Source organism: Cebus imitator, unplaced genomic scaffold (genome assembly GCF_001604975.1).
Source record: "Cebus imitator isolate Cc_AM_T3 unplaced genomic scaffold, Cebus_imitator-1.0 Scaffold28, whole genome shotgun sequence".
In the NCBI taxonomy this organism is placed as follows: domain Eukaryota; kingdom Metazoa; phylum Chordata; class Mammalia; order Primates; family Cebidae; genus Cebus; species Cebus imitator.
The window spans coordinates 2,581,393-2,725,571 of NW_016107343.1; the positions used below are offsets into that span (position 1 = coordinate 2,581,393).

Consider the following 144,179-nt stretch of genomic DNA (forward strand, 5'->3'; position numbering starts at 1 on the left):
TCAATTTCATCAGATTCATTCTCCATCCATCTTTGATCCCTAGCTGGTGAGGAGTTGTGATCCCTTTGAGGAAGGAGAGGTGTTCTAGTTTTTAGTGTTTTCATCCTTTTTGTGCTGGCTTCTTCCCATCTTAGTGGCTTTATCTACCTGTGGTCTTTGTAGTTGGTGACTTTCAGATGGGGTCTCTGAGTGGATGTCCTTTTTGTTGATGTTGAAGCTATTTCTTTCTGCTTCTTAGTTTTCCTTCTAACAGGCCACTCTGCTGCAGGACTGCTGGAGGTCTAGCCCAGATCCTACACACCTAGGGATCACTCATGGGGGCTGTAGCACAGCAACGGTTGCTGCCAGTTTCTTCCTCTGCTATCCTTGTCCCAGAGGGTACCTGCCAGATGTCGGCCTGAGCTCTCCTTTATGAGGTATCTCTTTGGGTATACGGGGGTCAGGGAGTTGCTTGAGGAGACAGTCTGTCCCTTATAGGAGCTCAAGTGCTGTGCTGGGAGCTCTGTTGTTCTGTGAAAAGCTGCTGGGCAGGTACCTTTACATCTGCTGCAGCAGAACGCATAACCACCTCTTTTTCCAGGTGCTCTGACCTGAAAAGTTGGCTTTATTTATAAGTTCCTGATGTGCTTGCTGCCTTTTTTCATAGATGCCCTGCCCCACACGGAGTAGTCTAGTCACAGTCTGCAAGCAGAGGAAATGCTGATCTGCCGCAGGCTCTGCCCAGTTGCTGTGTGAACTGCCTTGGTAGTGGGGGACGCCCTTCCCCCCACTGAGCCCCAGTTGAAATGGCTGCCCAGACTTGTGTGAGTTTCTGTGCGTCGACTGGGCACTGGCTGAAACTGCCACACTGAAAACTCGTGGTGCTTTTTGGCCTGGGAATCTCCTGGTCTGTGGACAGTGAAAACTTCTTTGGAAATGTGGTGAGCACTCACCCTCTGTGCTGTTCTTGCTGGGAATTGCACTCCGGAGCTGTTCCTATTCGGCCATCTTGGTTCCTCCCCCTTGAGTCCTATTTTATGCTGTTGTTTTTAGCAGTGAAGTTTTCATCTAGCAAGATATCAGCAAACCTCATACCTAGTAAGAAGTAGCGGGTTGAATTTGTTAAATATTTATCTTTCATATTTCATCACTATTTACTTTACAGAGATAATGTGATGTCATGAATAAATACCAACATTGGAATCAGAACTCCCAGGTTCAAGTTCAAAGTCCACCAATTTTACTTGCTGTGTAATCTTGGACAAACATGTAATCTCTCTGGGTCTCAGTTTATAACCCTGTTAAAAAGAAGATTAAGATACCTACCTCACAAGATTTCTGTGGGAATTAAATTTGACTAATGCAAAATTCTGTGTCTAGAATATAGTAAATGCTCAATAAATAATAAGTATCATTGTTGCTGCTGTTACAGCATTCAATACAGCTTTATAACCTATTAAGTTCTAAACTATGAAACTTACTGATTTGTATGTGAAATTACAAGAAACTATTTTGTATCTCTTGGGATCTCCTTTATTTGCAAATGAGAGAAACCCAGCTAAATGACTTTTTTTCATTCAACAAACACTGAGCACTTCTCTTTGCCAGAAGCTATTCTAGATGCTGAGGTTAATAATAGTAAAAACACAAAGTCCCTTGTTATATGATACTTACATTCTAGTTAGAAAGAGACAAAATATAAAGGAAAAAAATAAAAAATATCAGATTGTGATAAGATACTTAACCTAGTATACAGAGTGTTACTAAGGAATCAGAGATAACTTAGATTTAGGGGACAGAGAAGTCTTCTCTGAGGCATTGGAATGATGAAAAGAAACCAGTCATGCAAACATTCTGGGCAGAGATGAGAAAATGCAAAGGCCTTAAGGCAGAGAGCAAATTTGACAGTTTCAAGGAAAGAAGACTTAATTAAGAAAGAAGATGAGTCAGAGAGATGGACAGGGGCCAGATCATAGAGTCTTGTAAACCACGATAAGAAGCCTGGATTTTATTAGTTATTGTAGAAGTTATTGTAGAAGTTATTGTAGAAGTAATTGTAGAAAGTTAAAGCACAGAAATTGCATTATCTCATTCAGATTATAAAAAGAGTGCCCTATGTGCTGTGTGGAGTTGGAGAATGTGTTATAGGTTGTCAAGAGTAAAAGCAAGGAGACCAGTTAAGAAGCTGTTGTGATAGACCAGGATGTGAAAAAAAAAGAGAAGAAAAGAAGTAGACAGATGGGAGATTATTTTAGAGGTAGAACCAGCAGGATTTGGTGATAAATTGGATGTTGGAGGTGCAAAATAGAGAGGAATCAAGGATGACACTCAGGTTTCTGGACTGAACCACTGAAAAATGCAATTGTTCGTACTATTTACTGAGATGGGAAAGACCAGGTAGGGGATAGGGGTGGAGAGGAGAGGAGAGGGATGAGTGTTGTGTTAGACAAGTCAGAGCAAAATGACTACCAGACAGTGGAGAGGCTTTGTTGATCAGGCAGCCAGATCTATGGGTATAGAGGTAAGGGCTACATTTATAAATTTACAAGCCATCAGCATACATTACATTTAAAGCCATGAGACTAAATGAGATCACCAAGAGAGTCAATAAAGACAAGAAAATGGTTTGGGACTGAACCTTGGGGATGCCAAGATTTAGGAGTCATTTAGAAGAGGGTGATTCTGGGATAAGAGGCAATTCATTAGCCCAATAAACACTCAGTTTTGGTAAGAGTGGATCTTACCTCAGGGACAACAACATTCAAGGTCCACAGTGCCGTTGGAGTGCTGCGATCCTTCTTTGCCACTCTGGGTTCTCTCTCTCTCTCCCCCTCAATCTTTCAACTCAGTCCAATTCCATCTGTAGTCTTCATTACAGAATTTTTCTATTTGAAGGAAACATAGCCACAGGCAGCTCTGAATTTCATCTTAGAAAGAGTCTTCCTCCCAACTTAAGTGTGAAATATCCTATGGAAGATCACTGATTCGTCCAAGTTTGGGTCACAAGCCCATCCTTGAACCAATCACAGGCCGGGAGACCACAGTAACACAACTGATTGGCCCTGCCTAGTTCTGTGCTTCCTGGGGTCTAGCATGGACTTTCTTATTAAGAGGAAAGTAGCACACTTGCAGTTGCTGATAGAGTTACTGAGCCAGGCAATCTCTTATTATTTTTTTTAAAATAATTATTTTTTCTTTGTTCATGCATATCAACACCTGTGATAGACAGCCTTTTGAAATTTGAGTCTAATTCCTAATTGTAAACGTGATGTGTCTGTCTATATCTCCAAATACAGTGTGACATGACATGATGGCTTGGGTTTTAGTTCTTCCTCATTTGATATCTTTAATCAAGTTTAAATAAATACACTTTCTCTTATCTAAAGTTGAGATTGATGTACTCAACAATTATACTGGAAAGTAAAATGAGTCATTGGAAAAAAAAAAGAGACAATTTAAAAAAACCCAGAGAATTAAGAACCTTCCGCAGGCACAGAACCATCTGATTCCAGGAGTGATGTGTTTACAGAGAGGCCATGGTAAAGCAGGGCCTGCAGGTCCCCAGGGTCTTCCTTGCAGATCAGTATCTCTCAAGGAAGATCAGAGGACTACTTCACCACCACCCTGTCTACTCAGGGCTCTCCCGCCTCTAATAGGCTCAGCCAAGGCCAGAGACAGGGGCCACATGGCCTTTGTCAATTGTTCTGTATGCTCAGTAATTGCCTTTTCGATTCTCGCCTGGGTCTGTTCCCATTTTTTTTTCTCTTGTGAAGAAAAAGTAATGAAATAATTTATTTCTAAACCTACACACTTCAGGGAACTAAGAAAAACTGACAACCCAAACTTACTAAAGAATGAGGATGTAAATAGCACATTTCATAATAGTGAGTTGGCCAATTTAAGATGCACACTTCAGTCCCTGTATTAGTCTGTTCTGGTTGCTATAACAGAATACCTTAGACTGGGTAACTTATAAACAGCAGAAGTTTATTTCTCACAGTTCTGGAGGCTGAGGAGCCCAAGATCAAGGCACCAGTGGTATCTGGTGAGGGTTCTTTTCCTCATAGATGGTGCCTTATAGCTGGGTCATTAAAAGGCAGAAAAGGCAAACTCCCTCAGGTCTCTTTTTTAAGGGCATTACTCTCATTTATGGAGGGCTCCATCCTCACGATCTGGTCACCTCCCAAAGGACCTCCCTTTAAAACTAGGTTTCAACATATGAATTATGGGGGAACAAACCATTCAGACCATAGCAGTCCTCCTTTATAGCTACTCTACAGAAGGGCAATTTCAGAGGTATTCAACAGGCTTTCCCTGCAATGCACCTGACTGCAGTCTGCAAACTCTAAGACCACTCACTCAGGTTGCTGTTTAAAGGTACTCCCTTTTACCTTTCACAGAGGAAGCTCATTAAGTATCAGGGAAGATTTCTGGCCAATCCATTTCCCTCTTCTCTCTATTCCCATAGTCTGTACTGGAGAGTGTGGCCTCAAAGTTAAGAGGTTTGCTCCAGAATTTGCCAAGGTCTATGGTTTTGTCCCTTCATAGCCTTCACTGAGGAAATCATGCCATCATCTCCAGCAAGATTCCATGGTCTGCAGTCTTATCTTAAAAGAACATGAGATGATCAAGAGGCTGAAGAGGACAACATCAATAGACAACTTGTTTGTGGTCTGTTCACCATAAAGCAATCACGTTTTATGAGTCCAGAGGCTAGTTTTTGGTTTCTGTTCATTTTGGGTTTGGGTGTTCCTTCCTTTGTTTTTAGTGACTGTATTTGCGTTGTCACTTTTTATTTGCCCATTAAAATAACTGGTCTTAGAAAGAAAACTTCATTTTTGTCTACATCATAGAATCAAGATAAGGAATAAAAACAGCTTAGATTGGGGTCAGCAAGAAAATTACTGAATGAGTTGCTTTGTGGCTCTTCTTCCTTCCTTAATGAAGCTAAATATTGTTGTGTCCTTGTAGGAAAATGCTCTAGACCTGGGATGTGGCTGGAAGAGGCAGACCAAGGAGATGGAAAGAACCACAGATCTTGGCAAACTTGACACTCTGTAGACTACTATCCAGATCCAGTGGATTCAATCCATGGATGCTGAAGCCATTTGAAAATGTAATTTCCCTTATGAAACTCCCAGGGGATGTTTTCTCTTTAGAGAATATTTCTATCTTCTTCTTTGGAGTGGTGGTCCAAGGAACATTTTTCTCTCATAGCTGCTAAGGAGGTAGTCAGATTAGGTACAATCAGAGCTCACGCCTTAGCTATGAGACAAAATGAGGTTTTCTCAGTGATTTCCAGGATCTCTCCCACAGGCTAAACAAATAACCTTGGGTTACTTTTTGGGACCACCAAGAATTAATAAATGGTGTTGGGAAAACTGGCTAGCCATGTGCAGAAAGCAGAAACTAGACCCCTTCCTCACAACTTACACTAAAATTAACTCCAGATGGATTAAAGATTTAAACATAAGACCTAACACCATAAAAACCCTAGAAGAAAACCTACGCAAAACCATTCAGGACATAGGCATAGGCAAGGACTTCATGACTAAAACACCAAAAGCAATGGCAACAAAAGCCAAAATAGACAAATGGGACCTAATTAAACTCAAGAGCTTCTGCACAGCAGAAGAAACAATCATTAGAGTGAACCAGCAACCAAAAGAATGGGAAAAAATTTTTGCAATCTACCCGTCTGACAAAGGGCTAATATCCAGAATCTACAAAGAACTAAAACATTTCCACACAAAAAAACAAACCCATTCAAAAGTGGGTGAAGGATATGAACAGACAATTTTCAAAAGAAGACATATATGAGGCCAACAAATATGAAAAAATGCTCATCATCACTGGTCATTAGAGAAATGCAAATCAAAACTACTTTGAGATACCACCTCACACCAGTTAGAATGGTGATCATTAAAAAATCTAGAGACAACAGATGCTGGAGAGGATGTGGAGAAATAGGAACACTTTTACACTGTTGGTAGGAATGTAAATTAGTTCAACCATTGTGGAAGACAGTGTGGTGATTCCTCAAGGACCTAGAAATACAAATTCCATTTGACCCAGCAATCCCATTACTGGGTATATATCCAAAGGATTATAAATCATTGTATTATAAGGACACATGCACACAAATGTTCGTTGCAGCACTGTTTACAATAGCAAAGACTTGGGACCAATCCAAATGCCCATCAATGATAGACTGGACAGGGAAAATGTGGTGCATATACACCATGGGATACTATGCAGCCATAAAAAATGATGAGTTCGTGTCCTTTGTAGGGACATGGATGAACCTGGAAGTCATCATTCTCAGCAAACTGACACAAGAACAGAAAACCAAACACTGTGTGTTCTCACTTATAGGTGGGTGTTGAACAATGAGAACACATCGACACAGGGAGGAGAGCATCACACACTGGGGTCTGTGGGGGGAACTAGGGGAGGGTCAGTGGGAGGTGGGGAGTTGGGGAGGGATAACATGGGGAGAAATGTCAGACATAGGTGATGGGGTGGAAGGCAGCGAACCACATTGCTATGTATGTACCTATGCAACAATCTTGCATGTTCTTCACATGTACCCCAAAACCTAAAATGCAATAAAATATATTTTTAAAAATGGTAGGGAGAGGGTCTCCTCTCCAATAACCTCATCACTGTGATCAAGACGAGGGGAAAATATGCAGATACCAAATATCACAATCAAGAAAGGGGAAAGGAAAGATGAGAAAAATCCAAACATGTAAGACAGATGGAATGAGGCAAGCAGCCGGTCTCCAGGCAGATGGCTGGGCCTTACCCCTGGGCTGGGATTCAGGTAGGACTCCAGCCTCTTCACTGGGGACTTATAAGGGCAAACCCCATACTCGAGGGTGCTGAGAGGGACACAAGGGTATCATCAAGGACAGGATCCAGGCACCACACCGAGGACACAAGGAAGGGCCAGGCTAGATGGCATTGCATTGTGGTGGCCAATCGTAAGGCCAGAGAATAACGTTAGCATGGGGCATTCTAAGATGTGTCACTTATGACCTCCATGACCTAGGGAAAGCCACTGTACTACTCTAGGCTTCAGTCTTCTCATCTGTAAACGGAGGGTAGTGATGTGTACTTTAGAGAACTGCTGGGAGAACTAATAAAGGACCACATGTTTAGCACAGTGTCTGGCACATAGCAAACACTCCAAAAACGATGGCCATTATGATCACCCAAGTCAGTTGAAGCCAGTTTAATCAGAAAAAGGACACAACAAAACAGCCATATTATCCAGATTAGCTTTGAGAGCAAATTGATTTTTAATCGCACACAGTTGAGTTTGAGCTCTTTCAAGTCCTCCTGCCCCAGGCCAAGATTAGTCTTAGCGCCTGGGAGCAGAGTTGAGTCCAGAGGTGATCAATTGGCCCCAGCTGAGAACAAAGAAGGCTAGCAAAGGCTGAGAGCTAGGCAGGGCCTGACACTAGCTTAGCCATCTTTGGGTAGGTTATAGGGTAGCATATGGAAAAGGGATGTCATTTGTTCTCACTTTTGTCTAAGAGCATATCTAAAGAGACAAATTAGAGTTTAAAATAACTTTCCAATCATTAGAATTACTTTTTTTTTTTTTTTTTTGAGACGGAGTTTCACTCATGTTACCCAGGCTGGAGTGCAATGGCACGATCTCGGCTCACCGCAACCTCCGCCTCCTGGGTTCAGGCAATTCTCCTGCCTCAGCCTCCTGAGTAGCTGGGATTACAGGCACGCACCACCATGCCCAGCTAATTTTTCGTATTTTTAGTAGAGACGGGGTTTCACCATGTTGACCAGGATGGTCTCGATCTCTTGACCTCGTGATCCACCCGCCTCGGCCTCCCAAAGTGCTGGGATTACAAGCTTGAGCCACCGCGCCCGGCCTTAGAATTACTTTTTTTATGATACTTCAAGTTCTGGGTACATGTGCAGATTGTGCAGGATTGTTACATAGGTATACACATGCCATGGTGGTTTGTTGCATCCATCACCCTGTCATCTGCATTAGGTGTTTCTTCTATCTGCCCCCCAATTCCCCCACCCCCTGACAGGCTCTGATGTGTGATGCTCCCCTCCCTGTGTCCATGTGTTCTCATTGCTCAACATGCACTTATGAGTGAGAACATGCAGTGTTTGGTTTTCTGTTCTTGTGTCAGTTTGCTGAGAACGATGGTTTCCAGATTCATCTACGTTCCTACAAAGGACACAAACTCATCATTTTTTATGGCTGCATAGTACTCCATGGTGTATATGTGCCACATTTTCTTTATCCAGTATATCATTGGTGGGCATTTGGGTTGGTTCAAAGCCTTTGCTTTTGTAAACAGTGTGGCAATGAACATGTGTGTGCATGGGTCTTTATAATAGAATGATTTATAATCCTTTGGGTATATACCCAGTAATGGAATTGCTAGGTAGAATTATTTTAAATGTAAAGCAGGTGGCACTGGAAAGGGGCAAGCTCAGTTTTCCAGAAATGTTCCAGTAAGGATGGATATGTGGATGTTCTAACAGGAGAATTCTGACTTAGAAGTGGCGCTGGTTGACCGCCAAGGTGCTGTGGAAGGTAGAGATGCTAAGATACCGTGTTCTGTTGGAATCATTCCAGCTTTTGAGCTGAAACCTAAGAAACTGCCAGCGAAGTTTCAGAGCTTAAACCTGGTCTGGTAGGTTTTGGAACCCTCAAGAGGGTCGCCTTTTTCAGGAGTTAATAGAGATGGAAACCCTTCTGCAGGGCTGTCAGCTTCCCAATCACATTGTGCTGCTTCTGATCTTTGTAAAAAAAAAAAAAAAAAAAAAAAGAGAGACAGTGGTGGTGCTAGGATGGAGTGAGGGTGAGGGTGGGGCAGAAGGTGGCAAGAGAAGAGGAAGTGGGAAAAAAATAGATGCACTTTGAAGCCTGCAATTAGTTTGTACCGTGCTATTTCCATAAAGTAGACCTCACACTTGAGATCTGAAAGGTAATCATCGGAGATATCAGAGTCTGACTATAAATAGCCAAGCTCCTGGGCTTATGGCTGCACCCTGGGGAGAGGGGCCAGCAGGGAGGTGCCCTGCTGGGGCTCTGGGGGTCAGGGCCACCCTCCCTCGACTCATCCTTATTAATGCCAACTCCCAGGACAACGGAGCACCTTGATAGCTATTTATGCCCCGATCAACTGTAATTGCTGCACTCATCACAGGAAAGCATGCTGCAGGAAGAATAACTTCACTGGACAAAGCTGCTGTGTCCACCCAGCGGTTATAATCAAAAAGGTGTAATTACAGGTTCCTCCCAGGAGATCCTCTCTCTGGCGTCTCCCTCATTCTAAGATCTGTTTGTCTGGGTTGCTCTTCAGGTAGCTGCTCCTAGCTTCCTCCTTGTAAATCAGACCGTTCATCTCTCTATCATGTCCACAGGAGGCCTGAGGAGGGACCAGACCAGGCTGGTTTGCAAACAGAAGCTTGGGAATCCCCAAACACACGCCCCTTGGAACAGGCTTATAATCTGATGGCATCTGCAAGCTGCAGCTCAAGCCAAGACTCCATGCTCTCGGCTTCCCTGCACTGGCTCAGTGGCTTCCACGTCTGTGCATGTGCATTTATGTGCATGCATGCATGTGGGATGGGACATGTTTGGGTGAGTGCATCTTCAGGTGCACCTAGCACAGTCTCTGGGCTCTACTGATAATATGTCTCACACATACTATGTACAGTTATCTGTCAAATGCTACAAATGTTGCAATGAATAAAACACATTTTAAAGCATAGCTTTTTGTCATTACATGGTTTCTTGATGAACCCATACTTCTTAAAGAAAAACTACTTTGACATGGGAGATTTCAAAGTATCTTTAGCATTAGAAAGAAGAAAAATATTAGGAACCACTGCTTTACTAAGCAAAAATCCACATGAAGCCATTATGATGGGACTATTTTTATGCTGTGCACATTTCAGAATCTTAATATAAAGATCAAACTTGCAGCTTGCACAGTTAGTTAACAAATAAAATGTGGGAAGAGATCCTTACCCTGTTCCTGAGTTTCACTCTATCTTTGACTGTACCTCTCTCCATGAGCAGCCTACTGCACAGGGCCAGGCACATAGGAGATATGTCAGGACTTGTTGACATGTTCCCTCCCCGAGCCTCTGCCGATCTTAGATCCCTAGGTCATGTCTAACTTCAGTTTTTCTGATTCTTGTAAACATTGGAAGCCACCCAGGTACGATCAAGTGGGCTTCAGCAAGAACAAAATTATGCCCCAAGCTCCTTGACCTTCTGAGCATTTCAGTGGTCTTAATGGTTTGATGAAGGGGGTGGAAATGTTGTGGGGTGGGTCTAGCTTAGGTCCCCTCCATATGAGTCATCCCTCTACTGAAGGGTATATTGCAAAGTGTATGGGCTTTGGAGCAGAAAAATATGCATGCCCATCCAGGCTCCATCCATTATTAGCAGCAATTTACCTTAGGCAAATCACTTAGCCTTCATTTACTTGTCTACAGATCACACCTACTGCAGACTAGACATATACGTACTTATTAATGTAAGCTCACTTCCCTTCTCCTGTATTGTTTGCCCAAAATTTGATGGTCCTTTTGTACTCCTAACTAATTTTGGGACAGCAGACATAGACCTTACCCTAAAGACAGTTATGACGCAAACGGGTGAGTGACATGTGCAGGGCTAGCTCCATGGATGTGTCGCCACTCAGTGTCCTGCGCTCACAAGAGCTCAGTCCTCAGTTTAAGGCTCTGCTGTTACTGTCTTGAATTTTTTCTTGAAACTTTTGAGAAAAGGACCCCTCACTTTAATTTTGCACTGGGACCTGCAAATTATGTAGCCAGTCCTGGATACATCTATATCCTGGAGACATATTTATATGCACAACACCCTCTAAGAACATACACGCAATTAACTTGTCAGCATGGCCCAAGGACACGCCAGAATGCTGATGGAATACAACGGTAAGGAGAGTTTTCCTGGAATTGATCAGAAGAGGAAGGCAATGAATGATAGAACTCAAAGAGAATTCCAAACAATATTTCTCAGCATGTTCCAACTCAACAAAGAATAGGCTTCCTTCTGCTCCAGGTTTTCCTGGATCTAGAGAACTATTGGGACCTCTAAGAAAGCTGCTTCCAAAATCTGCCCCTATTTTCACAGGTTAAGTCGGCTGTCCTGAAATTGTTGAAAATTTTGATTTGAGGAATTGGCCTCCATGGCTTCATTCCAAACCCTGAAGGCTTTGGAATACCTCATTTGACTTTTGATTTATCTAAAATTGTCAAAATGGATTAAATATATGCTTTCTGCTCTTTTACACCTGACATGTCCACCTCTACCCACCCCTTCTACCCAGGCTGTTTCCACATTAGAAATGTGTCTCTTTTCCTCCTGTTCATGTTTAAGTCCTGGCTTTGCTTCTTCCTACCTGTGTGACTTTGGGCAAGTCACTCAGCCTCTCTGTGCCTCTGTTTCCTTATGTAAAAAATGGGGATAATAATAGAGCTGAACTCATAAGGTTGTTGTGAGAATTTAAAATGTTAATGCATATCAAGATGTTGGAGTAGCACACAGAAAAGTCCCAATAAATGTAATTATTATTATTATCAGCTTTTAACCCTACACAGCCCCCTCTAACCTATCATCGAGCCCTATAGTTTCTTCTGTTGGAAACACTCTCACATGTGCCCCAAATGCTCCATCCTCACTTCCATCACTTTACTGCAGGCCTGTCTTCTCTCTCTTGAATTCTGCTGCAGCTTCCAAACTGAATCCCAAGTTCCAATCTCACCCTCCCCACAATGCCTAGCACACGCTTGGCATGCAGTAGGTGTTCAATATATGTTGAATGAGTGAGTGAATGAATGAGGAATGAAGGACAGCAGTAAAGTGGAAGCTCTAAAGGGCAAACCTGACCGCCTCTGTTCTGCTGAAACTCCTCAATGCGCAGGACAAAACCCAAACTCTTTAACTGAGGCCTTCTTGCTCTGAGCTCTTCTCAGTTCTTAAGCTTCCCCTCTCACTAGTAACCTCTCTAGGCTCACACCCCAGCTCCCCAGTTCCCCAGTTCCCCAGCTCCAGCACTGTGCCTGTTAATTACCTTTCTCAGAGCTGCTCTCTCTCCTTGGACACCTTTGCTCATCTGCTACACTCTCTACTGCTTCCCTATTCCTATCCTATTCACATCCTATTCCCATGTCTGGCCATGTCCTGCTCACCTCCCATAACTAAGCTTAGATGTTCCCTCCTCAATCCCCAAGGCTGTATCAAGTCTCCCTGCTACACATCCCAGAGCACATATGGACTTCTACTTCCCTTGTTCTTTTTCTGTCCTTTTTTTGAGATGGGGTCTTGCTGTGTTGCCCAGCCTGGAGTACAGTGGTATGATCATAGCTCACTACAGCGTCGACCTCCAGGACTCCAACCATCCTCCTGCTTCAGTTTTCCTAGAAGCTGGACCTACAGGTGTGTGCCATCACACCCAGCTAATTTTAATTAAAAAACAATAGAAACAAGGCCTTACTATGTTTTCTAGGCTGGTCCTGAATTCCTGGGCTCAAGCCATCCAACTGCTTCAGCCTCCCAAAGTGCTGGGGCGACAGACGTGAACCACTGTCCGGCTGCATTTCCCTTTTCCTTGTCAGTCTCTTCTTCTAGAATTGAAACTCTTCAGTGGTCAAGACTATGCCTTACTTGTTTCCCTATTTTCAGTATCTCTCACAGTTCCTGACATAGAATGGACATTTACTAAACGATGCTTTATCAGATGAATGTTGCCCTGTAATTCCTTTCTTTCCATTTCTGCCATTCCTCTGGATTGTACGGATGCCAAGGGTAGGAGCCTTGGTTTAATTTTATTGGCTTGTGTATCCTCAGGGTCTAGCACAGTGCCAGACCCACCGTAGGCATGCCATGCATATTTATTAAATACATTAATAACTTTTAGATGTTTAAATTTGAGTCTATCAATCTATACATATTTATCATGTTTCTTTCACAGGCAAGATATCCTATTAGCATAAATTGCCAGACAAGACACAATGACAGGCTGAGAGAGAGGAAATTCCAGGCTGAGAAGACAGCAGGGAGACAGATGGCAAACTATTAAAGAACATGGAGACTTTGGGGGATGGTGGAACGCAGTTAGGGTGGGGGAGTGTCATAGTGACACATAAGACTGAAAGGGATTTGGACTCTAATCCATAAGCAATAGGGAGCCATTGCAGGTTCTTGAGGATGGGATAGACAAAAAACAGCCTAGATCTCAGAATAACAACCCCAGGAGTAGAGGGATTCATGGATTAAGGTGGCATGGGATCTGAGGCAAGGAGACCAGGCAGAGGCCACAGCAGCAGTGACAGGACAGACAGTGTGAAAGTGGGAAGGATGGAGGTGGACCTGAAGGTGAGTGCTGACTCCAAGAGGCAAGTAGGGATGGTGAGGAAAATGACTAGGATCTAACCTTGGAGACTAAGAGGACAGCAACATTGTCACATCGGAGGAAGAGCAGGTTGATGGGGGAAAGTCTGAACGTGCTGCTGGGGAACAGGTAATGAGCTCGCTCTTGGACGCTTTGGGGTGAGGGATGAGCAGTCCTTGGAGTATTGCATGGCAGGCAGCTGGAAACCAAGGCTCTAGGGGAGAAATGGGGTCAGAGGAGCTGCAGAGAGCAGTGAAATGTGGCCCCTTGTCTAGTACTGCATCTCCAGGAACGGGTGAAGTGAAGGGTGTTGGGGCTCGAAGGGGAAGCAGGCAAACTGAGGGCTGTTCGGCTGCAGCCTTTCAGGCTAATGCTCACAAAATGTAATCGTTAGTGAACAGTGTTGGAAAACACCAAACTACAAAACCTGACATTTCTGAATAGTAGGCAGGCAGGCGAATGGGGCTCCCAGGATCAGGCTGGGCACCTCTGCCGCTTCCTTCAGAACCTAATTGAAATGCGACGCAGAAGGCGCTCCCACCCCGGCAGGAGCAGGATGCTGTGCAGGAGCTGAGGGGGACTGCAAATACCCTCCCGTGCAGGCACCCTGCTGCCCTGGGTGAACAGGGGCTGGGGAAGGAGAGGGAGAGGGAGGAGAGCAGGAAGGGGTTTAGTGGGGCTGTGGGATATCCTCCCCCCTCAACACACACACACACAGCACATAAAGAGGTAAGAAAGCCAAAGATTTCTGTCAATTGAGAAAGCTTCTGCAGCAACGGAGATGTCAGCTCAGGAGCCAAACTGCCATTTCTGCTTTAATTGGAGCCTCTCCGTGAAGGTTGGGAAAGCGATGAGAGAGAAGGGTGGTGGAGAGAGGGAGAGGGAGAGAGAAAGAGTCAGAAACAGAGAAAGAGCTACAGAGAGACACAGCAGCACAACAAAGAGACAGCAAGAGATCTTCTGCAGAAGGAACAACCCTCACGCAGTTCCCAGGCAGCTTCTCGAAGCTTCTGCTATGGGTCAGGTTTCTGGCTAGACCACGCAGGGAGGCCACATGTGTGGGGCGGCCCCCTCACATGGGGCACAGGCTCTGTACCAGGCGAGAAATGAGAAGAGGAGGGGTCTGGAGTTTATTAATATTCTCTTCCTTCTTTATCATTTATTAAAAAGGTAAAAAAAAAATCCTTTTTCATTTTTTCTCCAGTGCCCTGACTACTTGTGAAGCCCACATAGTTCTTGCTGCATCAGGGAAGCTCTGCCCATGGAAAGCCAGGGCATATATAGATCTAATAAAACCTAAGCCTCTGCAGCTTCCTCAGCTTTGCAGGTAACCGATGGAGCAGGGGTGCGGTCCTTCCTGCCTCCACCCTGCCCAGGCCCCTTAACCCTGAGCTTTCCTAAGAAACTGAGAGATGCATCAGAGGCACAGCCTGAAAGGACAGAAATCAAATGAGGTGATAAGAAGAAAAGCAGCAATGTGTGTGTGTGCATGTGAGTGCCTTGGTATGTGCATGTATGTGACAGAGAGAGATCACAGATGAGAGATTATAAAAGGAAGAGTGGAGAGGAGAAGGGGAAATAGAGATAAGGAATACGATATAGGCAGTGGGAAAGGGGCACACAAAGGCAGCATTTGAGCATAGATAACGTTTGCTTCTTGTACCTGGTCTCCTAAGTATCCACAGACTTATGAAAATAGAGTTTGAGAAAAGCCTTTAGGAATCACAAATTCAACCTTCATTTTACAGATGCAAAACCTGAGGCACTGATGCTCAGGGAAGCTAAGAACCTGTCTTGCAGTCACAGAACTTGTAGGCAAAGGTTAGGATTTGAACCTGGATTTCTCAGCCCTGGGAGCCTAGCACAGTAATTTCTGTGTTTTGGTCTTGTGGATGTGTCATCATGACTACCACTGAGTGCTTACCATGTGCCAAGTACTGCCTAAAACTTCACGTTACCTCATTTAATCTTCACAACTTAAGAGAGATGTGGTAGTATTTTCTACATTTCAGAGTTGAGGAAAAGGCACAGAGAAGTCTAGTAGATTGCATAAGGTGGCAAAGCAAGTAAAAAAGAACCGGGATCAAAACCAAAGCAATCTGATTCAAGTGTTTATTTTTTACCCACTTTGCTAAACCAACTCTCAATAATAAGGTAACATGTGGGTAAACAAAGTCCATAAAATTATTCTCATCAGAAGGCAGAGGATAGACCATTCTCTTTCCAGAATGCCAAAGCCTCTTAACTATGAAGACAAAGAGAATTTCTCATGGTTCCCCTGATGTCTCCATGTTCATGTGCCTCCCCTGAGATGATAGGTCCTCACTAATGTTCAGTCGTGAGACTGGACCATGTGCTTGCCTCTCAACAGCACTGTTGTTGAGTCAGCCTCCATCCAGAGTATGCACTGCCTTCATGAACTCACTGAAGAGCATGGACTGAGCATCTACGCTGGGGCAGGCCCTATTTGTGGCAGGCACAAGGGATGGGGTCCTCATCAAGTTGACCTAGCAAAGAGCCTTTCCTTACCAACCTCTTAGTCTCTTAGGGGAGCTAATATATGTGCACAAATAACTGTCCCACAAACTAGAGAGCCATAAGTAACACCAAGAAATATCTTGAGCGAGTGCTAAGAGACTCTGGGATGGGGCAATTGGGAGGACTTCATGCAGGAGCTGAGCATCAACTTGGTTCTCAAGGAGTCAACAGGATTTGGCTGTGCAAAAGGTGGGAAGGAGATAAAATGGCATTCTCAGTAGGAGGAATGCTTATACAAAGGCTCAACATTTTAAAAAAATGTGTGGACAGTCCCCGACTTACAATGATCTGACTTAACTTTTCATCCTTATGATGGTGTGAAAGTGCGATGCATTCAGTAGAAACCATACTTTAAATTTGGAATATTTATCTTTTATATTTATGACAACATTTTATTTTTATAAAATCAGCTTTGTGTTAGAAGATGCTGCCAAACGTGTAAGTGTCATGTTTAAGGTAGGCTAGGCTAAACTCTGATTTTCAATAGGTTAGGTGCACTAAATGCATTTTTGACTTAAGAATAGTTTCACTTTACAATGGGCTTATTGGGACGTAACTCCATTCTGAGTGTAGGAGCAACTGTAGGAGGATCTCAAAGGGCTTCCAAGGATGGGTGGAACTTCCCTGGAAGGGGACGCCCAGAACCACAGCGCATTTTCCACTTCCTCCCAGGAAGATGACCTTTCGGTTCCAGCCCTGCACAAACAGGCCATTGGGAGGCATGCTGTGCTCAGAAAGGCCAGTATTTTATCAAGTGTATGTCAAACCCTGCATGTGCGTTACCTCCTGCAAACCTCACAGCCACCCTATGCAATAAGTACAGTCATTATCTTCATTTTACATACAAGAAGATGGAAGCCAGAAAGGTTAAACAGCTTACCACAGACATATTGCCAGTAAGGGATGAGGCTGGGGCTCAACCCCCAGCAACCTGACAACAGAGCCCACACCTGAGACTACTGTGTCATTTTGCCACCTGTGTGGTCTTTGGAAACTGGCTCTTCGAGAGCACGCACTTAGGAGAGCTGTTCTGTTCAGTCCTTGCCTGGGAATGAGATTGAAACTAAATTATAGCAATGACAAAGGGGCCACGGGCTCCCCACTGGGTTGGGAAACCTGGGATTCTGCACCTTCTGCAGGAAGCTGTGGAGTCTGTATGTATGTTAATAATACTTTGTTCTTAAAGGTTTCTAGGGACTATAGAGTGCTCATTCCAGCAAACCAAACATGCTTAAGGTGCAGATAATCTGTAGAGCTCTAGTTACACATACATAAGTGTTGATCAGCAGAAAGGCTGTGTTCATTTCTAAACAATGTCTAACATCTTAGCACTCTATTGTGAATACCTAATATACAAATTCCACCATGGGGTCTCAATCCTACAGAGCCTCTCGGTCTTTCGTCTTTCCGCCTCTCCTCCCTCCCCTCTCCACTCTCTCTTCCTCCTCTCTTCCCTCTTCTTTTCTTCTGCTGCCTTATGAGCTGTTAGGGAATCACTCCAAAGTCCCAACAGCATTTACACAGAAAATTCACTTCTCTAGATTTCAACACTCTCTCCAGAACTAAACTCAGGGGCCCAGGATTCCCACAGCTCAAGGACTTGCTGACCATCCAAGACCATGTCCTGTTTCTTTTCTGTGTCTTATTGGCTTAAAAGGAAAGAGAAGGTGTTGAGGAGTTGCCAAGGCCTCAGACTTGAGTTTGAAGTGGTCAAAGTATGTTCTTCCATGTGAGCCATTTCACGTGTCTGCCAGAGAAAAGCTCTGGGGCAGAATGAGGCTGGGAGCTGACTCATCCCAGCTCACAGTGTTTCTAGGAGGGAGGCTGCTTGTCTCGAGGCCCAGATGCCTCAACCTGGCACCTGCGGCCTGGAGCTGCTCCTCCCTTTCTGAACCCAGCAGCAGCAGCAGCAGTCCCAGCATTAGAAGCACCTGTGCGTCCCCACCCCAAACTCTGCTCCTCCTCCACCACCTGGGCACCTGCAGGCCTCTTCAGTAACCCCTTTCCAACCTGGCCAGCCTACCCCAGGGCTCCAGTTGATGAAATCTGGGAGCTATTTTGAAATTTCTCTTTTTTAAAAAAAGTCCAAACTGATTAGTTGATAATTACATGTTGGAACATCTGCTCTGATTTGTTTTATTCTTTCTATTTTGGAAAATTGGAATACACTGAAGTTTTGCCTTCTGGAATTGCCGGCCTGGGTCTTGGAGTGTGAGCAGCCCTCCTGCTTGGCGGCACCTGGCTGGGCCCACAGCCCAGCTCCCAGGGAAAAGCACAACTCTCCTGCCTGCTGTGGCAGCGCATTGTCCCTTCCCGCCCCAACCCTGGCCTGGCAAGGATTACAAAACCCTACTCTCTGTTGTGACCCTAGAAGCCTCCATTTTCCCCACCTGCCTTCAACGTTTGGGGGTCCAAGAGGAGCACAGACTCAGCAGAGCCTGCAGCTGGCCTGAGGTGGGGTGTGGCAAAGCCCAGTAAGGTGCACCTGCAACACCCCAGGGAGCGGTCGGTTACTTTGCTGGCTTCTTTCTGGAAGTACCTAGAGGCTCTCTGCCTTCTTCGGAAGAGGGCAGGCCCACGCTTCCCAACACATGCTTGCTATTATTGGGAGGCTGGAGTTTGCTCAGGTTTGCTCATGGCAGAATCCTGGCATTAAAAGCCTTTGCATCACCCGACTCCAAGTGGCTGCCACTGGGAGGTGAGTGACTGCTCAAGAGCCTGAGAGGAGACTCAGCAGGGCTGAGGACTTGCATGCTTATCATCATCTCTTCATCAATTAGCATTTCTAGACTGCTTCTGTAGTACTAGGGGCTTGGCATGAGATGAAGGGGAAGAGCCATAAAGGTGAATCCAAAACAGACTGTATCTTCAGGGGATCATTGCTACCTCTCCAGTCCCTTTCCCATCTTGCAGCCAGAATGACTTTTAAAATCTAAAACACAAATATGATTGTGTTACTCTCTTTATCGATGGCTCCCTATTGCCTTTATCATAAAGTCCAAAGTCTTTTACTCAGCATGCACAGCTCTCTTAGGTCTGAGCCAGATTCCCCAGCCAGCTTCACCTTCCTTAGTCTTCATCCCATCTCAGACCCCATGCTCCAGCTACCCTGCCTCATTTGCAGTGCTCTGGAGCTTCCCTGTCCTCTCTTGCTCATGTTGCCTTCACACATGCTGTTCCTTTTGCCTGGACGACTCCTCTTTCCTCTTCTCTTTGTTCCTTCACCTGGATCACTCCTACTTATCTCAAGTCTTCACCTAGATGGAAATTTCTCCAGCATCTTCCCAATGTTTCCAAACTTCTAAGGGCAGGTGCCCTGCCCATGTGCTCTTGTAACATTCTGAATTTCCCCAATGACATGCGTAGTACCTCACTGACACTGCCTGATCCATCCTCCTGTCCAGATCAAAAGCCAGTAGAGGACAGATACCACACTTTCCTTATTGCACAATCTCAGGCAAGTAGCACAATGCCTGACATATGATGGGGCTCTATAAATACAGTTTGCCCCCATATCTGCAGCTTTCACAGCCGTAGATTCAACCAGTTGAATCAAAAATATTCAGAAAGAAAACAATAATGGTAAAACAATAAAAATACAGTTTAACAACTATTTATGTAGCATTTACATTAGGTAATCTAAAATTATTTAAAGTACATGGGAGGATGTGCGTAGGTTACGTGCAAATAATTTGTGATTTTAAATCAGGAATTTGAGCAACTGCAGATTTTAGTATTTGTGGGATATGGGGAGTAGTCTTGGGGCCAATCCCCAGTGGATACCAAGGGATAACTGTAATTGTTGGGGATAACTAAAACACTGAATGAATGAACAGAGGAAGAAATGTTCAACTTATTAAGGCAATGACATTTCCATGAATAATATAATATTGGGAAGTATTATGATGTATCAGACAGGATAGGTTATATTATGCTGCAGTAATAAGCAGCTCCCAAATCTCGGTCACATATAAACACCAAAGGCTTATTTCTTGCTCCCATTATATTTCTACCATGGGCCAGCAGAAATATTCTGCTCTATGGTGTTCTCATTTAAGAACTCCAGCCCCAGGAAGGCCCCATCTCTGTGTTTCCATGATTGCCGATGTAGGAGAAAGAGGACACAATAAATCTTGCACTGGCTCTTAAAGCTTCCACTCTGAAGTGACACAAACAAATTCTGCTCTTATTCTACTGTCCGAAGCAAGTCACATGACCACACAGCACTTCAAAGGGGCCAGGGAAGTATAATCTGACCACATGTCCAGATGGAGCACTGGAAATATTTGTTTATCAGCATTCATGCTCTTCACAGAAAATCTGTGAAGAAAAGTCCATTTCCAAATGAAAATGTCTGGTAAGAATTTAAGAACAAGGTAGTATTTGACTTGAGCCTTGAAGGATGAGCGAGCTTTTTAGGCCACCTAGTTCAGTTTGCTGTTTTGCTTCTTCATGCTAGGAGTGCATATAGCTTTCTTCATTTTCACTTGCTACCCCTATAGCTGGAAAATTTCCTAGGGAAAATTTCCCTGTTCCAAGAATTCAAATAAATAAGACAAAGTTCCATCTCTCCAGGAATTTGTGGTCTAGTAGGGAGGATAAGTTCTGAATGTGTACAAATATTCATAAAACATTAATGAATGTTATATGCACAATGAAAGTAGAGCAAAGCAGGAGAAGTTCCACTTGGAGACATTGAATGCCACTACTTGGAGAGGGATAGCATTTTGAGAAGGCAGAGCTGGGGCCAAAAGTGGAGAGGGGCTCCGGGTAGAGGAATCAACATGGACAAAAACATGGGAGTAGACATTGGCAAAACCAACTAACTGGAAGAAATACCCTCCAGGCTGGCCAATGTTCTGAATGCCAGGGTAGGGGGGGTAATGGGACAAAATGGGAAACCTCCTGAAATTGAAGACCTTCAGAAAGTTGGGGTGGGGGAGGCGGGTAGAGAATAAGAGAGGAGCATTGTTTTCTTCTCACTAAAACCCTCAGAGCCACCATTAATGTGCAGTGATCTTTGGAAGGCCTCTAGGAGGACACCCCTCACTTTTAATACCTCACAAAGAATCTCAACAATGTGCGAAGTGTGCAGTTTCCTCTGCCGCATCTGTCCCCTACTTCACCCACAGGGCATATGGATTTGTAATCTTGGTGGCTACCTCCTCCTTTTCAATAAAAAGCAGACAATTTTAGGAAAGGTTTGGAGACCCTGAAGACCCTGGATTCTGTAAGAAAGCCTGATCTAGGATATTGCCTCCATCCCTAGAGATGTCCGCCAGCCCCATGGGACTCAGGGCTACAATTTTCTGGGGCCCAGGGATAAGCAGAGCCAGCCCTAACCACTCTACTCTGCCTGGACGCTCCTGCCCCCTTCATTGACCTTGTCCCATTATTCTTATGACTTGGTCATTTTCAGATCAATCTAGCCTCAGAATAATTTGTCAGCACAGGCTGTTACGGTAAGAGTGACAATGATGAGGAATACGACGATGATTATTGTTAGTTTCCATTTTGTCAGATTTTGCTTTGTTTGTTCAAATTGCTGTTGCTGGGGACTTATTTCCTGAAGCCAAAATTTCCTGCCTCTCACTCACTTCACACTTTGACTCATTTATTTTTCCTATTTCCCCGAAGACCTTTTGACACTTTGAAAAGTGTTTTACTTAGATACGATCCTGGTCTTTTACCTTGTGTTTCTTCCATTTTTCCCTTTTCGCTTTTTATTAATAAATCATAAAGAAAGTGTTTCCAGGCAAACATCACTCACTGAGTAATAAAACCTGGGGTGGAGGACAGACTGGAGCAGAGAAGTGGAGGCTGGGGAGCCACAGGAAAGCCTTTCCTGAGCAGCATGCCACATGCAGGTGCGAGAGAAGCCACGCGAGAAGAGCCCCATGCAGTGTGGCTTCGTGGGGCCACCAAGGCCTCCTTCATACCAGCTGGGAGATCTTGCCCACTGGGAGACTGGCTAGACTCTGCATTTTTGCAATACTCTCATCTGCTTATGTGGATGGAATCACAGGCTCCTGGATGTCAGTGCTGGAAGGCAAGGTGCAGATCCTCTCCTCCAGCTTTTACAGATGAGGACCCTGGGGTTAATGACTTAGCCTAGGTGAGTCTGTTAGAAGCAGAACTTAGATCAGAATCCAAGTCCAGGGCTTTCCAACACAAATTTTAGTGTTTCCTTTGAGGCATGAAGTGATGAACCTCGAGAGCCACCCCAAGCCCTCTTCTTACATTTCCCACGTTCCCTTGGGGGCCGCTGTCACCAAGACTCTGACAACTCCAGGTCTCCCTTCTCCGTGCAATTCTAGACTCACAGGTGCATTTAATTAACTGCAAAACATTTCGACCTGAATGACTCACAGGCACCTGAAGCTCTTTCTTTAATCTCCTAGTAGTTAACACTGTTAAAACTTACTAAACTATAAAATCTCGGACTTCTTTAAATTGCTCTCTTTTCCCCAGCAACCTGAATCTACATTGAAAGCCCTCTGGAAGCCACCCTTCCATCTCTCGGTTCCCATTGCCAGTTCTGCATTCCAGGCCTCCTCATTCCTCTCCTAGCCTGCTTGTCTCTCTGCCTTCAGGCTCTACCCTCTCCAGGCCGCCTTTCAAATTCGACCAAAGACATTTTCCTACAACTCAAGTCAGATCATGTTCTTCCTATGGCTAAAACTTGATCGCCCCATGAAGGCAGATCAGGCTTGGGGGAAAGAGGCTGGGGGATGTAGAAGAGCACCACTGGCACAGGGTCTGTGCCTGGGCTTTCAACTAGTGTTTGATGAATGACTGAATCTGTAATGAGAGCACAGGAGGGCTGCACAGTGAAATGGAAAGAGTGAGCCTTGCAAATGTTTCCCAGCCCTTCCATGTACTGTGTGACTACAGGCAAATACTGAGCCACTTGGAAATCTAGATTCTTAAAAGAAGGTGACACTTAATACCACTAAACTTAGCTCACAGATTGTCATGAAGGATCGATGAGAGAAAGGTGAGGAAAGAGCTGTTTAAGGCGTAGAACATGTAAAGGGACATACTGTTATGTCCACTTTGGAAAGAGTCTGAGGACACGCATGGCCTGATTGAATGGCAAGCGTGGTCCTAGACAAGTCAGTTCTCCTCTCTGGATTTGGAATGACATCTATAGAATAACAATGTGGGACCAAAATATCTCAAACCCCTTCCCATGCTGACTTCCTGGGATTTGATGTTCGGAACCAAGGCTCCCATGTGTCCTCAAGGAGGCTTGTTTATTGGCTGTCAAGAGCTGCTGCCCTGATCCCATCTCTGGATTTAGCCTCACTACCTGGGCTTCTGCTTTCAGCTACTAATAAAGAATGAGAGCTCAGATTTAAATCTTCTTTCCTTCTTCCATCACATGTGACACAAGTTTCGATCAACCAACCTAGGTGGTTCATTTTTCAGAAAAAAAATAAGCTGGGAAAAATTATAATTAAAGAGCAAATTGGACCTCGTTATGAAAAATGCCTTAATTATCCCCCAAGTCTGGCTCTGCTACACAGGCATCAAAGGGCCCAGCAACCCCAGATCAAAGCTTGGAGCTGGGTGTTGTGGCCAACTCCTTGCTTGTTTCCATAGCAGTTGTGTTCAAAGGAACAAAAGCTCTGAGTCCACATCCTGGAAAACCTCTGGAAACCTCCAGCCTGATTGTCTAGGGCTCTTCCAGCTACCTCCTAGGGAGCAAAAAGTAAACTTCAGCAGGGAAGATCCTCAGGGAAATTAGGCTTTCTCCCTTCCCTGCAAAAGGCCTGGGCCTAGAGGATTTGAGATGGAGAATGGGGTTACAAGCCAGGGTTACCCAGGGGATTCTGAATTTGGGGCTATAAACCCCAAACATTCAGATCAGGCCAACAAATCAAATGCATAAATGCAAATAATTCACACTGATAAACTGGGTGGCTATAAAACTACAAGTCACAACTGTTTGTGACTGTTGCATTCTACATGGTGATGGCTGCTAGTCCCTGCGCACAAATCTTCAATCTCTCCCCCGTGCTTGCAGAAGGAAGTCTGACCCTTCATTCTGGCATTGGGGGGTTCTCACAATCTGCCCATCACTGGCATTTTTGTTTTTCTTTTCCATAGTTCCTGCATTCCAGACAAATCATTTAATTCACATTCTCTACTGATTTCCCGAGCTTTTAGAAATTCCTAGGTTATTCACACTTCTTTTCCTGTGATCCTACTTTCTTCTGTATTCTTTTTCCATTAGTCAAGATCTTCCCTGTCCACAGGTAACTCTGTGTTTCTCGTATAGCACTCATTCATTTATTTAGCCACTTTTCAGTGGATTCTCTCTTGGACAAGACCCCATTCAAAGGCCTTTGAAGACAAAGAGGAGTAAGAATGTCCCCTACAGTGGAGGAGCTCACACTCTGGTGCAGGAGACAGACACGCATTCAATAGCTACACTGAAGTATAAAAAATACTATTGCCACTGTTGTTGGGAAATATGTGAGTCACAAAAGTAATTTAAAATTTTCTAGTAGCTACTTTTTGAAAAGGTATAAAAGAAACAGGTAAAAAAATAAATTTTATTTAATTCAATAAATCCAAAATGTTATCATTTGAACATATGGCACCAGGCATATTTCAAGTACGTAAGAGTCACATGTTAGTGGCTACCATATCAACATGGCACAGATATTGCCAGGGAAGTAACACATTTCGTCTAGGGAGTTGGGAAGGCTTCACAGGGACTTGGTAGATGAGTGAGGTTCATCTGATGGAGAAAGGCTGCAATGCTTTCCAATCAAAGGGAAGGGTCTGTGGAAAAGGCAGAGAGGAGGAAAGAGCATGGCATGTCCGTAGGTATGTAGGAGGTACCAGGCAGGATGCACTCTTAAGGAGTGACTAGAGGTGAGCTTGGAAGGCAGGCCTCGTGTGTCCTCCAGTGGGACATGCAGAACTCATGCAATCTGCTCTGTGATTGAAGAAGATGATCTTGGCACCTGGGTTAAGCATGGGCTGGAGGTAAGAAGGACTCCAGGGGCTAGGTGGGAGGCTCTTGCCTAGATTATTGCTATTCCCTCCTAATCTGTCTCCTTGCTACTGTCCCTAATTCATTGTGGTCTATTTCCAACACCACAGTTTGAGAGGTCTGGGTAAGACGTAAATTTGATGCCACTTCTCTGCTTAAACCCTCAGGATGTCTCTCTCACTCACAGTAAAAGCCATGGTTTTCACAGTAGCCCACAGTGACAGACAGGGCTGGACATTATGTGCCCTGCTACCTTCATTCCCTCTATAACATCATTTCCCCTTCATTCTCCCTCATTTGCACTGGCATTCTGTTATTTTTCAAACATGGCAGGCATATTCCCACTTCAGAGCCTTTGCACTCACCTGTCATTTCCTCTGCCTGAAATGCCCTTCACCTGGATATCTGCATGGCTCACTCCCTTGCAGGCCCCAAATCTTCCTCAAATGTCACTTTCTTCATAAGGCTTTCCTTGGCCACTTTGTCTAAATTGCAGCCCAACTGACTACACTGCTTTTTCCTTTTTTTTTTTTTTGCCCTATTTTTCTCTTTAGCCCTTAGCACTGGCTAACATACTAAATGTTACTTATGTATCTTATTTCTTACCCAAATCTACTGTGACCCAATAGTCACAGTAGAGTTTAATACCCAAGAGAAAAGAGTTTTTCTTTGTTGTAGTCACTGCTGTTTCCAGCACCATGTCTGGCATGTTGTAGGCAATCAGTGTATCTTGGTGGAATGAATGAATAACGAAGGGATAGAGACAGGCAGGGCCAAGGTGTCAGGAGAGCAGTGGAAAGGGGCATCTAAGCCACTTTGTGTGGAGGGGAAGGGGATAGGAAAGGTTTCTTGGCAGAGGAAACACCTGAGACGTAAGAGTTCAAATTGGCTGTGAGAAGAGAAGATGGTAGGGAAGCCATGACAAGCAGAAGGAACAGCAAAGACAAGGAGGAAAGAAATAGCACGGCACATGAAACTGCACATAGCTTGGTTTGCTGGAGTGAAAAGTGCAGGCTGGGGAGGGGCGGAAGACAAGGCTGGAGAAGTAGGCAGGGGCTGGATCACAGAGAGCTGATCAGTCTGACCATGGCAGGGGGCTTCGACTGGAAATGGTCCCAGGCACAGCTTGATCTGCTTTTCAAGTAGTTCATTCTTGCATTTGTCCAGAGATCACACATGAGAAAGGCAGAGCAAAGCCAAGACCATCAGCTGAGGAAGTTAATGGGGGAGGCCAGGGATGAGACAATGAGCACCCAGGACAGAGTGGTGGTAATGGAAATAGAGAGGAAATGGAAGAATTGAGAGAAGAATAAAACTGGCAATTGACTGGTGTAGGAGTAAGGGGCATCTCTGGTTTAGGTGCTGGTCCTGCCAAGTGAAAAGCAAAATGACAGTAGGAATGAGTTGGAGAAGAAACGTTATAACACAAGACGTTTCCATGAACATATCCAGGATCTGCTTAGACATGTTAGTCTGAAACCTGGGCCAGTGATGCTGGCTAAAGAAATATACATGTGGGAATCAGTAGCAGGTAGATGATAAGAGGAGCCTGTATGAGTCAAATATGTGGGACAGGCACCCAAAGCAGCCTGTGATGGCTTAGGCAGCCAGCGGGGAAGAGAAGTAGAATAATAGTGCAGAGAAATTTACATCACCGAGAGGGACACAGTGTTGAATATGACATCCAAAGGGCAAAGGAGAGATGGAGGGTTAGGGCAGGAAAGCAAGAATTCGCGGAAAGGTCAAAATCTGATAAATGAGCAATCTGGTACAAAAAATATATCAAGGAGAGTGGTTTAAATCTGGGACCATGAGCAGCAAATAGGGCGAAGCCTGAGGGAGGATACAGTAGCCTAAAGGAGCTGTTGTCCAAAAGAAGCATTGGTTTTCATACTCTTTCTAGCCACAGAACCTCTTCCTTCAAATAGCTTCTACAAGGCTAATAACCAAAACAAAGAACAAGTAGAGCTGCCTTCATTGAAGCCAGTTTGGGCCCTAAACGTAACAAGTAGCTCCTAGCTTTCCTTCCATCCTTGGAAAGTTCCTCAAACACAGAAGATTGAAAACTGTTTGTGTAAAAAATGCTGGACTACATGCGGTCAATCTATTAACCAACCTTCATGCAGCTGGGAGTCTGGAGATTGCCAGCCCCAGGTCTACCTCCAATGACTTTGAGATGTGAGCAAGCTGCTTTCTCTCCTCTATGAACATAAAACATGGCGGGGGCACAAGATCATTTTACCAGCCCCTTTCTGCACTAATATTCTGTGGGAATGCAGAGGACATAAAAATGACTAAAGATAAGGTCAGCCAATCCAGCAGGTCTCTCTTTCCTGATGCCACTTATCCCTCTGCCCACCCCACTCTCCACCTTTTTTTTTTTTTTTTTTTTGAGGCAGAGTCTCACTCAGTTGTGCAGGCTGGGGTGCAGTGGTGCAATCTCGGCTCACTGCAACCTCCGCCTCCTGGGTTCAAGCGATTCTTCTGCCTCAGCCTCCTGAGTAGTTGGGACTACAGGCACACACCACCATACCCAGCTAGTTTTTGTATTTTTAGTCGAGACAGGGTTTCACCATATTGGCCAGGTTGGTCTCAAACTCTTGACCTCAGGATCTGCCCGCCTTTGCCTCCCAAAGTGCTGGGATTACAGGCATGAGCCACTGAGCCTGGCCAGCTCTCCACCTTTAAAGCACTGCCCTTAATACTTTGTTACCTCTAACAATAACGTTGTTACCAGCCTGGTCATATTTTTGTCTTCCCTGTCCAATGACTATATTTTCTAAGAAAACAAGCTCCTTTAAAATGCAGTGACCTCTGCCAAGCAGGGGAGTGCCACATTATCTGCAGTGGGCACCGGCATTTAGGAGGAAATGATTTTCTTTCATCTATCCAAGTAAATCTTTCCCCAACACTCGTAAAGCTGATTGCTGCCAATTTCCAGCTGGAGAAACACAGCCATTTAGAAAAGGAGACATTAGTAACTAGAAGATACTTAAAACATTTAAAACGGGGCTTTGCTTTTTCCTTTTTTTCTTTAGGTTGCGTATTTTTTATTATTTTCGATGTTTGCTAGCACTACTGTTTGGGAAGAGAGAAGTGGAATATATGTGTGTGTGTGTGTGTTTAATACACAGAAATAATAAAAATGTTTAGATAATATATGTGTAATATACCCACATATATGTATATAACAGTATTTATGTACTTAACGTATGCATACATATATAATATGCATATATAATGCATGGAGGGAGAGAGAGACAGAGAGACAGAGACAGAGACAGAGAGAGAGACAGAGAGAGAGAGAGAACTCTTCCTTTGAGCTCATGGCCCTTCATCGCTGTTCAGAAACAAAAGGAGGCAGAAAGCCGAGCAGGCATGTGCTAAGCTCCCATCCTGGCCTCTGTGCTGATTCTCCCTATCATATGTGCCAGGCATTTCCACATTTACCTCTTGCAACTCAAGCATGGGAGAAGGGAAAAAAGAAATAAAACACTTCCTCCAAAGAGCATAGTCACGGGAATCACAGGACTAAGAGCAAATAATGATTTCCTCCTCTGCTTTTTAAGTAAATACTGCTGCACAATGAGCTATTGGGCAGGACAGGTGCAAAATAATAGACTCTTTTTCTGGTCTCCCCGGCCCCCATGAGGCCACTGCTAACTGCATCAGGTACTCAATTTTCTTTTGTTATTTAAAAATGTGTTTGAGGATTCCTGGGGGGCAGGCGAGGAGGGGGAGAGTCCTGTTCTATAATCACCAAGAGGACAGCTTAATTTGTATTTTTGCTTTATTAATGAAAAGCTACCTGTCGGTCTCAGGATTTCTCTATTGTGGGGAGCTTTTAATGCGTCTGTCCAATGCAGTGGAGCTTGGGGGGGAAAAACCCACTCTAATCAGCAGACAAAATCTTATGGGGAAAGGCAGCACACCCAGTGGAATTAGCTCGGACTGTCAGAGAGGGAACTGGACTCCCGCTGGAATTCGGGCAAGCCCCTGGACCTCTCCCTCAGGCCTCAGTTTCCTCTTCCATGAGAATGGGAGGATAATACACATCTTACCTATTTCAAAGCACTCATGGTGAGGTTATTTTAACCTCATGATAGCTTTGAAATACCTTACTGCCTCAAGAGGGTAAAAAGGCACAGTAATAAGAAAAATGTAAAGGTTTATTTTTAATAATGTTTTCATTCAATTGGGTATAATTAATCATTTCTCATTCTCTGTTCTGAAAGCAATTTGTCACTTTGGGTAAAGTCAGACATAATCCCAGAAGCATCTGGCTGGAGAGGACATGAGAGCTCATCTCAATGAGACCCTCATTTCCAGATTAAATTACATGGTGATGGGCTCAGGTCTTTGTATCATACATCCCTCAGAAGTATCTCTCATCAAAGTTAAAAAAAACAAGTCTAGAGGGAAAACCTGGAGCCTCAAGCAGATGTTTCCGAAAATATTTTACTATCCTTGTTAATTGCAAAATATATAGATTACCTCCCATTTGCCCACCCCATCGAGCTATTTGTACAGTCCGATGTGGGAGACACGAGGGTGCTCTTTTATTCTGTGTCCAGCCCCCTTTCCTTTTTCTTCCACGGCAAAGCTAATCCTTCAGGAGGCAAATACGGTAGATTGGGTAGATCGTCCAAGGATGGGAACTGTCTTTAAATGAAAAAGATTTTGAAATTTGAGTATGAATACGGAGCTATTCTTTTCTTATTATATATATAGCACTGGATCAATTCATGGAAAGTTTGAGAGGCTAGAGGAGTCTTTCCCTAGGTGTGAGCTGAATTATCTCTGATCTGCTTCTTGGAGAATTACCCACCCGGAAGCCCCAGCTCTCCAATGAGACTTCCTTCACACTGCTCCTTCACACTGCCCATCACCGGTATTTACTAGTTGGGCAGGTCCCTCGGGGTGAAAGAGATGCTGAGACCAGGTGGGCACTAACTCTAAGGGACAAAGGCCTGTGCTGGAGCCACGCTGGGGAGGCACAGTACAGCTAGCCCCTAGATCGTCTTCCCTTCTCTAGGTTAGCCTTGGGCCAATGATTACTTTTCTTCTCAGAGGGATCTGTAGAGAAAGAGAACCTACACTACCCAGAAATCCAAATTTATATTTGTCACTTGGTAAACTTTGCTCAGTTTTTTCTTCACCTCTGTCCTTCTGGCTTCTATGTGAATAATATATTAATTCATTAACATTCATTAAAAACTCCATTCAATTTGGTTGAGCAAATTAGCAGAAACTATGGCATTGAGTTCGAAGGCCAGGGCATTTTGAAGAAAAAATAGGGGAAGGTTCAGGGACATGTCCACAGTTGAGGGCACTGGCAGTGGGGGTCAGACCCATTGGGCACTGCGGTCAAGGGCTCTGATCAACTGGAGGCAGCAGCAGGACAGTGGGTGCTGATGGGATGGGCAGGTGCAGTCCCTAGGATACCTGTCCATCTGCATGATAGACACAGAAACCAGTTCACTGAAGACAAACTTTACCTCACTGTTTTGTATATGGATAGATCTGACTTTTTCACTAGTCTGGAACAAGTGGAGAACAGGATTTTAGTACACAGAGACATTAAGAGCACTCACTTTAGTGTCAGAGAGCTGGATTTTAGTTGTGATTCTGTAATGTCCTAGCTATGTGACTTTGAGTTTGTTATTTAATCAAGCCATGGTTCCTTTATCTGAGAAACAGTGATAATGTTAATCCCTACCTTGTAAGTTGATTCTGAGGAAACAATGAACAGAAACTTGAAAAGTCCTGGCATATAAGTGGTTTGCAAAATTAGATATTGTCTTAGTTCTGTCAGCTAAAACAGAATACCATTGACTGTGTGGTTTAAACAACAGACATTTTTTCTCATAGTGCTGGAGGCTGGGAAGTCCCAGATCAGGGTGCCAGCGTGGTCAGCTTCTGGTGAGGGCTGGCTTTCTGGTTTGCAGGGGACATTCTTCTTGCTGTGTTTTCATGCGGGGGAGACAAAAGAGAGGAAGCAAGCTCTCTAGTGTCTGTTCTTATAAAAGCACTAATTCCTCATGATAATCACTTCCAAAAGGCCCCTACCTCACGCTACTATCACACTGGGGATTAGACAGAAACATGTGATTTCTGGGGGGACACAGACATTCAGTCCATAGTCAGTACTGTCATTACCAATCTCTTTCCCCTCCTTATCTAAAAGGCTCTCTGCTTTTAGACCCACTATTGAAAATACATTTTAGAATTGTCTCCTCCATCCAGCCTGCTTTTCTAATGTAGCTCTTGACATCAACTGAACCTCCAGGAAGAATTAAAGAATGCCCTTAGCAGCAAGAAAAAGTTAAATGTCTCCTTAGAAATATGGGCAAAAGACACAAACATCGAATTTACAAAGAAGAGACATAAGTGTTCATAAACTAAACACACACAAAATGAACTTAAGCCTCGATAGTAATAAAATTGCAAACAAAAAACAATTATGCTTTTCACTTTCCAAAATGATAAAATATTTAAGATGTGATGGGGTAAGTGTTGCCAAGGATCTGGAGGGGCAAGATACTCATACACTCTTAATGTGAGTGTAAACTGATAGCACCTCTCTAGCGAACAATATAACAAAATGAATCAATAGCCCACCCTTCGTACTAAATTGACCTACTAATGGAACAAACAAGAAAACCTAGAAATAGACTCAAATACATATAATAATTTGGTGTATGATGAAGATAACATTTCAAATTAATGGAATAAAGATGAATTAGCAGTGAATATAGTTGGGACAACTGAGTAGCCATCTGATAAAATATTAAGTTGAGTTTCTAGCTCACTTTATGTGCCAAAATAAATTTCAGGTGGATCAAATATACAAATGTGAAAGAGGAATCCATAAAAGTACTATGAGAAAACATGGGAACAATCATTAATAATCTCAGTGAGCAAGATTTTTGCACTAAGATGCCATAAAACTTGTTTCTGTAAATATATGATTAGGTGATACAAGACAATAAAAATATTATTGTGTGAAATACAGCCCATGTTTGTGATAACTGTGACTAATATTTCTGTAAACAGATTCATCTGCCAACTTTGGATTTGCAAGTAAAGAAGTTTCAGTGAGCTGCTTTGATTCCATCATGCCTTTGGAAATGCCTTCCACAGAGAAACATGGCCGTAACATGGGTGGATTATGATCCAATGGTGTAAATCTGTATTTGACACTGGATTCAAGGAAACTTCTACTTTGACTATATCTTGGCTTTTCTGCCTCTGAATATGTAGGGGGCAGTGAAGAGAAGAAGTAATCTGGGGGGAAAAAAACCCACAATTTTTCTCAATATGTTCTACAGTTTCTTATCTAAAACCACTGGGTTTTAAAATTTTGGGGGGTGGGTAATACTGTAAATATTCTGTATATTCTGAAACTTCAAGCAGCATCAGGGACACTTTCTATAACCAAATACACTGTTATTTCTGCAGCATACAAATGAATATTCACAGCAAGTGAGATAGATAAAACCACACATTAGTCCAAGTCAAAAGTTTTACACCAAATGAGTTTTAGCAATGAATTTGTGAAAATGCGTTCAGTTCTCAGTGTATTATGAATAAGAGAATGGGGTTTATCTGTAAAGCGTAACTACAAATCAATAAAAAAAAATCCATTAGAAAATGGGCAATGATATAAGCAGTTCACAGAAAAGGGAAAACAATAACCCTCAGATGAATGAAAAAGCTTATCAGCCAGTCTCATTACTAATAAAATAAATGCAAAATAAAACTACAAGATAACATTTTCAGATATCAGATGGATAAACATTTGAACGTTTGAGAGGATATTAGTGTTGAGAGTATAAGGAAACATGTAGTGTTGTATGTTGCTAGAAGGCATGCATTGCGGTACAATTTCTAAGGAGATCTATTTAACAAAATCAATAAAAATTTAATTAAGCACGCAATTTTACATCTAGGAGTTTATACTAGATGTACCCAATGATAGGTTAAATACATCATGTTATAATGTACACACAACATACAGTACAGTATTAAACACCACCTAAAAAGAATGTGATAAATGTTTATGTACTGATATAAAACAATACCCAAGATATGCTGTTAAGAAAGTGAAGAACAACAAAAAAAAAAAAGGTGTACTGATATAAAACAATACCCAAGATATGCTGTTAAGAAAGTGAAGAACAACAAAAAAAAAAAAGGTGGAACATAAACTGGGTTTATTAAGGTACAACTTGTAGAAAGGGAAAGGAAAATTTGGTGAAATTGCCACTTTTATAGGTTAAAATGATAATGTACATTAAAGAAAGTAACAGTGATTGTGCCTGGGCAGGGAAACTGGGTGGCTGGGATACAGGAATGTGACAGAGATTTTTCAGCACATGTATATTTTCTCCTATGTATCATATATATATATATACACACACATATGCTTGAATTAAACAAATATCAGGTCTCATCCTATCCTCTTAACCTCTTTCATATTTTTTATTCTCTCTGTGCTGCTTTTTGGGTAACATCTGAGTAATTTTCTAGTTCCTAATTCTCTTTTATTTTTACAGAGAGATTTTTGTGAGATTTTATATGTACGTATATTATATACGTAGTGTATATGTATATTATATATATGCATACATGGAGAGAGAGGGAGGGAGGGAGAAAAAGAAGCTCTTTTCTATTTTGGCTTAGGTGCTATTGCTAGGGAAATAAGAAAAAATAAGGCAAATGATCTATTCACATCATGATTTAGAGGAGCAATCTAAATACTCAACAGTAATAGTAATAGGTTAGTTATCAAATAAATAATGATATCTTTATGATGGACTAACACGCAGCCATCAGAAATCAAGTTGTAGAAGAATGTTTATACACATGGAAAATAGTTTGTGGTATACCAACAAATTTAAAACATAGACTAGAAAACAGAATGTTGTTATACTCATAAAAATAAAAAAGTAAAAATGATATATAACCATGTAAGTAAATGTACCTAGGAAAAGGCAAGACATGTCTATAAAAAATAAAAAAAATATTATTCTTACAATTATTCACTGAGTTCTTACTGTGTATGAGAAATTCTTCAGGCTGATAGGCATAGAGGTCTGAACAAAATAGTTATAGTTCCGGTATTCATGGAGCATAGCTCAGTGGAAGACATGCCGAAAGAAGAGAGAAAAAAATAAAATTATATAAGAAAGAATTTTAAGAATTACTCCAGACTAGGTGGTTACAGAAACGTCATTGAGGAGGTGACATTTAGGTTAGCCTAAATGGTCCTAGGACATGAAGGATAAGGAGATGGTCACATGGAAAAAGGTAGATGAACATTCCAGGCAGGTGGAGCAGTGTCTGCAAAGACGAGAAAAAGTGTACTGTGTTCATGGCAATGAGAGAAGTCCGCTGAATGAAGACCAAGGGAGAGAACAGCACAAATGAAGATGGAAAAGGGAGGTCAGATACAGCTTATACAGGAGCTTAGAGCTAAAACAAGGAATTAAGATTTTGTTATAAATGCAGTGTTTTCGAGAGTTCAGCTGTTATTATGACTGCATACTTTTTCCTCTGGCTGATTTTAAGAGCTTCTTACCATCTGTGGTATCCTAAAATTCACCATGATGTATCTAAGAGTGAATTTCTTTTTGTTTATATTGTTTGGATTTGTAAGAACTCTTAAATCTGTCTTTAAACAGTTTCAATAAAATTCTTAGTCATTTTCTCTTCAAATATAACTTCTGCCTCACTCTGTCACTCCTCTCCATCTAGAACTTGAGATAAAGAAATATCAGGTCTCATTCTATCTTCCTAGTCTCTTTCATATTTTTATTTTTTATTTTCTCTGCTGCCTGTTAGGTAATATCTGAGTTATCTTCTAGTTCACTAATTCTTATTTATTAGCATATCAGCTGTTAAACTCACACTCTTGCTGTGTTTTTCATTTCTGGAAATTCTATTTGCTTTTATTTCAAATATTCTAGGTTGCTTTTTACAGTTTTCTGTTCCATGAAGATATTTTTAAATATACTGCTTTTCTCTAAATAAGTATTATTATAAAATACTTCTGTTAATTTAATATAAAGTTTCTGTCAGACTGTTTTTGCTGTCTGTTGTTTATGCTGATTCTTCCTCATGATGCTTTATGCTTTGTATCTTGGTATTTTCTACTGTGTTCTATTCATTATATTCAGAAAATTATTTCCAAGACATCATTGAAGCATAGAATAACTTCCTTCAAAGATAATTTATGTAGGTTTTGTTTATACCTCTGTGTACTTCTAGAGTTTAGCCATAGCAAACCATGTTCCCAGCTTTTTAATATCCCTTTCAGTTCACGAGAATTTAGCCTACAAATTTGCTAGGGGATCACTTTGTACTTACTTCTAGGGGAGAGATTATTTTTTCTCTTGCTGATCTGCTCAGGTCTGGGAAAATCTTGCCTTAAATTCCTGGGGTGGGGTAACTACACTTGCCTTTTGGTGTCCTAGCTTTTTGTGGAGAGGTATCCTATTTCATGCTCCCACTTTAGAAAGGCTTAGGGCTTTGATTATTGTCCTTGTTTGATGAGGTTATAATCAGTTCAAACCCAGTTTAGCAAATACCACTGGGGCAAAATACACCATTTGACTCTCAGGGTTATTAATTTCCAATAGATTTTGACACGGTAATTCTTTACCATAAGATTGGCCCTTTGATGCCTTTAAGAATCTTTTTAAAAAGTTATTTATCATAATTAGTTGTTTTCAACATGAGAGTTGTTCAAATAATGTAGCCCTACCTTATCCTTAGATATTAGGATAAGGTAAATTTGAAAAAGAAATTTGATTCTAAGTGCAGTTGGAAACCACTGAAGGTATTACACAGGACGATTCGATCCAATTTACTTTTAAAAAATTACTCCATGATATGGAGAATGGAGTGGAAGAGGCAAGAGTGAAATCAGTAGGCTTTATGAAAGACTATTGAGTAATCTAGGTGAGAAGGTTTGTTTGAGCTAAGTTGTGACAGTGAAGAGGGAGCAACATCAGTAGATTTAATTACATTTTGTAGGTTAGAACAGAAAGGACTTGCAGGGCACAGTGGCTCAGGCCTGTAATCCCAGTTCTTTGGGAGGCCAAGGTGGGCGGATCACGAGGTCAGGAGAGTGAGATCATCCTAGCCAACATGGTAAAATCCTATCTCTAATAAAAATACAAAAAAATTAGCTGGGTATGGTGACGCATGCCTGTAGTCCCAACTACATGGGAGGCTGAGGCAGGAGAATCACTTGAATCTGGGAGGCAGAGGTTGCAGTGAGCTGAGATCATGCTACTGCACTCCAGCCTGGTGACACAGCGAGACTCCATCTCAAAAAAAAAAAAAAAAAAAGGACTTGGGGATAATTGGATGTTAGAGAAGGAGACGGAGTCATTCAGAATGTCACAATGACTCCAAGTTTCTGCCTTAAACAACCATCTGAATGATGGTGCCATTGAGAGGCCACCATGATAGAGCAGATGGTATGGGTTTGATTCAGGGTTGCCTGTGTGTGTACACTTGTGTAAGTGTGTATGTGTAGAAATAAAATTCAGTTATAAGCTTGTAATGCTTAAGATTCATATGAGATATCCAAGTATCTCTGTTAATAGTGATTATTTCTGGGTGATGAGATTAGGGGAAATTTTCTATTTTTTCCAAATTTTGACTGTTAAGCATGTATTTTATTTGTTTATAAGGAAAAAAAATGTTGTTTTAAGATAGAGGCAGCCCCTGTATATTACAAAACTATAATTCCTTTTGAATACTTGAAACTGATCATCTTTAACATTTCCATCTGTTTCCACTTCTGTATATTATTTTTATTTGTTTATGTGTATCCACCATACCGTAGATTATTTTGGTGTCAGAGATCATGTCTGATTTATTTATCACTTTTTCCTAGTATCTACCACATTGCAGTTCATGGTCGATGCTTAATAAATGCTGAATAAATGAAAACTTTTACAGATTAAACATACTCCATAACTACTGTTTCATTGAATTATGGATTCGACTGCCCATAGGATGTTGCAATCATAAACCAACAGGTTTTTCCATTCAGACTACCTGAAGCTACACCAGGCAGAACCTACTTTTTCACATCAAACTTAGAGAAGCCAAGGTGGGGGCTGAACTTTGGAGACTCACTAACATCCCTTCCACTCGAGTCCTAGATGGGCTTTTTCCCAAAGGCAGAAACAAACTGAGCATTGTGGGAACACCTAACCAGTCCAGGCAGCCTTCAGTGACACAAACCTTAATGCACTAGCTAGCCTACAGCTTTGCAACAGCACAGATGGTATGAGAAACCCCCCACTGCTATGGACCCCCAGACATACCATGGGTCTCCCTTCTACCATAATGAGCTTTCTCACTCTCCCTCAAGAGCAGACTGTGTAATGATGACATTTCACTCAGCAAACCCTGGAAGAGCACAGGGGTTTGTTTCCTCTTGTGTTATTGTTGTAACTACTGCATAAGTCTAAACCTTCTTAGAAATCTTCAGAGTGTAAAGCCTGAGACAGAGCAATCTCTCTGGAGCCTACAGGCTCCTTGCTCATCAATTATGCATATGCTGTGTCACTCTCAGGGCTGGACTATGGAAAGGCCATATAGCATAGACAGGCATTTAAAAGTCAGATTCTCCTAGATTCTCAATGGGGTTGAAAGCAAGATGCACAATGCAAGCCAGAAAGTGACAAAAATGCTCAGGCTTCCATAACTCTCTTCACCTCTCTTAGAGTTTCCCTCTCCAGCTGAAACCCCACCAGTGTATAGATTGGGAGATTTTTCAGTGTTCCTGCAAAGCAATGCCTAGTGCCCATCCTGCTTCAGTGCTCTTGTTTTGGCAGCTTCCCAGAGGGCCTGTGCCAAAGCTGCAGGCTGTCTGGAGAGAACACCCAGCTGGCCACCCCGAGGAACACCACCACAGAGACGCTGAGTCAGGCCCAGCCAAGCAACAGCAGCTGTTGCAACGGGACTTTGGGGAGTGGAGGCCGCCTAGTGCTCCGTTTTAGCAAGGCACTGAACAGCATCTGCAAACCACAAAAAGCCAATGCATAATGCAGAAGTGCATGCTCCACTTTCTTTCTCTTTCTTCATTGTTCTCCCAGGAAATGTAAAATAGATAGCTTGGCCATGGTTTCTGCCTACAGTCATGTCCTTAAATACTCCTGTCTATGGCGTTATTTTCGTATACCTGGGCATCTTTGGAGAATCAAAGCAATGCAAACTACAATGGAGCATAAGCATGGTAGCAAGAAAAAGCATGGTTGGTTTTCAAGTAATTGGTTCTTCAGACCTCATTTTCTGTACTCTGAGACCCCTGAACAAAAGGAACTAGAGGTAACCGTGAGACTGAGTAAAGAGAGGAGATTCTGGTGCTGCCAGAACTTTGGGTCTGCCATACCTGACCTAGGCACTAGGCACCAAAACCCCAGCCTCCACTCCTTTGCTGCTCCCCTAAGACTTCTGTCCACAGCTCCCAGAGTTCAATTGAAAGCAGCAGGCAAAAAGTCAAATACTTCATTAAAAGCAGCAAGAGACTCTATTGTAAACCTACAGCTCTTGCCCATCAAAGATCAGACACTGGGATCCAAATCGGTTCTAGTTTCAATCAGAGATCAGATACTGAAGAGATAGCTTGTGGTGTGTATCTTTTCAATGTGCTGCAGAAAGCCCTTCTGTTTCTCCTGTTTTTACCTTACTTTTGTACCCTATAGAGACCCTCAAGAACTGCTGCTCATAATACACACACACACACACACACACACACACACACACACACACCCTCATTACGCTAAAATAGGGAGAAGCTGAGAAAACACTTCAAAAGGTAAGCAAAGGCTTGAGTTTCAGGTTTATTGAATTCCCAGAAATACTGTCTCTCCTCCTGAGAAAGGTTAGTGTTTGGAAACAACTTTAATCTGGCTAAAGAAAAGAGAAAGAGACAGGAAAAGACAAAGGGAGAGGGAGCGCTGGCCGAGAAAAGAGATGGAGAGAAAGAGAGAGGGAATTGTTAATTTCAATTGATTTTCTGATAAGGTTTCATATCCTGAAGTGTGCTTCAAATCTGAGAAGTGACATCTGCTGAGATCGCCCGTCAGTGTCTGAATTCTCCTGAATGTAATTAGATCTGAGACAAGATAGAAGACTCAGTACGGTGGCCCTTAGGGAGGAAATGGTCTTTGAAAAGAATTATGTTAATCAGACTAGCCTTCTTCTTGCATCTGTTCTGCTGTTATTCTGGGTAAAATTAATAGGTCTAAGGAAGGATCTGATCATAATGACAATCTGGTCTTCACAGCAGGAGGTTTTATAAAGGAGTTGAACTGTGCCTTGTTGAGAACACTTAAAGTAATTAGTTACAGGGCTACTCACTTTCTTTCCTTTTTAATAATAATAATGGTTATTAATGTTTACAAATTAAAGAGTCTTACTCCAGATGAAAGGAATCCTGAAATGGAGACTCGGGAATAGACGCCTGTACCTTTATGCCTCCTTCTGGGGTCAAGGATCCTACAGCAACCCCCCTTTTTTGTGAATTGTCCTCCCTTTTTTACCTCCCCTAACCCATCCCTTCACTTTTTGCTCCCCAGGGTACCCCGAGAAACAAAGTGCTTAGAGCTTACAGAGAGGAGGAGTCAGCAGAGCTCAGGGCAGAGGCTATGAAGTAGGTGCTCAGTAAATATTTGCTAGCATGATGGAAAAAGAGAGATGGAGAAAGGAAGAAAGATTTGAGGTTAAAAAAAAGAAAAAAATGGAAAATAACAAAGAAGGAATAAAGACTTGAAAGGAAAAAAGAGAGAGAGAGAGAAAGGAAGAAAGGAAAGAAGGAAGAGGAAGAAAGGAAAAACATTCTTATTGCCTTACTAGAAGGTATAACTGCAAAGCAGGGGCAAGGGTTGATGTTATAATTTGTGTTCAGTTCTCTTCTCTGCAAGTCTATAAACCAGGGTGGGCAAACTGACAGTCAGTGGGCTAAGTACCACCTACCCCCTGTTTTGGTAAATAAAGGTGTTTTTTTTGGCCTATAGGTTTACATATTGTCTATTGCTGCATTCACATCTACATCTGCACAAACTATATGGCTTCCCCAAGCCCAAAAATCTACAGGTGGCCTTTCACAGAAAAAGTTTGCTGACCTCCCTTACCATCTCTTGTGATAACATGATGTTAGGACACCCTCAGTGGGACTGACTTTTCAGAACAGAACTGCATGATGTTCCGAGACATGCAGTCTCTCGCAGGGGTGTAGACAGTGGGGTAGGGCTAGGAAGGAGGGATGTAAAAGGGTGAACTTTTTTTTTTTTTTGAGACAGAGTCTTGCTCTGTCACCCAGGCTGGAGTGCAGTGGCACAATCGCAGCTCACAGCAGCCTTGACCTCCTGGGATCAAGCGATTCTTGTGCCTCAGCACCCCGAGTAGCCGGGATTACAGGTGTGTGCCACCATGCCTGGCTAATTTTTGTGTTTTTGGTAGAGATGGGGTTTCATCACCATGTTGGCCAGGCTGGTCTCAAACTCCTGACCTCAAGTGATCCACCCACCTTGGCCTCTCAATGTGCTGAGATCACAGGCATGAGCCACCATACCCAGCCAGAGAGTGAACTGTTAAATTTGTCTTCTCCATCTGAGAACACATCCTGAGAGGATGAGATGCAGTGTGTCTGCCCCATGTCCACAGGGCTGAAGGGGGCTGCAGAGGGGGCAAGATTGAAAACTGAAGACCTACTTTGTCTCCTAACAAATTGTCACCACTCAATTTAATTTGTATGTACAACTGACAACGCAGAGTGATGCAAGAGTGCGACAAAGGTGAAGACTAAGGTCCAAGATCTTCCCCATGCTGACTCCGTCATCTTAGCCAAACCATTCAACATAGGCCCAGTCTTCTGAGATTATCTTCTCTCTTGTGAAATGGAGAGGAAAGTAATAAGACTTTATAGCTTTGATGTGTTAGATAAGCAAAGTGTTTCAAATACGTTGAAAGCAAAATAATTTTAAGCAAAAAGTTATTACATAATAGTGATAATAGTAATTTTATAATAATATGATGGACCTGGATAAGCCACTGTTTGTGTGCTGTGAAAGGGCAAACTATGGTCCCCTGAGATCTGGCTCTAACAGAAGGTCCTATGTCTAAAAGACATTTTTGATAAAGCTGAGTGTGCTGAGGCATCTTGAAACTATAAGACCATGAACCCTAAATCCAGTGGCATAAAACTGCAAGCATGAATTTCTTGCTCACGTATCTGCCAGTCAGCTGGAGTTTTGTTGATCTAGACCCGGTTCAGTCGGGCTTAGCTGTAAGTTGCAGATCTGGTCCAATGAGGATGTTTCTCTCATCCTTTTTGGACCAGCAATTTCCCCAAACATGCTCTTTTCACAGCGATAGTCAGGAACACATGAACCCAAACCTCTGCTTGCATCACCATCTGTTAACATCCCTTTGGCCATAGCAAGAAATAGGAAAGCATACTCTTCTCAACATGCAGTCAAAGCAAGTCAAATGGCCAAGACCAACACCCATTGGGTTGGGAAATGTATTCCTCCATGGAGGTTAGTCAATGGGAGTGAGGATTTGCTGAAAAATAATCTACTATACAAGACAAGTCACTAGCTAGGTAGTGCCTAGGATACTCTTGAGCCACTGGACCCAGTTATTTAAGTATGCTGCCATTTTGGCATACGTTAGTGGCTCATCACCGGAGGAGGGACTATAGATTTACTTTCCAATTTGGTACAGCTCACCCTTGGCCTCTCATTTGTGTTTTTCAACATCTGTGAACTGTAGACTGTCAGGCAGAAAAAAAAAAAAAAAAAAAAAAAACTGCACAATTTCTCCAATAACTCAAACTCGTCGACAAAATTTTATTTTAAAATCTGTATGATTTAAGAAAAAATTTAATTTCTTTCGAAAACATACTTGCAATAAAGACACGGGAAGATTAAAGATAATGGTAACAAAGAGGCAGAAGGAGCCAGGACCAAAATCAGATTTCAGCAAGAGCTGAGGTCACCTTAAATAAGAATGACAGCCATGGGCAGGGGGTCCCAATTAATTAATTACACCTAATTGAAAAAACTGTCTTTGTTCTTGTACTGTCCTCACTGTCCTCTAGAGCTGTGGGAATGCTGTGGCTTCTGGGGAAGGGAAGGGAAGAAAAGGGGTAATGCCAGTTCTCTGTGTTTCTTTCTCTGTCTTTTTCTTTCTCTTCCTCCTGCTCCACAAGAGGTAAGGGTAAGGTTACCATAGGATCAACAGCTTCATAAATATGCAGAAGAAAGACAAATCAACTTGAAATCCAAAAAAATAATTAAAATATAAATAGACTTGTTTGTTTCAAGGATTTGCAATGAATGCTTGACTCAGTCTGAAGATTAATCAGTGATGGGTAATTATACTTTCGCGCACACACGCACATCCATGCACACAAAAAAGACAACCCTGGTCTCCTCTAAACAACATGAATACAAAAACAGTGTGATTTTTCTGGTTCAAACAGAGGTGAAGTCACCTGAAGCTCCTTGCTGAGTTGGAGAGCTTGCTTCATTTCTGCTGCTGAGCCATCAACATATGAAGGGGGCATGGGTGGAGTATCGCTGTTATCTACAAGAAGCCTTCCTTCTCCCTCCCTCTCTTCTTCCCTTCCTTTCTCTTTCCTGTCTTTATTTTTGTCTGCATTTTCTCCCTGGAATTTAACTTTTTCCCTGCCAAAGGTGATAAGCAATCTATTGATTTACAGATATTTATGAAGTTTTAATCACTGTGCCAAGCTCTACAACAGACAGTAAGGTGAAGAAACACAAACGCTGTCCTGGAGGAGCTAGGACAGAACAGTTTTCTCAATTGTGGGTATTTTGGCCCTCTAAGAGACACTTGAAAGTGTCTAGAGACATTTTTGATTGTTGTGGTTTGGAGTGGGGTGGGTGTTACCAGAATTCAGTGGGCAGAAGCCAGAGGGACTGACAAACATCTTAAAATACACAGGAAGGCCCCCAAACACAGAATTATCAGATCATAAATGTCCATAGTGCTGAGGTTGCGAACCCCTGTTTATAAGGACAATCAAAATACAAACTAATATATTAAAGGTGAGTTACTTCCAGGCTATGAAGAATAAGGGCGTACATGTTCTATGATACTTGGCTTCAGGCAAACTGTAGGTCTTGTTTCTTTCTCTGGTCTCTGGCTTTTTCCAGCTCTACAGACTCCCAGCCTTGCTGTCACTTTTTTTTAAGAATATGGAATTGTTGATCATAGTTGTAGGATTAGGAATAAAACCCCTCTGCCCTAGTGCACCAATGTGCCATTCCTTGAACGCTTCTAGTGCTCAGTATTCAGCCATCTATCCATCTATGCATGCATGCATGCATCCTTTTATCCAGCCACCAATATTCATGTGGCACGACTAGAGTTATTCAAACTCTACTAGGTTCATCATCCTCTCAGACAAGACTTATTGGGAAACAAATCCATGTTCAATACATGAATTGGAAACAACTATGGCTGAGCACTCCATGAAAGTGGTTTTGCCTGATACCCATGGGCAGTGTGCCAGTTTCCTTCTCTGAGCAGTGTCTCCAATTCCCCATCTGTTCAATGGGAGTATGGCTCACACCCATTGCATTGTTTCTCAGGATAAGTGCCCAGGTAATCAGTCTGGTCCACTTCTGGAGGAAGAAGAAAGGAAAGAAAGAGTGGGTAACATCCTGCCTCTGTCCAAGACTAGTTTTGTAGCCTTGGGCATATTTCTCAAACGGTGCCTTAGTTTCCTCATTTGCATAATGAGAATAATAATGGCACTGTCCTAAAAGAGTCACAGCGAGGATTGAGTCAATATACAAAAAGTGCTTAGAACAACGCCTAGCATGAGATAAAAACTCAAAAACTATCAACAATCATTATCAATTATCATCAGTACTGAGGGAGTACTCACTAGTTTGGAGATCATGAAAAATTTTACTAAATGTCAGAGGCCTGGAGAGAAGCAGTGAGACCCTATATTTAGCACTAGGACCCCAAGGGAGCACCTTCTTTTACCACAAACTGTTAAAATAGCATTTTTCAACCTCAGCACCCTTGACATCTAGGGCTTGATAATTCTGTGTTGTTGGGGGGACTGTGCTGGGCATTGTAGAGTGTTTAGTAGCATCCCTGACCTTTACCCCACTAGATGCAATAACATCCTCCACCAGTTGCAACAACTAATGTCTCCAGACATTGCCAACTGTCCCCTGGGGGACAAAATACCCCTGGCTGAGAATCAGTGTCTTAAAAATTATGATTAAAAAATTAATGACAGTAATAATAATCATGTGTAAGGAATCTCCCTCTTATTAATGGCACTTCCATTTTGATTGGGTACCAGGGCTTCTTACTTATGCTGCGTGTAAACATAGATGCTCTGAAAATACTTTCATTTTGCCAAATTTATACTCCTTCCGCACTATAGTAGGGCCGTTCCCTCTCAGGCAGTATGCTTCCAGTCCAACATCGTTACCACGAGGTGAATGGATAACAAATGCTCAAAAGAGTAAGTTCCTTCTCAAGCAGAAATGAATGAGAATCGAGATTCATATATTCCACCCAATTACGATGTTAATATAAACATGACTTCAGAAAAATAACAATATAAATATGTATTAATCAGTAATCACGCACGTCTCTATCAGACTTCCAGTCACACAGATTTTGACTCGGGGCCTCGTGGCGGTTACCACTGAAGTGAATTTAAGCAGGTTTCTTATCCCTTCTAAGCTTCCATGAGTTCTTCCATAAAATGGGGCCAGTAACTGCACCCATCTTGTAAAGACTAAGTGAGAGAATCCATGTGAAGAGCTTAGCACGGTATGAGGCACAAAGGAAATATTCAGTAAGTATTAACTATAGTTGTTGCTAAAATAAGAAAAAGGTAAGTCAAAATTTTAAAAATAACATGTGGACACAGATTGGTACCCCTTACTATTTTCAACTGGTTTCAGGTGCTATTTCACAAAATTTGGGGCTCCCCATTGTACTGGGTTAAACAGTATTTTCCCAAAATGTATGCTCACACACAACCTCAGAATGTGACTTTCTTCAAAATTGGGTTTTTGGAGATGTAATTAAAATGAGGTCATACTGCATGAGGGTGGGCACTGCTCCTTCCATGGAGTGATGTGAAGCAACAGACACACGGGAAAGAGGGCCACATGAAGAGGGAGGCAGAAGCTGGAGTGATGCAGCTAAGGGACAGCAGGATTGCTAGTGGCCACCAAAAAGAGAAGGAAGGATTCTTTTCTGGAGCCTGCAGAGGGAGCCTGGCCCTGCCAACACCTTGATGTCAGACCTCTGGCCTCCCAAACTGTGAGATAATGAATTTCTGTTATTGTAAGCCATGCAGTTTGTGGTACTTTGTTACAATAGCCCTGGGAAACTAATACACCAGCCTACTCTGTTTTTCAGGCTCTGCTTGGGTGGGTGCTGCTGTTTCTTCACTTGGCAAAAGTAGGTTCTCCTATAGGTGTTTTCAACCATCTGCTTATTTCAATCAGCACCAGCATCACTTTTGATTTTTTTTTTGTTCTGTTAATGAACGTATAAGGACACTGTCACTCCAAGCAAGCTCTGATATTCCTTCCTGAGCAGATGAATTTTGTGGACTCACAGACTCTCATCCCATCCTCCCCATTCTACCATATTTCCTTATTTCAAACAGCCCCAGAGGAAAGCATGGCAGTCATGTTCTCCTCACCTTCCAATCACAAAGTTTAACTTAGTTGCACTTGGCAACCCTCCTACTGATACATGTCTCATTTAATTACTTTCTGCTCGTCTTCATTCTGATCAATGGGTCCTCTCCACTGAATTGTCCATTTATTCACCCCAAAGCTTGAATAGTTTACAAAGACTCACACCTCTGGCAGAAATCATTGTTGACATTAATAGCTCTGTAAATAGATGCTGCCATTTTCCCATTGGACCTAAAGTAACATAAAGCATTCATAGACTCCTGAGCTTGGGAGGGACCAGAAAGATCCATGTCTTCCTGTGGCTCCCCACCCTCTGCTTCCTCCCGTTCAATGTATGATTTTTCTCTACAATATTCTTATCAAGTAGACATTCAGCCATTGCTTTAAATCTCCAGTGATGGGAAATTCACTTCTTCTTACAACTGTCCATTTTATCTGTAGTCATTTCTAGTGTTAGGAAAGCCTTTACACTGATGTAAAATCTGCCTGTCATCCTATCCACTGATCCTAGTTTTGCCCTTAGAGCCCAAACAAAATATTGCTTATCTCTCTTCTTAGGCTTTCATATCTAATAACAGTGATTTCAAATTCAGCACCCCACCCTCACCTCCTCAATAGTTTATCATTTTTTTTTTTACTCCAGCCAGAGCTACCCTTACTCTTTCAGCCATTCAGTAACTGCATTTAAAGTTCCTCTCTGTTAAACTCATCGCAAGTTATATGTAATTTTATAGCAAGATTCAGAAAGCATATACGTACAACATTCCTAGTAATTTTAGAAGGGACAGAGTAGATTGGATTATACCAAACCATTTTAAAAATACATAGTTTTTGTCTTGTTTCTTCATCAAAGAATAAGAAGCTTAACAATAAAGACACATACAACCCTAGTGTAGAAATGAAAGAGCAAATAAAGAAAAAATAATTCATTAAGCTATTCAAGGAAAGAGATGGAAAAAACTGAAAGTAAACTGGACTTTGGACAAATGTGTAAAAGGAAGCAGAATAGGAATTTTGTTTTTGCTGAAATCTGTGGTTGAGTCTATGTTCCAGTTATTCTCTTTGTGCCACAAACCACCCCAAACTTAGTGATGTAAAACAATAACATAGTATCATTTTATTCCTGCTAAGCTTCTGTGAGTCAGGAATTTGGGCAGGGCCAATGGAGATGTCTCTGTTCTACCATGCCTTGGTCCTCAGCTGGAAGACTCCAATGCTGCAATGACCAGAATGCCCAGGAACAAGAATCTGGAGGCCTCATCACTCACACATTCATGGCTGGCTTAAAGGCAGTGCTCAGCCAGCACTGCCAACTGAAACATCTACACATGGCTTTTCCAAGTGGTTGGGTTTATTACAGAATGGCATTTGAGTTTCAAGAGGGAAAGTGTTAAAAGTGAGCTTCGTAAGAGAGTCAGGTAGATGCTGTACGGCCTTTTCTGACCTCACCTCCATAGTTATGAAGCATCACTTCCACTGCATTCTCCTGGTTACCTCTTGATGGGCATGCTGTGAGGTTAACTTGTAGAAGAGCATGTGGGATGGGAAATTATTGTTGCGGTCAACTTTGGAAAATGTAATCTGGCATTGTCTGGAAAAGTAAAAGTCATCAGTGTGCAATGAGATTACTAAACAGAAATAATCCAGAACTGAGGAAATCTTTATGGAAGATATCTTCCAAGCAGGACAAAATGATAACCTTATATCCATCTGCATTATATTTGATCTTGTTCTCCATATACAGCCTAAAATAGAGAATTTTCACACTGGCATGATTTCTTGCACTCTGAAGAATAGCAAGTGTGAGGTTACTGGTATCTATAGGCTAAGGCTAGGCATCTCCACAGAAAGCCCAAAGTGTACATAATTGAACATTTCTTAAACCCTGTAGTGCAGGTGCACATAAGAGGGTTGGCTTCGGTGTTATTTAAACAAGAACGTCAAGTTCTAGATCATGGTCATTAGGACTAGGAGACATAGCTTTCTTAGCAAAATATTTGGTATTCATTGTTTGAGGGTGATGTTCTGTTTGTAGATAGAGAAGGCAGTGAGTCCGCAGCCCTGACTCCTTTAACTTGGAGCACATTTGGCTGCAGTATACTGCCGAGTCAACTGTACTTTGGGTACATGTCATTGACAATCAGAGGTAACGATGGAGAGCCTTAGACATTCACCTTTCTGCTTATCTTGTTTTTATCCATTGGACGACTTTGTTGTCAATCCAAATAAAAACAACCTTGAATTGAGTCCAAGGCACCATTCTAGCCTATTCTTGAACTTAGACCAGAAGTTGTGGTCTAGACAACACAGCTCTATTGAGAAGGAATTCTAGAAATAATTGGGAAACAAGGTCTATGGCCCCAAGGCTGTAAACAGTAAGAGTTGAATACATTCATCTCCCCTTTCACCCTTAGGTGGTAGCAAGTAAAATTAATAATCATCAAAAACCATACAGTGCCCGGACAAAGTACACCTGACTTTTCAAAAATAATGTTCCATCAGAGAGCCATGACCATCTCCATCAGGATATCCTGGTTATGGTAGTTACTGCTCATAGCAGCCATTTGACAACTACCGTACATTGCCATCTATCATTGTTTTTCAGCTCATATTTATTTGACTGATGACCAATGGCCTTAAACCCATAGGAAGACTGTTGTAGGTACAACTGTCTCTCTGCAATACTTTGTACCTTGGATGTACAATTTAGTAAACCTAACTTCCCAATGGTGCCATCTGTATGTTTTCTAGATTTTATTGATAATTACAATTCTGAGCTTTGATCATTCTTTTCCTTCCATAATGAATGCATTCCATTTGCACTCTCCCAATCTGAATGTGACTGATTTTTCAAGACTAGTTCCAATTCCATTTTCCTGAAAGCCTTTCCCAAACTGTTCTGTGCACATCCACCCCACATCCATCTCCTTATTCTGCAAACTCCTCCTATCACACTTGCCATCTGTCTCCCTCACTTTGACGCTTTTATCACATTCTGCCTTCTCTTCTTACTTAACTGTTCCTTGAGTGTTTGTGTTCATCTTTCTGTAGTTAAGTAAGATTCAGAGCTCCTGGGATGACAGGGACTATTTTTTGTTGTTTTTGTTTCCTCCACAGTCTATGTACAAAATACATATCTGTTAAAAACACAAATAAACTCAGTTGTTAGGAGTGGGGAGATGTCTGCTAAGAGAATCATGCTCTTTCTCTTGTCCAGTCCGTTCTCTGACATACAAGAGGTCTTTATGAAATGTGTCAGTAGTACGAGAGCTGCATTCAGAAGAATGAAATACAGCAAACTAACAGGGAGACTAAATCCTCTGCCTGCGCCTTCCAGGAAGCATACTTTCACCCTCTGAATATACACCAACACACCTGTCCCCTTGAAACAACTATGAACATACATCCTGGGATATGTTACATTTCACTTCTTCTAAGGAATGTATCAGAGATATCTGTCATCCACGAGATCTTTTCATGAATCAGGCTAGCAGACGAGAGCTTGGATGATCTGGTTTATATTCCATAAGACAAAGAAGTCCCAGGATCAGCCATCAGAGACACAGAATCCAAGAATGATAAGCCCAGAAACCCAAAGAACCAGCCTCCTAAGTTGCTTCCCTGTGTTGTCCCTGCCTCCACCTGGCTCTTTCCCGAGCATGCCTTCACTAGCTAATGACTAATGCCAGGGGATCCAGTGCAAACTTCAGGAGAGAGGGTCTGGAAAATGTAGTGCCAGGTGGAAATTTTGAGAACAGAAACCACTGTGTTAAACTGAACTAAAGAGGGGCCTTAGCTGGCGTGGTCTCCTCACTGGGGTGTGTCTGCTTGGAGCCCTTTCTAGTGCCTTTCCTACTCAAGGGCCTCAGTGAGTATTCCTCATCCAGGCAAGGGGATGGCAAACTTTTTCTATAAAGGGCCAGACAGTAAATATTGTAGGTTTTGTAGTTATTATTAGCCAGGGTTCTTTAGGGAGGCAGAACCAACAGGATATATGGGAAGGGGCTTATTAGGGAAATTTGCTCACACAATGATCACAGAGGTGGAGAAGATCACAGAGACAAAGAAGTCCCACAATTGGGCATTGTCAAGCTGGAGAACCAGAGATACCAGTAGCTTGTCTCAGTCCAAGACCAGAAGCCTCAGAGTGAGGAAAGCTGATGGTGTGGCCCCAGTCCAAGGCCAAGGGCTCAAGGGCCCCTGGGAGACACTGGTGCAAGTCCTTGTCCAAAAGCTGAAGAACCTGAAATCTGAGGTCCAAGGGCAGGAGAAAAAAGGCAACCTGATCAGGAAGACGGGGAGAGAGAGGGAGAGGGAAAGAGAAAGGGAGAAAGAGAGAGAGAGGAAAAAGGAGAGAGGGGGAAAGGCAGGGAGAGGGAGAGAGAGGGAGAGGAAGAGGAAGAGGGAGAGGGAGGGTAAAGAAGGAGGGAGAGGGAGAGACAGGGAGGGAAGAAGGGAGGGAGGGGGAGATGGGGGGGAGAGAGAGAGAGAGCGAGAGAGCGAGTGCTGTTTGGGTGATGCCTGCGCACATGCGAGGGCAGGTTTTACTCTTTCAGTTTGCTGACTTACGTGCCAATTCCTTCTGGAAACATCCTCAAAGACACACCCAGAAACAATGCTTTCACCAGCCATCTAGGCATCTCTCAATCCAGTCAAAGTGACACCTAAAATTAACCATCACAGGGGCTATTTGGTCCTCATTGCAACTATCTATCTTCGCCATTGTAGCACAAAAACAGCCAAAGATCTAATGAACACATCTGTGTTTCAATAAAACTTTACTTATAAAATAGATAGAGGACTGTATTTGGCCTGTGGCCCCTAGTTTGTTTATCCCAGATCTGGGGAGCCCTCTACGTGTCTCAGCCTTATTCAATTTTTGTGGCTACATTTCAGCTCTTAGAGCCCAGGTCATTTAAAATTGCATCTCTCCCTCCCTCACTTCCTACCCCACCTATATTCTACTGATCTATTTGAAGTCTCTGTTTTTTTCCCATGAAAATTTCATGGATCGTTCCAACCTATACAATTCAAGTGAGTTTTCTGTAGCCCTACGGCATGTATAGTTGGTATCCTAGGGTCTTGTTTCAGAAGTATTCTTTTCCTCTTTCTAAGAACAGTGTGAGGTCCTTGAATGAAGAGAACATGTTTCATATTGATATGTATTTCTTATACTTTCTCTATTACAACTTGGCAAATAGTAAATGTTTAATAAATACTTGCTAATTGATTTATTGATGTGTGTCTACAACAGTATGTATTTGCTCCTTACTACTGTGGTGTAGGTTGAATAACGGCTCCCAAGATGTCCATATCCTAAACCCTGGAACCTGTGGATGTTGCTTTATATGGTGACAGGGACTGTGCCAATATGATGAAGTTAAGGACCTTGAGATGGGGAGATTACCTTGGATTATTTGGATGCACCTCGGGTAATCACAAGGGTTCTTGTAAGAGTGAAGCAGGAGGAGAGTCAGAGTCAGAGAGATGATAGAAACAGAGGAACAGACAGAAAGAGATTTGAAGATGTTCCACAATTGTCTTTGAAGATGGAGGAAGAGGGGCATGCACCAAGGGAGGTAGCCTGCCCATGGAAGCTGAGAAGGGCAAAGAAAGGCAAGTTTTCTCCTGGAACCTCCACAAGAATCCACCTTGCTGATACCTTGACATTAGCCCAGTGAATCATATTTCAGAGCTCTGGCCTCCAGAATTCTAAGAGAAGATATTTGTGCTATATTAAGCTGTTAAGTTGTTGGTAATTTGTTACAGCAGCAATAGAAACCTAATACCCTCCACAACAGGAAAACACTAAATGATTAAAAACACCAAGAGGCATTTTTCTGCCCATGTCTGGGTGCCATATGTTTCTGAGCATTTACCCTCCACTGAAGAGGGAAACCTGAAGTTAGTGGTTTCAAAAAGGCAACAAAAGGGTTTATTTGTTTATAGGAAGGCACTTCCTGGTGACATTCTATGTATGAGCTCTTCTTCAAGGTACAGAAGAAAGAGCTGTGGTCCTGGCAATGTGGATTAAGATCCAACTCGGCTACTTACTATGTGACCTTGGACAAGTCACTTAGCCTCTTTGGTTCGACGGTCTGACAGCTGGAAGCGTTGTAGGAAGTCTGTCCAGCCCCAATTAATTGGTCCCAGTGAGGCAAATCTAGCCTCTCTGTTCATCTGGACTTAATAAGACATTTACCATAAGCTTGCAATAAAGCTGCCCAATAAGAAACCCAAGGGGCAGCTCTGTCATACAGACTGCTGAGGAATTCAGGGGCCGCAGAGCTGCTGAGCAGCTGCAAGACTCTTTCTGCAAAGGAAAAGTTACAATTACTCCTCAGTGGCCCCTCTGATTAAAAAAAAGAAAAAAATGTTACCAGATACAGGCCCAACAGCGAGGTGAAGGATGGGTGAGAGTACATTTTTTTTTTTTTCAGCTAATCTCCTAGATTAATCATAGAGGTCCTAATGGTACACACCAGGCTGCTCTTATAGTTATTAGTGTTATATTAACAATAATAATGATGGTAGTTTTACAAGAATAAGAATCATTTTTTTTTTTTTTTTTAATTTGGAAAAATCCAACGTTAACTTCTTAGAGTAGAAAAGACTGTGATGACGAAGTGTATCACCTTAACTTTGCAGACACTCTACTGGGCTCCCCAAAGCAGTCCTTCCAAACCATTGTCACTCTCTACTGTCTGTCCCCTTACTGTCTTTGACTCCAAAGAGAAATGATCAGCAATGACCGCCTCACTCTCCATTCTCTGTGCCTCAAACCCTCTACCTTCATGCATCTTCTATTGTTCTCTTCTCTCTTGGAGTACAGAATGTTCTACTACCTGTTCAAGGCAAGCCCTTCTCCTGGGCTCCAGCTATTTTATTCCAGCAGCTCTTTCCACTTTCTTTCACATTGTCAAACACTCCTCACCTGTGCGTCTTTCCCTTTAGACTGTTAACATGCTCATGTCTCCCATATGCTAATAAGTGAGAACAAACAAAAGCATTTTCCTTGAACCCTGCTACCTCCTCAAATTATTAACTACATCATTTATTCCCAGCTAGTCTAAGTGCTACTTCCTCCCATCACCACCCAGTCAGCCATGAACATCTTTCTTTCTGGATCCCATTACAAATAATTAACTCAAATGACTCCCTACATAATTGAACTTTTCTTAATTGACAACTTCAAAGGGTTCTTTGACCTCTCTGCAGTATATAATCGGCGCCCCTCTTTTGCAACTATCACTTCCCTTAGCTGGCATTACTGTGCTCAATCACTTAAGCTTTTTTTGAGACAAAGTCTTGCTCTGCCACCCAAGCTGGAATGCAGTGGCGTGATCTCAGCTCACTGTAACCTCTGCTTCCCAGGTTCAAGAGATTTCTCCTGCCTTAGCCTCCCGAGTAGCTGGGATTATAGGCGTGTACCACCACGCCCGGCTAATTTTTTGTATTTTTAGTAGAGTTGGGGTTCCTCCATGTTTTGACAGGCTAGTCTCAAATTCCTGACCTCAGGTGATCCACCCGACTTGGCCTCCCTAAGTGCTGGGATTACAGGCATGAGCCATCGTGCCCGGCCCATTTAATTTTTTTCACTGACTCTTTAAAGCATTATGTATGTCTTTAAAGGAACTCATCATATTATTTTTTATATTTTAGTTAATGTTCTTAACTTCCAGAAAAATGGTGTTGTGGTTTTTTTTTTTTTTTTTTTTTTTTGATGTTGTTATTGTCACATGTTTTTAAAATGAAGTTCCAATACCATAAACAGTAGAATCACATGAGTGCTTGGCAAAAGAATGAAGCTTCCTGGGTGCCACTCCAGACCTCCTAAATCAGAATCCCTGGAGTCGATGGGCAAGAGACCCAGAAGCACTTCTCTATATGCACCCCCCACAAAGGTTCCCAGGAAAGCTTAGTTTCATATCATGCCTGAGCCAGTTCCACAGAGGCACGATGTGCTGAAATAGACTTGGTGCCCCTCTAGCCCTTCTGGCCTAGTGCGACTAGAAATTTTCATGAGCGATGAGAAGTATTTCTCTTGGCATCTTTCATGGGTCTAGTTGAAATTTTCCTGTACTTAGAACCTTCCAGATTTGGGACAGAGACTGCTAGGTGCATCTGGGTCACTGGACTGCCTTCTCTGCAGCAGCCGTCTGTTTCCCTATCCTGCATTGGTGAAGAGATTTCTGTTTAGTCTTAGTTTGAAACATCTTAACACATATTATAGAGATGCACATTCCAGCATGCCTCCTAATAGAGCTTGCCTGAATTATGATAGTAATTTGGGCAAACACCTTATCACCACTCTCTGACTGTGAAGTTCTTAAGGGTAGACTAAACTAATTTCCAGGGGTTTGGCATATCCATTGTCGTGCCTTATTTCATCCAGACAGATGAGGGCTTTTCCCTCTCTCTCCCCATTCCAAAAAGGTCAGCTCCCTTTTCTCCTATATCAACAACTTACACATTTTTCAATTCTTACTTCTTCCATAAAGCTCTTCCCAAGAAGTTTTAATGGTCACTGATCTCTCCCCTTCTAAACTGCCCAGAAAACTTATAGTCTATTCCAAAAATGATCTTCAATTATATTCATTCTACTATATACATCAGTATGGTATAGTAGTTAAGGTTATGAGCACTGGATCCAAGCAAACCAGATTCTGAAACTCCACTCCAACACTAAATTACAGTCTGAACTTAGCTCTGGGACTCAGTTCAACACCTATAAAACAGAAGTCATATAATATATGCTTCATGGTGCTTTTATAAGAGTTCAATGAGATAATGCATATAAAGCCCACAGCACAATGCTCAGGATACAATAAGCACTCGATAAATGTTAGCTTTCTAGAGCTACCGTGCAGAAGTCAGATTAGGCTAAGTTATGCTATGGTAACAGGTAACCTCAGACATTGCATCTCACAAAAGCACAGGATTCTTTCTCCCTTTCACAGCACGTCTTTCCTAGCACAGTTAGGAATCAACTTCCCGTTGCTCTACTGCAGGAGCTCTTACTATAACACTGCCAGTCATCACAGCAAAGGGAAAAGAGACCACAGCAAAGCAAGCATGGGCTCTGAGAATTTCTGCCTGGAAGCGACATACGTCACTTTCCCTTACATTTCATTGGCCAAAGTCACAAGGCAGAGTCTGACTTCAATGGAGGAAGAAAAGAATAATTCTCCCTCAGAAAGGGAAGTGAAAGAAACAGTTATAAGTCTTTCATTTATGTTCATTTTCCAATGTCAGTTATATGACTGACATGTCTTTTGTATTCCTCAGAACCTAGCACATAGTAGGAAGTGAACAGCTATTTTATTGATGGATAGTAGGTGTTCATCATGTCTCTACATTTTGAATTGAGTTGAGTGATTGAAGGAGAAATTCCTTGGTGATATATAGCAAGTGTCTAAAACTGTCAACTGATAAATTGACAGCAAAGGATCATAGAGCCCTGTTTCCTTAAAACAAATGAAGCCCTCTACCTGGCACATATGCTTCACTTGAACATCTTCCAAGTCCATATTTGCCTTAATATTTTCTTGTAGAGTAATTTTTTACTTTGTTTTCTACAAAATCTATGATGGTGCTGCCATCTTTTCATTTAGATCCAGAAATCCAGCACACACACAACTCTTTATTTCCTCCTGGACTCTGGCCAGCAATTAGGGCACAATGCCTTCTAGATATTTCAGGGATAAACATGTGGACTGGGCATCTGGGCACCCAGTAGATGTAGCTTCTTGCTCCTGAAAATATGACTTTTTAAATAACTAAATATCAGAGGAGATGTTGATAGTCCAAAGGCACAAGTTTTTAAAGAAAATAAAACCTAATCCCCCAGGAAATTTTGAGTCTCCAACTAATTATTCATTCTTACCGATTAACTCACCCTGGTTTTCTCCCTAACCTTGAGTGATTTCTTTCAAATCATTCCCAATCTTGAAACTTACAGTCAAAATTCCTTCCTGGGGCATATTTATGGCTCCAGTGCTTCTGTGGCTGCACCAGATATTAATGTCCCTGGAGTCTTTCTTCTGCCAACAGCAGATTAAGCCTCTATTGGGAAAGTCTTTTGCTTCTCAAGAGTTTTCTTTCAGTCAGCAGTGCTCAGACATCTCACATGACCTAACTACCAAGTTCTTCCTGTCTCAGCACTAGAAAGAAATTTCCAGGGGGGAAAAGCTATCTCCTTTCAAGTCCCCTACTCATAATTTACCTTCTTCTTTATCCATAGGGCAGAATCCCAAATGGGAATGAAAGTGCTCAAGTCACTTAATGCTACTGGTTTGGAGATAGGGGTGGGGAGTGGGCAGGAGGCAGATCAAAGAGCTTCCTGAAGTAAAAGGATGCCAACCTATTTACAAACTCACTTTTTCCTTCCTTTCTTCCTAGCGTTCTTCTTTCATTCTTATCAATATTTTCACTGAATTATGTGTAAACTAAAATTTGAATTGAATCCCTTTAGTAACTAGCTCTTTTACAAGCTGCTTTTGATACAGACTGTCTGCTTTTGAAAGCTACATGTCTCTTTCTAATGCAAGCCTGTAGCAAAATATCTCACTATTTAAATGTACTTATAACTTACTTTCCATTACAAGTCAAGAGAATGAAAATGAAGAATTTTCCACTTTTTTTTTTTTATTTTTACTATAATAGTACCAGAGGTTAACATATTGTGTGGCACATATAAGGTGTCCAGTAAATAATTACAGGATGAAAGGCTGAGTGAATAGCATGGCGGTAAATAGATACTAAACTCACACAAACTTCCCGAGTTCAAAACCAAGGTCCATACTTGTTCTGTATCATTTTTTTTTTCTGCCTCAGTTTTCTCACTTGTGAAATGGGGGGAAACACTACATGGCTCAATAAAAGTCCAGCTGCAGAAAACATAAAACATTCCAGGTATTTTAAGCACTAAAGGATTGAACACAGGGAATCAGGTGCTTACAGAACTGTGGAATAATAGGAGGAGCAGGCCCTAGGCTCAGCCTTTACAAACAAATTTTAAAATACAACCACTGTACTGACCCACTGAGGTAACTTTTCCAGCTGACAGAAAGCTGGGGAAACTCAAGGTCACTGTCCAAATTTTTGAATTCAGGATCCCATTGCCTTAGATGTAATCCAAGAATCAGACAACCCCTTGGAATTGTTGGCTCCAAGAACACCTGAAATGCAGTGGTCTGGAAGCCATCACCACAACTGCCACCTCCAGGGTCCAACTGATAAACCAGCTGGATCTATCCATTAGAAAAGTGGATGGTTCGCTTACCACTGTTTATCTCCCCACTTAAATCAGTAAGGAGTTCAAGTTTCAACTCCTGATTGGATGAACCAAAATCACTTTGACTAAAGCAACCCTGTAAAGCATTCTGGGAAGTGTAGTTTTCAGCCAGCTGCTGTAGTATTGGAAGTAATTCAAGAAGTGGTACAATGATCACTGATCAAGCCAGGCTATAGTATGACCATAGGATGGAATAAAATTGTTAATGAAAAGTACCTTGACACAGTCCCTGGCATCTGATGAGCACTCCATAAATGTTAGTGGTTGTTATTTTGCCTAAGGAGGTCTATCATATTAGCTGGCATAATGCATTCATATGCGTTTTGTAAGCACAACAGGCATAGAGAAACACATTTAACCAAGCAGTCCCACAAAATTCACCTCCATTATTTTTGGTACTGGACATTGTCAAAGCCCACACAGCCATTTCCATGTCCCACATTCCTGCATTCTTCAGATGACTAGAGATGAGGGCAAAACCCCCTACCAGTCTCCTGGATAAATATTGCAACACTTTTGCAGAGGGCCACCCCATAGGATATTCAGTTGGACCAATTGCTTCAGGCTATAATGATCTATGGAATTCCCTTCCATGGCTTTGTCCATTGTGCTTTTGGGGGAGTATGCTTAGGTGTGTGTGTTTCTCTTGTGCGGAAGATCTCATTTCAATGATCGCGTTCTCCTGTCTCCTAAATCTTGTGTCTTTTCCCCTCTGAGATCAATTCCAGTTCCCTTTCCTTCCCTTTTCTCTTCTTTAGGCAAATCCTCTGAGGATGTTTTTTTTTTGTCAGACAAGTCATTCCTCAATATTTTGGGTGAACCTTCTACATACCAGTTCCTATATTAGCTCCTGTAGATTGATGGTATTCAAGTCCTCAAGAAACTTACAGTTTATATAGGAACACCCATGTGATGCCCTAAAAACTCAAAATAGAGAACCTACCTCATGTTTGATTGAGGTCATGAAATATGTCTCAGAGTATAAAAATATCAACCGAGGCTTAAGTGGAAAAAGATGAGTGAGAGCTAGCCAAGGCAGGGGAGCTCAGGGGATTAAATGGCTATTACACAGAAAGAAATTATATACACAAAGATTCTTTCTTTCCCCCCATAGATCAGTGGTTAAAAGATAGATTTTTGAGGCAAGTGAATCTGGAGTCAAGTTTCTGTAGTCCCACTTATTAGTTACACATCAATCCCATTTGGAATATTGGTGGGATTGTCAAGCCAGGAGCCCTGCCTTGCCATTGGCTAAGTTGTGAGCAGATAAAACAATCCAGGCCAATCAGATATGGCACCTGGAATTTGAATCTTGGGTGGATTGAAAGAAAGACTGAAAAAGGCACAAGGCCATTTATCATACTGTTAATAGGCTGTAAATGATCCATTATTTTTTTGAGACTTAGTTTCCATCCTTTCTGAGGTGGTATTTTTAGGTTATTTTCTCAGTTCAGTGAGCTCTCCCATACTTCCTGAGAACTTTTATTTTTGCCCGAGTTTGTCTCTGTGGCTTGCAACTTAGAAACCTTATGAGACAGAGGAGGGAGACCATAAGCCTCTCTAGGAATTTCCAGACATACTTCCATGGGCCACGATATGGGAATTTGAGACAATCTTAGCTGGATTTTGGAGGGGACAGAATGATCCATAAATTAACATCTGTTAATACATTTATGTCTTAGAAAAAAAGCCTGGTGGGAGATACACTAACATAGACACTTTGCATGGTGGGATTACAAGTGATTTTTATTTTATTCATTATATCTTTTGATATTTTCCAGAATTTCTATAATAAATTGCAGTGGGAAAAATACTAATTAGGACATGGTAAGAGCCAGGCCTCATGGTTTGTGCCTGTAATCGCAACTACTCAGGAGGCTGAAGCAGCACGTCACTTGAGGCCAGGAGTTCAAGACCAGCCTGAGGCCTGAGCAACATTGCAAGACCATATCTTTTTTAAAAAAGATTTTAAAAATTAGCTGGCCACAGTGGTGCATGCCTACAGTCTCAGCTACACAGGAGGCTGAGAGAAGGAAGGGTGGGGATTCAGCCCAGGAGTTTGAGGTAGCAGTGAGCTATGACTGCACCACTGCACTGTAGCCTGGGGGACAGAGCAAGACCCTGTCTTCAAAATACAAAACACAACAAACCATAGTAAAACACATGACTACCTCCTAACACTGCTGTGAGATCCAAATTATATAACATGTGTGAAAACCTCTGAGAAATACATGGGGTGATTACCGATACATCCTTCTATGTTCACAGCTGGTTCTGTTTTCAGAGTTCATCCTGGCAAGTGAGCCCACATAGAGACAGCCTTGCTGATTAGGCAGAGATGGCTGGGATTCTTTCTCTATTCTCCTTCCATGCTCCATGAGTCATCCTCAGCACTGGTGCCTCCTTGGCTGCATTGTTCCTTCCTAGGTGGCTGTCACAGAGCTAAGAGGTAGGAGCTTCTGTAGCATTGAGGAACTGATGCTACCTCTGGGAGTTGCACCACAGTGTCCCTACTGACTCTTTAAAGAGACACACGGCAGCCTGGAGAAGCCTCCCAGAGCCACTCACAGCCAACAGAGGCTTCCCTGGCCTCCTGTACACTAGCGTTATTATGACACAGCGCCCAGTATGACACAGCTGGGACAGTTCTCTGTATCACAGGGCCAGGCTCTCTGGGTCAGCATTGGCCACCACAAGGTGAGCACCTGGAGCCCTCACAGTGAGTCACCAAGGCTTGGCAACACACAGAGAAGGCCCTCTGCTCTGGTAAGGTCCTAGGAAGAGTTGCCACCTACCCTAAGTCCTGATAAGGATCTGGGAAAGCCATCACTTTTGACAGGGTGAAGCTCCCTTTGCAATGGAGGCCTGTATGAGACTCTGGTATCTTTTCATCCACCTTTTGAAGTGTGGGCATCCTTGAGTACTCTGGGAAAATTTATCCATGATGGCTACAGCTAATGTTCAGGAATTATCAGCAACCACTTTCCACTGATGAGCAGGCAGCTCAACTCAAGTTCAAATTAGTCTTTCTCTAATAGTGTCTTAGACCGTGAAGAAAAATTGTCATCTTACTTGATTTTCATGTTACTTTGTGCATACTGTATTTAAGGCATTTATCACACTTTGTAAATACTATATGTATATATTATATATTATACATAAACATATATAATTTATGATACATAATTATATGCTATACATAAATATATAATTATGTATTATACATACATTTTATATTTAATAATTATACAGTATATGAGAATAATTATATATCATATAAACATTATATATTTACAGTGTGATAAATTCTTTAAATACAGCATTTAATTGTGATAAATACTTTATTGTGATAATGTTTTATATATATATTTAGAGACGGGGTCTCACTATGTTGCTCAGACACATATATAAAATCTCCTTATCTTTACCCAGACGGCTGTGCACTCCTAGGGACAAGGGATAAACATTGTCCACCCATCATAGTCCTTGGCAAGTAATGGCCTTAGTCAGTGCCTAAGAAGTAAATTATTTCTTCACATCTATTCATTCAGCAAATACATATTAAATATCTACTCTGGGCCAGGCACTGTACTGGCCACAGGGGACACAAGTGAAAGAGAAAAACCAGCCTCCATGGAGCTTACTTTCTAGCGGGGAGGCAGAGGAGCACAAATACATTGTCATATAATGAATGTCACCTGTCAGGGAATGCCCCAAAGATACATGGTACAGGATGGGAGGAAGGAAGCGCTGTTTCAGATGTGAGTGGCCAAGAGTCACATTCAAGCAGAGGGCTGCGTGACGTGTGGGAATGAGCTGCTCTGAGATGGGACGAAGGGCGTTGCTGGTAAAGGGAGGCAAGAATGAAGCCCCGTCCTGTGCAGGGAGTAGCCCTGATGTAACGCAGGACCAGAAGGGCGGCTGGAAGGAGAATGGGAGAGTGGGAGGAGGTGAGATTAAGGGGACAGATGGTGCAGGGTCTAGCCTGCTATGAGAGGAAGCTGGATTCTATTCTGAGGTAGAGGACAGGCTACTGAAGTCTCCAAGCAGGGAAGCGATGTGATCTACTTTGTTTAAATTCTGCCACATGATAATTAATTGAAGAGGCTCTAAAGGGGAAGCAGTAAGAGTGGCGGGGAGGTGATTCCTAGACCAAAAAGATGTTGATGGCTTCAACTTGGGTGGTCAAGCCTGGAACTGCAGAGACGGGGAATGTGGTCAGGTCCAGGATACGGCTGACTGGCTATTTTTAAGCTGCAAGAACTAGGCGGGCTCTTAGCTAGAAAGCAGGTTAGGGCTGAAACTAACAATGTTCACTTCCCGGCAATACTATGGAAATCCGGGCCAGGCGTGACATACACAGGAGCACACCAGACAGACCGGTGGGAGGGGAGCAGACAGACCCGTGGGCAGGCCCTGGGTATCCGGCTGTCGCCTGGAGAGGGATGGGGAGGGAAGAGGAGGGAAGCTGGAAGGCACCACAAGTGCTTAGCCCAGGGTCCACACTGCCCCGCCTCACATTCTCCCCAAAGCCCCTCACCAGGTGGTACAGGGGCTGGATTCTGGCAACAAAAAGTGCTGAGACCTTCACCGCGGCCCTAGCAGCTGCTGTTTCCCCTCCGGCCCTATCCGTAGGCTGAGGACAAGAGACAAGAAAATCACAATGAGAATAAGATCCCACCCCACTCCTCGGCCAGGTCTTGTTCTCCAGCCTGCTGATGGAGGCAGGAACGCAGAGGTACATCCTTGGGGACACAGGACACCTTCTGCCATCTCCTGAGCTCTCTACAAGCAGCTGGCTGTGCAGTTTTCCTGTGGGCCCTGGCCCCGTGCTGGCCACCAAACTTCATTGTGAGCACTTCTCTCTGAACCAAGGCCCTGCAGCTCCTGGGCATCACTTTTATTTACTCGCTGTTACCTAAGCTGCCAGGGGAATGGCCACTAAAGTGCTCACGTAAGGATCTGGAGAGATTTATTCCACTTCCATCTTAGTGCTTATTAAAAAGCATGTAAAAAAGGATGCTGGGAGGTGATCCAGAGCCGACTGAGCCAACAGGGTGCAGAATGCCGGCACAGAAACTGCCCGGGGGGATTTATGACCATCCAACCAAGGCCAGATGGCCCTGCCCAGCAGTCAGGGCTCTCGGAAATCTGGATGAATGTCCTCAGCACCTTCCCACCCCCACCCTGCCTTATGATACCTCCTTTACCAAAACCTTTTTCTCCCAACCAGCTGTGGTCCCCACATTCCACCTCCCACGCCACCCTGCACCTTTTCAGCTGAAATGTCCACAGCTCTCCCAAATCTTCTTGTGGTCTGCACACTACCCCTGCCCTCAGCAAGGCCGCTCACTAGTTTGGCTCACATAAAACTTCCTGTGGTAGGCAGAACTATGGCTGTCCAGAGATGTCCACATCCTGCTTTCTGTTACCTGTAAATATGTTACCTTTCTTGGCGAATGGGACTTTGTGGGTGATTAATAAGGACATTGAGATGGGGAGGTCATTCCAGTTTACCAGGCTGGGTCCAATGTAATCACAAATGTCCTGGTAAGACAGCAGGAGAGTCAGTCAGAGCGTTGAGATGAGGCTGGGCATGGTGGCTCACTCCTGTAATCCCAGAGCTTTGGGAGGCCAAGGCAGGAGGATTACTTAAGCTCAGGAGTTCAATACCAGCCTGGGCAACAAAGTGAGAGCCCTGTCTCTACAGAAATTTTTTAAAATAGCTAGGTATAGTGGTATGCCTGGAGAGTCACGGCTACATGGGAGGCTGAGGTGGGAGAATGCCTTGAGTCCAGGAGCCATGATCATACCACTCCAGCAGCATTCTGGCTTGGGTGACAGAGTGACACCCTTTCTCTAAAAAAAACAAGGAACAATGAGATATGCCAAGAGAACCAGAAGTCGAATGATGTGTTTGAAGCTGGGGAAAGGGGTCATAAGCTAAGGGATGCAGGCAGCCTCTAGACACTAGGGAAGTCAAGGAAACAAATTCATCCCTGAAGCTTCCAGAAGAAATGCAGCTGTATCAACACGTTGATTTTAGACTTCTGACTTCTGAGAATGTGAGGAAAGAGATGTGAATTGTTCTACGCCACTAGGTCCAGGGTCATTTGCTGCAGCAGCCGTAGGTGACTAATGCATTCTCTCTCTTCTGAGTGTGCTTCTGTGACTCATGTGGCTACTTCATCACATTCTGCCTAATGTGGTTCCCCAGACTGAGCCCTTGTCTCCTCCACTGGCCCGGATGCCCCAGGAATCCAGGGAACACAACTTGCAAAGCATTTGCACATCGTCAGGGCTTAGCACAGCACACAAGAAGCATTCTGCAAATACCTGGAGAAGCGACCTGATCAAACGGGAAGAAATACCAGGTAAGAATGGGAGCCTTCAAGCTGCCTGCAGAGGCACGCACTTCACCTTCCTCCTTCCTCCCTGCCTGGCTTGCTGAACATGTGCTTATATTCAAATATTTTGTTAGGGTTTCTATGGTCCATGCACAGTGCTAGGTCTTAGGGATATGACGGAAAGCTGGACAGGTCGTGCCCCTCTTATAGGAAGCAAACAGGATAGTGGGGAAGACAAAGAGACAATAGTAGTGAACTGTGTTGTGGTGAGCTATGGAAACACCTGCAAGAGGCAACGAATTGGTCTATGGGGTCATGGAGGGCTCCTCGGAGGCACTGACTTTTAAGATGAGATCAGAAGAATGGCTAAGAGTCAGGTGAAGAGAGCTGAGAGAGGGATGAGATGAGGGCATAAGAAGTAACGTGCAAGACAACACAGAGGATAATTTGTGGACACTCACATTCACAGCAGCATTTTCTCAATAGCCAAAAAGTAGAAGCAGTCCATCTCCACTGACAGATGAATGGATAAAGAAAATGTGGTATGGTGGAATACTATTTTTTGAGACAGAGTCTCACTCGGTAACCTAGGCTGCTGTGCAGTGGCATAATCTTGGCTCACTGCAACCTCTGCCTCTCGGGTTCAAGTGAATCTCCTGCCTCAGCTTCCCAAGTAGCTGGGATTACAGGTACATGCCACCATGCCCAGCTAGTTTTTGTATCTTTAGTAGAGACAGGGTTTCACCATATTAGCCAAGCTGGTCTCAAACTCCTGACCTCAGGTGATCCACCCACCTCGGTCTCCCAAAGTGCTGGGGGTACAGGCTTGAGTCCCCATGCCCGGCAATATAATACAAAATTAATTAGCCTTAAAAGGGAAGGAAGCTCTGATATGTGCTACAATAGGAATTAACCCTGAGGACACTGTGTTAGGTGAAATAAATCAGACACAAAAGAGCAAATACCACATGATTCCACTTATATGAGAATAGTCAAATTTGTAGGAATTTATAGAAAGTAGAGTGGTGGTTGCTGGGAGCTGGGAAAAGAGAAGAATGAAGAGTTAGTGTTTAATGGGTATAACGTTTAATGGGTATAAAACTTCAGTTTGGTATGATAAAAATTTCTGAGGATGGATGATGACAGTTGCACAATAATATGAATGTACTTAATGCCACCGAAATACGCTCTTGAAATGGTAAATTTTATTATGTATATATTTTACCACAACTTAAAAAATTAATATTTTAAAAGGATGTAGAATCAAAGGAAGAGGCTGTCACCTATGGACACAAATATCTGTAATCATCCTTAAGCATCTTCCACCCACAAAGACAAATAAGGTCCACTTCCTTTCTTGGAAGCTTGGTAGCTTAGGAGGGAAAAATCACATAAAAGTGTAACTTCAACTTGGAAGTCCTCAATTCAACCATTGTAAGAGTCTTACTTGTATCCGCCAAGGCCTCAGTCTTCCTTACTTCTGGTGTCTCTATAGAGGTACCCCCAGGATGGGTGTAGTGGCTCACGTCTGTAATCCCAGCACTTTGGGAGGCCGAGGTGGGTGGACCACCTGAGGTCAGGAGATCGAGACCAGCCTGGCCAACATGGTGAAACCCTGTCTCTACTAAAAATACAAACAATTAGCCAGGCGTGGTGGCACACATCTGTAGTCCCAGCTACTCAGGAGGCTGAGAGAGGAGAATTGCTTGAACCTGGGAGGCAGAGGCCGCAGTGAGCCGAGACTGTGCCACTCTACTCCAGCCTGGGTGAGACAGAGCAAGACTGTCTCAAAAAGAAAATTTTTAAAAAGTACCCTTAAAGAGCTGGGTGCATCATACGCAAGCCATGTTGGCGACTGTTGATCTGTGTGGTCTTGCCCTTACTGCTCGGTAGATCTCTGGAATTTGGATGCCTCCAGCAGTGTTAGACAGTAAAGCCCATGGAGTGAATTGCCGGCATGCATGCAGTGCTGGGTGGCCCTAGGGCAGCTGCACTCTCTTCAGTGGTGCAGTTGGAAGTTTCTATAATGTCTGTGCCCTCTGGCTGGGTCCTAAAAGTGTGGGGAAATCGAGACTTTTAGGGCCCAGCCCCTTCAGGGGAGGCCCACAGCAGAGGAGCTGGGACACGTAATCACTCAGGATGCCTGTCTCCTCCCGTCTCTCACAGGAGGTACAGCTTCACTAGAGGGGGTGGAGGGTGAGAAGATGCAGGTGGCTTTCAGTACAGCCTCACTCTGCACCAGGGTCTTGTCTCCTCCACTCTTCAGACCCTGGGGTTGAGCCTTACGCTGGCAGACTCATGACTCACTTATGGAGATTTCTTTCTATAAGTTTTCATTGTTTCTTCTTTCTGTGGGGACCCCCTCCCCATTTGGTCCATCAGATATGTCTATGAAGCTTTGAATTCCAAATATAGGTTCAGATTATTTCCCATGGAGCCCCTGGGCCCCGGGGAAATCATAGGATGTTGCCCGACACCTGTAACAGGGTCCCTGAACATTCCGTGACAGTTAGAGTGATTTTCTCTGCCCAGAGCACAGAGAAGGTCTCTAGGGGAGTGTTGCTTAACCTCAAAGTTGTCATATTCTAGTCTTAGCCAATCCATCCGTTTACACCAATCTGTACTACAATCTTATAAGTGTTTTCCTAACACTTTTGAATTACATGGTACAGGAGAACAGAGGCGGGAGAGATTGATTCTGTCTAGGGGAGGTTGTTCAAGAGAAAGGAGTAGGGACAGGGTGATACCAACGCTCCTTAACATCAATTGAACAGCATGCATAACACCACAGAGCCCTGTTACCACGCACCTCATTATTGTACGCACTCACAGGTTCTGCAGGCCAAACCCCTCCTGAATACGATGAGGCCATGCCACCAGAAGGAGGAAGCGTGGTTGGTGGGAAAGCCTTGGAGGTGGAGCCAGAGGACATGGCTCACTTCTAGGCACCTCCCAGCTCCTTCATCCTCTCAGCATTCAGATGTGACTGTCTTCAGGAGAACACATCCCCACTAATACCTTTGCTGCCTTCCTTTCGAGACTACCGTGAATCAGAGGAAATGCTTTCAGAGAAAATGCTTCCAAAATTGTCTGATGCTCTTACAAATATAAAATAAAAACAAAATATTTTTGTTTTTATATTTTATATTTTTACAAATATAAAATAAAAACAAAAGGAATAATAAAATAGTAACAGATCATTATAAAAAAGAATAATGATGAAAAGCTCAGCATGGGTCAGTGGGCCTAAGACATGGCCGATTACCATCTTTCAATCAGCATAATGTGGGTATTTGTCAGCTTCAGAGAAGCCTGAGTTTTGTAGAAGAAGAGCTGAAATCCATATATTAAATGCCCATTTCAGTGGTGGGTCAGGAAGAGCAAAGGATGTGTGTCACACATAGCTGTCAGGTGTCCTGAGTGACATAAACATCAATTCATTGTGCTAGTTGTCTCATAACTTAAAAAAAAATCTGAGAACATGCATGCATGATATGAGATTCTCACTGAATACAAGTAATGAGAACAGAAGCCCCTTTCTAGACTTCTAGAGTCTAAGAGCAGGTACTTGCTCCCCATCCCCTACCCCCCACCCCCTGCCACAGGCTTGAATCTCTCCTAATTTCCTCCCCAGCTGTCCTGTCCAGGGGAGACTGCCTCCACTCATTGCACTGTGATGCAGAAATCAAAGGAAGCTACTGGGAGGGAAGGAGACTCACACCATACTCAGCTAAGTGAAAGCGTTGTTAACAGGGAGGTTGGGAAGGTCAGGTAAGCTGAGCAGGCCCCGCGTTGCCATGGAGTTTGTTGAATTAGACACGGAACAAGGAGATGCTGGTAAGATGAGGTGACCCTGGCTGCCTGAGTTACACTGTCCTTGCCAAAGGTGCATATGCAGAGCCCCACTAGAAAATCATCTGGCCTGGACTTCTCCTTTTGCTTATGGGGATTTGGGTTCTGGGGCTGGGGATAGGTGGGCTGTCCTATGTCCAGGGAGAGGAGGGGGAAGAGCCTAGCCCAAGTCCCTATATAGCATCTGGGTGGAAATGGGGAAATCAGGGCAAGTGGGTTGAAGCTAAGAGTCAGGAGCCGGCCAGAGCCTGTGTGCACAGACGCAAGACTGGGGAGCTGTGGACAACTTGTGAGGGATGTGCCACAAGCTGTGCGTCTGCTGACTGTCAGCTGTAAAATGTGGGGCTGGGTAGGAATGGCTTAAAGTGCAAAGTCCAAGTATCAGGGCCCTTCTGCACCCTTGAAACAACGTACGTACATTTTTAGTTTTCTCTTTTGCACCACTCGTAACCCAACCTCCTTACAGAAGATTTCCCTTGCGGCTGATCTAGTGAGCTCTCACAATTAGCAGCCATTTCTCAGATCTGCTTGGCAAATGGGCCTATTGTTGGATGTGGAACTCATCCTCAAGGAGATAAATCAGTTCCCATACTGGGTGCAACCTCATGCTTTATCACCTTCTTTCAACATGCAGTCCTACAGACAGGCTTTTCATGTAAGTAGCTGGAAGTGTTAGCACCTGAATACTTGCCCAGGGTTTCATGGAAGAAGAAGCACAACTAAGCTGCTTCTAGAAAAAATTTGGGTTTGTAAAAAGCCCATAATGACACCTGATTCAAGGCATGTAGTGTGTTTTATTATTGCTGATATTAAAGCACAATAAGCAATATTCTAGTTAATTTATCATTGGCCTTTACCTTATACTTTTGCAACATTTGCAACTTTTCCCTCCAGTCCCCAGAAAGAATAGCAAGTATTTTACTTTATTAAGCACTTATGGACATGATTCAGAAGTATAGCACCTAGCATTAGTGACATCCCAGTGTTAGGATTTAAAAGTGGGTTTCTATATATTTTGGTGTGTTATTTTTTCACATTACTTTTGTGAGGTAGGCAGTTTTTCTGGTCTAGGCATTTATTCCTTTTCCAAAAAATCCAATTTATTCATCCAGTAGCTTTTTGAGCTTATGATATACCAAGTGCTCTTCTAAGTGCTGAAATTACAGTAAAACTAAAAACGTGCAAACTCCTTGCCCTCATTTGGTGTGCAGTCTACTGGGGAGACTGACAATAAACAGGGTAAATAAGTAAAAGGCAAATGATTGAAATATATAATGTTAGGTGGTGGTAAGTTATTTAGAAAAAAATAAAGGAGGAAGACGGGTTATAAAACTTTGAAGGTGGGAAATAAAATTTGAGATCTTGGTCTGAAAAACAAAGAAAAACTTTACTAAAAAAGCAATATTTGAATGAAGGCCTAAAAGGAAGTGAAGGAGCTGGCCATGTGGTTACCTGGACAGAGAACATTCTATGTAGACAAGCAAGTGCAAAGGCCCTGAAGCAGGAATGTGCTTGGAATATTTAAGAAACAGCAAGGAGATCAGTGTGGCTGGGGCAGAATTAATAAGCAGAGAGCAGAAGGAGACCAGCTGGACCTGGCTGAGCTCTGTGGATCAATGCGAGGCTTTCACCCTGAGGGACCTAAGAAGCCTCAGAGGGCTTTGAGCAGAATGGCTTTGACAGTTGTATTGAAAACAAAGCATAAGGGACCAAGAACAGAGTCAGGGAAAATAATGAGGAGGCTATTGTGATAATTCAGGTGAGAGGTAATGGGGGCTGGGACCAAGGGAGTGAACATGGGGGTGGGAAAAATGGTTAAGCTCTGGATATATTTTGAAAGTAGGACTTAGGGGCCTTTTTGGCAGCTGAGATATGGTAAGTGGGAGAAAGCGGAGAGTCAATGCACCAAGTCTTTGAGTCAGAACAAATGAAAGAATGGAGCTGCCATGGATTGAGATGCAGGAGAGGCTGGTTGGGAGGGAAGATTGGGAGTTTGTGCTTGGACAGGTTGGCTTTGTTACAGATCCAGTAGGGCAAGGAGGCATAGATGCATATGCAGATCTGGAACAGAGGAGGCAGAATGTATGGGACGCATGGAAAGCCGCAAGACTAGATGGAATCCTCCATGCTATGTGTGTGTACGTAGAAAAGAGAACTCCAAAGACTGAGCTCTAATGCACTCCAAAATTTAGAGATTGAGTAGATGAAGAATAAACCAAAGTGGCTTTAGACAAAGCCACCTAAAGTTTCAAAGAAAGCTAGTGAAGATGGTACCCTGGAAGCCAAGTGAAGAAAGTGTTCAAGGAGTGACTGACCAAGTCAAATGTTGGGGTTTGTAGATCAAATGGTAGGCGGACCAAGAAATGGCCATTATGTTTATGGTGATCATCAGAGGTTTGGTGGAGTGGCAGCAGAAAAAAAAAAAATCCTCACTGGAGTGGGTAAAACAGAGATTGGGGGGAAAGAAATTGGAGAAAGTGAGGATAGATGACTTTGCAGTTTTGTTTTAAGGGAAAGAGAGAAATAAAGAGGACTACAAGAGAAGTGGAATCTAGGTTTTTTTTGTTAATATTGGAGAAATTATGACATATATGAATGCTGATAAATGATCCAGAAGAGGAGAGAAAGATGATACTTCAAGAGAAAGAAGGTGAGGAAGGGAGTTTCTGGAGAAATGATCAGCCAGGAGTTGGGTTCCAGGGCATGGAGGGAGCTACTGGCCTTTCTAGGGTCATATGTAGTTCATGCTCCTTACTATACAAAGGGGAGAGCTTATGCATATATATACAAATGATTTTTTTACTCACAAGAGGGCATTGGGACAGATAACTGTAAGCAATTTTTAGCCACTAAAAAACCACACCACTAGAATTCCATGGAAGAGGGGAGAGAGCAGCATTGATTAGAAAATATAGCAATAGTAGGATCCAAGATGGCCAAATAGGAACAGCTCTGGAGTGCAATTCCCAGCAATAACAATGCAGAGGGTGAGTGCTCACTGCATTTAAAAACAAGTTTTCACTGCCCACAAACCAGGAGGTTCCCGGGCTGAAAAGCACCACGAGTTTTCAGCACAGCTGGTGCCGGGGGTTGGTGCACAGAAACTCACACAAATCTGGGCAGCTGTTTCAACTGGCATCTGGAATGCCTGGGAGACCGAACCACCCATTCAACTGAAAGGGAGGGGGCTGAGACAGGGTGCCAATCTGGCTTGGAGGGTATCACCCCCAGAAAACAAGCAATCTGAAAGGCTCTGGATTGAGAGCTTCACAGCAAGGACAGCTGGAACTCGGATAGTCCAGTTCAGTGGGGGGAAGGGCGTCTGCCACTACCAAGGCAGTCCGCCAATACCGAGGCAGTTCACACAGCAGCTGGGCAGAGTCTGCAGCAGCTCAGCAATGCCTCTGCTGGCAGACTGTGACTAGACTACTCCAGGCAGGACAGGGCATCTATGAAAAAATGCAGCAGCATATCAGGAACTTATAAATAAAGCCGACCTTCCCAGGTCATAGCACCTGGGAAAAGAGGCAGTTATGAGTTCAGCTGCAAAAGACTTAAAGTTACCTGCCCAGCAGCTCTGCATGGAACAATGGAGGTCCCAGAACAGTACTTGAGCTCCTATAAGGGACAGATTGTCTCCTCAAGCAGCTCCCAGACCCCAGTACACCCAAAAGACATCTCAAAAAGGAGAGCTGAGGCCAACATCTGGTGGTGCCCTTCTGGGATGAATATAACCAAAGAAGAAACCAGTAGCAACCCTTACTGTTCTGCACCCCTATGGGTGATCCCCAGGGAAGCAGGGTCTGGAGTGGACCTCCAGCAGTCCTGCAGCAGAGGGGCCAGACTGCTAGAAGGAAAACTAACAAACAGAAATAAATAGCTTCAATATCAACAAAAAGGACGTCCACTCAGAGACCCCATCCAGAAGGTACCAATTACAAAGACCACAGGTAGATAAAGCCACTAAGATGGGAAGAAACCAGCACAAAAAGGATGAAAACACGAAAACCAGAATGCCTCTCCTCCTCCAAGGGATCACAACTCCTCAACAGCTAGGGATCAAAGATGGATGGAGAATGAATCTGATGAAATTGACAGAAACAGGCTTCAGAAGGTGGGTAATAACAAACTTCTCAGAGCTAAAAGAACATGTGCTAACCCAATGCAAAGAAACTAAGAACCTAGAGATAAGGTTAGATGAGATGCTAATTAGAATAAACAGCTTAGAAGAAGAATATAAATGACTTAATGGAGCTGAAAAACACAGCACAAGAACTACGCAAAGCATACACAAGTTTCAATAGCCGAATTGACCAAGCAGAAGAAAGGATATCAGAGATTGAAGATCAACTAAATGAAATAAGAAGGGAAGAATAGAGAAAAAAGAGTGCAAATAAATGGACAAAGCCTCCAAGAAATATGGGATTATGAGAAAAGACCTAATCTACGTTTGATAGGTGTACCTGAATGTGATGGAGACAATGAATCCAAGCTGGAAAACACTCTTCAGGATATTATCCAGTAGAACTTTCCCAACCTAGCAAGCCAGGCCACCATTCAAGTCCAGGAAATACTGAGAACACCACAAAGATATTCCTCAAGAAGAGCAACCCCAAGGCAAATAATTGTCAGATTCCCCAGGGTTGAAATGAAGGAAAAAAATGCTAAGGGCGGCCAGAGAGAAAGGTTGGGTTATCCAGAAAGGGAAGCTCATCAGACTCACAGTGGATCTCTCAGCAGAAACCCTGCAAGCCAGAAGAGAGTGGGGGCCAATATTCAACATCCTTTAAGAAAAGAACTTTCAACCTAGAATTTCATATCCAGCCAAACTAAGCTTCATAAGTGAAGAAGAAAGAAACCCCTTTATCGACAAACAATTGCTGAGACATTTCATCACCGCAACAGCTGCCTTACAAGAGCTCTTGAAAGAAGCACTAAACATAGAAAGGAACAACCAGTATCAGCCACTCCAAAAATGTACCAAATGGTAAAGAGCATTGACACAATGAAGAAACTGCATCAACTAACAGGCAAAACAATCAGCTAGCATCAAAATGGCAGGATCAAATTCACACATAACAATATTAATCTTAAATGTAAATGGGCTAAATGTCCCAATCAACAGACACAGACTGGCAAATTGGATAAAAAGTCAAGACCCATTGATGTGCTGTATCCAGGACACCCAGCTTACGTGCAAGGGCACACATAGGCTCAAAATAAAGGGATGGAGGAAGATTTATTAAGCAAATGAAGAGCAAAAAAAAAGCAGGGGTGGCAATCTTAGTCTCTGATACAATGGACTTTTAACCAACAAAGATTAAAAGAGTCAAAGAAGGGCATTACATAACGGTAAAAGGACCAATGCATCAAGAAGAGCTAACGATACTAAATATATACACACCCAATACAGGGGAACCCAGGTACATAAAGCAAGTTCTTAATGACCTACAAAGAGATTAAGACTCCCAGACAATCACAGTGGGAGACTTTAACACTCCACTGTCAATATTATACAGATCAATGAGAAAAAAAATTAACAAGGATATCCAGGACATGAACTCAGATCTGGACCAAGTGGATCTAACAGACATCTACAAAATCTCCAGCCCAAATCCACAGAACATACATTTTTCACAGCACTGCATTGCACCTACTCTAAAATTGACCACATAATTGGAAGTAAATCACTCCTCAGCAAATGCAAAAGAATGGAAATCATAACAAATAGTCTCTCAGATGACAGGGCAATCAAATTAGAACTCAGGATTAAGAAACTAGCTCAGAACCACACAACTTCATGGAAACTTAACAACCTGCTCCTGAATGTAAACTGGATAAACAATGAAATGAAGGCAGAAATAAAGATGTTCTTCGAAGCCAAGGAGAATGAAGACAAAACCTACCAGAATCTCTGGGATACATTAAAAGCAATGTCTAGAGGGAAATTTACAGCAATAAATGTCCATCAGAGAAGTGAGGAAAGATTTAAAATCGACACCCTATTGTCAAAATTGAAAGAGCTAGAGGAGCAAGATTAAAAAAACTCAAAAGCTAGTGGAAGGCAAGAAATAACTAAAAGCAGAACTGAAAGAGACAGAGACACAAAAAACCTTTCAAAAAATCAATAAATCCAGGGGCTGGTGTTTTGAAAAGATCAACAAAATAGACCTCTAGCCAGATTAATCAAAAAGAAAAAGGAGAAGAGTCAAATAGATGCAATAAAAAATGAAAAAGGGGATAACACCACCGATTTCACAGAAATGCAAACTACCATCAGAGATTACTACAAACGACTCTATGCACAAAAACCAGTAAACCAGGAAGAAATGGATAAATTCCTGGACACTTGTACCATCCCAAGCCTAAACCAGGAAGAAGTTAAAACCTTGAACAGACCAATAACAAGGGATGAAGTTGAGGCCACAATTAATAACCTACCAACCAAAGAAAGTCCAGGTACAGATGAGTTAACAGCTGAATTCTACCAGATGTACAAAGAGGAGCTGGTACCATTCCTTCTGAAACTATCCCAAACAATACAAAAATAGGAATCCTTCCCAAATCATTTTATGAGACCAACATCATCCTCATACCAAAATCCAGCAAAGACTCAATAAAAAAAGAAAACTTCAGGCCAATATCCACGATGAACATCGATGCAAAAATCTTCAATAAAATACTGGCAAACCGATTGCAACAGCACATCAAAAATCTTATCCATCACGATCAAGTAGGCTTCATCCCAGGGATGCAAGGCTGGTTCAACATATGCAAGTCTATAAACGTAATCCATCACATAAACAGAACCAAAGACAAAAACCACATTATTATCTCAATAGATGCAGAGAAGGCTTTTGACAAAATTCAACAGCACTTTATTCTAAAAACTCTCAAAAAACTAGGTATTGAAGGAACATATCTCAAAATAATAAAATCTATTTATGACAAACCCACAGCCAATATCATACTGAATGGGCAAATACTGGAAGCATTTCCTTTGAAATCCGGCACTAAACAAGATGCCCTCTGTCACCACTCCTATTCAATATAGTATTGGAAATTCTAGCCAGAGCAATTAGGCAAGAAAAAAATAGGTATTCAATTAGGAAAGGAGGAATTCAAATTGTCTATTTGCAGTTGACATGATTGTATATTTAGAAGACCCTATCATCTCAGTCCAAAATATCCTTAAACTGATAAGCAACTTCAGCAAAGTCTCAGGATACAAAATCAATGTGCACAAATCACAAGCATTTCCATACACCAATAATAGACTAACAGACAGCCAAATCATTAGTGAACTCCCATTCACAATTGCTACAAGAGAATAAAATACCTAGGAATACAACTAACAAAGAATGTAAAGGAGAACTACAAACCATTGCTCAAGGAAATAAGAGACAACACAAACAGATGGAAAAATATTCCATGCTCATGGTTAGGAAGAATCAGTATCATGAAAATGGCCATATTGCCCACAGTAATTTATAGATTCGATGCTATCCCCATCAAGCTACCAATGACCTTCTTCACAGTACTGGAAAAAACCACCTTAAACTTCATATAGAACCAAAAGAGAGCCCACATAGCCAAGACAATCCTAAGCAAAAAGAACAAAGCTGGAGGCATCACACTACCTGATTTCAAACTATACTACAAGGCTACAGTAATCAAAACAGCATGGTACTGGTACTAAAACAGAGATATAGACCAATGGAACAGAGCAGAAGCCTCAGAGGCAATGCCACACATCTACAACCATCTGATCTTTGACAAACCTCACAAAAACAAGTAATGGGGAAAGGATTCCCTGTTTAATAAATGGTGTTGGGATAACTGGCTAGCCGTGTGCAGAAAACAGAAACTGGACCCCTTCCTCACACCTTACACTAAAATTAACTCCAGATGGATTAAAGACTTAAACATAAGACCTAACACCACAAAAACCCTAGAAGAAAACCTAGGCAAAACCATACAGGACACAGGCATAGGCAAGGACTTCATGACTAAAACACCAAAAGCATTGGCAACAAAAGCCAAAATAGACAAATGGTATCTAATTAAACTCCAGTGCTTCTGTACAGCCAAAGAAACAATCATTAGAGTGAACCGGCAACCAACAGAATGGGAAAAAATTTTTTCAATCTACCTATCTGTAGATTCTGGATATTAGCCCTTTGTCAAAGAACTACAACAGATTTACAAGAAAAAAAAAGCAAATAAACCCACTTAAAAATGGGCAAAGGATATGAACAGACACTTTTCAAAGAAGACATATATGAGGCCAACAAACATGAAAAAACACTCATCATCACTGGTCATTAGAGAAATGCAAATCAAAACCACATTGAGATACCACCTCATGCCAGTTAGAATGGCGATCGTTAAAAAATCTGGAGAACAATAGACGCTGGAGAGGATGTGGAGAAATAGGAACACTTTTACGCTGTTGATGGAAGTTTAAACTAGTTCAGCTATTATGCAAGACAGTGTGGAGCTTACTCAAGGACCTAGAAATAGAAATACCATTTGACCCAGCAATCCCATTACTGGGTATATACCCAAAGGATTATAAATCATTCTATTATAGAGACACATGCACATGTATGTTCATAGTGGCACTATTTACAATAGCAAAGTCCTGGAACCAACCCAAATGCCCATTAATGATAGACTGGACAAGGAAAATGTGGCACATATACACCATGGAATACTATGCAGCCATAAAAAATGATGAGTTCATGTCCTTTGTAGGGACATGGATTAATCTGGAAACCATCATTCTCAGCAAACTGACACAAGAACAGAAAATCAAGCACCGGATGTTCTCACTCATAGGCGCATGTTGAATAATGAGAACACAGGGACACAGTGAGGGGAGCGGCACACACTGGGGTCTGTTGGAGAGGGGCAAGGGAGGGACAGCTGGGGTGTGGGGAGGTCAGGGAGGGATGATATGGGGAGAAATGCCAGATGTAGGTGATAGGGGGATGGAGGCAGCAAACCACATTGCTATGTGTGTACTTAACAATCCTGCATGATCTGCACATGTACCCCAGAACCTAAAGTACGATTAAAAAAAAAAAAAAAGAAAATAGAGCACTGATGCAATTTGAAATCCAGAGACAGAAATAAGTCTGGGATATAAAGCCTTCTGGCTCTCTGTTAATCTCTTCCTACTGCTTTAATATGAGCTGTGGAACCAAAGCATTTCCTTATGCTAGGTATTAATCTAGTAGCCTATTTTAAACCATACACCCAAGAGATGGGTTGTGACAAAGTACATAGTACTCCTGGGTAGTCCTTCCCTAAATACTTGCTAAAGGAATGGATATGGGAATGCAAAGGAATAAATGAATGGCAATCTTGTCCTTTATGCTGACATCAAGCTACAGAGGAAAGCAGTTGCTCAGTATATTGTGTGTGCCTTAGCAAAATATTAAATGCAAAATACACATATAAATATAAAATGTGAAATAGTTGAAGAATCACAGGTTTTGGAGTTGGACAGATATGTTTGACTCCCAGATTTGCATCTCAGTTAGATGGCTTCTTAAGCTATGGGGCTTCTTAAGCTATATGAGCCTCATCTATAAAATGGGAGTGGCAGTGCCTCCTAACTTACAGAGTTGCTCCAAAAGTGAAACCTAACACAAATATCACATAATAGTCTAGTACAGTTCCTGGTACATATTAGATGCTGAATAAATGCTGGTTTTAAAACAACTCTGTTTGATGACCTTGTAAAATTCACTGACTTCTCTTCTGCAGCATTTTAAAATTTTTAGAGTCAACCCATGAGATAAGGCATTCCAGAAGATTCTCCCTCACTGTGTAAAATACTGCTTGTTTCTTTGAACATAAAATGACTCCTTCAAAGTCTTCAGCCTCTTCCTCCCTCACTCCAATTTGGTGATTAGTTCTTATATTTTGAGTGGTTTCTCTTTGTTTTTAGGTTTGGGCTTTTTTTCTTTTCTTTTTTTTTTTTAACTTATAAAGTCCCGTTTTCCCAAAGGCTATAAGATGGAAACTTAGGGGTTCTGTTTTCCTTCAAGCAAAGCTTTGCCCCTGAACACATTTGTTGGAGACACTCCATGTAGGAGTAAGATGCAAGGCACAGGGGTCTCTAACCACACCCCACCCAGGCCAGCTTTGCTGCTCCAAAAGAGAGACAGCCACCAGGTCAGTGAGGGAGATGACTGTTTAGGATTTCTTCACCCCCATCAAATTATGGGTGACTAGAAGAAAGTTTGTTTGACATTTCTATTCAGATGAGGTCAAGAACACTCAGCAGGGGTTGTTGTGGACATTGAGAATGTTCTCACAGGATCCTGAAGAGGCTTGTAGTAAGAGGTGTTTCTCAGCAACCCAGGGCCACCTACAAGGGTTGGTAAGTAATCTGAGAGGAAATAAGCTGCTTAGGATCAGGACTCCCCGTGTTTTCAACAACCAAGAAAGAATGATTTATCTGTAAGAAATCTTTGGTAGCTTTGGTGGAACAAGAGCGTGAAACAAACAAACAAAAAAAACTTCAACGGAGACGAGGCAAGAATTTATGCAAAGAAATACCTGACATCAAAGTACTCTAGCCAATAAAAATGACAATTTTCAAGCTCACGTGGGAAGCATTCCTTCCAGCAGCCCTGCCCTGCCCATCCCCTCACCTCCCACCATTACAAACATACCCATGAGCCCCCACCTCTGGGAAACCACAAAAGGCTCCTCTCCTGAGACATTTATTAGGTTGATTGGCGCAAAAGCAATTGTGGTTTTTGGCATTAAAAGTAATGGCAAAAACCGCAGTTACTTTTGCACCCACCTATAGTTCTGCTCCGTCTACGTGGACCATAATTTTTGCCTGGTATGAACATCTCTGTGGTCAGCATTCTTTAAATTTGATGCTTCCCAGCCTTTTTCACACAGATGCCATTGCTCTGCAGCATTTTGAGAAGTTCCCAAGAAGCCACTCAAAGCTGAGGCCAGCTGCTCAGCTTCCTGATCACCCCAAGTGCTGATGGGATAAATATCTCAAAGTCCATCATAACCCATTTCAACAGAATGCCAGTTGGAAAGCTCTCCCTAGCGACTTCTGTCTCTAGAAACTTCCACCTGAAGAATGTGGGTTAGGAGAAGAAGCGAAATTCTAGAGGAAACCCACAGAGTCAGTAGGAGAAAGGATTGAGGTCCAAGAGAAAGGGGATTCCCCCTTTTCTTCAACAACAGTGACACCACTAACAATGTTAATAGAGCATTAATATGCATAGACTTTAGGCTGATTATTTTACAGGTCTTATCACGATTTTTATAACAACTATGCCTGGAAGGTACTATCTTTATCCCCATTAGAGAAGGGAGGAAGCTGAAGCTTAGAAAGTTTAGGTAAATGGATTGCCAAAGTGATACACATATCAGGTGATCTTGATATTTGAAGCCCATAAGCTTATGTTCTTAACTTTTTGACCAGTCTACTTCATAAACAAGAAAGGGAACAGGCAGGGGTGGAAGTGGGGTGTGGTGTAGATGAAATTCTCTTACCTTGATCTAGGAACTGACTTGGTTCCAGCCCAGCTATTGGGATGAGGACCTGAAAAATTCCATGGTGGGAGGAGTCTCGCCCTCCACAGGTAACTTCTGCCTAGCTTTTGTCTTCTTTGCATTGAGGAATGCATCTAGCGATCTTCCCCTGAAGCTCATTTTGCAGAGATTTGGGAGGCTACATAGTCCTGAGAAGGATAGAAATGCATGAGAGGTTGGGGACACTCGTATCCAAAATGCAAGGTTGCATTTTTTTTCTTAGTAAGTACAGAAAGCACAAATCCAAGCACACCTCTATGGGAAAGCACACACCAGATTCTTCTGCCTTAGCTCCAGGTAGCTAAGCTCCATCCCCCTCACTCTAACCTCTCTATCAACCTTCCCGTTTTCCATCCTTCAAAGTAGACACAGGAGCCTTATCTCCTCTCTCACTGAATGTCAGACTTCAAATGAATACTCAGCAAGACTTGTTCTCCCCATCCTGAGTCAGGATTTTCAAGGAGTTCACCAGGTTTTCTAAATGAAAATTTTCTGACAAGGGCACAGAGAATACTTTCTAACCAACAGCACCTGACGAGGTCAGGCATTGGAAGTCAGGCATTCTCCAGCTCCTCCCTGCATTAGATATACAAATTCAGGACATAGACCCGGTTTCAAGTGCCAGACTCATAGTTTATCAGCCTCTTGTGGGTAGCAAAGACTGAAGGTCTGTGTGAATCAGACCAGTGAAATCTCCCCAGGCTGCTGCATGAGCAGACTTAGAGGACAAGGCCAACTTGCAGTTCTTGTCTCCAAGAAAGACCCTTTTTATGATTCTAGCAACCACCCCAACCAGTGAAATTGTGTATGCAGTTGAGAATAGTGTGACTCCTTGTTCCTCATTATCAGTGCATGAGGTAACTCTTGGTATTATTTCTGCTTATTGATCTTATATAAGATTACATCAAGAGGTCTGAAGTCTTGTGATATGCTTGGCTGCCTCTGTGATCCTCACCAAACTGGCCCAGAATCCAGAAGTCACCCAATGCCCATTCCTGCAAAGGGCACAAGCACAGGGGCAACAGCATGTAGTCAAATTGTGTGTGCATTCAAAGATTACTTACGTCCCTCCATTTGAGTGGGCACACGGACCGCTTTAGGCTCTAGAGACCTCTCAAGATCATGCCCCAGTGCTGCTCTCGAGCAGTATAGCATCCTGGGTTGTTTCAAAAGAGACTGACAGCTGTCTCCCAATACCCAAAGATCACACAGCTTTGTTCCATCTCCTCCAAGGGCTGATCAAGAGACTTAAACTGAAGCAGGAGGGATTTTAAGTTAGAACAGCTTTTGAGGAAGCCTTGTGAGACCTGATTTGAAAACGGTGAAGAGCTTCATCTTGGCCAGAGGCTTATAGGCATGTTTACTGACCATCCTTTGGAAGACTTTGAGAGCATCTTACCTGGAGGAAGTTGTTGTATTGAAAGTTCAGACAAGGAAAGCTCTGGATCGCCCATCAACTGTGGAGACCAGTGATAAATAAATACCAGGATAAAACCCCAATCAGTGTCAGAAATTTCTGTGAGCTGAATTTCCCTGATGACAAGGAAAGGGCAGCCAGCTGGGGGCTCTGACTCCGAGATCCCTCATTCTGTGCCTATACTCCTTCAGCAGAAAGTGCCAGAATACAATTCCAGACTTTCTTCCTCCTTTATCACCTTCTTTTTCTCCTACCTTTTGCTGGCAAAGCTATTCCCTGGAGAATTCTGAAGGTGTCCCCTGGCTGAGCCAAGCTGGCAAACACCCCAGCCAGAATGCAGAGCGGTAGAAGAGATCAAAGACAGGTGATGTCATTTTTAGGACAGTCTGGGAATGCGTGTAAGGCCAGACGGTAGAAAGTGGAATATAACTAGCTACACCAAAAAGGGGTAAGCTGCAATATGTCAGGGTGGGCTTTTTTTGTGTCTGCAGAAAAACAAGTAGAATAACAGGTCAGTGGTGAGGCCAGAGTTCCTGTGTCCACAGAGATCAGGAATTGTCTGCAGCAACAAGGCAAGAGCTTTCCTGAATTAGATGAGAAATGTTGCCCCATTTATGCTCAGCCAGAATTCAGAGAGTAAATTTATTTTCTGCTATCAAGAATTGTATAAGAAGGACTTTGGAGTAAGTCTGTCTTAGAAGGAAAATATTTAGAATTCAATTCATGTCCCACTCTTGATGAAATATTCCCCAGCCCTTCAGGCCTCCCTGGATCTCTCTAGGGGAAAAAAAGGAAGCCAGTTTTAGAGATTAGATCATAAACATAACTTTATTCTCATTCACTCACCACTCCCAATAGCCTAAGAGCCTACAAGTCACTTATATTCTCAGATCCCAACTCATAACATACACACACATACACACACACCCTACTTATTGACATGTCAATTACACTTACACATAATAATCATGTAATGGTATTTTTGGTGCTATGACCCCTTTGGCAGTCTGATGAAATCCACAAATCCCCTCAGAAAACTGTTTTGAATTACCTAAAATTAAACACGTAAGATTACAAAAGAAAATAATTATATTAAAATTCAGTTTTCAAAACGTTTTTAAGCCAATTTGGAGTTTGGAAATACATGTGCCTTCTTATCAAATCTTCAAATGATACCAATGATGGAGCATATTGACATTGTCATGACTATAAATGATATTTTGATATATCTGCAAGAACTGTAAATAATATGAACATATCCGTGATTTCTATTAATAAAAGTATAAACACTATTAACACTACTGTATTGTCAGCTATATTAATATTGGCAAAAATGTCACATTTTAGTTAGAAGTTAGTGAAAATAAAGATGTAATTTTTTTCCTCATTCAAGTTCATGGACCCTCTGAATTCCATCCCCTGACACCTTAAAGATCCATGGATTTTAGTTTAATATTACCCTGACTTACCTAGCATATGTACTTATAGATTATATACACATTCATTCATTATATTCATTAACACTTATCACCAACAATTCACACACAACTTTCTAAATTGCACCTCAAAAATACCCAACCAACATACTCACTAGTATACACACACAAAACACTCATATAACACTTGTGTGCTGGTAAATGTTTAGCAACCAGCTCTCCATAAATAAAAGACCCTGATTTGTAGAGTTTGCTAAGTTCCTTAATATAAAGAATCCTATGATGGCCAATTTCAAATTATTAATACAATGTCAGTGAATGTACAGTTGGGAAGAGATGCACAGTAACAAATATTGCATAGTGTTTCCACCATACAGATACAATTGATGTAAAAAAACCTCAAGACATGTAAAATAATTAGCAAGGGGTGAAATTTAATTATTTATAACCTTTATTTTTATATAATTGTGAGTATATACAATTTAATTTTTAATAATGGTTGAGTTTAATTACCAGTTTACAAAATCCCTAAATTTAACAAGCCGCTCTCATGAGCCAGGAGAAGCCAGCTCCGCATGCCACTGCATATGCCTTTATACTCATGCATACCAGACCCTCAGGTTATGTTCTACATGTACATCCAGTCACCCTCATATTCACCAATGTCCCTGAGCCCCCACTCATGAAAATACACTCTGCTAACACCTTCACTCATGCACATAGCCACAACACTAGTAGTATTTTTCTATCTTTTTTTTTTTAGAGACAGGGTCTTAGTCTGTCTGCCCCAGCGTGGAGTGCAGTGATGTGATCATAGCTTATTGCTGTCTCTAACTCCTGGGCTCAAGCAATACTCCTCACTCAGCCTCCTGAGTAGCTAGGACTACAGGTGTGTGCTTGGCTAATTTTTATTTTTTTAATTAAAAAAAATTTTTTTTTTAGATTCAGGGTCTCCCTATGTTGCCGAGGCTGGTCTCAAACCACTAGGCTCAAGTGATCCTCCCACCTTGGCCTTCCAGCATTGGGATTAGTCATGATCCACTGTGCCTGGCCTCTGTCCATCATTACACACAAGTCTTCCATGATATATACCACACATTGCTGCATTATACAAACATATTCACAAACTCGCAATTCATAGACACCCTCAAACTCATATAACCCCAAACTTATAAACAAAATTAATACCACAGTTACTACATTCTGATCTCTGCACCCATCAGGGCTGGCTGGGTGACCTCGGATGGGTGCATCAGGGAAAAGCAAGGGGGCAACTTGGCCAGAGAGCCCATTTCCTCTACAGAGCGCCATCTGTCATTGTCTTCTCTTTTGTCTTTTGACTTCTGATTCAGTGAACTTCAGACCCAATTAGGTCTGTGCCAGTAAAAACAATGAGACATGCTGGGCTGTGTGGGTTGGGTGGCAGAGAGAATCAAGAAAGTTGTTTGTCAGGTGCCACTGAAAATAAAGTTTGAGTCTAACAAAATTCACACATTGAAGGAAGAAAGAGTCCCACTCTCTCCCACAGGCTGGAGGTTTGGGTAAGCATATGATGCATCAGGAGTAAGAACGCATCAGAAGTGTTTGCCACTTTTTCAAATATCTGGGCCATGGGTCCCAGGAAGACACAAAGAAGAGGAGGGAGAGCAGTGTGTGCTGGAGTTTTAGGGGAGGGGCCCTCGGAGCGGCCTTGGCAGTGGGAGTAGCCTGTGGTCCAGATGAGCTGGGGGCAGTGGAGTCAAAAAGGCACACGGGCCTCTACTTAGAGTACCTGGCCCCACAGGACCAACCCCCTCATGGGACAGGTGAGGAATTCAAGGTGGGAACTCACAAATGGCTGGTCACTAAGATGAGGCTAGAATCAGGGTCTCTCTATCAGGGTCTCTGTTTTTTTAGCAAGGTTTTTTTTTTTTTTTTTTTTTTTTTTTTTTTTTTTTTTTTTTTTTGTTTTTTTTTCCCTTTTATCCTTAGAGCAGGAACTCTATAGGTACTTGCTGTATTGAGCTGATAAAGGCATCAAAAAGTTAGAAAGGAGGTCCCTTCCCAGGGAGTCCAGAGGGCAGAGCAATCCTCACCAGGGCCTGACTCAACTGCTCATGACCCTGAGGCAGGAGGGGTTGGCCTTTCAGTCCTGACTCATCCCTATGGGGTCCAGCATCAATCCCTGGCTCCAACTGGGTCCATTCATTCCTTTAGCAGGATGGCCTGCCCCATCAAATGACCTGCCCTGTCAAATGACTTACCCCTTCAGGGTTGGGTGACAGGAAGAAAGAGTTTGACTTTAAGGATTGGCTGCACAGATTAGCTGAGTGACTTAGGACAATCCCAAACCTTTCTGAGTCAGAGATGCCTCAGCTGAACACATAAATATTCTAAATGATATTTAAGTTTTGTCTTAGTCAGTTTGGTGTACTGCTATAACAAAGATACCATTGACTAAGGGGCTTAAACAACGAATATTTGTTTTTTTCTCATAGTTTCGAAGGCTGGGAAGCACAAGATCAAAGCTCCAGCAGATTCTATCTGGTAAGGACTTTCTTCTTGGTTTGAGGACAGCTGCCTTCCTGCTGTGTCTTCACACGGCAGAGAGCAGAGAGAGAGAAAGCTCTCTGGTGTCTCTTCTTATAAGAGCACTAATTCCATTCGTGAGAACTCCACTCTCACTGCCCAAAGGTCCTGCCTTTTAACATAATCACACTGGGGGTTAGGATCTCAGTCTATGGATGTTGGGGGATCACAAACATTCAGTCAATGGCAAGATTTCTTCTAAGGTTCTGAAGACACATTACTGAGTGATGAAGTAAAGTTAGAGCAGTTAGGAGCTACATTTTTTCCATCTGTAAAATGGGAATAATAGGACCTATATGTCTTAAATTTATTGTAAAGATGAGATGCGATAATATAAGTAAAGTGCCCAACACAATGCCTGACCCAGTTAAGCCTTATAAATAGTGGTTATTGTTATGCCTTCAGAATTAACGAAGCAGGGGGTTAGGTTGGGAAACATATAAAAGAAGTATGGCATATAGTCCCTGCCCTCATGCCGCATGCAAACCAAAATGAGCACAGGTCCCTGGGTATAGACACCTCTTTCCAGGCTATGCTTAAGTAAGCTGGCTTTTGATTCATTTTGTACAAGGCACCCCACGTGTGAAATACGAGACCCACTGCTTGCCTTTAGGCTTATAGTGTCACTTAAGAGGAGGACACAACCAAACTCATACCACTGAGTGGCTAAGGAAACAAGAATAGAATTCAGAGGATGGAAGGGGGCAGGAGGACTTGAGCCAAGGACTCAGGATAGTAGAAACTAGACGCACTGAGAAGAGAGCTCAGCCAACCACCTCGCAGGGACAGGTGGCAAGACTGTGGTCCTGCAACATGGAGACGAAAACCTCGTCTGGCCTGCTTCATTTGTTTAATTGTTTGCACAGCAAGTCTTTGACGAAGATGAGTGCTTTTTGACAAGTGCCACCATTAAACACTGGGTGAGGACGGGGTGTAAAAATGAAAATGACATAGTCCCTGTCCTCAGGGGCATCTACTTGAAAAGAGAAGTCAGACTCATAAACAAGTGCCTTGCAAGGTGGAGAAGCGCTCACAGAGGTAAGTACAAACTGATGATGTCCTTTGGAGAAAAAAGGAGGGATTCTTCACTCACTCTAGATTGTCCCATTGGGGCAGGGAGCAGCTGGGGGTTTGGTCAGGGAATGGCAATGATAACTTACATTTATTGTTTTCTACATGCCCTCAGCCATCGCTCTATATTACCTGTTTTAATATGCATACCGGGGTAGGTGCTATCATTATCTTCATTTTACAGATGAAAACAAATTTTCAGCAGAAATGGGGAAAATTGGTTCCCGTATCTGGAAAGTCTAAGGGTAGAACTGGCCCAATGGGGCAGAAGTTTCAAACAACACCATCAGGGGGTTCTCTCTTACCCTGCCCGCTTTTTCTCCCTGTTGCTGAGCAGCAGAGACCCAGTGTCCCTGCTGCCTCTCCGTGCACCTCCAAGAGAGCACCCAGTCCCTGCTCTGCTAATGCCATTAGTGCATCTGTCTAACCTGCAGCCAGGACTCACTTGGGTTGCACAGAGCCTGTTGAAGGCCCATTTGCTCAACACATAATGGGGATTAGAATTCATTAATGCACTACAAATTAAAGTATTAATAACGGCCTCAGAGTTTAAATGAGAGCCAAGGAAGGGAATCTGGCAAGAGGCCGCCCCGCCCGCATCTCCCACCTAGCTACATTGTTCAGGCATGGGCAATCCTGCGCTCTTTAATATGCTGTGACAGCCGCTGAAGTGACCCCAGACAATAAACAGGGCCTCCTAGTTAAGTATTAATCTGTCAAAAGAATGACCTTCATCCACTAAAGAAGGGATGTTTTTAGAAACCTCGCAAGTGGAGGAAGGCTCATTTGCTTGCTCATTTAGCATATTAAAAGGGTATTATTGCTACAAACAAGAAATCTAAATGAGGCCTGGGCAGGAGCTGCAGATAACACTCCTGATTAAAGGTGCCGGGTAATGATGGACACGCGAGGCTGAATCCGTTATTGTTCACCAGCATGGCAGGACCTGGCTGCTGGGGTGATAAGAGCACTGAGCCCTGGCTGGAGCCAGGCTCTCTCCGTCAGAGAGGAGTGGAGCATGATGAGCCATGGGGGACACTGCCCACCTCCAACCTGGGACATGAAGGCGGCAGGAAGGGTGTCTGAGGTGACCTCCAAGGAAGGGAGCCTGGAGAAGTGGCCTCAAACTATTCCCTAGAGTGACCACAGCCTAGTTTGTGTCTCTCACCCTTTGACTTGTTTACTTCCAGCTTCTCATGTTCCTTTTGGTCAACTCCGCAGACAGCCACCCTTTCCCAAGAACCCAAGCAGTTCTCCCAGGGGCCAGCTCCTGCTTGGTCCCAGGAGAAAGTCTGGCAGAGAGAGAAAGGATAGACATGTTTTGTTTCTCTTCTGGGGATAACAGCAAGTTCCCACATGTCAGAAGGGAGGCTGGGTTGAGAAAGTAGGTGTCTCTAGCCTGTGACAGTCTGTCTAGGGAGGGGGGACTTGGCAAAGCCATGAGCAAAGAGAGAAGAGAAATATGATTGAGGGAAGGAAACAAAAAGATACAAACACAATTTCCCATGCAACAAATATCTGCAGGCAAAGGAGCTCTGCTATGTGTTTGGTTCCACATTAGATGACACGGGAGGAGAGGTAACCAAGAGGCAGACCTTGCCCGAGGGACTTGCCCTCTATTCAGGGAGTCAGGGATAAGTCAGATGAAACCAATAAGCTTGAAATAAGGTTTGAGGAACATGGAATATTTAGAATATAATAATGATTGATAAGAGGAAACAGTGGCAAAATTAGAGAATTTGAAAGGAGATTTGAATTACCCTAAGAGCTAATTGCACTTAAACATTCATCTCTGGACTGTGTGCTCCTTGAAGACAGTGACTTTGGTTCATCTCTGTGTTCCCATTGCCCAGAACAGTTCCTGACACACACGAGATGCTTGTGGTGGGGGCAATGCTATTTGTTTTCCACACTGCTCCCTTTTCCTGGGATAAAACACAGAAACATTTCTCTGCCTTGGAGCTCCCTTGGAGCTAAATTGGACGCATATGACCAAGTTTCCACAAATGGAAGCATGAAAAGAAGTGATGTATTACTTCTGGTCCAAGGTATGAAGGCATGGACCTCACTGATCTCTCTTGTTATAACAGCTTTGGCAAGTATGTGATGAGAGCAGACCATCACACCATAGAGGGAGCCTGGGTCCCTGAGTCACTAGATGGAGGGTGACTCTGACCAACCTGCATCAAAATTTTTAGTTTGTTATGTTGCACCACTGAGATTGAGAACTTTACTTTCTGAGGCAGTAAGAGTTATTTATCCTGATTAATAAATGCAGTGCATACTAAATGTTTGTTGAAATAAATGAATACTCTCATTTAATCCTCACAATAACTTCAAAATAGCTATTTTGATTTGACAGACAAGGAAACAGATTCAGAGTTAAGAAGCAACAGAGCCAGAAGTTAAATTTATGTCTTCAAATTCCATGCTCTTTTTACTATACTTGGCTGTCTTTCAAGAATATAGTCAGATGTATATTTTATATGAAATTTTACCAAAAGGTACTCCAGTGAAATAGAGGTTAGGGACTTTCCAAATGGGAGGCTTCTCTGGTTACCACTGCAGTTGGGACAGGATTGTCATCTTACATGCAGGTAAGACCTTCTGAATTCCAATATCACAATGAAGAGCTTTGGCCAACTGTGTTCTCTCCACGGTATAGGGGGTAGGATTTTTACTCCTCCATTTTCCAGCTCAGGAGAGAGAGAAGTCTCCTTCCTGGAAGCAAATGGTCAAAATCAGGAGAGACAGACCCATGCTGACTCTTGCATCTCACCTTCTAATATAGATTTATCAACCACCCAACAGCTTCCACAGCTCTGGAACCTGGCCTGCCTGAATTTAGGAAGCATGAAAATAGCTGAAGGCAAATATTAACAAGTGAATTCACTGAGAATCCCCTCTTCCACCCTGCCATTGTTGCAAAGAAGGCAGAGAGTGGTATGAAGAGGCTTGGGACTCTGCTCCAAGCCAAGAATAGGGGTCAGTACATAGGGAGGAAGGGAGGTGGCTACTGGACTGGAAAAAAAAATTAACCTCTGAGAGAAAAACTAGTAAGAATGGTTAAGATTCGTTATTACAGAGAAATCCAGGAGGGACTGGAGTGTCCTCTGTCCTCACTGAATGTCTCTCTCCTTAGTCCCCTGGGAGGGCTGGGTGCTCAGTTCAGCTAGCAGAATAGACATTTATGGAGTTAAGACCAAGTGCCAAGTACAGTGCCAGGTGCTAGGACACAGATATGAGTAAGAAGGGTCAGGGACAGGAACAGGGTGAGTGTCAGATGAAGCAACCTGTAATCCTGAGAAAACACTACCGCTCCCCAGGGTTGCTGCTAAACCACAGGGTGCCCTGGTGCAAAATAGAAAACAGGAGTATCCAGCGCAATCTGTAGTGGACACAGTGTTGCTCAGTGGCTCCCCTAGTGGCCAAATTCCCCCAAAATGACTCTCCCTTTCTATCTCCACTCTCCAAGGTATCTGTTTTCCAGTGGGACCTGCAGCTCTCGGAAATGCAAATCCATGAAGCCCTAGACATTAGAGCTGGATAAATCCAGAGACTGTTGTCACACTAATTCCCTATTTTAAAGATAAAGAAGCTGAGACCCAGAGAAGGAGAAATGACCTGATCGAGGTCACATTTTCCTAGGAGGTCACATTTTCCTGGCAGAACCGAAGTGATGACTCATTTGTGCCCATTAACATTTAAGTCAGAAAATGTATTAAAGCTGTTGCATAAGGTAGTCAATAGGTGGGTTAGTAGAAGTGGGGTAAGGTGGAAAGAGAACTGTCTGCTCAGACTGGACTGAGTTTAGAACATGACACTACTGTGTCCTCCCAGATTTGAGTCTGCTCCACCCCATTTTCTTCCCTTGATTCCAATTGCCCTCTAATTTTCACTTCTTAAGCAACCTGGATTGCTTTATGAAAAGACCATAGGGAAATTGGAGCCTTCAAGAGCTCTTTTGGCTGAGGAATTAGTCAATAGAATTACCCTCTCTTACTGTATTTATCTCAATGAAAAGGCCTGCCAATGGGCTGTCAATGACAGACAAGATAAGTATGAAGTAGCTGCAAGCTGGGGTCTTAATTGTGTGAGTGTCCCTTAAGGGACATGACATTTTTCTCTGGAGCAATAAGGCTGGGTCATCTCTACCCTGCCACTGTTGGCTCTGTTCCCTTGCATTCCACACTCACACAGCAGACCACCAGAGTGACAGCTCATGCACTGTTATTCCCTGGGGGTTTCAGCCCAGTTCAGTTGTCACCTTCTTCAGGATGCTTTCCCTGACCCCCTCTCCAGGCTCCACACTCCCAAACATGTGGATACCTCTCTTACGGTACTCGCCACATCGCACTGCCACTCTGTGTCCATGTCTTTGTCCCCCACCAACTCTGAGAGTATGGCCAGTGAGGCTAGACTGAGAGCTTCTGGATAGCCAGTATATCCAGGGATTGTGCCTGGGACTTCATCTGCAACATCACAACCCTGAAGGATAGGCTTTATGATCCCATCTTCGTTTGAAGAAACTGAAGGTTCAGAGGAGTTAAGGATCAAGTCTGGGGTTTTCACAGCTGGCAAGTGCAGAACTAGGTCGGCGCACTGGTCTACCTGACACTATAGTCCATGTTCCTACATAGACAGTAATCTAACTTTGCTACCCCAGGATGTCCTACTTATAAGCATCCACAGTTTGAGATTGTCAACCCTATTTGTGGCCTCAATGAAAATATCCCCTAATATTTTGGGATTCCCTAACCTCTCATATAGCCTAGACTGGACTTAACTTCCTTTCCCAGTGACATCTACCTCTGCATATGTTCCCTCCTCTATCTTAAAAGCCCTACTCTCAGGTGAGCCACAGTATTGTTGCCTGGGCTACCCCCAGCTGCTCTGCAGGATTGCACAGAGGACTTCTTTTAGGTTCTGGGCCTTATTTCTTTAAAACTCTAGCCAATTTTACACAATAATGACAAAGACAAGAGCTGCCTGCAATAAACACCCAGGACAAACATTCCTGCCATTATTTCCAGAGATCAAATAGATGGTCTTACCTTCATGGTGTTAACAAGATTCCAGGCTTCAGTTTGTTTTTTCATATAATTTGTTGGTATCTTGACATATCTACTTCTTTCTGATCACTTCATTAATTCATTTATATTTCCACTTTTTTAAAAAAGGAAATAAGACTCATGTTAAGTTTGGAATCATCTAGAAACTAACCCTGCTCACACTTTCTTCAGGCACCGAGAACTCTGATCCCTTCCCTATGGAACTGCAAAAGCCAAGGGAGACATGCACACATATCATCTGAGAACAGGGGCAGAGCAAAAAGGAACAGGGGGAGGGAGGGGAGGAGGAGAGTAGCTGGGTAGGAAAGAGAAGAACATATGGAATGAAGCTGCAAGTTGGAGGAATCCCAAAGGAGCGGCCGGAACAGTCATCAGAGTGGTGAAGGTAAGAGAAAGAAGGTTCCTTGATGTCCTTCTGGCACCGGAGACATACAAAAATAATAGGAGGCTGCAACCACAGGAGGCGGGAGGTCATGAATTTTGCCTGGTGAATTTCCTATTTTCGGGTTGAGAATTCTGCTCTGTGTTTGTCCTTGAAAACACCTTCAATTCAAGATTGGAGTGCCAGGAAAAAAAGGGGTCTAGGAGAGATGGAGACAGCCTCAGTCCATTTGGAAAGGAATGCCATGAGGCTTTAAATATCCAATGAGATTATTCAAGGAAAGATAAGAAGCTCAGGAAGAACCTGAGGACTGGAAATAACTCAATTGTAAGTACCTACATTTTGCTAACAGACAGGACTGTTCCAGATGCCAAAAAAGAAGCAGTCTGCACGGGTGATGGATTTTTCTCCTGGATATGGGAATCCGTGTCACAATTAACCTCTTGATGAGAGATTTCTCTCAATTAAGTTTTAGTTGACAGGTGGTAAAACCTGGACAACTGGCAAGGATTGACTGACAACTGGAGAAGATGAAGCCATTAATCCTTTCTCTGCCTCCTGGTTTATCTTCCTACCTCCCCTCCAAATACCCTTAGCCTCTGAATACTCTTTTCCAATGTCCCATTTAGAAAACTTTCCCTGACCTTTTCCCTCCTTCACCCACCTTCCATTGGGTTGGGACCTCTCCACTAGGCTACTATAGCACACTGTGCACATTTGAAAACCAGCATTTAAGCATTTAGTACATTGCACTGTAACTTCCTCTTCACCAGACTGCAAGTTCCTTAAGGGTAGGAATTCTGGTTGATTCATATGCTTTGCCTTAGTATTTAGCATTGACTATTACATGGTAGAGGTGAAATAAATATTTCTGAATTAATGGATAAATGAATGCTCACAGAACTATGATTCTAATCCAATAGTTCTCCACCCTTGGCATTCTAATATGGGACTTTGCAGTGGCATAGGCATATTTAAGGAAATCGAATTACCTGAGATAACAGTAAACCAATCACCAAAAAACTATTTTGCAGTCATCACTATGGTACAAACCTGTCTCACTATCTCTATAAAAGTGTCCAAAGCTGTTTCACTGCACACTGCTTGAGTAGAATTATTTGCTTTTAAGACCCCTCTGTTCAGAGGGGCAGCGGTCTCACTTATTCTGGTTAACATGTGCCCCTTCTTTAGTGGCAGCCTGACTCCACATCGCACTTCGTACCTGTTATTCACAGGAAGTCATGCCCCACTCTGCCCTGTGTGGAAAAACCTGCGCGGCTCAACATTGCATCTGCCAGGCATCACATTAATATTGAAAGAGACATTCATAAATCCCCCTCAGGGAATGAACCACCCATTTCACTGGTCCCCGGAGGATACACAGGCAAGGATGGAAAAAGTAGCCTTGTAACGGAGCAGGCAGGATTTTTCCAAAATTTGATGACAATGTCCCTTGGGGCAAGAAAGGCAGCAACACTCTTGCTTGAATTCACTGAATTAACAAAAGGGTAGTTTTTTCCATAGAAATCTTGCTAATAACTTTTCTACTTTCTGATGAAGAACAAAAGGAAATTATAGGGCCACCATTAATTTCCCATTAGTATCCTTCTCAGAACCAAGGGGTAATTGTTTCAGGGAAGAAGTTAAGATATTATGAAGAACTACATGCTTGCTCTGTGGCTCTGAGAATTGGGAATGCTTTTTGCCTGGGTGGTCACTTCAGAGAGAAGCTAGGGAGTCCAAGAAGATGATGGCCAGGGAGACAGAAGCATGATGCTGGATATTTAGATCAGGCTACACTTTACAGAGTGACATCGTTTGACTATATGTCTCCACCAAATCTCATGTTGAAATGTGATCCCATGTTGGACATGCGGCGTGTGGGAAGTGTTTAGGTCATGGGGGAAGACCATTCATGGTCTGATGCTATTCTTGTGTTAGTGAGTGAGTTCTCTCCCGAGATCTGGTTGTTGTGAAGTGAAGCACCTTCCCCCAACTCTCTCTTTCTTTCTCCTCACCACGTGATGTGCAAGCTGCCATGTCACCTTCTGCCATTGAGGCTTCCCCAGAAGCAGATGCTGGTGCTCTGCTTCCTGTACAGCCTGCAGAACCATGAGCCAATTAAACTTCTTTTCTTTATAAAGCATCCAGTCTCAGGTATTTCTTTACACCAAGGCAAGAATGGCCTAATATGGGGGGTAGAAATGAAAGGATTTGCAAGGTTTCCAGTGAGGCCATCCAAAACAGGAGAACAAAGGAGCATTAAGAAGAGGATCTCTAACTAAGAAATAGCCACAGGTGTTAAATCCTGGTCGTAATGGCGGGCTACAGGGCAAGCTCCTGATCACTGCTTTGGGGGCACTGGCTACATGATAAAACCCAATATCTGGGAACAGCCTACAGAAGACTTTACTTCAAGCTACTTACAGACAGGAGGGAAGTCAGTGTAGTAGAGTGCAGTTCATGGACAATCTGCAGCAGATAACCCTAGGTGGCTGTTAAAAACACAGCTTCTAGACACCACCATATCTGTACATAGAATCCCTGAGGGTACAGAATCCCTGAGCATAGAGGGTACATGTAATCCCTGAGGTACTAGAGAATCGCTGAGGGTAGGGTCTGGGGAATCTGCATTTAACTAGCCCCCCAGAGATCCTTGTGCACACTGAAATTTGAAAGCCCATGGTTTAGCATTTAAGAGGACACATTTTTTAGTAGGAGAGGCTGGGATTTTGATAGAACTTTACACCCACTGACTGTGTGACTCTGAGAAGTTGCTTAACCTCTCTGATCCTCAGTTTCCCATCTGGACACTAGCAATAACAAAATAATAATACCAATGTTTAGAGCTGTTGGGCAGAAGAGATGAAATAATGAATGTACAGTACTTAGCACAGTGTCTGACACATGGTATTAAGTGGTAACTGTTACATACTAATTGTTATGGTCTTTGTGCCTGGACAAAATTAATGCACATGAAATAATTGCACACAGTAACCAGGTTACCTGATATGCCCAGAGTCATCATGAAGGAAAACATTTTCCCTTGAAATGTGACCCCTTAATTTTCATGAAGGAGGCATATTACATCTTTTGCTGTTTACTTAATTAAGGTGGCTCAGTTGTTGCTATAACATTCAAGTTTCTGGTTCAAGATTGCTTGCTTCAGAGCCTGACTGGCTAGAACTGAATGTCTGCACCCTCACTTACTTGCTGTGGAGGTCATAATAGCATCCCCCTGAGAATGCTATCATTTTGATTAAAGTATATAGCCCATGGAAATTGCTTAGTCCTGTATCTGGCACATAGTATGTGCTTATTAAAAAGTAACTCTTTTTTAATGGTATAGGCCTTTCTAAGGAAACTAGCCATTCCCAGTGGGTCATGCACTCATAAACTCACTCAGCAGATTCTGATTGCCTATTATGTGTCTAGGGCCATCTCTGCCGTAAGCGATGCAAAAAAAAAAAAACTTTGCTTTCCTTCTAGGAACTTAATTATGGTGACGCTTAAAATAAGAAATGTCATGAAATTATTTATTGTATAGCAAATAGCAAATGAGTAACACACAGCACTAGAAGTTATGGGGGGAGACAAAGCAAAGAAAGTTTCAAGAAGCAGAGATGGACTTATCTAATAAGAGGAGTGGTCTTAAGTGGAGAGAACTGAAACAGAGTCAAGTTGGAGAGGACAAATGCACATTATGAAGATGTGTAAATGGCATGTGCTGGAGGACAGAGTAGGACAGCTATCTTCAAAAGTCACTGCCTTGACACCAGGGGTAGGGCAAAATAGCCAAATAGAAGGCTCTACCAATCTTCCCCATGCCCCACTGCAGGGACACCACTTTAACAACTGTCTATACTGAAAACAAAAACAAAAGCCTTTATAAGAACCAAAAATTAGGTGACCACACACAGAACCTGGTTTTAACTTCATATGGCTAAAAGAGGCATTGAAGAGGGTAGAAAAAAGGCTTGAATCCCTGATTCCACTCCTCCCCCATCCCTGGGCAGTGGCTGCATGGTGCGGAGAGAAAATCTGAGAACTTGGGAGAGGGTGAACACAACGATCGTGAAACATTACATTGACCTTAGTGCTGCCATGAAAGCAAAACCAGGCTGAACTCAGCTGAAACCTGCCCACAGAGGGAGATTTAAGCCAGCCCTAGCTAGAGGGGAGTTTCCCATCCCAGCAGTCAAAATTTGAGTTCTGGTAAGCATTACTACCATGGGCTAAAGTGCACTGGGACCCTAAATAAACGTAAGATAAAGTCTAGGCCATAAGAACTGCCACTCCTAGGCAAGTTCTAGTGCTGAACTCGAGTTCTAGGCTCAGTGCTGGTGGACTTGCGAAATACACAACATACTGAGAAATCAGATGGAGTGGGCAATGCGAGTGCTTGTGCCAACCCTCCCCGAAATCCAGGCTGCACAGCTCAAGACTCCTTCCTTCTGCTAGAGAAGAGGAGAGGGAAGAATAAAGAAGACGTTGTCTTGCATCTTGGATACATCTCAGCCACAGTAAGATACGGCACTAATCAGTCATGAGACCCTCTTTCTAGGCTCCAGGTCCCAGATGATATTGTTAGACACACCCTGGGCCAGAAGGAAACTGCTGCCTTAAACAGAAAGATGCAGTCCAAGCAGGGCCCATCACTTGCTGATGAAAGAGTCCTTGGGCTCTGAATAATCGGCAGTGATACCCAGGTAGCATGCCATGGGCCTTGGTTGAGATGCTGAGATGTGCTGGCTTCAGGTAAGATCTAGCCCATTCCCAGATGTGGTGGCTAGGAGGATTTCTTCTGCTTGAGAAAAGTAGAGGGAAAAGTAAAGGAGACTTTGTCTTATACTGCTATAACATTCCAGCTTGGCCACAGGGTGGTAGAGCACCAAGGAGGCTTGTGGGGACTCTGGTTCCAAGCCTTGGCTCCTGGATAGCATTTTTGAGACCTCCCCTGGGTCAAAGGGGAGCCCACTGTCCTGAAGGGTGAGTCCCAGGTCAGGCAGCATTCACTACAAGCTGACTTAAGAACCCTTGGGCCTTAGAGAAACATTGGAGGTAGCCTGGCAGTACTCCCTGTGGGCCTGTGGGGGTGGTGACCACAGGATAAGGCTCCTCTGCCTATGAAAGGGGATGGAAGAGTGGAAAGGACTGTATATTATCGTTTGAGTGTCAGTTAAGCTGCAGTACAACAGAATACCGGGTAGACCTCTAAGGTTTTTCACTCAAGTATCTGGCTTCTGGAACGTCTAGACCTGCCTGAGGCCTGGGAGAACTTGCCATCCAAAAGCAAAGAAGACAAGCCTGGCTGGCTTTGCATCTGCTGATTTCAGAGCCCCCAGGACCTTAAGTGAACACAGGAGGTTGCCAGGCAGTGGTTTCAGTGGGCCTTGGGCAAGACACAGTGCTGTGGTGGCTTCCGGTCTGACCCAGCAAGTCCCAGAGGTAGTGGCCACGCGGGCACTTGTGTCACCCAACTCTCTCAGGTAGCTGAGAGAGAGAGAGAGAGAAAGAAAGAGAGAGGGAGAGAGAGAGAGGGGGAGGCGGGGAGGGGGAGAGAGAGAGAGAGAGACTCTGTTTGCTTGGGAGAAAGTAAGGGAAGAAAACGAAAGTATCTGCTTGGTAATCTAGAGAATTTTTCTGGATCTTAGCTAAGACCAACAAGGCAGTACCTCTATGAGTCTGAAAGAATCACACCATTACTGGGAAAGGAATGACCCCTAATGCAGATATAGTGTAGATCACAACAACCAAGTCCTTTTGAATACCTGGAAACCTTTCCCAAGAAGGATGGGTAAAAACAAGTCCAGACTGCAAAGACTATAATAAATACCTAACTATTCAATGCCCAGACACAGAAGAACATCCATAAACATGAAGATCATCCAGGGAAACACGACCTTACCAAATGAACTAAATAAGGCACTGGGGACCAATCCTGGATAAACAGAGATATGTGGCTTTTCAGATAGAAAATTTTAAAAAAATTGTGTTGAGGAAACTCAAAATAATCAAAGATAACACAGAGAAAAATATTCACAATTCTGTCAGATAAATTTAACAAAGAGATTGAAACAATTTAAAAGAATCAAGCAGAAATTCTGGAGTTGAAAAATACAACTGACATATTGAAGAATGCATCAGAGTCTACTTATTATTAGCAGACTTGACAAAGTAGAGGAAAGAATCAGTGAGTTTGAAGACAGGCTATTTGTAAATATACAGTCAGAGGAGACAAAAGAAAAAAGGATGAAAAAGAACAAAGCATGCCTACAATATCTGGAAAAATCACCTCAAAAAGACAAACCTAAGAGTTATTGGCATTAAAGAGGTGGTAGAGAAAGAGACAGGAGTAAAAAGTTTATTCAAAGGGATAATAACAGAGAACTTCCTAAAACTAGTGAATGAAATCAATATCCAAGTACAAAAGGTTATAGAACACCAAGTAGACATAACTCAAAAAAGACTACCTCAAGGCATTTAATAATCAAGCTGCCAAAGGATAAAGAAAAGATCCTAAACACTGTAAAAGAAAAGAAACAAATAATATCCCATGGAGCTTCGATACATCTGACAGAAGACTTTTCAGTGGAAACCTTACAGGCTAAGAGAGAGTGCCCTGACATATTTGAAGTGTTGAAGGAAAAATATTTTTACCTTAAAACAGTATATCCAGCAAAAATACCCTTCAAATGTGAAAGAGAGAGAAAGATTATCCCAGAAAAACAAAAGCGGAGGGCTTTCATCAACACTAGACCTGTCCTACAAGAAACACTGAAGGAAGTACTTCAATCAGAAAGAAAAGGATGTTAATGAGCAATAAGAAATCATCTGAAGGTATAACACTCACTGCTCATAGTAAATACACATAAAAAAGAGTATTATAACATGGTAACTGTGGTAAATAAATTACTCTTATCTTAAGCAGAAAGACTAAATGATGAACCAATCAAAAATAATAACTTTTCAAGATATAAACCATACATACAATACAATACATAAACCATGTCATACAATAAGATATTGTAAGATATAACCATATCATACAACAGCAGGGGGACAAAGTTAAGATGTGGAGGTTATCTTGTTTTTTTTGTTGTTTATGCAACAGTGTTAAGTTGTTATCAGCTTAAAATAATGGTTATAAGAGAGTGCTTGCAAGCCTCATGGTACCTTTAAATCAAAAACCATACACCAGGGCCAGGTATGGTGGCTCATGCCTGTAATCTCAGCGGTTTGGGAGGCCAACGCAGGTGGATACCTTGAGCCCAGGAGTTCAAGCCTGGTCAACATAGGGAGACCCTGTCCCTATTTTAAAAAAATACAATTAATATACAAAAAATAAAAAGCATACCACAAGAAGAAATCACCTTCACTAAAAGGAAGACAGGAAGGAAGGATAGCAGAAGACCACAAAACAACCAAAAACAAATAAAATGGCAGGAGTAAGTCCTTACTTATCAATAATAACATTGAATGTAAATGGATTAAACTCTCCAATCGAAAGACATAGAGTGGCTGAATGGATTAAAAAAAAATAAGACCCAGTGATCTTTACACAAGAAGCACACTTTATCTATAAAGACACATACAGAATGAAAATAAAGGAATGAAAAAAGATATTCTATGTCAATGAAAACCAGAATAGAACAGGAGTCATCACTGCACTTGTATCAGACAAAATAGATGTCAAGACAAAAACTATAAGAAGAGACAAGAAGGTCAGTATATAATGATAAAAGGGTCAGGTCAACAAGAGGATATAACAATTTTAAATATACACACACCCAACACTGGAGCACTCAGACATATAAAGCAAATATTATTAGAGCTAAAGAGAGAAATAGGCACCAATACAATAATAGTTCATTTTCAAGGATAGACCATATGTTAGGTCGCAAAACACGTCTTAAAAGATTCCAAAAACTGAAATAATGTCAAGCACCTTCTCTGGTCACAAAAGAAATAAAACTAGAAATCAATAACAAGAAGAACTTTGGAAACTATACAAGTACATAGAAATTAAACAATACACTTCTTAATGACCAGTGGTCAATGAAGAAACTAAGAAGGGAGTTGAAAAATTTTGTGAAACAAATAATCATGGTTATACAACATACCAAAATACCAAAACCTACGGGATACAGCAAATGCAGTACTAGAGTGATGTTTATAGCTGTAAGTACCTACATCAAAAAAATAAAAATAAAAATAATAACTTAAAGTTAAATAACCTAAAGATGCATCTCAAAGAACAAGAAAAGCAAGCTCAAACGAAACCCAAGATTAGTAGAGGGGTAAAAAAAGGAGAGAGAGAAGACCTAAGCAAATGAAGTCAGAGATGAGAAAGGAGACTTTGCAACCAAAATCATAGAAATGCACAGGATCCTTAGTGGCTACTGTAAGGAACTATTTGACAGTAAACTGGAAAATCTGAAAGAAATGAATAAATTCCTAGATACCATACAACCTACCAAGGTTGAACCTTGAAATCCAAAACCTAAACTGACCAATAACAAGGAACAAGATTGAAGCTATAATAAAAAAGATTATCAGCAAAGAAAAGCCCAGTACCTGATGGCTTCACTGCTGAATTCTACCAAACATTTAAAGAAGAACAAATACCAACTCTACTCAAAGTATTCCAAAAAAAATACAGGAGGAAGGAATACTTCTAAACTCATTCTATGAGTCTAGTATTATCCTGATACCAAAACTAGGCAAAAACACATCAAAAAACAAAAACAAAAATGACAGGCCAATGTTACTGATGAATATTGATATAAAAATTCTCAATGAAGTACTAACAAACCAAATTTAACAATACATTAGAAAGATCATTCATCATGACCAAGAGGAATTTATCACAGAGATAAAGAATGCTTCAACATATGCTAATCAATTAATGTGATATACCATATCAACAGAAAGAAGGAAAAAAGCCATATTTCAATTGATTCTGAAAAAGCATTTGATAAAATTCAACATCGCTTAGTGATAACAACTCTAAAAAAAAAAAACTACAGAGGAAACACTCTTCAACATACTAAAAGCCATATACAGCAGACCCAAAGCTAGTATCATGCTGACTGGGGAAAAACTGAAAGTCTTTCCTCTAAGATCAGGAATATGACAAGGATGCCCACCCACTTTCACAACTGTTATTCAACATTGTACTGGAAGTCCTAGCTAGAGCAGTCAAACAAGAGAGAGGAAAAAAAGGCATCCAAATTGGAGAGGAAAGAGTCAACCTATCCCTGTTTGCAGATAATATGATCTTATATTTGGAAAAACCTAAAGACTCCATCAAATAACTACTAGGACTGATAAATTAAGTTTTAGGATACAAAATCAACATACAAAAATTAGTAGCATTTCTATTTGCCCACAGGAAACAATCTGAAAAAGATATCAAGAAAGTTATCCCACTTACAGTGACTACAAATAAAACAAAATACCTAGGAATTAACTAAATAAGTGACAGATCTCTACAATGTAAACTGTGAAACATGGAGGCAAGAAATTAAATAAGACACAAAAAATGGAAAGATATTCCATGTTCATGAATTGGAAGAATCAGTTAAAAATGTCTATACTACCCAAAATAATCTACAGATTTAATGCAATGCTTATCAAAATACCAATGACATTCTCCACAGAAATAGAAAAAAAAATCCTAAAATTTATATGATACCATGAAAGAGCCAAAATAACCAAAGCTATCCTGAGCAAAAAGAACAAAACTGAAGGAATCACATTACCTGACTTCAAATTATACTACAGAACTATAATAACCAAAAGGGTATGGCACTGGCAACAGATACATACGTCAGTGGAACAGAATAGAGAACACAGAGATAAATCCATATATCCACATATCTAACTGCTCTGGAGCAATTACAAATGACAGAATGGATTTAGGTGAGATGGTTGGCCCTACCACTGTCCAGGCTTCTCCCCTTTTTTCCGTACCTGTTGTAACTGTAAACACTGCCTTGGGTTACCTGGAAAGACACCCATGAATACATATGCATTTTTTATCCATGAAACCAAGCACTTATTTATTCATGCATAAGTAATTACTGAGTGCCTCTTACATTCCAGGCTCTGTTCATATGCTAGGAACATAAACATAAACAAGATAAATACAGTTTCCATCCTTGTAAAAATCACATAACGGGTACTTTTGAATTGAATGCTTTGGCTTACACTCTGCTGGATATTGCAGATAATACAAAATAATTTTGAGACACAATCCATGTCCTCAGAAAACTTGCAATCATAACAATGCCCATGAATTAATTACCTCCTCTGTGAATAATTTCAGTTCTCAGTAATCTTTCCTTCCTTTGTACTTTTGTCTGTCTGTCTACTTTTGGCAGACTCAGCACACACTACCTTGCATTGTTGCTTATGTGCTTGTTCTTACATTTATTTTATCCTCCAGAAGGCCTATACAAGTTTGTTTAGGCTGTTTAGCAAACAACTACAAAACGCATTGGCTTAAAATAGTAACTTGATTTAGTTCTTAATTCTGTGAGTTGGCAATTTGGGCTGGGCTCAGCTGGGTTAGTTTTCTGGTCTTGGTTGGATTCATTCACATATCTGCAGTCAGATACTGGTCTGCTAGGCAGCTCTGCTTCTGGGGGTTAGATAGATGTTGGCTAGGACATAATGGGTGACTGGACAACATGGTCTTTCACCTGGAAGGTTGGCCCAGGCTTGTTCAGTTGTCAATGTGGCAGAGTTTCTAGAGAACTAATGAAAATGTTCAAACTCCCCTGAAGTCTAGGCTCAGAACTGGTACATTATTTCTACTGAATTCTATTAGCCAAAGCAACACAGGGCCAACTCAAAATCAGGGGATCAAAAATAGATTCAACTTCTTGATGGGAGTAGCTGCAATGACACATTGCAAAGGACATGGATACAGGAAGGAATGAACTGAAGTAATCATATTCTCAATCTACCACATGGTCTGTACGGCTTTTTGAGAGAGAGGGATGCTACTTACACATTTTTATATTCTTAGAGATGGGGGAATAGTTGTCCCATACTGATGTTATAGGAGCAAAAAGCCAGTGTAGGGAAGTGGGGAACATCTCTCTGAGGAAAGACATTTAAAGTTGAGATTCAAAGGATCAATAGTGGTTAGCTAAGGGGAAAGCATATGGTTAAAGAGAAATGCATGTGGAAAGTCCTAAGTTGGAAAGATCCTAGGATATTCCAGAAAGAGAAGCAATGAGTAAGAAGGGAGAGTGGTGGGGTTGGGGGTAAAGGGGAGGAGATGGTGCTTCAGACTTAGGCAGGCATCATAATTGAGGACCTTGTAAACCTTGATAAGAAATTTTGACATTATCCTAAGAGCAATGGAAAGTCATTAAAGAGTTTTAAGCAGGAGAGAGAAATGATGAGTCTTGTGTTTCTAAAAGATCACTTTGACTGCACTATGGAGAATGGATTAAAAGAGATGAGAGTGAAAGTGGGCATAATAAAGTCCTGTTTTAAATTTGCAAATACCTCTGGCAAGATTAAAGGGTTGTCTGCTACTCATGTTTAAGGGAGTGATTCAGGACAGAGATTCCTTTCCTTCCTAACTCGGAGCTGTGCAGATGGAAGACCTGTTAGGAGAAGGTAAAAAGAGAATTTTCTGAGGGGCATGCTCAGCTTTCCAGCAATGTGCAAACCCCCACCAATATTTTAGCCAGAAAGGACAATAGAAGGTTCATAGATTAAGATTCTTTTTACCTTTCTATTAGCAGAACTAATCATTTGCCTTTAAGTAAGACATTTCATTTTTATTAAAGTAATAGCCATGATAAGTACAAAGAAATTAATTTCTAGAAGGACGTTCAAATCTAATAGTATTTCATTTCCTGCCAGGAAGGACTGAGGTTAAACTAACTCTTACCTCTGTTGACATCTAATAATGGCCACCATTTATTGAGCTCCTACTATGTGCCAGGCAATCTATGTAGCTTATCTCCTGTGATGCTTACAATTTCCTACAGTAGATGCAATCATCCCATCTTACAGATGAGATTAGAGAAAGCATATTCCTGTCTCAGGTGACAGCTAGAAAAAGGACAGAGCTGAGATGTGATGTGGGCTTTTCTGATTCCAGTACCATAGTAGCTATTGCTCATTCCCTAAGCCTCGCAATGTACCAGGCCTGGGGTTAGGTGCTTGGTTTGCTTTATCTTGTTTCACCCTCCCAACGGCCCTTTGAGAGAGGTGTTATTATCATCCTCACTCTACAGATAAGGAAAATTAAGGTTAGAAAGGTCACGGACATACCACCAGGTGCCCAAGGACATACCACCAGGTCTAATCCCAGAAGCTGTGTTTTTAACCATAACACACAACCTCCCATATTCATCTAGTTATCCCATGCTGTCATGAAAACATTAGATTTTTCTTAAACAAAGGTCCCCTTATCCTTTTTAATCACAATATAGACAAAGCTGTGAATAATGGATCTTGTTAGTCCTCCCACATCTCCCTCCTCCTTGCTTGTGTCAACTGTGAGCTCCTGGATGGCAGGGTCTGTGTCTTAAGCCACTCTCCATCCCTTCCACCATCCCTGCCAGGACCTCACAGTTTTGATCTAAGCCCAGAATTTGACTCGACCTGTGCTGGTTCTTTCTAGCAGGGGAACCATCTTTAGCCTCATGAATGTAGAAACACAAGCTGAGCTTTCTGAACAAGTCCTACCAACATGCTGGCCAGGCAGGCAGCCCACCAGCTCCTTCTACACAGGGATGGATCAGTCCCTGTCCCAGAACAATGGCCGGCCAGTCCACACCCTCTGCCTCCTCCAGCTGCAAGGTGCCTTGGTAAATTGGGAACTGCACTTGGATGCCTCTGCTCCACCAGGGGAGAGGCTGGCTCTGGCTCCTCAGGCAATGATATCAGGAGGAATAATGAGCTGCTTTTGGGGAGATAGAGCTTTCTGATTGATAGACAGATGAGGCTATCACAGTAACACATGAACCCAAAGGCCCCTTCCCCACTACTCTGCCCCAGCGACCTTGACTCTACCCTACCCCAGGTCTGCCTGTCCCTTGAAACTGATTTGGGGTGGCAGGGCAGTCTGAGGGAGGAGTAGAAGACGGTCCAACTGATGTAAGAATGAAGCCATGATGCTGAGAGATGTTATTTGGGTATTAGGTTTATGACTCACACTGAGAAGCCCTTTAGACCCACATTATTTACCTGTATTATGAGAAAGTTAGGGTTTTTTAATCTCTAGAAATGTAGTTTCCATCATCTGTAAAATGCGGAAAGTGAAAAAAACCCACTATTGTAGGTGTGTTGAAGAGAGCCCTGACCTTGCAGTCAGAAGACTTGAATTAAAACCAAGCTCTTCCTCTACTTGCTGTGTAACTTTGATTGTTATTTGACCTCTCTGAGCTTCACTTTTCTCATGTATGAAGTGAAAATAATAAATGCATATCTCATGAGGTTTTATGAGCATTAAAGAAGTAAGCATGGATGATATAATCTTATATCTAGAAAACCCTAAAGACTCCTACATTTGATAAATGATGAGTAAAATTTCAGGATGCAAAATCAATATACAAAAATAAGTAGTATTTCTATAGACTGATAATGATCAAACTGAGAACCAAATCAAGGATCCAATCTCATTTACAATAGTTACAAAAAATAAAATAAAATACCTAGGAATAGATTTAGCCAAGGAGGTGAAAGATTTCTACAAGGAGAATGAAAAAGCACTAATAAAACAAACTGAAGATGACATTAACAAATAGAAAACTATCTTATTCTCATGGATTAGAAGAATTAGCATCCTTAAAATGATCATATTTCCCAAAGCAATTTACAGACTGAATGTACTTTCTATAAAATTATCAATGCCAGTTTTCACAGAATTAGAAAAAACAAACCAGAATTCATATGGAACCAAAAAAAGAAGAAGAAAAAAAAAGAGCCTGAATAGCCAAAGCAATCCTAAGCAAAAAGAACAAAGCTGAAGACATCAAATTACCAGATTTCAAATTATACTACAAGGCTATAATAATCAAAACAGCATGGTACTGGCATAAAAATACACACAACACTAGGTCAATGAAGCAGAATACAGAACCCAGACATGAAAGCACATACCTACAACCAACTGATCTTCATTGAAGACAACCAAAATATACAGTGGGGAAAGGCTATCCTATTTGATAAACACAGGCAGAAGAATGAAACAGGACCCAAATGTCTCACTATACACAAAATTTAAGGTGAAATAAAGGCTTAAATGTAAGACCCAGAAACTATAAAAATCTGATAAGAAAACCTAGAAAAAAACTCTTCTGTACATTGGCCTAGGCAAAGAATTTATGGTTAAGACCTGAAAAGCAAACACAACAAAAACAAAAATAGACATATGGAACTTAATTAAACTGAAAAGCTTCTGCAAAGCAAAAGTAATAATCAACAGAGTAAACAGCCTACAGAATGGAGAAAATATTTGCAAACTATGTGTCCGACAAAGGGCTAATACCCAGAATCTATAAGGAACTAAAACAACTCAACAAGAAAAGACATTAAAAAATGGGCAAAAAACATAATCAGACATTTTTGAAAGAAGATATACAAGTGGCCAACAGACATATGAAAAAAAATGCTCAACATCACTAATCATTAGGAAATGCAAATCAAAGCCACAGTGACATACCATCTTACTCCAATCAGAATGGCTGCTATTATCAAGTCAAAAACAACAGATGTTGGTGGAAAGGGAATTGTTATACACTGTTGGTGGGAATGTAAATTAGTACAACCTCTGTGAAAACGACTATGAATGTTTCTCAAGGAACTAAAAATAAAACTACCATTCAAACCAGCAACACCACCACTAGGGGCTGAATAATAGATCATTATGTAAAAAGACACCCGTACTTGTATGTTTATTGCACCACTATTTACAATAGCAAAGTCAGGGACTCAACCTAAGTATCCATCAATGGGTTACTGGAAAAAGAGAATGTGGTATTTACATATATACTATGGAATACTACTCAGCCATAAAAAAAATTGTCTTTTGTAGCCACATGGATGGAACTAGCCATTATCTTAAGTGAAATAACTCCATAACAGAAAGTCAAATAACACATATTCACACTTGTAAGTGGGAGCTTATCAATGTGTACACACAGACATACAAAGTGGAATAACAGATATTGGAGACCCCAAAGGGGTGGTAAGGAATGAAAAGTGACTTAGTGGGTGCAATGTATGCTTTTTGGGTGACAGTTAAACTAAAAGCCCAGACTTCACCAGTATATAACATATCCATGTAACAAAAATTCACATGTACCCCTTAAATCTATAAAAATAAAAAAAGGAGTAAGCATATATATGAAGCACATCACACAATATCTGGTACAGAACAGATTTTCTGCAAACATTTATTGACATGGTTTTGGGTTTTTAATTAAGTATTGCCAGTGAATGAGACAGTTTTACCCTGAAAGATGCTATATGTAGATAAACCCATGGTATGAAGTTTATACTCAAAAGTATATTGGTATCAGTATCAGCACTGGTATTGGTGTGAGTATGGGTGTTAAGCATTAATGTCATCTCTAAGATATCTTTCAATCTTTAAAGATGAAGATCACTAGACAGAGAGATTGGTTTTTACTAAGCAGCTGGTCTAAAAGTCTGCAAGATGCAGAAGAGGCTATCCCAACTTTTCTGTCCCCAAGGCTTCGCAGGAGACTATGGGCCCCTATTCAGCCCAGGGCAGGAAAAGGCTGACAAAGGGGCTGGGGAGAACAAGAAAGGAGGACAAGACAAAGAAGCCAAGTAAGACCAGAGGAGACTATTTGTAGGCAGAGAGAGGTTGGTGTCTGCTGTGTGTGCCAAAGACGTTGCCTCCCAAACTGGATCTATGCACATAGCAGAGCATAGCTGGCAGTGGCAATGGTAGAGGTGAGGGAAGACTCTGGAGAAAAGATGTGGAGGAAAAGAAGAGAAGGAAGAAGAGGATGTAACAAAAGCATGACACAGAGAAAAATGAAAGGAGCATAGGAAGAAGGAGGAAGACCGTCTTGTCCTTTCCCTTTTTGAAAACCTACCAAGAATCCCTATCGCCTGCAAGAGATAAGCCAAACTCCGCTGTCCAGGTGTAAGCCCTACAGAATCAGGTGGCATCAATTCTTGCCTCATCTCCACATATCTGTGCTTCAACCACACTGGCCATGATGATCTGCTTCCTTTCCTGTCTCCTGTATGAGATGGAGCTCCTCAGCCATGGGGTCTGGTTTTGTTCATCTCTGCACCTGAGCTGTAGCCCTGGACATGAGGTATTCCATCATTCCTTATAGAAAGACAGCAGGATAAGACTAAGGGAGTGAGGAGAAAGGATGGAGATGAGAAGGAAATGGAGACCAGGAGGGAAGAAAGAGAAAGTGAAATAGAAGGCATAAGAGAAGAAGATGATGTCACTGGCAAACAGAGGAGGAAGGAAGAAAACAAACAAACAAAAACTCATAGAACATAAGGCTAGAAGAGTGAAAAGGAAGAGAGAGTAGGTAAAGAAAGCTAGGTGGATGGCTGATAGACAACACAGGAAATGGGTTTCAGATAATCTCTGGGAATTCTCTCAGCATCCAGCACCTTGATCCTGGGACAGGCTTCTTCCCATCTTGCTCCTCACAAGGCATTGGGTTAGGTCCATACTGGGCCTGCCCACATCTGGTGCATCCGTGGGTTGGTGTGGCACCATGGTGCAGAGGAAGCATGGCTTCTTTACAGCTCAAACACTTCAGGTCCCATTGCAGGCTGATTTGTGTAGACAGTTGTCATAACATAAAAGACGGCCCTGTTCCTTCTTCTCAGTCATCATCTCCTCCAGCTAGATCTGCTTGGGTGGATACCACTGGAAAACTACCAGCTGGAGTCTTTGTGGAGCAGACTCAAGACCAAGCTGGATTCAGCTGGACCCAACTAGTCTTTCTCTTCCCTGGATCTAATCCCACTAGCTCTCCCAAAGCATCTGCCTCTCATCCAATTTCAACGAGACATTTTGCAGCTGTACTGATCTGGCAATCCAGGCCCAGCTGCCCCTAGGCAAGGTCACGAGTAAATTGCAACACGAGTTGCCCAGCAAGTGCTCTAGGGGCAGGTACTCGCTGGACTCTCTCTGTTCTCTCAAGAGGGCTAGAGTGCCTTCCCTATGTAGTGTCTACTTCATGCTAAGCAATGAGGAGCTGGCTTCTCTGAGTGCGGGTGTTACATGGATCTACAGCACTTGAGGTGAAAGTAAATATCATTAGGGAAGAAAGAACAAAGATTCTCTCACCTTCATCTCTCCACTTCCCAAGGGAGGCTCTGGGAGGCTTGGACTAAAATAAGTGGCTCTTCAGTTAATTCCAAGGCTACTTAATTTGCATGATTCAATCCTAGTGTCTTACATCTTCTCCCTGGTGCCCTCTCTCTTGCCAGCCTTCGCCTCCATACATACATTATCAGACCCCAATGTTCCTCTTTTTTTTTCTATTTTTTTTTTAAGATGGAGAAAACATATGCATTCATGGGGGCTAGGGAAGGGAAGATAGTCCCCTTAAGCAGTTGTCCTTAACGACTCCCCAGAAACCATCATACCCAGGCTGGAAAGGTTCTAGAAAGTGGAAGAGGTGAATAAAATATGTGAAGAGGGCAGCAAAATCTTAGAAGTTCTACAGATTTCTTAGAGGTTTTTTTTTTTTTTTTTTGGAGCAGGAGTAATGGGACCTGTTGGGGAGGGGAAATGGAGAATTTAAACCCAGAGGGTTCTTTTTAGTCCAGAGCCCAAACCTTCATCATCTACCCCAACCTTCTCTTCATTGTAAGTATAACAAGCTGGCTTGAGTTTCAACATTCTTGCTTCTGCTTCTAAGCACTGAAATGGCCAATCACTGGGTGTGATGAAGAAGGGGGTGGGGGGGGGAGTGCTGAATAACTCCTAATCCAGAGAAAATCATGACTTCTAAAGAAAATGGAAAATTTACTAATACATTACTTATTTCAGTAGCTCTATAGTGTGAACCTAGTAGGCTGACTGTTTACTGATAGCTTTTAAGAAAGGGAATATGCTTTTAAATGAAAATGTTGGCTTTGCTCAGTGATGTGTAAGGTAGCCATAGTAACTCCTTAGTCTTGAAATGCCAAAGTTCTCCTTAAATCTTCCCTTATTTCTATCTCTTTCCTGGTGGCACCATCCAGAGACTACACTCCTCTGTTCATTTATCCACTTGTTGATTATTTACTGAGTAGTTGGAAGGAATATGAAGCAGTGGAAAACCTGGGAAAGATTTGTAGCGTTCCTTGTCTTTCTGAAAGCATGTCGTGCAAGGTCACAAAATGAGACTGGAAAGCCAGTTGGATGCATGCAACAAAGCTGTTTCTGAGGCTGGCTAAGGAGTTCAGATGCCATGATATAGACAATGATGAGTCTCAGGGAGATGGCACCATCAGATTAGCCAACTAGGAGGTCACTCTGAGCTCAGCATACAAAGTGGACTGGAAGGCGTTGATAAGACCAGAAGCAGAAAGATCAGTCAAGAGGCTGTGGGAAAGGTGCAAGGAGAGAGAGGATGAAGACCTGTGAAGGGCAGAAGCAGACATGGAGGAATGCAGCAAGAGGCACTGGCATTTGACACACATGACTTAAGAGGCTTGGCCAAGTAGACTAAAACCTAACAAAACAATACACAACTCCTTGCCCCCAAAGCTGTATTTTATTCAGCTATTATTAATAACTGATTTGATTTGATCCATTCCATTTTATAAACCGTCTCCTGCAATTGTCTGGCCCTGCTAACAATTTTATTGGAGCATAAGAGGCACATTATAAATACATTTTATATTGCACATTGTATTTTAAGCAAATTCGAGACATCTCTGATTAGGTGCCTTTCCAACGATAGCCTTGTTCAGACAGATAATTGCGTGCTGATTTTTATTTTATTTCATTTTATTATTTTTTTCAGCTTTGTTCTCTCCCCCTTGGCAAAGCTGCAATCTTGCATACACACGTCAGTGGATAAAAACCCTTGAAAATAACTCTTCAGAAGAAATCTAATTTACTTTTTAATCTGGCTCGGAAATTTGCCAGAAAAATTTCCACCGACAAGCACTGCCATTTATTACCACTTATCACACACCCGGGCTGTGCTCTCGCTCCTGATGGGGCTAATGTAACAGGGGAGGAATCTTCTGATACATTATTTATTTGATACAATCCCACCCAGATAAGATCTATCGGCAGGAGAGGACAAAGTTTGACCTTATCCTTCGTCTAAGGGAAAGTAAGGGATCTTCCCTTTTGCTTGTTCAAGGAACAAACCCACCTCTCTCCTGCCCTTGTAAGGGCTCAGCTTCCCTTAGAGCCCAGGGAGTGTCACCCCACAGAGATATTGCTTTGACTTTGTTTTCACTCCTTGCGGCCTACACCACCCACACGTGTATGCTTGTGTTTGACCTTGACATGATTTTCAAGAATTTTGTGCATATTCGGATTGGCTTCTTAGGGGCAGAGACCAGGTGACCTTTAGAACAAGCCTACCCAAGCTTAATATGGGGCAGCCCCATGTTGGGGAACAAATATGCTATAGGCTGGCTGACCTTGGGCCAGTAATTTAACCTCCCTAGGGTCCTCATCTATAAAATGAGTAGGATGATCTCTACAAGTTTATCCAGCTTTAAGAAGAACAGAGGACTTGAGTCAGAAGACCTGGTGCTGGAATTCTGGCTTTGCTGCTTCCTGGATGAATGATTTTCTGCAGGTTAACATCTCCGAGCCCCTACTTCCTGATCTGTCCACTGGGGATAATAATTCTTCCCCTGCTGACCTCAGAATTATTACGATGATAATGAATATGGAAGCTTTGCAAACAGTGAAATATATAAATGTATAATTAATTGTGAATCAATTCATTCATTAGTGAAAACACATTATGAGATATTTGCAGAACCCACTCAAAGGGAAAATGGAAGTCAGGCTGGGAGGAGTCAATGGAGCTTCTTACGTACCTATCTCCAGTCTCAGCTGATAGATTCCCTAGGCCAAGCCCCTGCTCTCTGCTGCTCAGTAAAGGGGGATTGAAAGCTCCTGACAGACATCCCCAGCATCCCCCTGGAGCTCCCAGGACCCTCAGAACTGGTAATCAACCTATACCCCCTCCCATGATTCCTGTGAGATGATGAAAAAAAAAGGTCTTAGAACACTGAACAGCATTAAAATCTTGAGTTGGCTGTGCACACACTGAAATCTATGTAAATTTTTTTCCTGGGCCTTTTCCTGCATCTACAAAATGACACAAGTTGCCCATACCTCATGGGGTTGTTGTGAGTCGATGGTGTAACCTCACCTGTTCCTCATTGGTCTGTTAAGGTTCTAGGAGAGGTCCTGGTTCCTCTTATTTATACTTGTACCCTTGGTGCCTAGCACAAGATCTGCCACACAGGAAGGATTCAATCACTACCTGTTAAATGGATGGATGAATGAATGAGTGAGTGAGTGAATTAGTGCAATACTCAATGGTCAGGGTCATGAAATGAAGAACATATGCACGATATTCTTGATCTGGAAAACTAGAATCTGGAGTCCTAAATCCATTTTGAAATGTTTACCTCCTCCCAAATCTCACCTTCTACATCTCCACCAGTCTTCTCCCACTCTTGCTCCCCTTTCCCATCCTCTTGACTTCCAGAATGTTCCACCCCCAACCCCCTCCCCCCCACTTTTTTCTCTCCTCAGGAGTGAGTCTTCTCAGCCAGAGTGGGTTGGCAGTGAGCTGCCCACAAAACTTTTTCTCTGTCTCCCTGCTTTTTGTGTTCCCTTCTCAGAGCTATGCCTCCTGCGGGAAGAGTAAATATAGAAAAATGACAACATGTACATTAATGCTCGTTAGAATGTCATCATTATACTCTGCAAAGTGTCTGCCGAGGGGGTCCCTAAAGGACACTTAGAAATGAAGCAGCTGCTCCAGATTTGTTCCAGCTCACATCTCGAAGAAATGACATTGAGATAAATGCAGGCTGGAGGGCTGAGAGAGAGGAGGGCTTATCTGGAGAAGGGGAAGATGGTGAAGAGGGAACTCACGCATTCCAAAAAGTTCTCAGAACAGCAAGAGCAATGGACAGAGCATGAGCACTTATGGGAAGCAGGAGCGGGCTCTGTGATCAGGGCTCCTTGTTTGCTCAAACCCAGAGGCTCATTGTCTAGGTAGGGAGATGGTAGGCTAAGGAATGCACACCTCAATCTTAGCATGGCCAGCCTCTGAAAGAATCACCCGACTCTGCATCAAAAGTGACACACAAGCTATACTATGAAAAGAGAAAAGCATTATTCTACTGACTTTATTACTAGCAGTAACTGGGGAGAGGTTGTTGAGGGAAGAAGAGGCAATGTGAAAACAAAGTTTTGAATCTTCCTCTAAGGCAATGGACAAATGCTACCAACTAATATCCTTCTCTATTCTCCTCATCCACTCAAGACACTCTGAGATCAATGATTCCCCTCACTCCCACTGTCCCCCACACACCCTTGTCAACAACTAGTAAGTGGTGAGTAGCTGATCCAGCACTCCAGGCTTGGCCAAGTACTTTAGTTTTCTTTATTTCACCATTCTGAAAAAGCAGGTGACAAGGTTTGTGAGGCCTCCGAGAGATCATATTTTAATGTAATTTTTATTTTTTTTATACAGAAAGAAAACTGAGCCCAAGCTATAAAATTACTACTCTGAGTCCAATAAATTCATACCGTTAGTGCCATCGACTGTGGTTTGTCATGGCACTTTAAATTTGCACAGAGCTTTCCCATTTACTACTATATTGGATTCTCATTGTTATTCTCTAAAATAATTAGGGTAGGTCCTATTATCCCCATTTTATAGATGAGGAAACCAGAGAACACACTTTTCAGTTACATATGCATGCAAACATATAGCCAGGGTATTAATGGTATACCCTGCATCTTGGTGAAAATGCCTTCAAAAGAGACACACACAAATAGATGTCAATACTTATACAGAAGGCACAAGATCCTAGGCTCCAACAAATTCAGTAAGCCCCAGTTAACTTAACCTGCCATGAAAAAGCCATGTCAGAGACTTAGAACAGTTCTTCCTGCCTGATTGGGGCACAGCAGCCCCCACGGAACAAGAAAGGATGAGGTGAGCCCAGTAACTTCTGGAGCCTGCCAGCCTCGACTCAGGTTATTGGTCTCTACTTAATCTGCCAGCCAAGGAAGGATCAGAGTAAGAGGGAAGTATGCAGGAACCATGTTTTTAGAAAATGAGCGTGCTGACTCTGTTCTGCCATTCCCCAGCTGTGACCAGTCTTCAGCCTCCCTGACCATCAAATTCCTCATCTGTAAAATGGGAGACTACATTCTGCCACTTACAAAGTTCCAGAGACTGCTGGTTGCTATTCAGGCCTGGATTTAGCACACTCAGAGAACAGAACTCATTGAAATGCTAACCACTGCTTTCTGAATAAATGAACCCAACTGTGTTTGTCCATGACTACTGCCTGTCACCCCCATCCGTCCTCTTTCTCCAGGACTCAGAAGCCTGGACCCAAAGGTTAATGATCTTTGGACTCCACTGCCTTTTCCTACTATAGCCAATCACTGTTTGGTTTGCATGATTCTTTGTTGTAACTGATTGAATGCCTGTATGTACAAGAGAGGATGCAAAGTTGTAGTATTCTGATCTCTGTCCCAGAGGTTTTATGGTCTCATGAGATGGTCAAGTCATCTAATTTCCTAAGTATCAGCCTTCTTGTATATAAAGTAAGGATAGTGGTAATGCCTTCCTTCTAGGATTGTTGTGAGAATTAGATAAAATTAGATGTGTAAAATCCTTGGTACAATGCCTACACACAGTATAGTCTCATTATTCTTATTAATTATAACAAATATTATATAAGGGGCATTTATATTAGAGCTATGGATAAGATGTGCTATGGAAGATCCAAAGAGAAAATGGAGTTATGTCTGTACTCTGTAGTCTATGGTCTGTTACTAGAGAAAATTGGTGAGAAAAAGAAGCAACACATACATGACTTTAGATCATGAGAAGAGACTGTCTTTACTCTTACTGGATGTGGCCAGTTAGTGAGGAGGAATCCTCTTTGACCATCATCAACCCCTCAAATGCACAATACCAATTACTGTAAGTGGAGGGGAGGTAGCATGGGCTCCACATTCACAGAACAATCTACTTGAGAAGGCTGTGTAAGTGGAGAGAAAGAAGGAAGGGTCTCTGGGTGTAGTTAACTGCCTTTGAGAAGGAACATGGTCATTTTGTAAAGACTGGCCAAACTGGAGGGTAGTACTGGTAGTGGGAAGAGCAGGATATGGGGCCGGAAATGTAAATTTTTTTTGTTTTCTCAAGATTCTGCTTGCGATTATATAACCTTGGGAAATGAGGAAAGGAAGACAAGAGTCAAATTTTAATCAGGATAAAGACTTTGACAACTGCAGTCTTCAGACCAGAAATTATTTTAACTTCTGATGTTATAAGTTTCATTAAACAATAATTTAGCCCTGTTTCTAATGTGTTATATGACTGAGTAATGAGAGGTAAGTTCCAATTTGAGCTAATACTCAGAGAGGAGGTGAACTCTGAGAAACATGTTTCCAGAGGATATAGGAAGAAATGAAAAACATTATATGGCTAAACTGATCACAGCATGGGGATGACCCTTCGCGCCTCCTGCCTGGTCACAGGATGCCTCAGGGCGAAGGCCACTTCTCTGCTTCTCCCTTAACAGTCACATCTGTTGCAGTCACATCTGTACCAAGAAAGGACACCCAGACAGAGTATCCTGCCTTGAGACCAAAAGTAGAAAATTAGACGGAATGAGAAGTTCTTCCTTACTGTCCTTTTTTGATCAATGCACCTTGTTAAATAAGTCTATTTAGAGAGCTTAGTGTTGAGCACCTACTTCTGTGGGTAAGAAAGAATCAGGATATATTATTGCCTAAATCTTTTCTTTTTCTCTCTCTAGCTCCCTTAGATGGTTGTCTGGAACAGTCTGGGACAGATCACAAAAGGTACTGATGCTGGCTGATTAGCTTGGACACAAAGAGGAATTCAAAGAACGGAGATGAGGGTTACAGGAAGGTACTCAGAGGATAGGGTTGGTAGCGGTGGACGTCAAGAGGAAAGGAGCTGCTCTTTTGCAGCAAAAGCTTTTTTATGCCAGAACTAAAGGGCACAGGTGGCTATAGGAGCTCCTTCCTTTAAATCCTGCCCTGGCTTAGATAGAGCTGGCTTCTAATTTAGCCAGTGTTTACTGAGTATCACCACGTGCAGCATGCAAAGATGAGTAGGACATGGCCATGGCCTTCACAATCAAATCGGGGAAGTCGATGTGTAAACAGAAAATTGTCACACAAAGAAAAGTACTATTCAAAGGTGTGTACAAAGGATAAGTAAGTCTGCTTGGGGCAGTAAGGAAGAGGAAATGGTAGTTAAGGGGATTCTTGAAGTAATTAGTAATTAATAGGAGTTTGTATAATGGAGAAGTGTTTCTAGGTTGGCTGTGCACCTCTCTCCCTCACCATATGCATGTGCTCACTCCTTCTGTTGGGGAAGTTATATTTGGGGTAAGAACACAGTGCTTTCTCTTCTCTGGAGACTTTTTAAAAAGGCTCCTCCTGCCATGTGTCTATAATGCAAAAGACTAGGACAGTGACTACAATTTCTGGAGGGAGAAGAGCCATTCTTCACTCACTTTTAGCAATTAGGTGTGCCCTCTTTGAGTGGCAGGAAGACTCTTCCTCATTTTGCCATCTAAATTCTTTTCTATTTTACTCTGAGGTTTGTATAATTATATCTCTTTTCTATGCTTGGAAGGAAGTTGCTGTTTGAATTTATCCTTCTCTGAGAGCCCCCAAATGAATGGCTTTCTCTCTTTTTTTCCTCCGGTGTAAGTACCAGAAATTCTACATAAAATTTCTTCATCCTCCTTTGTGGCCTGCAACTATCGCTTCCCATCATTCTTTTGTTCATCCAACAAATATTTATTGAACACCACCCATATGCCTGGTCTGGGAGCTAGGAGTACAGCCGTGAAAAAACAAGATAAGTCCTTGCCCTTATAAGCTTCACAGTCTCGTAGAAGCGATAGACCATAAATCATTAAACAGGTAAATATGTTAACATATTGCCAGGCAGTCATAACTAAGATCTCATGAAGAAAACAGAGCAAAAAGGATGGTATCCAAAAATGTTGGGCAGGGGGCTACGATTGTCTTTCTGAGGAGGTAACATTAGCGCACAGAAGAGAATGAAGAGGAGAGGGAAAGGTTAATGGCTGCTTGGAAGGTGTTCCAGGAAACAAAGATGAAAAAGGGAAATATTCTTAGTACAGCTGATGAGCAGACCGGAAGAGTGTGCGGCTGGAGTGAAGTGAGTAAAAGGAAGAGTGGTCATGAATAAGATCACCAGGACAAGGTAATTTAAGGCCTTGTACGCCGTGTAAAGATCCAGGATTCTGTTCTACTTAAGAGAGATACCTTTGGAGTATCTGAAGTCGAGGAGGGACATGCTATAGTGTGTATCCTGCAGCTTTATGCTGGCTGCTCTATTCAGAATAGATGGGAGGGGAACAAGGGAGAAAACTCATTAGGGGCTGGTATAGTAAATTGAGCATGAACTACTGATGGCTTGAACTTGAGAGAGAGTAGGGAAGGTGCTGACATGTGGTCATGGAAGATATTTTGATGGAAGAGCCACTCAGACTTATTTAAAGGATTGGATGTCGAGAATAAAAGCATCATAGTCTGTTTTATGTTGCTACTGCAGAATACCACAGACGGGGTAATTTATAAAAAAAAAAAAAATTCTCACAATTCTGGAGGTTAGGAAGTCCAAGAGCAAGGTGTTGGCATCTTGTGAGGACCTTCTTGATGCCTCATCTCACAGTGGAAGTTGTGAGGGTAAGAAAGGTTGAGAGGAACGGGGCTAGACTTAGACTTTTATCAAGAAGCCACTCCCACAACAATGGCATTAATCACTCATGAGTGCAGAGCCTTTACACCTAATCACCTCTTGAAGTTCCCACCCTTCAGCACTGTCGCATTGGAAATTAAGTTTCCAATACAAATAAACTTTGGGGGATACATTCGAACCGTAGCATTGAGAAAGATAAAAGTTGAGGTTGACTATGACTTTCAGACAAAGCAACTGAGTGAGTAGTAGTATCATTTAATGAGTTTAGACTGAGTGGAAAAGAAGGTTTGGGGTGTGGAGCTGATGAAAGCAAAGCTTGATTTAGAAGATTTTTATTAGACATTCAGTTGATGACATTAAGTAGGTCAAGGAAATATGGTCTGATGACTTCAAAGAGTTAGGTACTTTTAGGAAAGAAGATGAACAACTCTAAACACAGCTCTAAGGACAAAAGAAAGCACACACTCCAGCCCCAAGCCTGGTAGTATGGGGGAGTAGGAGCAAAAAGAGCCAGTGTTTGAATGGGTTTTAGTGGAAAACAAAGTCATCAGGGAAGAACACGGTTTAGTTAAAGCAAAATGGCAATAGGTCTCTTAAAACAAGAGATTGAGGATTCAGGAGATTTTGTCATAGACCACAGTTCCACAGGGCTAAGTGGAAGACTTTGCAATGCAAGTGATGAGGGAGTCCATGAGCCTCATGCACCATGGATAAGGAAGGAGTCTTAGGCAATAAGATGAGTCATCTGTCCACCCCATCTCTTACCTCCAGGCAGTCTTTCCCTAGCACAGCATGTGTCTAGAGTATGCAAACACTAGTTTCGCTACAATTCCTGGGGGAGTGATGATAGAACAACACAAGGGAGAGGCCCCTGAATGAGGCCACTGAACAATTCCAAATATCCACTTCTAGGACGCAAGTTCTGGGCTTATTGAATGCATGTCAGAATCCACTTCATAATAAAGGCCCTGTTATTAATGGCTATACCCTGTTCTCACTAGTCTGTCTTCCTAAATGCCCAAAGGTAGGCGGTCTCCCCTTCCCTAGCTAGGGAGGGGATAATGGGTAGACCAAGTTCTACCCCAAGTCTTGTGGACAGAGGCTGAAAACACAAAACTACAAATCAAGAAGAGCTAACAAAAGAATTATGATCTACAGCAACTGCAAAGAAAACTACCATTTTCGGGCAGTGAAAGATGGGGCCCAACAGACAGGCCAAATGGTCAATCGGTCTGTAGGGGTAGAGAAATGGAAAGCTCACTGCAGTCATAGGGTAGCCAGTAAAGGCCATGAAGAAGCTAGGTCTTAAGGAGGTCTCCAAAAATGAGAGCATTCACTCAATCACCTGGAAGAGTGGATAGAAGGCCGCCTGCCTTGATCTACAGCCATCAATTCAGCAGTGTGCCTCTGGGTGAGAAAGAACTAGAATCATTATCCTTAATAATTCTAAATCAGGTGGTGATGGAAAACCAACCCAAAGCTCATTTCAAAAGATGCAGAAAGGGGGATAAAAAACACATCAGAAAACAAATTCATCTTCTCCACACAGAGACAAAGGACTGGGGTTTGGTCCAGAGCTACAAAGACTGATCCTTTCAAGGCTGAGCTAGTTTTTCAAGATATTCAAGTCAAGTAGTGATAAAAATCCCACTATTCACTGTTATATTAATGGCTTCTCCACTATATGCAGATAGGTAAAAGCATCATATCTTTATTTGCATTTCTTTTTCTATTGCCTCCAGCTCACTGAATTTCTCCCTTATCTGCCAAGAAATGTCTACTTTTAAGGTATTCTTTCATTTCCTCATGCCATTGGCTGTCAAACGACTTAATAACTTGCCCATCATGGGAGTCAAATATAGTTTATTAAAAATGCATGTCTCACTCAATAAGATGCCCTTTGGCGGTCTTCAGACCTTGACGACTCTGCCTCAAAGCTTGGGAACACAGAATGGTCTTGGCTGGCCAGCTGCACTGCCTTGCTTTGTATCACACTCACTGCCCAGATTATGCTGAGAGAGACCAAAAAAAGAGGTAGGAACTGTCCAAGGAGGAGGCAGAATTGGGCCACTTGTTTGATTTCTCTGACTAGGAAATGGGACCTAGGCCTGAGAACCCCAAGTTCCTATGGGCTTCCAAGTCATCTGGCCAGGTCCCAGGGAAAGAATACAATAATGAAGATAGGCCTGGTACCCTGAGAGAGGGAGGAGGGGTGGCCTCTCAGGAAGAAATGGCATCAAAGCAGGAGTGGGCTGTGTCAAGCCAGTGCACTGGAATGACGAATCATGCCTGTGATGGCTCACATAGCAAGGCTACATCGCTATTTACAGGGGCTAATGAGGCATCTGCAGTCACAAATTCACAGAGTCAGAATGCTGTTGTGGCTGAGGAGAAAGCAAGGAGCTAAAAACACAAAGGGAACTGGAGGTCACCTTTTCCATCACCTGCCACAAGGAAGGACAGCACCAAAATGATTCTATCGAGATAAACTGACCCTTTTCCAAAACTATCCTAACCTCTCTGGGTAATGCTTCCCAGCTGCTCATGAATCTCCTAGCCAGATCCCCATGGCTTCAGCTAATCCTTCTCTCTTTATTTTTGCTACATATTTTTTGTTCACATGGTAAACAGCTGTATATGCCTCACCCTATACCACATCCCTTCACCTACTTGCAGATTCTACTCAGTCCCTGCTTAGTCTCCTCTCCTTGAGGCCAATGAATCCCAAAATATTTTGCAGGAGTATTTCTTCATTGATCTCCCCTAAATTGTTGTTTCTGGTTTTTCACTGGCTTACTAAGTGGTACGCCACATTGAACCCAATCTGCTCAGGAACACCTAGTCCTGCAGAAACAGGTAAAGCTCTCCAGTTTTTTTGCAAAACAGAAAGTAGATGCCACACCTAGAGCTGAGACTTGGGGCTGTAGGAAGACCAAGAGAAGAGACAAAGGCGCTGATGGAAGAAAAGCGTTGCATATTCTACAGGAAGAGGGTCTGGAGTCTTCCCCAGGGGAAAGAGAAACTTGGCTATATGTGTGCATGAGGGGAAGGTATGGACAGGATGAGGGAAAATCATGAGAAAGAAAAACAAAAGGAAAGAAACAGGGCTGGAGTTAGATCATGAGACAAGACAAAGTGACATGGCTTGGCCGTGTCCCCACCCAAATCTCATCTTGAATTGTAACTCTCACAATTTCCATGTGTCATGGGAGGAACCCAGTGGGAGATAATTGAATCATGCGAGTGGGTCTTTCCTGTGCTGTTCTCATGATAGTGAGTAAGTCCATGAGATCTAATGGTTTTAAAAACAGGAATGTCCCTGCGCAAGCTCTGTCTTTGCCTGCTGCCATCTATGTAAAATATGACTTGCTCCTCCTTGCCTTCCACCAGTATTGTGAGGCTTCTCCAGCCATGTGGAACTACACAGCCATTAAACCTCTTTCTTTTGTGAATTGCCCAGTCTTGGGTATGTCTTTATCGGCAGTGTGAAAATGGACTAATACAGTAAGTAGATGAGAAAAAAAGTGTTGGGGAGAAGGAGATGAACAAAGGGGGAGCTGGAATAAGGTCAAGAGGCAGAGAGAAAGATAAAGACCAGAGACCAGGGGGGAAACAGAAGGAGAAGGGCAAGTAAGTTGAGCCCTTGAACAGGAGGACAAAGTCAATAGCTAAGAAAATTGAAGGCAGAGCAAAGGGCTCTGCCCAGTCAGTCCAGGGTGATCTGCTGATCCCCTGTTGAGACCACCACCAGGAGAAATGCCCCAAGCCAAGCAGCTGGAAGAGCAGTGCACCAACTTCCATTGCCTTGAACTTCCTTGTTCACCTGGAGTGTAGTGGGTCTGGGCTGGGAGAGGTGGTAAGGCACTGAGGTGGCATGGCCATGGGTGTATCATGAAAATCTCCTATCAGAAACCTCTGCAGACTGAGAAAATGAAGGGAAATGAGGGAGAGAGAAACAGAGGCAGGTGCCTACAGACAGAGACCTTGAGAGCAAGAGAGAGGGCAAAACAGAAGCCAAGACAGAAAACAGGGAACATAGAGAGATGACAGAGAGTCTGATGAGGAAGGGAAACGTGACAAGAATGATTGGGACATTGGAAGAGAAAATGAGAGAGATTTCAGAGATTGAGAGGACGGTGTGAGAAAAGGAAGTTGAAAGAGAGGAAGGAGAAAGAGAGGGAGAGAGAAGATATACAGCATAAAGACAGAGCTGCAGAAAATGGAATAGGTTCCAATTCTGAACCTTTGCCAACATCTGAACTTGCTATTCTGCTATCAGTTTTTCATCCGTCACTAAGACAAGCTGAAAGAGCTAAGCTTTGGGTTTTGTTGATTATACAATGTTCCATTTTGATATGTAACAAGGGTAACTTCTCTGGATTTCTAAATGAGCCAAATACAGTTAGAAAGAGAGAGAAATGGAAGAGAGACGGGGCAGGGAAGACGTATACTGTACCATGAAGGATGAGAACTCCAGTTGTGTAGTAACTCCCTGCAGGGCTGAAGGAGATTCTTCCTTATGTATTAGTGTCACTCCTTGGGGGTACAGGGGTCAGCGTCACATTAGGACATCAAATGCCCTGGAGGTTCCCAGGCTGGCCTAGCTGCCTGCAAAGTCTCCCTGTTACCTTTCTTGTTTCTTCCAAATGCCGGGTCAGAGATGTAATTTTACCACGACCTCAGACAGGTGATTTGTGCCCACACAGACAATGATTTCAGTCTCTCTGAGAGAAGCCAGGGTTGAGTTGGGTGAATGGAGAGTGGGCCAGGAATCCTGGGTCCCTAATCACCAGCTTCCATAGAAACCCTCCCCAACGCCTGCAGCTCTTTTATTTGCAGTGCCCACTTTAGGACTCACTGGGGTAGTGCTGCCCAGAGAAGAGGGACAGAGGGAGGACAAGGAGATGGCAGCACGCTCCACTGCACCTCTCCCCAGAATGCAATGTGACATGAGACATCGGGAGATGGCAGTGAAAGTTCAAGGGAAAAACACACAGTTATTTATGGCTCGGGCATCTGTTGTCAGATCAGAAACAGAGACCCAATCTAAGGCAAATCCAGCAGCCTGTACCAGAGCAGATGGGGAGGTGTGTGCAATGCTCAATCCTGTTCCACTCTCAATTTATTATTATTCCTCATCTCCAGATCCCATCTCCAAAGGAGACATTTGTCCTGGCTACCATGCCAGGAGCCCCAGTGGGTGGATGGGAGGATGAGAATGTCGTGCTGCTGCATAGGTGGTTATTTCCATTGTGTGGCTTGGTGCCTTCCATGTGAGAAGAGAAGGTTATGGCAAAATCCAAAAAAGAGACAATGAAAAAGGGAGCAAAAGGAAAATTCCAGCCCAAGAAAACCACAGGCTGAATGGAAATGGGGTTGGCCTGAAGTCCACCGATTAAAGACTCCAATCTTCTCCTGTCCTACCTGCTGAGTGACCTTGGGCAAGTCACTTTACCTAAATCAGTGTTCCCTTCTGCCAAATGTTTGAGATTTTGTAATTGTGCATTCCCAAAATTGCACAGAGATGCCTGTTAAACCTGAGTGAGAATGAAAACATATAAAACATGGAGTCAACAGATCTGGGTTAACAGGGCTCCTCAGCTCTCTGCTCTCTCCTGCATCTGGGGGCTCTGGGGGAAAAGGCTTTGGGAAGGGAGCAGGGTCCACATACCCACTCTTGCTCCCCATCTTGTTTGTCCCCACAGTCATGAGAAGCAGCTGCATTGAAGACGGCAGTGGAGCCAGAGGTGGCGGAGGGAGTGCACCCCAGGGTCCCCCTTTGCATAGCCTCCCTCCATAACTGAGTGGTCCACAGATTTGCACTACTGGTTCCCCAGCTCCTTTCCAGGAAGATGGGATGGGAGGTCCTGAGGGGTCTGCAGATCCTCACTGGGCATCCCCTGCAGTCAGGACTGCTCCCTGGGCCAAGCTGCCCTGGGAGCCCGCTGAGCCCAGGCAGCCCAGGCTCTCAGGCCCTGCACCTGCCTCAGTTCTTTATTGTTGCAGCCCCCTTCAGCCTGGCTCTCACCCCTGGGACAGGCAGCCCCTCCTGGCTTCTCCTGTGGGGCACCTCCCTATGCCACACCCTCCAGGAAATGGTGCTTTCCTGGACCCGCCTCTGATCCTACCAAAGCCGCTGCCCCATCGGTCATGTGGCACTTCTGGACTCCTGACAGGGGCCAGTGGGAGGTCTCTCTCCCCTTCTCCGGCCCTGGGCTATCCTTGGACCCTGCTCCTCAGGCCACTCCCCACCCCTGGCCCTGGGGAGGAGACTGCCCTGGTCATGGCTGCCTGCGAGTGGTTCCTGACTCATTAGTCCCCAGGTGTACCATTCCTGCCCTCTCCTCAGCTGCCGTTAAAGGCTTTAACTTTGCACACTTTGGGATCACAGTTGCATTATTGTGTATTAAATAATTGGAATAAATCAAGTCTCAGTAAAAAAAAAAAAAAAAAAGAGAGAGAGAGAGAGAGAGATCTGGGTTGAAGTTCTAATTTGTTAAGTACTAGCCTAGTAGTAATCTAAGGCAAAACACTTTTCCCGGCTGGCTCTTAATAGTCATAAAGGGCATGGGTGCATTTCAGGCCCTTTCCTACTCTAAAAACTCCACAATTATTTAATACATGAGAAGAAAACCTGAAAACTATTAGAAGATGGCAAAATGAATGAAGTCCGTGGAATTCAGATGCAACCCCTGGTCTATGTTAGGTATTCAATCTATCTTGGTTGAATGAGCAAAGTCAGCCTCTAATGGTGACTTCTGGGTCTCTTGCTTGTTGGGCCCAGTTCTGTCATGCATTGCAGACTCTTATCCCCCAGTCAGGCAGGTAGGCCCGTAGCCTACCCGCCCCCAACCCTGGGAGCAATCCACCTATCTCAAAAGGCCTCCCACATTAGCATATGCCTATCTCCAAGAGCACTCTATAGGAAGAGGGCAGAGGGAGAAGAAGGGAGAGAGGATGGGAGCTGCCTAGAGGAAGGAGACTGCTTAGACAAGGCTTGGAGGACCTTGATTTGAACATCCATGCCTGTACAAGATTTTTTCAGAAGATGCTTTAATCCTGGGAGACATATTATTTTTCCCATTAGAGATGCACCTTCTCTACTGAAAGTATGCATCAACAAGCCCTATGTGTTTCATTAAAAAGCAGAATTAAATTTCCTGACCTGACCAGGTCCATTTACACTTTGGTCAGTGCCATTCAGAAGGCAATGCCTTGGCAGGGCCTGATGCAGCTAAAGTCAAGGGACTTAGTTTCCCCCAGAGAGCAGGACAAATAGACTTTCTCCTTGATCTAGCTGCAGACACAATCGCTGGGAGCTCTGGCCCCAGGAGGGCTATATGCATGTGAAAGCCAGGTAGTCTGATTTAGTAATAATGTTTACTATTATTAAAGACCTGGAGTAAAGCTTCAGGTAGACAGATGTCTTGATTGACTAGACACAGGAGTTTTTGTCACCAGTGCATGAGAGATGGTGGGTGAAGGGAGAATCACATTTCAGCCCCCATTCTCAGGGGCTGTCTGCTGCGGCACCTCACCTGGGTGTTTTGCATTCCTCTCACAACCCAGGCAATCAGAAAGGACTTAAGGCTGCCAAGCAGTCCATACCAGTTGGCATTTGCAAGTGACCATGCAAGACCTCACCTTTCCCCAAGCTCTATTCCTTCCCTGGGGCATCTGACTGGAAGTGGGGGAAAAAGACATGATCTGTTGTCCCTAAATAAGGCCTGGCAGGGAAGTCTCTGGGGTGCCTTTTGTGTGGAGACCAGAGGTCTGCCCCAGGGCCCAGCCAGTACCTCTGAGCAGAGAGAAGTAGGGAGCTAGATCTCATCACCCCAGGCTGCAAGGCAGAAGCCTCTGAGGAAGACAGTGTCCACATCTGGCGAGGTGATAAGGTGGGCCCTGCTTCCAGTCCTAGGCAGGCTCTTACTACAGCCTGAAACTCTGCAGTTGATTTTGCCTATGTTGGCATCTGTTTGTAGCTTTCACCAGCTAATGTCTGTCAATGGACTCATTATCATCAAGGATAAGAACTTAAGAAATTATGAATGTGTAGACACTTCTGTTCTCATCTAATGGTTTGTGTATTTAATGGTTTGTTTTACTGATGACAACTGTCCTCGTGTGAACTTTATAAAGTACAATTGGACTTGTACCTACTCTTATTTGAAGTTTCTTACCTCTACTTTCTTTGATTTTTAACCACCCTTAATGATGGTAACAGTCATTGTTTAGATAGATAGATAGACAGACAGGTAGGTAGGTAGGTAGGTAGATAGGTAGGTAGATAGATAAATAAATACATAGAAATAATAAGGTCTCCAGGTTAGCAAGGGCTTTGGAAATTACGTGTATTAAAGGAGCTCATGATGTGTAGCCCGGAAAAGAGAGTTTAAGTGGGACATGATAGCTGTCAAGATTAGAATTACATTGTTTTTTTTTTCTTCTCTCTTTCGTCAAGTCTTCCACAGTTTTTTTACAACTTTTATTTTAGGTTCAGGGATACATGTGCAGGTTTGTTATATAGGTAAACTTGTGTCATGGGAGTTTGTTTTACAGATGATTTTGTCACCCAGCTTCGAAACATGGTACTCAACAGTTATTTTTTTTTCTGTTACTCTCCCTCCTTTTACCTTCCATCCTCAAGAAGGCCCAGTGTCTGTTGTTCTCACCTTTGTGTCCATGAGTTCTCATTATTTAGCTCCCACTTATAAGTAAAACATGCAATATGTGGTTTTCTGTTCCTGCATTAGTTTACAAAGGATAATGGCCTTCAGTTCCATCCATATCCCTTCAAAAAAACATGATCTTATTTTTTTATGGCTGCATAGTATTCCTTGGTGCATTGTCTAATCTGTCATAAATGAGCATTTAGGTTGATTCCATGTCTTTGCTACTGTGAATGGTGCTGCAGTGAATATTTGTGTGCGTGTGTCTTTATGGTAGAATGATTTATATTCCTCTAGGTATAACACAGTAATGGGATTGCTGGGTTGACTGTTAGTTCTGTTTCTGTTTTTAGCTCTTTGAGGAATCATCACATTGCTTTCCACAATGGCTGAACTAATTTGCATTCCCATCAGCAGTATATAAGTGTTCCCTTTTCTCAGGAACCTATCCAGCATCTGTTATTTTTTTGACTTTTTAATATAGCCATTCTGACTAATGTGAGACAGTATCTCATTGTAGTTTTGATTTACATTTCCCTGATAATCAGTGATATTGAGCTTTTTTCATGTGATTGTTGGCTGCAGGTATGACTTCTTTTGGAAAGTGTCTGTTGATGTCCTTTGCCCACTTTTTAATGGAGTTGTTTGGAGTTTTCTTGTAAATTTGTTTAAGATCCTTATAGGTTGTCTGTTTACTCTGTTATAGTTTCTTTTGCCGTGCAGAGGCTCTTAAGTTTAATTTGTCAATTTTTGTTTTCATTGTGATTACTTTTGGGCTCTTCATCATGAAACTTTGGCCAATTCCTATGTTCAGAATAGTATTGCCTAGGTTGTCTTCCGAGGTCTTTAAAATTGTGGTTTTTACATTTAAGTCTTTAATCCATCTTGACTTGATTTTTGTATATGGTTATAAGGATGGGGTCTACTTTCAACCTTCTGCATATGGCTAGCCACTTATCCCAGCACCATTTATTAAATAGGGAGTCCTTTTCCCCTTGCTTCTTTTTTTCAGCTTTGTCAAAGATCAGATGGTTATAGGTGTGCTGTCATATTTCTGAGCTCTTTATTTTGTTCCATTGGTCTATGTATCTGCTGCTGTACCAGTACCACACTGTTTTGGTTACTGTAGCCCTGCAGCATAGTTTGAAGTCAGGTAACATAATGTCTCCAGCTTTGTCCTTTTTGCTTAGGATTACCTTGGCTATTCAGGCTCCTTTTTGGTTCCATATTAGAATTATATTCTCAAAACTATTTTTGAAATTGTAAAGTATGATACACATGTAGAAAAGTATGGAAAATAAGTATATACCTTAACTTATCATTAAAGAAGAAATTCATGTAACCACCCTACCCCTATGAGAAGATACATAGCATTGCCACCCTTGCCCATGCCTTGCCTTCTCTACTGCATCCTATTTTGGACCTCAGCGGTAATCACAACCTCACAGTTCTGTCTTCTATGGCAATCAGCTTTTTAAAACATTGCTAATAGATTATCATTTAAATGTGCAACCCAAACAATATATTTTTGCCCATTTTTGAATTGTATATAAATGGAAATGTATCCTATACTAACTTCCTTTGCTCAACATTGTGAGTTTTTAAGATTTATCCATGTTGTTGCTTATAATTATGGTTTGTTCATTTTTGTTAATGTATAATATTTCCCCTGCATTAACATACTATAATTTATTAATCCAACCTAATGTTAGTAAACACTTGGGCTTTTTCCAATGTGAGGACATTAAATTGACAGAGCTACTGGAAGCAGCCTCGCTTATGTATCCTGGTACGCATGAGCACCCATGGGGTAAATATCCAGGAGGAGCATTTCTGGGTCATAGAGTTTGCACAACTTCAGCTTCATCAGATGACACTAAACACTATTTTTCAAACTGGTTGCTCCAATTTACTATTCTGCTAGCTGCGATAAAACTTAACTTGAATCTCATCTTTCTCCATACATTCCATTGTCAGACTTTTATGTTTTCTGCCAATTTGATGAGTATGTAGCAATATTCTGATGTGGTTTTAATTTGTATATACCTAGTTATTAGTGAGGTTGAGTACTTTTTCACTTATTTATTGGCCGTTTACAAGTATCCTCCAGTCTTTTGTCCACATTTTCATCAATTTGTCTTTTTTCTCATTGTTTGGAGGAATTACTGGTGTGTTATGGAATTAAAGGTTTTGACAGATATGTGTACATTAAATATCTTACCCTAGCAAATAGCTTGCATTCTACATTTTTAATGGGGTCTTTGGATGGACAGATTACAATTTTCATGTTGTCATGTGTATCAATCTTTTCATTTACAAGTCATTCATTTGGTGCTCTGTTTAAGAAATTCTTCGTTATTCACTTCAAATTCCAAGTTGAGATATATATATATATATATATATATATATATATGGAGAGAGAGAGAGAGAGTTAGTTATAAAAGTAGAATCAGGACAAACATATCTGCTGCTGCAAAGAGCACATTTTCAATACAGAGAATATCTTCTAACATTTCAGAGCTGTGCAATGAAACATCTTGCTTCTTGTCACCCAGGAGGTTTCAGAAGAGAGTGTGTGAGATCCACCAGAGATTCTGTAGGGGAGGTCTGCTGTCAGTGAGACTTCTATGGTCTATTCAAACGTTAAGATTTTAAGACTCTAATTAGTCACAAAATCTACTTTGGTAAATATTGAATTATAACCAATAGGGGGCTTTAGCCATGACATAAGTCACGATGCATTTGAATGCTTATTAACGTAAACAGACAAAAAAAGCCTATATCCCACACTCTTTGTGTCCCATACTGGATCTTACCTCACGTTGCCTGGCCCCAGAATTTCTCCTTCATTCTTATCCCCATACCTAGTTCACAGAAGCATACTTAGCCTTCTGCATGGTCTATTGTTGCCATTGACTAAGGTTATAGGCAGTGGTAGAAAATAGGGTTTATTTCAAACTAACTCAGTGGGTGGTAGTTTGCTGGAGAGTAGTACTAGGGATGAGAAGTAGCAAAGGTTGCCTGACTAGAGCTTCATCAGAAAATTCTCAGTATGGAGCACTGCAGTGAGATCTGCCCAAGGATGTAGTTTGCACTGGAGGCCCAACCCTTAGCTGCTGGGGCTTCAGAGGGCAGAGCCTAGAGTTAGGCAGTGGGGCCTCTGCTAATGCTTGGACAGCAGAGGAGATCTAATCCTAATCCCCCAAGCACAGACCTTTCCCAGGTCTGTTTGTCTTCCCCTAATCCTCTAATATTTAAAGCAATTTCCATCCTGTTTGAAGAGACTTCCCAGCAGTTTGAGTCTGGGGCCTCTGGAGGTAGGTGTGGAAGGAGGGGGAAAGAAGGAAGCAGGAGTGGATGCAGGGAGGAGCAAGAGTGAGAGGAAGCCCTGGAGAGCAGGGGGAGAACTGAAAAGATGACAAGCTGCCAATACTAGCTGAATTACATCTTCCTGAAGCTACTTTCCCAAAGATGGTTTCTTCATGATTTCTGACAGTGAGGATGGGAAGAGAGGAAGAGAAGGTGGACCTTAGACTATGATCTGTCCCTTGAGTAACATAGGTTCATTCATTCATTCAATCAGCCAGTCGACATAATGCATATTGAGCACTTACTATGAGGCTAGAGCTACACTGACCTTGAACAGTTAACTACCAGAATCATAATGATTACCAAAAAAATGCACAGGGTGCAGTGAGATCCTATATGGGTTAGTCAAAGTTGAGACCAAGTCAGATGTGTCTGTAGAAACAGACCTGACCATTCACTTGTATGCTATTTTTATCATCCTATCACTTGTGCTTTCTGCTCGTTGTCAAATAATTGATTCCTGCTTCTTCTATTCTGGTGTCCTTCAGTTCTAGAGTCCTTGGCTTCTGCTCCATCAACTTGGACTAGCCAGAATTAGAAAACAATGTATTGGTCTCTGCTGGATTATGGTCAGCTCATGACAAAGACTTGGGAGAAATGAGTTTCCCAGAGAGACAAAGGGAGTGGCGCGTCTAGCAAGATATGTGGTGGTTTAAGAACTGTCTCATTCCTTATACTTTGCCTTGTTTCAACAGACCAAGAACAGGACATACCTCTGAGCAGGGCATCCTCATTCAAAAACATCTGCCTGTTCCAGGTCATTGAAGGGTCCCCCCTTTAAGCCACACCCCTTCCTTTATAAACATTTAACTGATATGATAGATGAATGGATGGATGAGAAGGTGGATGACAGGCAAATGGACAAATAGATCTATCTTAGATAGATGAATGATACATTAATTTCTCCTAGGATTTTAAAAGAGTTTATAAGCTCATAGCACGCAAAGAACCAAAAAATTATTTTAAGCAAAAACAAAAATCATCTCAAGCAGTTTTTATATGAGGAGTGCAAGCAACAGATGCAGAGCAAATGTACAATTTATTTAGAAGATTCCCCGAGGGCATTGATAGAGAAATGGGAAGGAAGGCCAGTACCCACCAGTGTGAAGTCTAGCTAAGCATTTCTTTATGTTCCTCCTTGATGCTGGGGCAAGAATACAGAGCAGGGTTTTACTAAGAAATTACTTATATCCTAATAATACATAAAATGTAAGGGGATCTACCAATAAATTTGCTTAAGATCTACAATATTAACCTTAAGCCATAGTGTTCTAGTCCATCTGTGCCAATAATTGCCTGAGTAACATTGGGCTGCCCTTTTAAAATTACGGGTCTCAATTTTCTCATCTGTGAAATGGAGATGAGACCAGGATGTCCCAATGTTCCTATCTACCTATGATAGTCTCTGATGCTAATAAAAGGAAAACCTTAGTAATACTCAGAGTAACAAGCAAGATTAGTATCTTGCTGGGTTCCCACAGTTTCTTCCAAAGACTTTCCCTGCTTGAATCTTTCATGCTCAATAAGCACCCAAGCCAGAATCAGAAACCAGAACTTCACAAGCCCTCCAACAACTGCATTCTGAGCCTATCTTAGCAATTTCATAAGCACCTCTTCCTTGCAAAGGCTTTTATAGCATCTAGCAATATGTTTACATGGACTTTTTTAATTTTCAAAATTAAGATGTTTTATATTTCTTTATCTTAAAGGAGACAATTGGATCAGGTGCATCTGTGGCCTGACTCCAACCCTCTCACTTTACATCTGATTTCAGCCCTGGCTGCAGTGGACAGTTCTGTGCAGCCTTTGCCCCACCTCATGCTGACATTCTCTCTCTGTACATCTTTCTCCTGCTGTCCTGGGGCTTATCCAGTGCCTAGGTGACAGGCTTGGGATGGGCCCACTGCATGAACTCCCTCTCACCAAGGCTGATCTAGCTGTGGTTACTGCTGAATGTCAGGAGCAGAAACCAATGCTGAGATCCCAGTGTGGCATCCTACACTGATGGCGATACATCAGCCACTTGTGGAAAGTACATTACGTTGAACCCCTCTACCCTAAGAGGGGAAGTGATTTCCCCTTCTCTAGCTGACACCTACTCTGGATGTGGGTTTGTTTTTATTTCTTGAAGTACTTCTATCTGAAGGCTGAAGAAATACAGATTTGCTGGCATAGGATTCTGCATGGTTTGGATACGTGACCCCACCCAAATTTCATGTTGAATTGCAACTCCCAACATTGGAAGTGGAGCATGGTGGGAGCAATTGGATCACAGGGGCAGTTGCTCTTGTATGGTTTTGCACCATCCCATTGATGCTGTTTTTGTGATAGTGAGTTCTCATAAGATCTGGTCTTTTTAAAGTTTATGCCACCTCCCCTGAACTCTCTCTCCTTCTCCTGCCCCACCGTGTGAGAAGCCTCACTCCTCCTTTGCCTTCCATCATGATTATAAGTTTCCTGAGGCTTCCCCAGAAGCCAAATAGATGCCAGCTACAAGCTTCCTGTACAGCTTGTGAAACCATGAGCCAAAGAAATCTCTTTTTAAAAAATAAATTATCCAGTCTCAGATATTGCTTTATAGCAATGAGTGAATGGACTAATACAGAAAATTGGTACCAAGAAATAAGGAACTGCTATAAAGATACCTGAAAATGTGGGAGCGACTTTGAAACTGAGCAACACACAGAGGTTGGAAGAGTTTGGAGGGCTCAGAAGAAGACAGGAAGATGAGGGAAAGTTTGGAACACCTTAGAGACTGATTAAATGGTTGTGATCAAAATGCTAATAGTGATGTGACAGTGAAGGCCAGGCTGCAGAGGCCTTACATGAAAATGACGAACTTATTGGGAACTGGAGCAAAGGGCACTTTTGCTATGCCTTAGCAAAGAACTTGGTTGGATTTACCCCTGCTCTAGAGATCTGCAGAACTTTGAACTTGAGGGTGGTGATTTATTTAGGTTATCTGACAGAAGAAATTTCTAAGCAGGAAAGCGTTTAAGAGGTGGCTTGGCTGCTTCTGACCACTTATGCTCATATATATGAGCAAAGAAATGACCTAAAACTGGAACTTATGTTAAAAAGGAAAGAAGAGCATCAAAGTTTAGAAACCGCAGCCTGGCCATGTGGTAGAGAAGACAAGATCATTTTCAGGAGAAGAATTCAAGTGGGCTGCTGAGCAACCACATGCTAGAGAAAATTTGTATAACTGTAAAGAAGGCAAGTGCTAACAGCCAAGATGATGGGGAAAAGGCCTTGAAGGCATTTCAGAGACCTCCGCAGCAGCCCTTTCCATCACAGACCTGAAGGCCTAGGAGGACTAAAGGGTTTTGTGTGCCAGGCCCAGGGTCCCACTCAGCCTCAGGACACTGCTCCCTGCATCTCAGCTGCTCCAACTCCAGTCACGGCTCAAAGGGGCCAAGGTACAGCTCAGGCCACTACTTCAGAGGATGCAACCTATAAACCTTGGTAACTTCTATGTGGCGTTGAGCCTGTGGGTGCACAGAGTGTAAGAGTTGGGGCTTGGGAGTCTCTACCTAGATTTCAGAGGATGTATGGAAAAACCTGAATGTCCAGGCAAAAGCCTGATGCTGGGGTAGTGCTCTCATGGAGAACCCCTACTAGGACAGCACAGAGAAGAATGTGAGGTTGGAGTCCCCATACAGAGGGCACTGCCTAGTGGAGCTATAAGAAAATGTTCACCATCCTTGAGGATAATGATAAAGACTTATTGAACAGTACCATATGCAAATATTTTTAAAATGTTTGTTGAATTAATGAAGAAATATCTCACAAGGTTGCTTTGAGAACTGAGTAGGATAACTTAAGCACTACAAATGACAGCTAAGGGCATTCTAGCCTCTGACTTTAAAGAAAATTGACTCGATTCATCTATCTCACATGCCACTGGAAAGCTAAGGTCTTCCTGAGATTCCCATGAATATCAGAGAGCTCTGATCTTCATGATTGCTTCAGTCGTTGACTTCTTGCTTCTATGTGATCTCATCCTCATTTTGCCATCATTCCTTCTACTTTTCAGTGCCCTCTACTTGGGACTCAGTCCTTGTCTCTAGCATTCTTCCTAAGGAAACATGTAAGCTGGTTGTGTGTGTATAGCAGACAGCTAACAAGGTTTGGGATAATGGCAAGGGCTTGTAATCCAAAAATAGAAACAACCCAAAATTAAATATTAGGATTTATATTCTTAAAAGACCTTAGCCCACTCAGTAAAGACCATCTCACCTTTTTCATTTCCCCATGGACTCCAGGGTCCCCACCCTGTACTTTTCTCCCCTTCTCCTCTTCTCTCAAGTCATATGTGCTCTCCCATAACTGAATCCCTGTTCATTTCTCTTTTAAAAGAATTTTAAAATATTTTCATTAGAACAATGCATGAATATTATTTAGACCAAATAGTACATTCTTATAATTAAATCAACAGTCTCCTATGCCTATTCCTCTTCTTCTCTAATCCCACCCCCCAGAGGAAACTGCTTAAAACCATATCTGTTTTGAGGGCTTCTGGTGGTTTCCTCCTTACTCTAAATGGTATGCTTATACTTCTGTTTCTTGATTTATTGGCCACAGATATTATCTATTGATTATCTACCATAAAATATAAAGATTTATGTTCAGATCACATGCAATGTCATTTTTTTCTCTCAACTTTTATACTTGCTATTTTTTAGTTCTATTAATTACATCCATCATTTTAAATGATACCTGAAAATAGAGATGTTTTGTTTCATCGACATCAAGTAGCAAATACAAAATGAAGATATGAGCACACTTTTTTCCTTCCTATTTCTTCATGTATTTTTCTACACTCCACTCTGTCAGCTAACTATACCTTTACTTTTCATCATACAGAGGAACATCACATTGCACTGTATATTTCTAGGTCTTCCCTGCTCTATATTGCAGAGGTCACGAGTGCCTTCAGGGACCAGACTGGCAGTGTATATGAGTCATGGCAGGGAGAGTATTGAGGACTATAATAAACTAGAAATGAAGTGTTCTATTTAAAAAATCCAAGTTTTTAAAATTTGTATACTCCAGGCAGGTTTATCTGCGATTTGTATTTGCTCCGGGTAACCAGGATGTGGCTTCTCATGTAAGTTCTTCTTGAAGTTGAATGCCAACAAACCGGTGGCCATTGATACTCACCACATACTTCATTTACTCTCTTGCATTCTCCATCATCCTTACTGTTGGACAGGCAGAGAACTATGATTGACCCTAGACAGTTAACTATAACAAACCTTAATAGTCATTTTCAGGTTGAGACAGTTAGAGCCCAATGAGATTTACAGAAGTTTCTCTTCCTTCTGCTGTAGCTTAAGAAGCAAATGTGCTAGATGGTGCAGGTCCACAGTGGCACAGTCTCATCACCTAAGTGATAGATTCCTAAGTGACCAGGAGTGGGAGGGACAAAGTCTCATGCTGACCTGCCTGGGCCATATGCGGTGACTGAGAAATAAGCTTTCTTGTGCTCAATTAAGAGAGCTGGGTCTGTTAGTTCTGCATAACCTAGGCCATTGTTACTAATACAGTATTTAAATTAATATTTTTATAGAAATAGTTTTTACTACATAGCCAAGAAATGAGTTAGAATTATGTTTCTTTCTCAATGAAGCCAACATTATGATTCTTTTGCCACTCGATAGACAATGTTCCTATGATCTAGGTCAGATATATCCTTTTTTCACATTTGAGAGCTATACTTAAAACATGACAAACTTTATTTGGCTTCAACTGTGAACAATTCATTTCTTATGTGAATTTTTATATTTTCTAAAATTTCTTCCACTTTTGAGAAAAGAAGAATGTACCTTTAGCGTATCCTTAAAGCATTAGGCCTACAGTTATTTATTACACAGAACCCATTTTCTTCATGGAACTGTAATTCCAGGAGTTTTAAACTATCTGCTCTAACCTATACCAGTTTCCCTTCAGGCCTACCACACAACTATTATTGTTGATATTCACTTCTTTCCTAGGTTAGGTCTATGATTTCCAGAACCCCATATATACCTCTTTTTTATTTTATCTTCTTTCTTTAGCTGGAATACATCTTCAAATAAATTTTTTAGGAAGGATGCCTAGAAGGCAAACATTTTAAGGCTTTGGATTTCTAAAAATAACCTTATTTATCCTTTTCACTTAATTAATAATGGCTCTATGTTCAAATGTATTTTTTCCTTCAAAATTTGAAAGCAAGTTTTGTATCTGGGTTGACAGAGTCAGTACACATTGTCCTATCTCTCATACTGAATGCAGCTATGAAACTCATAGACAATGAGTGGAGAAGCACTTTCAGGATGCTGAAAAGTAAATGATTACAGCAGATTGGGAAAGAAGAACAGAATTAGAAATACCACCAAATCAGCAGTGGGTTTCCCACTTTTCCTCCACTAGCCCCAGGTCTGGGTAGAGGGAGCTACAGGAGAAGCCATCTAGTTGTGGGTCAAAAATGGGAAAAGGGAGTCCTAATACTCAGAGAAAAAGAGAAGAAATTTCCCTTTTTTTTTTTTTCTTTTCTCTGTACTGGTGACTCAGGTTCCCAGCAATACTGTGATATCAGCAATGACAACAGCAACAGTGGTAGCAGTGAGGGTCCAAAGTGGTTAAAACTCTGAGGAACCAGAACCTTCCTCTCCAATTAGAGAAGCTGTGGAACCAAGGGGTTAGGACAAACTCCCACGATTGTTTTTCTCTCTGTCCTCCCACAGCTTGACTCCAGAAACGAGGACAGTTGCAAATTGCAGACAGCAGAAGACGAAGTGTAGAACAAAAGCCCAGCTTTCTGGACAGAAGAGCAAAAAAAATAACAATAATAAATAAATGAAAGGAATGACTGAGAGAACTGGAAAGTACCAGGAAGATGACACAAAAGGAAAGGCTTGAGAAAACAATATAACAAAACAATATCATAACATTGTACATCAATTCCAGGGATCACCTTGAGCTGTGCAGGTATGGATCTACTCTTACACAGCACACTAAAAATTTTGAGAACTGCATTACAGAAGCATTTCACCAGCACCTGGGTCCCCACTGTGGCCACTGGGTGGTGCACACAGGAGCAGATCCAAATGGCACTGCGAAGATGTCAAACTGTTCAGTTGTCAAACTGAACTGGCATGGAAACCACAACCCAGTGAAGGTCAGTTGTGATTTGCAGCCTGAACCCAACTGGGTTAGCTGCCTGATAAGACAAAAATATCAACATTTTCCATAGGACTGAAACAAGACCCAGAAGATCAAAACATAATATTCAAAATGTTTAGGACACAATCCAAATTACTCAGCATATGAAGGATTAAGGAAATCTCAACCCACATGGGAAAGACAATTAACAGGTCCCCATGCCAAGAAAACACAGATGTTAGAATTATCTGGCAAAGACTTTAAGATAGCTATTATCAAAAAAAAAAAAAAAAAAAAAAAAAAAAAAAAAAAAAAAAAAAAAAAAAAAAAAAAAAAAAAAAAAAAAAAAAAAAAACCTACAGGAAGTAAAGAAAAACACTCTTGAAAGAGAGAACATATCAGCAAAGAAATATGATACAAAGAATCAAGTGGAAATTTTAGAACTGAAGATGAAGAGGCTGGGCATGGTGGCTCACACCTGTAATCCCAGCACTTTGGGAGGTTAAGGCAGGTGGATCATGAGGTCAAGAGATCAAGACCATCCTGGCCAACATGGTGAAACCCCATCTCTACTAAAAATACAAAAATTAGCTGGGTGTGGTGGTGCATGCCTGTAGTCCCAACTACTCAGGAGGCTGAGGTAGGAGAACTGCTTGAACCCAGGAGGTGGAGGTTGCAGTGAGCCGAGATTGTACCTCTGCACTCCAACGTGGCACCTGGCAACACAGTGAGACTCTGTCTCAAAAATAAATAAATAAATAAATAAATAAGTAAGTAAATAAATAAATAAAAAAAAAAGAACCGAAGAACAAATAAAGAAAAATTTTAAACCACTGGGTGAAATCCATAGTGGAATCAGGATGAAAGAGGGAAGGGTCTGTGAACTTTATAACTGATCATTAGAAATTATCCAAATTATACAACAGAAAGAAAAAAGTTGAAGAAACAATTAACAGAGCCTGAGTTACCTGTGGAACAATAACAAAAGTTCTAACATTCATACCATCAACATCCCAGGAGAAAAAGAGAAAAAGTTTGCAGTTTCAATAAATTATTTGAAGAAGTAATTGGTTAAAAATTCCTAAATGGGTAAATGACATAAATCTATAGCCTTAGGAAGGTCAGAAAATCCCAAACAGAAGAGGCCCAAGAATATCCACTTTCATAAACATCAGAATCAAACTGCTGAAAACTAAAGACAGAAGCAATCAAACAAAAACATAGGAGAGTCAGGAACAAGGATTCACTATTTACAGAAAAATAATGATTCAAATGACTGCAGATTTTTAACATGGAAGTTTGAAGAAAGAGGAACAACATTTTAAAGTGTTGAAGAAAAAACTGTCAATCTAGAATTCCATTTCCAGTAAAAATATCCTTTAGAAATGAAAGTGAAATAGTTTTACAGACAAAAGAAAACTAAGAGAATTCATTGCCAACAAATAGGTTCTTAAAAAAATGCTAAAGGAAGACTTCAGACTGTGGGGAAGCAATTCCAGGAGAAAACCTAGACCATCAGAAATAAAGAAAGAGCGGCCAGGCATGGTGGCTCATGCCTGTAATTGCAGCACTTTGGGGGGCTGAGATGGGTGGATCACTTGAGGTCAGGGGTTCGAGACCAGCCTGGCCAAAATGGTGAAACACTGTCTCTATAAAAAATACAAAAATTAGCCAGGTGTGGTGGCAGGCATCTGTAATCCCAGCTACTCAGGAGGCTGAGGCAGGAGGATCACTTGAACCTGGGAAGCGAAGGTTGCAGTGAGCCAAGATTATGCCACTGCACTGGAGCCTGGGCAACAGAGTAAGGCTCCATCTCATAAGAATAAATAAATAAACAAATAAATGAAGAGCAGCAGAAACGATAATGGTCTGTGTAAATACAATTGGCTTTTCTTCCCCTCTCCAGTATTTAAAAATATATTTGATAGCTGAAAACAAAAATTATAATTGTCACTGATAGGGTTGTATTTGATATAATTATGTGATAGAAAGCAGAGTGTTTGGGCACAGACTCATACAGACGAGCAGATGTACTGGTGGGTGCATGAGGACACTGTCTTTTATTGCTTCTGTTTGATCAGCTAAGAGGGAGTGTGGCAGGACTTTGTGAAGGATTGAAGGAGAATGAGTGACAGGGTGAATGAACTAGGATAAGGTAGTGGAGTTGCAGGGTAACCTCACGGGTCTGCTTGAGTCTGGTGATCATTGTAAAGTGAGGCCACTACGTATGGTTGCATGCTTTTTCTACCTGCATCATTGTTGTTCTTGAACGTCATCAGTTTGTGTCTAGGTGTGGATCATTGTCATTCTTTGTGTTAGACACTTAGCAGACTCTTCCAGCCTAAGAACTTGTGCTTTCTTTGGCTCTGGGGAATACCTTTGGATAATTTCATTGAGAATTTCCTTTCCTCATTTCCCCACCCCCTCAGTCTTCTCTTCTACACTCTGCGAGGTATCTTTGACCTTATCTTCCAGCTATTCTACTAAATTTTTTATTTCAGCAGTCATATATTTTTAATCTTCACAAGAACTTCCTTGTTCTCTGGTTATTTCTATTTTATAGACTTTTTTATCTTCTTAATTTTTAAATTTTTTATTATTTCATTTTATTTTTAATGAGAAAAAGTGTAATGTGGTGTTCAAAAGCACAGCCTTGAAATCAAACTGGCTGCATTCAAATCACAACTCTGCCACTTACTGGTTGTGTGAACTTGGGCGAGTTACTTAACCTCTCTATGCCAGTTTCCTCACCTGTAACATGGGGATGATTATGATAGGTACCTCCTGTGGTACTATGAGGATTAAATGAGTTAATATATGGAAAGTGCCTAAAACAGTTCCTGTCCCAGAAAAGCACTAAGGCAGTATCAGTGACGGTGATGACAGCGACAATGATGATGACAAGCATGACAATGGACACAATATTATCTCAGCGTTCTCTGGGGTTGTTAGAGTTGACAAAGTTTTCTCCTGCTCTGTGAGTTAACTGTGTTTTCTCCCAGTCAGTTGTTCTGTTTGTTTACCTTGTTTATATTTCACTCTGATGATTTTCCTAGTATATTCGGCAATCTGTGTTTGTACATAAGGATTTAAAAATAAGGACTCAGTTGACTACCCAAAGTAGCTATTTTGTATGTGAGTCTCTTCATAATGGGCTTCTCTGAGTAAGAAGGATGCCACAGGACACAGCTTTACAATGTCAGGCTTGCTTTAAGATGCAGGTTGCAAAGTCATGTGTAAGGCTGGAACCAGAATGAGAAAGCCTGTGTCCACACCAGGAATCTTAGATTGTCTAGCATTTGGAAGGTAGCAGCACTGTATTGAAAAGAGAGCATGGTGAAAAGAGCTCTTCTGTGTCCACCTTCCTCCTTCCTCCTCCCTGTCCCCACCTGTTGACTCTGAGCCCAGAGCCTCTTTGAGTTTTGCAGGAAGGTTGGCTTCTACATCCTCTGTAGCCACCACCTGAATATACTCTGGGTCTCAGCTTCTTCACTCCATTTCATTTACCAACCCACTTTCAACTGGTTTTCATTTTCTGACGCTTTGCTAAAATCTCTCAACCACTGGTGATTCTGACCTGCTTCCCATTTTCTTTATTATTACGGGTTTATTCACTTTGCATTCCTTTACCATCGGGTTAATGTGTTCTCTAGAGAAAATGGAGATTGATTTATAACCCTCAGTCTGCCATTTTGAACCAGAAACTAAGCAATTCTTATGAAGCACAGTTTGGCATTCTTTTTGTTTCTGTGCCTCTTTCCAAAAGACGCCCTCAACACTTCATCGTCAGTACACGGAGGTTTATCAAAGGTATTTTTCTAAAGAAAGACCATTTCCTCCCTCAGAGGAATGCTGGTGTGATATATTTAAATAATATGTTTCCCACTTTCTCCATCTATGCAAATCATTTAAGGCAGTACACGATTCATAATAATTGTTTAATAAATATTGTATCCCCTTTCCCTCTTCAGAGTCTCTCCAGGCTACCACCACTGAGTTCTAATCACATTAATCATTCTACCAACGACTCATACTCACATCTGAATTATGTTTAGCGATTTATTTCTGGGTAGACATGTATGTTTCTTTATGTGTGTTTCTTCATGTTTGTCTATATTCTCGTTAAGAAAAATGTGGCCCAGAGATGCTAAATGACTCCCTCAATATTGTATAAGTGAAAAATAGTTAAGCCAAGGCTCAGTACCGTGTGTGTCAAGACCCAGCCTCATGCAGGTTTGTGCTGGACCATGCTACCTTCCAAGGGAAGCAGGTGGCTGAGGCCTTCTCTTCCTCCCTAGCAACTCCTTCTCTGGGGTTTCCAGACCCAAAATCGGAATTGAAGTCTATCTGAATTCCAAAGCTAATGAGAGTATTCCATGGCAATTGTCCCTCTACTGCCAGTACCACCTCAGGGAGCTTTAGGCTGGGTCAGGCATTCAAGGTTTATAGAGTCTCAAAAATTCAGCTTGAGAGTCTACATTTAGGCTGTGGAGAACTCTCTTCACTCACAGAATTCTCAGGAAATTTGAGTAGACTCGTGTTTCAAGGCCACTGCTAGGTTAAATGGGCATCTGTGGACATGCACGGCAACCTAATTGTCAATCTATTTTTATGGGAAAATAAGTTCCCAAGTAATACACAACCAATTCATGAATGAGCTACATCTCATTTGCAGGTCTGCCTATTCTCTGAAGCAGGGCTTAAGGCAGGAGGAAAAAGGATAGAAACCATTTTCATACAATAACTTTGAATATGCTTCCGTATTTTGCAGCCTCCGTGTTAAGGCTGCTATTTTAGATTTTTGCAAGGAATTCAAAGAGAAGAAAGAAAGAAACATGAAGGAAAAGAAAGAAGAAGAGGTTAAAGGAATCTATTGAGTTGTCAGTAGTCACTAAAAAAGAAGGCAACTAAATTAAACCTGCCACTAGATGAGCTGGAGTTTTGCTGCCTTCCAACCTTAAGCATTGACGTCAGGACTGGACCTTGTCCCTTCCCCCAAGTGGGGACTGTTTGGATGACCTCCCAAGGTTACCACAATTCCATCAGGTATGATTTCATCTCTGAAAGACCCCCAAGATTTGAGAAGATCTTCTTGAAGAAGGCAGTATTCCAGCAGGATGTGGAGAAGCAGGGAGCAGCATACGGGAGCCCTCTCTCCACCTTCACTCTGTATGCCCCTTTCCCCCACCATAGGCAGAAAGCCTGGCACTTCTTCACCATCCTCCAGGTTCTCCACACTCTGCTTCCTCAGCTGCACAGACAGCTTTTGCTCTGTAGCTGCAGGAGTTAAGGTGAGAGGAATGTAGTAACTCTCCCTCCCCTTCACCCCTTCCCACCACCAACACACACACAGTCTAATTAAAGTCTGTGGTGCTCAGAACCTCTGGTGAAGGGCAAGAGGCCCCCACTGGTTAAAGGAAGGGAGAATCAAAGGATTTTTTTTTTCAAGAGAGCAACAAAACAGAAGATGCCGCTTGTGCTACCTTTGATTTGGGAAAACATTTTTTTTTAGTTTTGTTTTAAGAAATAACTACAAAATGAAGGAAGAGGCTGGTGGTTACTCACGGGCAAAGACCACCAGGTCAGTGGAGGAAGGAGAATGTGAAAATAAGAAGGCAAGTACAGCACAGGATGTGGGAGAGGAGGGTGTCAGTGGGCAAGGGATTTTACTCTTATTCTGTCTCTAATGCCTGTTACTGTAAAATGTTTCACTCCAAAGGCTAGAAGGGGCTGATTCCATGGCCAGTGGGCCTAGAAATCTTCCCAGCGTTCAGATCTGAATTGTGTAAGATGTGGACGGAGGACTACAATTCATTAATACGGCACGAAAGTCTATGCACGCACACACACGTTCAGGCTCTCATTGATGGAGAATCTAACAGGTCTTGGAGGAAGATGACCAGGTGTCAGCCACACCCAATAGGATTCAGACCTTAGGAGGAACAATGTGGGGTATTTGAGGGAGCATCTAGCCAGGCTCTTCCAGAGCCCCAAGATCTGTATCTCTAATCCCTGAGTCTTAGAAACACACAAATCTTTCCTGAGGGTTCACTGCCTAGTCTCTTTGGGGAAAGCTCATGTAAATGAGGCAATCTTAGGAGGGCTAAGATTGGAGAAAGAGCATAATGCTGTGGATGATGGTTAGGACTGGTGAGAAAGTGATTACGCTGGGTAATTTCCATTGGAGCTAGGTGTGCTTGTGAAAAACCAAGTCCCAGGCTAAGCCCGAGGCTCAGCAATGGAGGAGAGGGTTCTGTATGTTAGGAGGAGGCAAGGAAAGGGAAGAAGGAGAGGGGTGATGAATGCAAATAGAGATACAAGAAGGAAGAACCAGCACTTACTGAGTTTCATATGTTCAACCCTCATCACGGCCTCAGAATGCAGCTTTTATTATTCCCATTTTAGAGACTGAAGAACTGATCAAGCTAAGAATCTTGATCTTGATTTATTTACTCTAGGTCAAATAGTAAGAGGTGGAACTAAGGTCCAAACTGATGTCTCTCTAATATCAAAGCTAGGATAAATGGGGTTTCTTAGCAATTACCCCACCACCCCCAAATTCATCCACAAATCTCCCAAATATGACTTAATTCCAATCATCTTATAATTTGGCCATTTTCTGGGCTTTGGGTAGAAATCCACAAGACTAGTCCACTAGCCACACTGGGAATATTAATTTTGGAAAGTGACAGCAATGTGAATGAGACCCAGGAGATGGGTTATCCATCCATCTCCAATCTGTGTGTCATTGACAAAGCCACCCTATCTCTGCCTCAGTCCCCATCCTGAGCTTCAGGAGGCCCACACAGTATTTTCCAAGCTCCAGCTCTCTTCCTTTTGGGCTATAAAATGTTCTCTTCAATTATTTCCCTACTCCTCGCTTCAGAACAGCCAAACCAATAGCGCTGCTCCATGGGTTATGTACCATGTGTCGCTGTACTGTGAAATATTAAGCCTTCACAATAGGTCCGAAGTCAGCGACGCACAATCCTTTAATGGTTTAGCTCACTCGGGCTATTTGAAAGTGGCATAATATTGCTATTTTTAAATAAATGGAATCTGTATTAATGAGAGCCGACCTCTCTTAGCCATGCCGAGCTGCTCCCTGCCTTGAGCCTGCATTGGAGATTCAGCATAAAGGGGAGGGGGAAACGGCTTTTCAAAATAGGATCCATGCAGCACTTTAAATAATGCTCACAGATGCTAATCAACTTGAGGGGAGGGGTTGGGGTGGGCTGATTATTTGAGAGGATAATAGATTTATTTTCAAAGAAGACTTAGAATCTTGATATCAAGAATCTGGGTGGGGGAAGAGGGAGTGTGTGTGTATGTGTGTGAGTGTGTGTGTGTGTGTGTGTGTGTGTGTGTGTGTGTGCAGGGGAGACACAGGCCAGCATGGGGAAGCTTCAGAGAGAGGGATAGGCTGAGATGATAAGAATCACTGTGCTTTGGGAGATTTGTGAGGGGACCCCAGGAGTTGGGGAACAGGCAGCTGTCTTGACTGGCTCTGGGGACAGTGGTGACCCAAGAAAGATCCTCCTGAATAGGAGTGCAGCCAGCTCTGGGGCCACAGGTGGAAGGCTCTGAAACTGGATTTCTGTCCCCAAGTGACGAATGGCAGGGACAATGACGGAGCTCTTCCAGGCCCTGACCCCGTGATCTGGCAGGCTCACACCTCATTGCCAGGCAACAGGTACAAAGCAATAAATCAGACTGAGAGAATGTCGCTCAGTGGGGCCCCTCTGTCTCTTGAGACACACATAGTATTTGGAGGCTATAACTGGGGTCCACACATCCTGGCCTCAGAGTCTATGTTCTATGATTGCTGAGGCTCCCTACCCCTCGACCCCTAGGAGACCCTGATCAAATCACCTCTTCCTCAGTTGCAAGCTGGAGCTATAGCGGCTGAGCAAATCCAGATGGAGCAAGAGAAACTCAGAAGTAGGAAGTAGGATAAGTAGAAGAGGGCTTGAGAAAAAGGCTGATGAGAGAAGAGGCAGGTGCCTCTTCTGAAGAATCTAGCTGGGAGGATTTACAAGAACCTGCAAGCCAGTTCCTTCACCACCTGGAGTGCCTGGGACTTCAAGTTAAAAACAACAGCCCCACTACCTCCTCCAGAAGGAGATTTCTCTTCCTCTTTCCTTTTAGGGAGCCAGAGATTCTACTTTTAAAAACATATGAAAAGGGGAAAAAATAAATTTAAAAATATAAACACAAGAAAGTCAGAAAAGTCATTCCTTCTTTCCCCCCTCTGTATGAGTTACCTATTGCTGTGTAACAAGTTACCCCAAACCTTCCTGGCTTAAAGCAACAAATGTTTA

General features: G+C 42.4%; 1 long non-coding RNA gene across 1 annotated transcript; it reads right to left on the reverse strand.

Annotated features, from left to right (window-relative positions):
• Positions 1–967: 967 nt before the first annotated feature.
• On the reverse strand, positions 968–90,426 carry LOC119470346. Its single transcript, XR_005199240.1, has 4 exons — positions 90,305–90,426; positions 79,823–80,011; positions 78,720–78,907; positions 968–1,074 (listed from the first exon to the last, which is right to left on the reverse strand). It is a non-coding gene; the product is annotated as an uncharacterized LOC119470346 (long non-coding RNA).
• Positions 90,427–144,179: the final 53,753 nt, after the last annotated feature.